The sequence below is a fragment of the Dermacentor andersoni genome, chromosome 2 (genome assembly GCF_023375885.2).
Source record: "Dermacentor andersoni chromosome 2, qqDerAnde1_hic_scaffold, whole genome shotgun sequence".
Lineage (NCBI taxonomy): Eukaryota > Metazoa > Arthropoda > Arachnida > Ixodida > Ixodidae > Dermacentor > Dermacentor andersoni.
The window spans coordinates 130707934-130852112 of NC_092815.1; the positions used below are offsets into that span (position 1 = coordinate 130707934).

A 144179-nucleotide genomic window follows, 5' to 3' on the forward strand; every position below is an offset into this window, starting at 1 on the left:
GCCTATATGCCTACGTATGGTGTATGCAAACTACTTTGACAGGTCTAAAATCATGCAGTACTACAGCGAAGCTGTATATGGCTAGCTGATTGGCCCATCCGTCCTTCCGTCCGTCGGTCGCCTGTACGCCGAAAACTCCTCCGGCGCAACCCCATGCGCATGCGCGAAAAGAAGAGACAGAGAGAGAGGCGTGCGATTATTCAACGCCAGCTAGATAGCACAAGGCCTGTTTACTCCGATCCATGACGTCCCGCTATCTGGCCCGAAATTTTCATTGACAAAGCTGGCGTGATGAAAGCGGTGATGCCAAACTCACTGTTGCCTACTCGGGAGCATCCCCATTAGATTATATGGCAGTCAGGTCAGGTAACATGACGTCATGGGACGGAGTGAAACGGCATTGTGCTATCTAGGTGGTGGTGGTTGAGTTGCGCCAGTAGTGACATCGTTGATCTCCGTCGCAGCCGAGCGCGCGCGCAGAAGTTTCTCTCCGGCTCCGAAATGGGTAGGCCACGCGTCATATATGTAATCCTTAGGAGTAGGCAGCTTTCCATAAGCAACATCGCTAGCTGAACCGACAACAAGCTCGTCTACGCCGTGCCGATGCTGCAGCCCGGGCACAACAGGCTAGTGCAGCTAAGCGCAAGCAGCAGCTGCGTACCGAGGATCCAGTAGCCTGTCAAGCCGTCGTTCAATGAACTCTCGGGATTAACCCAGTGATGAACACCCAGGCGGCACGTTTCAGCTTCGCTGGTTACCCATCTGTACGGAGTGCTTGGGCGATGATTTTATTACTAGTAACCACATTCTATTTCCTAACCAGCATGATTTTCAGCGAGGCCGGTCAGTTAATCTCAGATTCGTGAAATAACTGCAGACGTTCATCTCAACCTTCACGAACTTGCACAAACTGATGCCACATTTATAGATTCTACGAAAGCATTTGACCATGTGGCTTATAACTGCCTAATATATAAAATTAAGCTGATTGACGTTGACAAAAATGTAATAAACTGGGTGAAAGAATGTATAAGTAACAGACGAAAAGATGTAATGTCCGTTCGTCCTTTTAACCTGTTAGGTCCGGTGTGCCTCAAGGTTCCGTTTTGGGACCCATTCTATTTCTTTATTTATATAAATAATATCCATCAGGGTATAGACACGGAAATCCGGTTATATGCAGGCAACTAGGTTTTGTATCGCCCGGTAAAAAGTAGGCTGACTGTATTAAATTACGAAATGACTTGAAGAGAATGGAAATACAGTTAAAACTCGATTTAACGAAGTGATGACCACGCTCTAATTATTTCTTTAAACCGGGAAGTTCGTAAAATAGAGAATAAAATTTTTCGGTCCTTCGAAATCTCAAATCGTAAAGTAGCGACACGCAAAAATTTGCAGTGAAATTACGAGGCACATACTTTCTTAATGGTGAAGCTCTAGAAACTGCAGAATCATATAAATATATAGGTGTTCATCTTTCTCCGAGTTTGTCTTGGCACAATCATGTGGGCTGTGTTGTTTATGCTGCATGTAAATCTCTTGGCTTCATTCGTCGTATGCTTCGTCAGGTTAACAGTGATACCAAGTTTCTTGCATATACTGCCATACTTCGCTCAAAACGTAAGTACGCCTAATTTATATGGAATCCGCACCAGACGCATCTCATTAGCAAATTAGAATCTTTGCAGACCAAGGCAGCGCGATTTATTATAGGCAACAATTCCCAACGTTAAAGCACCACCAAAATAACACATGACCTAAGATTCATCCCAGTGTACACTAAAAGAAAGATATCTCGGTAAACTTTCTTCCATCAGCTTTTTCACCACCCAGATATCTTCTCTCAGGCACACATATAAACCGCCAAAAGGAAATTCCGACGAATTTATCACGAATTTAAAGTCGAACAACCAATTGCACGTACCAACCTATTGCAAGTTTTATGCCTGCACTTAGCCATCTAGAAATGGAATCACCTTCCGAGTAATATAGCGGAGATAACTGACCATATTATACTTAAGAAACACTTCATGAAACGTTCGCAAATTAGAAACACGAAACGTTGATATTTCTTTCATATTTCTTTTAACATTTCTAAAAAGTTATTGTTATGATGTCAGCGGGCGTAAGTTGCATGACGTAAGAATTATTGTTGTTTGATGTGGTCAGATGAGAGGTACATAGGTTGCACACGGCATGTACGAATTCATATACAATGCTCGACTCACATGTGTGTTCACTTACACTTTTTTGTATATAAATTGTGCTTCCCCTCCTATGTAATGCCCAAACTGGGCTATTAGGGAAATATATATATATATATATATATATATATATATAGTCATATCATGAGAAGCCAACAAACACTGACACCAAGGACAACATAGGAGAAGTTACTTGTGCTTAATAAATGAAATGAAGAAACGATAAGTTAATGGAAATTAAAGTGGATGAAAAAACAACTTGCCGCAGGTGGGAACCGAACCCACAACCTTCGCATTTCGCGTGCGATGCTCTACCAATTGAGCTACCGCGGCGCTGTTTCCCCACCCACTTTCTTGGGTATTTATGTGTACTAGTAGAACCCTGGGAGTGTTAGCCAGCGCCACCACTCAGACCTTAGCGGCTCAAGTATATATGCAGAATCGTATAAGTGGCCGCTGGATTATCAACGTACATATCTGGGAGTCACCTATGCAATAAGAATCATGTCACTAAAACAACATCCATGCAAAGCACTCATAAGTGATCAGTCCAAAAATCAGTTGTACTTAAACAGGCCTTCACACGCCCCGCCGTTCCCGTTCGTTGGCAGTAAAATCTGTTGCGGAAAAACTCGGAGTAGTTTTCACAGATCTACAGGAAAGCGACAATGCTGAACCCATCCCACCTTGGGAGCAATGTACAGTTACCTGTGACTTGTCCTTTAGAGAACTGAACAAAAAGAGTTGTCCAAGTGCCCTCATCCAGCAACATTTCTTGGCCCTTGAAGACAAGTATAGATCGATGGCATTTTTCACTGATGCTTCGAAGTCGGCAACTTCGGTATCGTGTGCAGCGCATGGCCCAAACTTTTCCAACACTAAAACGTTACATAACCATAGCAGCATTTTTACAGCCGAAGCGTACGGTATCCTGATCACTGTTGAATACATAGTGCAGCACAAGGTACAAAAGTCAATAATATACACAGATTCCTTAAGCGTTGTCACAGCCCTGTCCTGTGGCAAAGCAAGCCGAAACCCTGTAATAAACATGCTCCTTAAACACATTCATGTAGCATATAAACAAAACCTTGCTCTTGCTGTACGCTGGGTGCCAGGACACTCCGGGATCGCAGGCAATGAAATGGCAGACCAAAATGCTGGACAAGCGGCTCATCGGGATATTATTGATGTAAGCTGGGTACCTGGTGTAGATATGAAACCTGCGGTACGAAAGGTGCTACATAACCATTGACAAGATGAGTGGGACAAGCAAGTGGAAAATAAGCTGCACCTGCTTAAACCGCGATTAACCAAACCTTTCCCACTGAAGCTTGATAGACACACCGAAGTCACCCTAGCACGACTCAAAATAGGACACACTTATGGCACACACAAACACATATTGACTGCAACTGACCCACCGACGTGCACACGCTGCGGCGAGAACTTAACGGTCCTACATGTCCTCATTCAATGTCCCGAACTTCACCGAGAGCGAGTAGCTCATTTTAAGGAACTCTACACACACCATATACCACCCCATCCCTCGATGTTATCAGAGGAGGCTCTTTTTAACTTTAAAAGAGTGCTTAATTATCTTGCTCAAGCTAACTTTCTAGATATCATCTCATTCCATGCTAACCATCAGATTGTGCCTCACAGATGAAGTACAATCTGATGCACATAATTATGTCTGAGCTCTCTTGCACTTCTTGCGTGAGCAAGAATTGTACAGCAAGGGACTCGGTCAATCCGCAACAATTTACCATGTGTGCCTATAATGCATTTAAGACTTTATATTTCTCTTCATAATTTTAGAATTCATTCACTAGTATTTATAGATTTGTCTTACGTGTAGGCCTCTATACAGCCTCTATTTTAAAGTTATAGCACCAAACCCACAATTTTACTAAAAAAAAAAAAAAAACATGTCCTGGCGCTCTTTGGCCTTAGATGCCCTTGCGCCATTAAACATCGATCATCATCATCATTGAAATTACTCGTTCGACTCAATGAAGCGAGTTTCGTTCACGTGAACTTAAACCTGGTGGATTGTGGCGTTGATATGTTGCACTTTGCTTCCCTCATTCTAGTTAGCCTCGCACGAATTGAAATTACTCGCTCTACTCAAGGAAGCGAGTTTCGTTCACGTGAACTTAGCATCTGAGTAGCGACGCCCGATCTTTTGCCGGCCTAGTTGAACATCGTACCACGTGGGCAATGCCCATGCAGAATTCCTCTCCCTTGCACTACTTTAGTGCACGACCTACTGTAAGTAGGTCGTGCTTTAGTGTTTGCCGAGTGTGTTGAGTGTACGCAGCGTGAGTGGAGTCACCCCTGGTTTGCTGTCACCTGCACATCGACTGTGCTGCTGCCCCGGACTACGATCGAGACATTTCGGGCAATGGCTGTAGCCAGTTCGGCGCAGCGTCTTCGGCGGCCGCCTGTATCGTGCCTGTATCCAGCTCGCAACCCTCGGCGGCGGAGAAAAGAGCCGGCGGTCACCGACAGTTACCGCGGCTCTCGCCAGCAGGACGCGTCGTCGCGGGCGACGCTTGCTCGTACCTACTGCGTCGCCGTTTCCGGAGTCCTGGCCTGGAATCGTGCCGTCGAGTCTGCAAAGCTGCTGCTGTGACCAGCGGACGCCAGCGGTGTTCCTAAGGACAATGTCGGCTCGCATGTTATGGACAGCGTGTGGACATTTCCTCGGCGCGGCCACTGTTGCATGTACTGCTACCTTGTTCGCGAAGCACGCGTTGGTGTTAGACCGTGTGACATGTTTCGCCAGAATATGTAGTGATTTAAGGTTGGGGGGGATGTGGGGATGCGCGACTCTCACGCGTCCCTTGAAATGTTGTTTTCCCGCATAGCTCCCATCGCCTGTAATCCGGCTTCGCAGCGTGGCTTGATGCCTACGGTAGTCGGTGTGGTTGAAGCGCATTGCGAGAGATGGCGCGAGTGCGGCTCTGCTAACGGCACTAACAGCGGGGCTACTTGGGCGCGGAAAGGAGAAGGCTCTTCCTCTTTGGCTCGGCTTCGGCAAGCGGCGCGGACGTCCCGCGCTTTCGCCGATCCATGCTTCTGCGAGACCGGCTCGCAAGGCCTCGTTCGAACGCGCCACCGTTCGCGTGACCGTCAGCGCGAACGACCAGGCGTTGGTGTCCAGCATGGGGCGAACATATTCGCTCGTTATCCGGTCGCGGTGAGTCGGACTTCTAGATTTGTCGCGCGCCCATCGGCATGTTTTGTGGATAGCAACTCGGCTGGCAGGCATTGATCTATGAAAGGTGCAACAAATGCCCTTGTGATTGTTTCCACTACTGCGTGGTCGTTCCTTTGTCCCAAGAGCACGGGCGAAAACCTTACAGTATGTACCCTTGAGTACATCATGATCCATTTGCATAATTGTATGCACCATGCTTTTAAAACGTATTACACAGAGCGAAGAATCACATGCAGGTGGCGACATAACAGGAAGCGCTCTTGTGGCCGCAGAATGCAATGTATTTGGCTGTCTAAGAAGCGAGTTTCTTGCAAAGCGCAGAACTTCAGGGTACACATGCGGATTACTGCTGCATCACCAAGCAGCAGTTGTCAAAGACCATGAGGCGTTGGAAACGTCTCCGTAGCTCACGCTGCTATGCCTGAATCAGCAGAGTCAGTCGAGTGACCCGAAAGGCAATACGGAGCCTCGTGGCACTATCCGCTATTTCTTGTGACATGCGTCGTCTGAGCGCACGTCCTTCAACTAACCAATGTGCAGGCACCACTGCACCTTGAGTGCGTCTGACTCTGGGTCAGATCCAGAAAGAGATACGCGCAAGACTCTAGACAAACTAGAGCACGAGCGCGCTTCATGTAGAACACAGATGTCGAGGCGCCAAGGATTTACTTATGAGAAAGGAGGAAAGCAAACTTCAAGCATAACTGGTCTATTATCGGGCCAGTTATGATGAAAGTAAAGTTATAACATCAGAATGTGAGACATACGGAGCTTAAATGCATGGCACATTAGGCGCGATCCAACTTGCTAGGCGTCGCCTCATCCAGAAAAACGAACATCCATGTATAAGAGTTGATATCCATCCAGCAACGAAAAAGCTGTTCTAGATGACGCAACTCCTGTGCGTTCCAGTCAGATCGACCCCAGCCCATGCCTTGCACATCAGCTTGCGTGTCTAAAAAACAATTGAAATCCTCAACAAGCACCACGTGACGACCGTCAAGAGAATACACGTCCGGGTCACGAAGAAAATCATTAGACTTAACGACTTTCGCTGGTCCACACATGCGCAAAGAGGCGCAACATAAATGAAGACAACACGCAGTCAAAGGCCAATATCTTCCCTCTCCCATCGGAAAGAACATGATGATATTGCAAGAGAGTTCGATTAAAAATAATGACACTGACCCCATCGGAATGTGATGTCACGAAAGAGAGAAAAAAAGAACAATGTATAGGTTGAATGCACGTTTGAAAGCAAGAGCATATCCAATGGTCAAAAGATTTGTTTTTTGCAAACATAATATCACGAAATTTTTAGCGCGGGCCACAGTTATAATTTCGGATTGATCTATAGGACTGCGGAGCCCCTGTTAGTTTAGTTTAATAATATTCAGGGTGTCAGCAATATCAAAAGCTTCACCAAATTCATGTGGTCGTGTTTTTCAAGTCGGCGGTATACAAGAAGTCCTGAGTACATGCACTAAGCACGTCACAAGGCTCACTTCGACCCTTCGAAAGAAGGCCAAAGTTTCTTCAATCGCTGTAAGCCAGTACTGCGATCCGAGCTGCTGTCCAAGCCAGAGGCTGACATGTGGGCATGCTTTTCTTCTCGTGGGACCGCCATTTCTACATCGGATCCCTTCAGGCTTCACGAGAGCCTAACACTACGGTCAATTCCGAGGCTGAAGCTGTTTTATGATAAAGACGATGCCGGTAGGGGTGAGCTGCGGGATCGCGATGCCATCGCCGCCGACAATTTCGCTAGCCAGGGACTCATTCAGAGACAACGGCGCAGCGGCTTTTTGCATAAGAGTCACAAATTGGATGCAGAGTTGGAAGCGACGCAATTGAGAGAGAGACAGAGAGAAAACACATTATTCTGCGATTAAAAAAATAAGAAAAATGCATCGATGGCTTCAGTCTAGGGCGTCGCTTGCGGCGGGCTTCATGGCTAAGCCGATAGAGTCTGCAAGGAATCGTTGATTGTGAAGGGTGCTTGCAGCTGTCAGCCACTCGGCGGAAGGGATAGGTAGGAGAGATGAGAGTTTGGGTAAGGGGGTTAGTTTCGGATGGCATTGCCATAGGATCTGCGATGTGGTGGGAAAATAGACAACATACTGGCTAGATCGAGGGAGATCTTGAATAAGTATAGGCCTTGGAGGAGGTGCTTCCGTGTTGGATTGAGCAGGGTGTTCGTCTGAGCTTGTCGGATGAGTGTGCCCTGTTGCCTATAGTAATGTCTTGGTATAGGATAGCATAGCGTATACCCTGCGCTTGTCCCTAAATGGGTGTAATTGTGATGAAGGCGTTGGTGAGACGATTATATTGTCCGAGTATGCTGGGAGCCTGGAGTATCATATTGCAGGCAAGCTGATTAACTCGCTCATTCCCCAACATACCCTCAGGACCAGGAATCCACACAATCTCTACCTGTCGATGGAGGCATTCTTGTAACAGTTTTGTGATATGCTTAGGTAAGTCGTCATGTACGAGTTTCCTACATGCCGACATTAAATCAGTAAATATGATGGGTGTAGTGATTAGCATTTCTGGGAGATGTATCGCTGCTACTACCTCTTGTAGTTCTGCTGTGGTCGTATCAGCGTTTGAAATTAATTCACTGTGTATCGTCCGAAGGGTTTCCTCCACCACAGCTATAGCAGTGCCTTTGTCTTAGACGCTAGCATTTGTAGGGTGTCCCAATTATGATGCACCAAGATTTAAAACTGTCCAGATGCCACGTAGCTGGGCCAAACCATGGTAATGTTTGCCGTCGCTTGCAGATACTCAGATGATTTCTTGCATTCCGCCTAATTACATAATTAGTCTTATTTATTCTACTTCTCAAATATAATAATTAGACGAAAAGTGTCAATGAGAAAATTGTATAGCAACTTGAAGAACTCCAGATGCAGCTTTCTGTTGCTCAATACGTGCTAATAAAAGTGTTTTTCAGAGTGTGAAAGAAACAGGGTGCGAGACCGGGCTAATGGGTATTCCATGCTGAAGTGACTAGCGCAAAAATGGACAAGGGACACTAAAAAGGTGACAAGGACAAGCTTTCAGTGTGAAAGAAACCCGCGAATACAAGCAAAGTGCTTGTAAAGCGGGAGTACCGCAATGGGGATCATGGGCGATCTTTGGTTGTCAATAACTCAGCTTCTGCAGAAAGCATTGAAGTGATTATTGTGGCAAAATATTTCTGAAACAGTCTTATTTTAACTTCAAATAAATTTCTCAATTTCAACAAAAAGTGGTTCAGAGCCCCCTTGAAGCATGCTGTGCACTATTTGTCTCAAGGCTGTTGCACATTTCTACAGCACAACGGATTAACTCTTTTAATCTGCACTTGTTAAACAAAGGACTCTAGAACAGAAAAAAAAAAACAGCATAGGTACAAGGAAAAGTTTTGTCACCATGTCATCACATGCCATATTTGTTGCTCTTAACAGTCACAAAATATTTCGCCAGTTTGACCATTGACCTTCATTGATTTTCAGCATCTAACAAATGCAAGTGACCATACAATGTAAGAACCAAACACTCACCACTTCGGCTCCGCATTCTCCTGTCATTCCTCTTTTCATGTGCCCTGTAGACATCTTTCGGGTTGGTAAACAAGAACATCTTGGTGCTACTATAGTGCACAGCTGCCATACTTCTGCTCAGTGACCTTAATTGGTGGCCTCAATAGTCCTCACCATCTGATTTTCTTTGTGGCTTCGGCAAGCATAAGATGGCTAAGGAAATTCTGCCCGTTTGCCAAGCTAGTTGGCAACACATTGGTATCCGTAGACAATGGCAAGAATGTGTGGAAAGGTACTGTACAGGAATTTCCACAGTTGATACACAACTCTCCTTCCCATTAAGATCTGCAAAAGCCTGGTCAGCAATGCAGATATAACTAAAAGCTTGTATTCATTATTGAAAGTGAAGCATTAAAACAGTAACACTTAACCACACATGCACTTCCTTTTCACATCACAAAATAATCAAATCAGTGCTCTTAGTGTTATGTTTCGCATTTCTTCAGAGCTGCTCAAACTGGCAAGGTATCAGGGACAACTTTCAGGTACATGGAACATTGCCACCAATTTATAATAGCACCTTCTACAAGTGTAACAAAGCATCTGATTTCTTGTACAGTTCTTGTAAGGAAGTTTAAAACAGCTCAACAGAGCTTTCCATGACCCAAGTTCTTGTGTGCATGCAGGCTTTAAATAAGGGGGCATCATTAGTTTTCAAAGTTTATTTGTTACGAGTTTCCCATTAGCTATTAGCATCCAATTGGAAATGGTCAAGTCACATTTATGATTACTTGGCAAATCTTAATTTGGCTGCTAGCTAACACAACATAGTTTCCTTTGTCTCCCCTTGCTGCACATCTTGTCCTGGAAAAAGAATTGTCACAAATCCCCCAAGAAAAATATTTATTTTCCCCATGCACACTGCAATCAACTCCCAAGGAATTGCATGTCGACACTATTATCACTGACGCACCATGACAAAATTGCACGAATGTTCAAAATAAATATGCAGAAAAGAATGTGCGCACAAGTCCTGTGAACTTCAGAGCTCACAAAACGATGCATAGTTAAGTATAACGTGCATTAGTTCTTGTAAAGACAGAGCGTGTATAATACTTTTCTTGGCTTGGGTGCACTTGCAGATCCTTTATGTAATCAGTCACACTGTAAACTGCATTATCCCTGTAGAAAAAGAGCTTGACATGCAAAACACCTTCCTTGTAGCACACAGTTTCAACAAGAAGGATTTTATCAGCGACACACTGCAGGAAGCTTCTGAACATTTCTGCATCCCAGTCAGTCTCGTCGCTCAGGGAGCACAGTTCACTGTCTACAAGGGAAGACTGTTGTGACTGAACGGGCAGGTGCGTAAAGCGTGGGTCCAACGCTCTGACCTCATTCAACGACAACCACTCAGAAAACCCGAAGTCTACATATGACACCATGAGCCGCTCACCCTTGCCAAGAGAGACAACCTGCGCTCGGTACCACAGACTGTCCTCGCTGGACCTGGCAGCTACAAACTCGCCGACAGACTTCACAAAAAGCCTGTTTTCCAGGAAGCGGCTACGACGGCAAAAGCCTTGGATGTCTTCCATAAGGGTTTCCAATGTCTCCTCTGAGCTGAAATTCGTACCCTCAGAGAAAAGCCTATCAACAGGCTTTCTTCCGTAAGGAAAAACTAAAAAGAAATGTTTTGGGCTGCCGAACGCTGACATCTGGCCCAACAGCAGACTTCCTGGTTCGGGTGGTGTCAGATGTCTAATGCATTCATTGACAGGCTCTTTTACATGCAAGATTGCCGAGTTGGCTTCTGCAGCAATGTGCTTGAAAACACACAGTGCACCTTGTCTGCAATAGCCTTGCGAGCTAAAGAACTTGCAGACGCGCTCTGTTTTGGCAACAAAGTTTGAAGCAGCCACTCCCGGATCATCAGTGTTCACATTGTAACTGTTGAGAGGGTTGTTGTAGTCATCCTGCATGGGATTGAAAGAACAAAGTTCAAGATTTGCATTCTGAGCAACGGTCTGCTTTTTGTGTTTCACAGTCGGCATCCTTGCGTAACCTTCCCTGCTCATACACTCAGCCACGTCTCCATAGGTCTCACTGAGCAACTTTGCCGAGTAAATTTTGTCATTAAATTCATCACCTGAAGTTCTTGTTTCCACAATGACTGCTGTAAGTGAACTGTCACTGCATGTCAGTTCTTCAAACCGGATGACAGCCGCTTCTGTCCATTCTGCCCATGGCTGAATGTCAACTAGCTGAAACCTTAATGCAAGTGGACCTACGGAACGAAGTCTTGGGTCCATTCTGAACAAGCAGGAAGATTTCACAGCCTTTCTGTTGCCATAGTCAATCAGAAATATCCGGCATTTTCCAGCCCTCAGCAGTTCCTCAACACGGACTCTAGTTCCAGTTTCATGTGGCAAATCACGATAGATGAGGTATGACCCCTTCTTGATGTCTCGTTTTGCGCACAAGACTTGGTCACACGATTCAATGATGCTGCGCATTTCTGACAGTTCTTTCGCTGTGGAGGTTGGTCGTCCATACCAGTGGTCGGGTGTCAAGATAAATGTAACCTTAATGTCAACGGTGTTTTCGTTTGGTACAACTGGGGCTGGTAACTCTGAACAGTGAGAAGAAGTGTCGCTCAGTGAATCGGTACAGGCCGAAAGAGTAGAAGGAGATCGGTCAGGTACGTCGGCGCGGATGATTCTACTCTCGGGCTGTGAATGTTCGCTTGCGCCCTCACCGTCAGGCTGCAAATGACAGCTCGTATCGGATGCCAGTTTTACAGCCCCAAGAGGGGAATCGCCGAGATAATCCAGGAATTCGGCGTAACCTTTAAAAACAAGTAGTTCAGCAACATCCAGCCGCTTCGGCCCAGTGGGGGTTTCGGGACAGTTGATAAACAGGTCTATCTCATAAATACCTCTGTCCGAGCGGCCGTAGAAAATGGCTTCATAGTAGTAGGGTACGTTGTCGATAAGCCCGTGCAAGTCGCAGCACGAGCTTACCAACGTTGGCCTTATCCTGCGTATGCAGCAGGCCACCGCTTGGCAAGGCTCAAGCGCTTCGTCCTCGCTGATGGGGTAAACACGCTCGAGTCCGACAACGTCGGTACGGCCTTTGTCGACGTACAGGACATGGACCAGTATCTGAAGACCGCCGAAATTTCTGCGAACGTCCGTCACCAGCGCTCGCAGTGCCTGCCTGTTGCAGTTTTCGGGGCACACCATGCAGCACATACCGACGAACGCTTCGTACACATGGTGCCTGTCTGGCTCGATGTAGCAGTAACACTGGTCGACGGATTCGTTCGAGTCGGACAGGCTGTAACGCAGAAAAAGTTTGCTTGGCCGCTCGTAGTGCGTCAAGTAAACTGGAACGCGTGCTCGCAACGGCAGGTCCGATGGTTGCGGTATTACAGGACACTTCACTGACGCTACCGCCGCGTTACTTACTTCGGGATCCATCCGGAGTTCAGCGGACGCGCTATGCTGTATTTTGCAGCGCGCACAGGCAGTCATTTAAAGCGGTACAATACCACAATGTCATCATCATTCAGGGCATTGGAAACGAGAAGCTGCACAAAGCACATATCCTTGATGGCGTATAGAATCCTTCAGTTCTCTGAGAACGCCGAACCGCAGACACCGGCTGGGCAAACGTGTCCTGGACGCCTGGACTGCACGCCTGCACGCCGAGACGCCGATTGAACGCGACGCAAGAAGACTTGGCTTGGCTATTGCTTTGGCTATTGGCTTGGGAAGTGGTGGGTGGATATTCTGTTTATAATGATAGAGATCTTGCGCTTACCCCTGCACTGCTCTTGCTCAATTTTCTAAACTGCAGTGGATAGACAGTTACTGCGCTGCACTTTACCCCAACCTTTCCTTCCCATCAACAAGAATCTCCTTCTCTCTCTCTCTCAGAGAGCTCTCACTTTGGAATCTACATCGTTCAGTGTAACACTCTGCATATTTAATTACCTGGTTTTTCAGACAAAAATGTAAATATGCCTTCTTTGTGGAAATGCAAACTGCTGCCGAAACATCATTAGCATAAACTTGTCTTGCTGTCTACCTGCAGCTGCAGAAAATAGTAGTGATGCGCCATGGCCTCCGAGATTCACCGCGGCGCGCGTTTCTCGAGAAACGCACGCGAGCCAGCATAGATAGGGTGGCTAGCCCAAACGTTGGGCTAGCCACCCTAGCATAGAGTTCGTAGAACAACTACTGCCAGCAACGGTGGCCAGCACTTCCTAAGTAGCGAGCGCAACAACTTTCTGGCGGAGCATATCAATTTCCCTTCTTTTTTAGCCCTTCGTCATCGGCTCGGGCATGCCTCGCGCGCCGCCGCTATCGTTGCGATATGCATCACGGTGCGTCGCGTGATACACTCCAAGAACAGATTACACCCTTTGGCGTGCCCCTTCTGCCACACAACGATAATCGTCATCTGCCTTGATGCGTTTCCTTTCTTTATCGCTGCGAGCCCGGAACTTTCCGGTAACGAACGACACGCACGTTATCAGAAGGGGCACTCCAAAGGGTGTAAACTGTTCTTCCCGTCCTGACTGCAGTTTTATCAGTCGAATGAGGGAAGAGCTGGAGCAGCCTAGGTTGAGCACCCCGACTGCTGAATGGCGATCTGCGAGCTAGTCACGCTGGCGATAGCACGGGAAATTAGATCTCACCATGCAAATATATCCTTGGCGTTGGCTTTGACAGCGGAGGTCACTGGAAAGCTGACCCAGCCCTTCTACCGGCGAACACAGTAATTGCGAGAGCAACTTCGAGGACAGTGTCGGCAGCATGAGGCCATCCCGATGAATACTTCGTAGAGTGTACTAGACAACGGTCTTCTAGTACACTTCATGTGTGGAAACCGGTTTCTTGCTGCGTCCCAGGCAAAACGCGCGGTTGTAAAACTATTTTAGAGAGCAGCAAACTGCATGCGCCAAGCCACATCAACGGAGCCCAATCAGACTACCTCTTCGCCGGTTCCGCTCTTAGCCAACGATGGGTTCGCTTTGAAAAGAGAGATGCGTCACGTATTCATAATTTGCGGTGCCGCCCCGCTGTCTCTGACGGCCTCTGGCGCATGCAAAATTTTGACCAATCACGTACGTGAGGCCGAGCGAGCCGTTTGCCTTTCGAAGTGTTAAAACATTCCGCCCCAGAGAAGGTAACGCTTCGTCGTGCTCAGTAACGAACTGTAATGAAGGTTTGAATCTTAAAGCCTGTTGCTTACTGACAGGATCACCAGTTTTGCGCGTATCGACATGCATCAGCTCGTCACAGGCGAAAGCATTCAAAATTATGATGAAAGATTACAGAAAGAAATTATGCTTGTGTACATATCTAGTGCCGGCTTTGTTATACGGGTGTCACATGTCGCACTTTCAATCGCGATCAAGCCCACTTCAAATTTCTTGGTCGCGACTGGTTTCATTGCGCAAGCTGCGCGAGGGAGCCACTCGCGGTCGAGAATTTCGATCCGGAACAGGCATGATCACGATCAAAAGTGGCCGTGCGACACCGGTATCAGCAAAAGAACAAACATAACTCGCAGCATTAAGTATGCCCTGCTTGGGTTTGTCCACCTAATCAATATATGTGTGCGATCAAATCGTGAGATGTGTCATGGGTAGAGGACCAGAGACAAAGCCTGCTAGCGTGCTCAATCTCAGATGCCATGTCGTCATAGAATAATGTCGTGCCTATTCTAGTTCACACCATTTGCCGCTAGAGACAGAGCCGTATCGTCGTTTTATACCTTCTTGTGTCCTTGTCTTGTAGTGCGCTGTGACGAACCTTACTATGAATCCCAACCAACTGGCCCAACTTGGCGTTTTGATGCAGAGACAGAGCGTACGAGCAGAGTGGCGCTAGTCATAACCTGTTCGCTGTTATATACTCGTATCTGCTTCTGCTACCTGTTCCAGTGCACGTGCCGCTTTTTTGGCAGTCATAAAACGCTTATATTGTTTGTGAATCCATCAATTCACGAAAATAAAAACAAAACAAAATTTGCAAACGAATGTTTCGAATTTTAATCATGAGATAGAGTAGGAGGAGCAGTGCAAGGAAGGAAAAGGAGTACTGCTGGTAGACGGCAACATTTAGAGCTTGGCTCCTTGGCGTCCGTTCCCGCGTTTCGCGTCGCCGTCGGCCTCGCCGTAACCATCATCATCATCGCGCTGCTCTAGCTGCGCGCGCTCCTGCTGCCATCTCTTGCGCGTGGCGCGAGTCCCCTTGTCCTCCAAAGCCGGATCACGTGTTCTTGCCTATCCTCTCGCCCTCTTCCTCCGCGCAGCGCCGTTATGGTGTACTGAAATAGGGCAGTGTGTCGTCCGGCGGCGAAAACGTGCCTCTTTTTGCGATGACGGCCGGGGTTGCTGGAGCACGCCGGTCTACTGCAGCGCCACCTGCCGCTGCAGCTTGGAGTCATTGCTGGAGTGATGAAAAATAATGGTGAAAAACAGGGCCTCCGAGATTCACAGTTATGATTGTCGCAGAGCTCATGCATGTAGTACCTACGGAACGGAGCTCGCTGATTGCTTGCTGTGGTTTTTCCTGCCGCGTTCGCACATTCTTTATGTACACGGGAAGCGCTGGATTTGTAAATATCTTAGTGCGCGCGCGCGTCGGTGCATGTCTATTTGTTTTCTTCAGTGAAACCTGGCGAGCGCCTTTCTTCAGAAGGGCTGGTTGGTAATACATAGTTACACTGGAAGCATAGCGCGGGAAGGACGATCGACAGACTAGACAGGACAAGCGCTTGTCCGGTCTAGTCTTTGATTGTCCTTCCCGCGCTATGCTTCCAGTGTGACCGCCTTTCTGGCAGATGCAACATGAAAGGAATCTCGTGCAACCTACCAGGCACAGTGCAAGTGCTCCTTCCGGGCTTCTTATCGTCGTATGTTTCGAAATACTAAAAACATATGCGTGCTTGCCGAACGGAATGAGTAGACGAGTGTTTCTTTGTCTTCTGCAACAGGATCTGTTCAGCGTTCAGCGTTCAACAGGATCTGTTCAGCGTCTCGCTGCACAGACGATCAGGAACACTGCATGATCTGTGGTTGGAAACGTGCATGCTTAGACGTCGTTATTGATGTATCCTAACAGTTTCTAGTGTTTATTTTTAGTGAATTATATTAATTTCAATTGTTTTGAAAGCGTTTTAGTTAGGAATGCAGAAAGTTTTGCAAAACCTGTTTAAATTGCGCGCGCTAGGCACGCCGGTCGATCGCGGCACCTTACTGGTGGCGTCATCCCGGAAGCATCCCGGGTTCTCCCATTGTTTTGCTGTACGGACAACACACTACCCCATTTCAGTGCGCCATTGCGGTGACTCTCGCCGCTACCGCCTACTCCGCGCCCTCACCGTCCCTTCTCCCGCTGTCGCGACACCGCCGCTGTGCTGGCGGCGGTTGCTCCTTGCCGCCTCGCGCGTGATCCACGACTCTCCACGTCGCGTGGCTGTACGGCTCTCAGCCGTGTCTCTCGCTTCCCCGTTTGCGGGACGCATTCCTCAGTGGCATTTGTCGTCTCTGGCTGTCCTTCTCCCGCCTCCACTCTTGTCCTGTATCTCCCCTTACCTGGCGCATTGCCGTTGCGGCGACTCGAAAATAGAGTTTCGTCCCCTTACTTCTACTTCCCGCCCCAGCCTTGTGCGGCCACATTGAGGCTTGTCTGTGAGTGAATAAGTGTGTAACCGGTACTCGATACCCCTGTTTTCCACCCATTTCCTCATCCCACCTCAAAAGGAACATTAAATAATAATTGCTAACCTCCCCCCATCTCCGCGGCGGTGACCCACTGTAATATGTTTTGTCGCTGGAGCGCCGGCTCGATAGCAGCGGATTGTGGTGTGTGCTGCCCGTTCCGAAACGCAGAACCGTCTCCGTTCGGCACTGCATGTTCTGTGTGTGGCTGCCTGTTGTTGAAATAAGGCAGCAGCTGTGCTCAAAGATCGCATTACCAAGAAGCGTAATCGACGGCCAATTTTTTTCTTTCCTTACCTCCATAGAAGGGAAAAATTTATTTGAAATATTCATAGGATAAGATATGGATGGATGGATGGATGGATGGATGGATAACTATATTGAGGGCCTTCGGTGCGCGCGATTAGCGTGCAGCAGGCCGCTCTCACGTCGGGACAGAGAGGCCATGCCCCTCCGCTGCATCGCGGCCCCGATGGATCTGATGCAATGGAATAATGATGAGATATATTAGATAATCTGATATATTGACTTCGAACGAGGAAAACTAATTGTGCTGACAACATACATATACACACTGAAAATTTGCATACAGTAGGTATTTTTATTCTTGGCTACTCGCTGTGTTTTTTAGTTGATTACAGATAAGTTACTGTCAGAGATCCTATTATGTTTTACAGATGTGTGCTGTAATAGAAGCCTGAGCAAGGCAAAGGATTTGGAATAAATTTTCATATTTTGACCAGTTTCACTAGTAATTCCTGCGCCGGATGTGTGTGATAAATATAGTGTGTGGCTGCCTCAAGGAATGGTGCACGAGCGGTGTTTTGCCAGTATCATTTCACGCCTAGGGGAGTTGAAAGCTTGCAGCCTCAGGACTTTAATATGCTGCACTGCCTTGTACCATATAAGTGATTTATAGTATAGGTGACGGAACTCAAGTTTCATATTAGACTGCCATGGCAGCTTTCCCACCTTGCACGGCGGCCACATAGCAGTGGCGCAAAAGATATGATCACAGTAAAGGTGCATGCCAAGTTTTCTCCTTGAACTCAAGGGCACCTTTAAAGGGTTAGAATGAGTGGTCATTTGTTTCGTCCTTGAGCCTTAGTTACAGTGGTTTCCAGTTCTAAAATACGGACCGAGCAACAGACTTTTTAAAATTTGAAAAGGAAATTGTGATTTTTAAAAGCTCTGTAAACACTGCGACTTCATGTGTGGAAACTGTCCGATTTGTTGCTGCATCCAGGCAAAACGAGTGGTTATATCACTGTTTCAGAGAGCAGCAAACTGCATGCGCCAATATTTCTTGCTTCGGCCAGTCAGCTTGGGGAGCCAAGTGACCTTATGTCACCACAGCCAGTCTGTTCGCAAACGTGATCAAATATGCGAGCAGTTCCCTACAGCAGAACAGCCAAAAATTCTCATTCCAACATTACTTCAGCTGCCCACAGACTAGCAAACGAACGGGTCATAAAAGCTGAACAGCTGAGCGAGAGTTGGCACAGGCAGCTCCCATAGAAGCTGCTTATCTGTGCAAGTCTGGAGTTAAGTAGGCCGTGGTCGCCACCCCGAAATTACGGTACCCTATGTCTCGCAATTGATGCCGTTCGCATCTGCTCGCACTGCCACATAATATAGGCATCATATGGCGTCCATCACAGCATACGGACGTCCTAGCTGCTCCTGCGCCGCTGATTGGTTCAACAGCTATGAGGCCAGCTTAAAGCAGGCGCTTTTCGACCAAAGCCCCAAAGCGATCAACTGAGTCGCAGGTGTGAATGAGTCCTAATGTATGAGATTGAGCATGGAGTGACACCTAATGGGCGGCAAGCAGGGAACCAATTTTCTGGAGCCTTGAATCTCCATACAGAATCTCCAAAGATGAGGTGGCGATCCCAAAATTTTCCTTTCAGTACCATGTGTGGTTGTGACCCGACAGCTTAAACTTGGGGCATGGGCCAAGGGTTATCACCACGTACGGTGCTTGCCACATGTTGTGACAACTTATCTTTTTCTTTATTAATTATTTTTGTACAAATATACATAGACCGCACAAAGCAGTATATATAGACCGAGCTGGGCAGGTCATGTAATGCGCCAGTTACATAACCGCTGGACCATTAGGGTTACAGAATGGGTACCAAGAGAAGGGAAAAGCAATCGAGGACGGCAGAAGTGGAGCGATGAAATTAAGAAATTCACGGGCGGTATTTGGAATCGGTTGGCGCAGGACAGGGGTAATTGGAGATCGCAGGGAGAGGCCTTCGTCCTGCAGTGGGCATAAAACAGGCTGATGATGATATATACAAATACAAATATAAAGTATTGAATATCAAAAAGTCAAATGAGGATGCATAAATTTAGAGCAGGAATATTAGCCACCATGCCTGTAGTGCCAGCCCGAGTTTATTTTCAACTGCAAATAAGTGTTTTTTTTAATAAATAAATGTCTAACTAGACACAGGCAGATGCTGCCAAAATTTGTGACGTCGTGAAGAGCTGGTGTGGAAAATTTTGGATGGTGTCACCAGGCGTGTTTGGTTCTTGTGTTCCTTCCGCCAAGCTAAGCCTCTGCTCATGTTTGCAACTCACTTGTTAGCCTGGCAACATATTAAAGCCTAACTTAATATATTCCTCTCTACATGTCATTCTAAGGTATCTAAAACTATATCATGAGAAGCCAATGAAGACACCAAGGACAATATAGGGGAAATTACTTGTACTTACTAATTGAATTAAAGAAATGATAAATCAATGGCAATTAAAGTGGATGAAAAAACAACTTGCCGCAGGTGGGGAATGATCCCACGTCTTCACACTACGCGTGTGACGCTCTAACCAATTGAGCTAGCGCGGCGCCGTTTCCCCATCCACCTTCTTGAGTATTTGTGTGGTACTACTAGAACTAACCTTGGAGGCCCGAGGGGCCCGATTTTTATTCGGGCCCCTCGGTTAACTCCCTTTCTTCTCGTAAAGTATCTAAAATATCACACATGCACGTATTTGACTAGGACTGCAGGAACTGGAGTACACACAAATAGAAGTTGTTGCAATGCGGTAAAATTTATTGAAGTGTATTAAGAAAAATAAACAATGAACAAAAATATAACAGAACAAACAAAGATATAACAAAACAAACAAAAAAATATAACAAAACGATAAACAAGCAATAAAATCACAGTAATGCGGATGTAATTGCAACAAAGAAATGGTTTGATATAAAGCATAAGGCAGCCATGCATCTATGCATGCAGTGTGCAAGCCTTGATGTGCCGTAGTTTGGCTGCAATAAACGCGGTGGACTACTAACACAGTGTTCCATTTCAGAGTGGACTACCTGTACACAACCAGTCATGTAACAGGTAATATAATATACAATTGCTGTCATTTGCGTCTTCAGAATTACACAGGATGTCTTCACTTATTCCAACACGAAGTATTAAGAGGAAGGTTTAGCTCGGGCCCAACTCCGACGCGGCCTATTCAAATACATGTAAAACGCAAAAACGTTTTTCTGAGAACTCCTGCACCGATTTTAATGAAATTTGTTGCATTTGAGAGAGAAAGTGAAGTTCTAGTGACTGTTGAGAGCAGAATTTCGATTTAGGGCTTGAATTCTGTTAAAAAGATTTTCTATAATTCGAAAGTTTGAAAAATATAGAAGCACGAAGTTTAGAAATTCATAGCTCTGCATCAAGAACAGATATCGCAATTCTGTAAACGGTATCCGTTAGGCCATTCAAAGCGGACAAATTCAATATGTCATTTTGCACCTTACGTGAATTTGTTACGTTGGTTACAACGGTTCTGCAAAAGCTGTATTTCCATATTATTAAATTTTTTAAAATATTTATGTGTAACATATCAATTTTTCCGCTTTAGATGTACTATTATATGCAATTCACAGAATTGTATTATCATTTTTCGTTGTTGAGTTACAGGGTTGTAAACTTGATAGTCTCGTTTTTTAAAAATTTCCGATTTTTGCCAATCTTTAATAAAAAATTGACGACCTAACTCAAAATTTCGAAACCAACAGTCACTAGATTTTAAGTTTTTCTTTTAATGCAACAAACCTCGTCGAATTCGGTGCAGTGGTTGCCGAGAAAAACGAATTCTTTTTTTCGCAGCGATTTGGGTTGGAGTGATCATATAAACTACATTAGACTAAAAATGGCCAGATCTATTTATGTTATTTATCGTGTTAGACATCTCCTCCCACTACAAGTTAAAAAACAGTTATATTTTGCCCTTGTTCAGTCTCACCTGGTGTATTGCAACCTAGTGTGGGGTACATGCAACAAAACTGATTCACACAAATTGCTTTCTCTCCAGAAAAGAGCTCTACGTTTATTAAGTTCAAGTTCATCTGTTGAAGCTAATCTTTTCGAAACATTTCATGTTCGCAATTTCTTTCATTTATACAATTTTAGTTTGGCTCTTCACATTTTTTATAAAGTCAAACATGACTTTAACTCTTTTTCTAATACTTATAATTCAAGAAACGTTGCGTATGGTCTACGTTCCGTTGCCCTATCTACTGCAAGACCCAGAACAAATTATGGTAAACAAACAACCGATTATCAAATTATAACATTGTGTAATGCCTACCAGTCTCTTACTCAGATTGCTTTAGAAAGTTATAGTGTGTCTGTATTTAAGAAAAAACTGACGATTCTTTTCCCCCCCGGTTAAATTTCAGCTAATTCTGTATGCTTAGTTTTTTGAATGTGCATATTATGAAATGTTTTGTTTATTGTTAATGGATATTTATTATTGTCTATCATTAACTATTTTCTATTGTGATCATGTTTGCTCATTGTTTTTTTTTTTTTTTTGTCCATTCGGCCCCCGTTTCCATGATGTGTGATCGGGGTTTAGGCCTTGTCAGGAGGTATGCTTGGTCTACCTCCTTTAGCCTCACCTCGAGGGCATATTGTATTGCATATAATATGGCCAAATAAACATACTACTACTACTACATGTATTTAGATAGCAGCACCCGAGCTAAAGCTTAACAAGATGTTTCATTTCAGAGTGGACTGCAATGTAGACAGCTATTCATATAACACATCATATACTATGTGGTTGTTGCCATTTCCATATTCAGAATTACACAGGATGCCCACGCTCATTCCACAAAATGGCTAATGTCTCTCTCTTATAACACCTATATTGCACATTACATTGGCCGCGTAATCATCAGTGTTCGCATGTCTTTCTGAATATGCAAAGGCACTTAACTAATCTTGTCTTACATCAGGCAACAGAGAATTTGAAGCAAGGCCGAGAGGTCAGCCAGCATGCTGAAATATACGAACAGCCTTTCCAACAACGTTTTCAGTGGCTTCTAGGATTTGTCACATTCATAAATGGAATGTTAATGTTTTCGAAACATTTAGACCAGTTCGATTCCGTTTAAAATGTGCCTACCATTAGCCACTATCATAGTGATTGACTACCACATTTTGTTCCAACTAAATAAAATTTTTTTTTTATTTTGTATTATAACATAGCTAGTAGCCTTACACCGGCGTAGAGTATTACACCACGAAAATACATTAACTTACATACGTGGCGTGGATGGTGGGAATAAAGCTGTGCAACAGCAGACTGACTAGTCCCACCTCTCCTAGGAACTAGAAAGCCACATCACAACATATGCGCAATACAGTATGTGGGATTACAGAACGAAATAATTATAAATTATACAACTTCGAAAATTGAGGAAAAAGTCAAGCACGGTATTTGACATTTTCCGACTCCCTGGCGGATCATGCCGGATGACATTATTAAGCATGCAGTGTGCCCGGCCAGAACCACCTATACTAAAGGCCTCCGCACTCGCCCGCACCTATCCTCTGACGTCACCCCACTCTGCCCTAGCAGAACCACCTATAATCTAGGTGGTTCTGGCCCGGCCCCTCCCAACGCCTCTGCATGCTTTGAAGACTACCTGGAGGATAACCTAGATCCGTCCCTCGTGCGCCCTTTCGTGGAAATATACGTACATACATCTAAGGGCCACAGACTGCAAATTATATAAATACTACGCCTGGGCCACTAGTGTATCAAAATTCGATTTCGGTCGAAGGTATTCTATCTCCGTTGCCTCGGCCGCACAAACGAAGTCGGCGGCCACGTCAACTTTCGCCAGCGTGCCGTCGCTATCTTCGCGTAGAGCAAACAGCCTCGTCTGGTACACACCTGCGTCCGAGACCCCGACGAAGACGGCCTCCAACTCGGTGTTTGCTGGCAGGCGCCATTGTGGCGGTTGTCGAGTGCACGTCGCTACACGGTGAAGGCGGCACAGGATGGCGACACACGGTGTCCTTGCGTCTTCGACAGAGAGCGGGAAGAGCCTGTCGAGACCCAGGACGAGCGTCAGGCCATAGTCGACGCACTGCACTTCGGCCGAGACGTGCACTCCCGCCGTATTGCGGAACACGTCGGTAACGAAGGCGCAGGCAAGGTCGACGACCGTATGCCTTGTGTCGGCGACGCAGTACTGCCCTATCTCAGCGCTGTACAGGTGTCTCTCGCAGCCCCGCACGAAGTGCTTTACGAACGGAGCCTTGCTGCAGGCAAGCCGCAACCAGAATCTCGTCGGGCTTTCGAAGTTCACCATACTGACGGAAAGAGGCACATTGAGCGGAATGCTTGCGTGCTCGGGAACAACCGGCTCGCACATTGTGTTCAACGATAAGACGAGTATAGAGACGTTTAAACTCACTGGACAATGGCCAACTTGTGCAGCGTGACATTCTAAACCATTCAATTTTCCCTCGCACTTTCTCTTTCTTTTTTGTCTGCCCAGTGTTGCGAATTGACACATGAAGTTTGTCTAATTATATAACCGGCAAATAATGATTTGCACAATTGATGTTGTTTGTGCTCACAAAGTAAGAAAATATTTAATTGAGCTCGTAAATGAGATCATAAATTGCTGGTTGTGATGCTGAATTATAAAAATTGACTTAACTATAAATTGTCAAAATTTTCTTTATTTGTTATCCCCTGCTCTTCTTTTTTACTCGTTGGTTTCACTATAACGCTAATTTATATAATTGATTAAATTTGTTGCCGCCTTTCATGAATACTTTACTAAAATTTTAGGTCGTTCTTTTCTGCACTACTATCATCATTAAGAAAGCAGAAGCAAATATGGCGGCCGACAGCAAAAAAGACGCACAGGTACTTTACGAATCAAGTTTCTATGCTTGTTTAAGCGATGTACTCATTTACGTGACGTGTTACCATCTGTATCTTCTATATGCGATATGCTTCTTTGCCTCAATGTGTTTAACCCTCGTTACTTTTTGTCTGCGTAACGCTAATCACCGGCGTTCGTTCAGTTCGGTCACTGAACTGTCACATGTAATGTTACATTCCGGTTTCCTCCAAGCTCATATCGCAGTCATTTGTCGGCAAGAATTAGCTGTACGCACTTGGTTGGTTTGAAGTTTGAATCTGACGTGGACTGAATTCTTGTTCTATTCATAACCAGCCTCCACTGCTTCGTTAACGCGACACATCTGGCATTGTTTCGGTTCTGCCAGTTGTGCGCAGGTTTTTTTTTTTTTGCGGTCCCACTAATGGAAGGTTGGCTCAACATATTATAGCAGCATACTAGCACGCCGTGGAATATGATAACGTGGTACTGTCAAACTGTCAACGTTGTTACGTCGAGAGACGGTGTATCGAAACATCTAGTCAGTGAATGAACATGCCCCCCTTCCCCCCAACCTTCCCTCCATTTGGCTCAAACGGTGGTTATTTCCAGCATCAAGTTAGGCATTCGCTTAAACAAACAAAAAAAGTTTTTGTGTAAACAAAACAGATTGACACGCGGTGCAGCGCGAAACAGGACAGAGGGACACGGAAGGGACGAGGACAAGCGCGGAAAGCCAACTAGCTAGGGAGGATTAAAAAAAAAAACACGTAATTTGGGAAGGCAAGGAAATGCTACTAGTATAACGCGACAGCGATTGCACTTGTGGGGAAACTGGATAAACTTAAGTTCAAGGTACGGTACAGTACAATGTAGCAATTGCTACGAACGGGTGGATGTCTGATGTTCTCTTTATTCGGTACAGTACGTGTCTGCTATTTCAGAAAAATAAACACCATGCACATATGTCAAGCGGACAACTTACGTAGGGCGTGCAGAAGCAGAGCTGCATTAATTAAAGCGCGCCGCAGGATCCAGGCGACACTACAGAAGTGGTCGCATGTCGAATCGACCTTTCTGTGCCCGCCGTTTTAGCTTTACGGCTATAGTATTGCTAGAGGTCGCGGATTTGATCCCAATCGCGGCAGCCGCATTTAGACGGGGGCGAAATAGAAAACGCACGTGCACTTAGATTTTGGGACACGTTAACGAACATCACGGTGTCAAAATTAATCCGGAGTCCGGCACTACGACTTGCCTCATAATCTGAGTGTGGTTTTGGCACGTGCAGCCCCATATACCAATTCCAGTTTAATACTTCTGCCACAATGCGATGTGCCATGTGAGGAAATGACAAGGCTCAACCCTCTCAGAGGTTATAAAATGTGGCGCACAACAACGCCTCAAGCAAGCACCTCAACCTGTGTGTTCTGTGTACCATGCAGACAAACAGCAGTGGTGCACGCAAGGTAACATTTAACATCAACTCGCCACTCTCGTGTTCGACTAAACATTGAAGAAAGTAAGATTTTGCCATCAACATCATTGCTAATTATCATCAGGCAAAGCAACCAGCACAGAAAGCTTTGCTTACATAGATTCCCACAGTGCATGGGATCTGCATAATTTTTTATGTTACGTAGCATAAATTGACAAGTGTTACCAGGCTGTTTTTTATTACGTCTAATAATTGTAGTGCCACGTTTACAACCCTGCAGCAAAAACATATTGTCGATTGTACAGTGTTCAGTGTTGAAACTAAATACTCGAATCACGGAGCTTTCTTGTGCCACCGCTGGACACTAAGGACACTGAGCCAATACATTTTTTGATCACTGGAAGGCGAGAATGCTTGTGGTGCATTGTGGCATGCACTCAACCCGGCGATCACCCAGCGCTCACTTGTAACTCAAAAAACGCCATCCGCAATGCGGTCAGAGTATCGCATTTTCCTCGCTGAGCACTGTACATGATGCATGAATGACTGATTTGAACAATGTCACAGCTTTTACAATGATTTTGGACGTAAGGAAGTTGAATCACAGAGCAGGATGTTGGCCTGTTAGCAATTCTCCTAGATGATGGCTGCATTGATCCCAGCGCACTTGTCAGTGTTTAAAGTGGTCGAAATAGTGGGGTTACAGATTACATGAAATTCTTATTTGCTTACGTAAGTTTCAAAAAAGCTTGGGCACTAAGTGACGGGTGATTGGGGACAGTTCACACCATAGAGCTTTCTGCAAAAAATTGCCCAGAATTACTCCGGTTCTGGTGTTCATAGGAGGTGCAGGCATGGCAGCTCGGCAAGCATGGGAACATGGATTTTTCTAAACTTCGACTCTATGGCTTCAAGCGGTGTTGAGGCCTCACAAGCTGATTGTTTTCAACAAGATATTGCGCCATAAGTTCGACAATTCACACTGATTACGCATGTGCACATTGTCTGATTGCCTTGTGCATATGAACAAACAATTTCTTCGAAATTTAGGCAAATAAAGGCAGATAGAGCATTGTAAACAAAGCCACAATTGTGTGATGCTGCAAGCACAGAGATCGGACAAATCTATGTGCTGACTATCATTCCTATGTTAGCCAATTGGTAATAGCGCCAGAGTTGCCTCAAGTAATTTTTGTAGGATTGTGTGTACCACAACAACTTTGTCCACTTAAGACACCGTAACAGGTTTAGTTTACAGAATTTCAGTATCCGTTTTTGTAGGAGATCTACAGAGCAATAAATGTATTGTGCCTAAAGGGACACTAAAGGCAAATATTGAGTCAAGCTAAAGTGATAGACTAGTGGTTGAGAACGTCTAAGGCATCAATATTGCAAAGAAAGCTTTAGTAATAGAGAAATTGAGGTATATGCAGGACACCGTTTGATACTCCCCTGGGGCATTCAAGTATTAGCCCGATGACGTAAGCACTCCTCACTATAATTGGGTTACTAGTACTCAACCACTGGTAATAATATATCATTGCATTGCATTATAAGACAGAAGCAAATGTTACTTTACTTCTGTTCAATTCATAGAGAAAAGAACTCATTGACATTACCCTTGAGAACAAAACGAGTAGTCGAAAGGTTTCCTTTTCACTTGATTCCACGCTACCCATGCTTTCACATTTCAGTAGTTTCATTATTGCATCATGCAGCATTGGTTTTTCTGGCTCGTGAAACTCTCACAAACTGAAAGTAAAAGAGAATGCCATGTCCATGTGGTGTCACGGCATGTCTGAACGGTCCACACTATTTGACCAAGAGCAGCTTCAGCAGTGAATCCGATGCTCTGTCTCGGCTCAGTTTCTTCACCACCGTATGTTTATGTTTAGCACAAGAAACTGTAGCGCCGCCTGTCAGGCGCCATTCTAATCTTTGATCGCAGTAAAGGGCAGTGATGGTGTATGCAACCTCACCACTCCCCACTCTGGAGCGGGCGACTTGAAGTGCACTGTAGGTATGTGGACCCTTCAGACTTGATTTTCTCTTAAACAAGGTCATTTCTCAGCACAAAAGTGCTACGAAGTTTCTGTAATGGTAATATAATAGTTCACGCTGACTTAATGTTTGCCTTTAGTGTTCCTTTAACAGGTTGCACGCACCAGCGTCACAGTTAAGAAGTCCGGAATACCTAACAGCCATTATGAAGGGCCACCAGCTTATGAGTGGTTGTGGTTGTGTGGTGTTTTATGGCACATAGGCAACTAAGGCCATTATGTGCCAAGCTCGAGGTATAAGCTTATGAGTGAGCGCCTGCCCCTATTGCCACTCCATGAGCTGACGTGAGGAGTTCTCACCACATAAGAACCAGTTCCAGTTGAATGCTCGCAGGTGCAGATTTTTAGCGTGCATAAAATATCTCTTGGCTGCTAGCAGCAAGAGCACGATGGTGCCTACCAATAAAGTGACACTTGTAGCTAGCACACACCAGATGCGCTGACTGCAGCCCAAGCAGCATCCACACACACAAGCCTGCCACACCCATTACGTGTCAGGTGGTCACCAAAGAAGTGGCTTAATCTGTGTTTGTAGGCGAAACTTCCAGAAGATACGAGTCTGGAATAGGGGCATCTATGCATCTGCAGGGTTACACCATCCACCACGAAAGCCCTGCACAGTACCACGTGAAAACGCCAGCAGCAGCATACAGTGGCAACTAAGTTAGTTAACTGCCATGACACTCGTAGGGGATGCAGCATTGTTGACAATTGTAAATAGAGCAACGTAGCTTGTAATAGTTGTATCCCTTACTGCATCTAACCATCAGAGCATATAACAGTAACTACATCTAACCACCGAAAACTGTTAGGTCATCCATGAGGCATACTCAAAGTGTTATTCATGTGAATGCTACTACGAAGGCAGATGGGTTGCATGTATCTTTAAATGCAGCGAGTTGTCTGTGTCTGTGTAACAATGTGATCTTATTTTGGGCCTTTTTTGCTTCTAACTTGAGATAATTTGAACAATAATCTGTGTTCTCTAGGAGATTGAATTAATGCATCCGCTGTATTCAGCTGTCTGGCAAGAATATTGTGCCTGAGCAAAACGTTCCAGCATGATATTCAGGCAGAAAAACCTATGGGCAGTACTGCACTATAATGTGTGCTGTTGAGCTTTGGATCAATAAAAGGTCAATTTAAGACTAGCATAAGTTTCTCAATATATTGGGCACCATTTTGCTTTTACTGTTTAATTAATAGGTTAAGCCTCCGTAGGACAAGCTGCTTTTTTGCATATAGCCAACAGCTTCCAAAGGTGAAGTTAGCACATGTTGCGATGCCAGCTGCGACTTCGCATGTGCTGTTATTTACAATTTGGATTTTTATACTGATACTGCTTCAGCATATATTTAGACAGATTGCTTTGGTAATTCTATGTACGCTGCTGCAACAATAAAAGCTGTGTTCTTTTTCTTGGGTTTCCATGCATATGGTAAACTACAATTCAGGCTTGCAATTTTAATGCACTGTCACTACAATAGCATTTGTAATGTTATTTTAATTAAAGATATCATTGGGTGCCCCTATTTCTAATGAGCACCTTGCCCTTATTCAGAGCTTAGACTCCTTGTGTAGAGATTACCTTTATTAAAGTGAGCTTTCTCCATGTGTTTGCAAAAGTTCATAGAGCTTGTGTTTTAACTTATATTAGGAATAATTTTGTCTTTGTACATTTGATGCATGTTGGCACTTGCTCCTCAAAATTAGGTTGAAAGATTCTCTGTTCTCTGGACTTAAGCCATACATGATGGGCCCCTCTGGTCCATCATAACAAGCACCGAGTAGGTGCTCTCGCCCGGGGTGGGTGGAGAGGAGGTAGGGCCACAAGACAGTGAATGGGCTGCTATTGTAAGTCGGACGAAGACAGTGATGGTGAAGTAGCCAGAGGCACACGAGAGCCTTGCATCAGTTGCCGCCGCTTGTAGCTGCTGTATCCTTGTACATAGTGATAATTTCTAAATCCATGTTATTCCCGTAACAATATCTTACACCATTGAATTGTGCCCATGTGGCATCAGTATTCAAGCTGCTCACCATAGAACCATTAGCGACCTATCTTGTAGTAATATAAGTCACAGTTGTTGCTTTGCATTAATTATTATTGTGATTTAGTGTGCGTGTGGTACATTTATGCAATGTAATGTAGCATTGGTCCATTATCAGCACACATGGGCCTTGAAAAGTGTAATGTCCAAACCATGTAGGCATTCAAAGTGCGTGAATGACACTAGCCACTTTGATATTATCAAATTTTGCTCTGTGAATACCTTAGTAAGCTTTAAGAATAACACCGGCCTGTCAGTGAAGGACTAGAGGACATTCAGGTGACGTGAAGTTTTTTTTCCTAATCTGATCCGTGCACGCAATCACAAAATAAAAATTGATGCTTTATTTTTATTTTTAGCTTTTTTGGAGGTGGGGGGGGAAGGATTCTTTCTCTGGCTGCAATATGTTGCATAACTGACATTGTTTGACCTCATAGTGCCCAATATATAATTTTTGATATGCTAATTTTGATACCTCAAAATTCTAATTTAGGCATGGGAAACTTGACACAAAGCCCGTAGCTAGCATATCTTTTTTAATACCGCAGAATGAGTCTTCAGTTTTTGGATAGTCCACGAAACCAATGACTAATTTAAATTACTTCCTGTACAAATTGTTTACTAAATTCACATCTCATTGTTTTTGCATGGAAGTATTTGTACCCAGATATAAAGTTGAACAAGTCATTATAATTTTCGTTGATGTGAAAGGGTGTTTGGACATTTAGCGTTAAGTTGCTTTTGTGAGGCTAGCTCACAAACTAACACCAAGTCTTGTACTGGTTGTATCACTTGTAATAATCATTTTATTTTAGGTCTCCACAGTGCTACCTCTGCATGACAGGGTGATGCAAGTTGTAGATAAGCAAGGTCAGCAAATTCAAGTTCCAGCTTTGGTACGTCTTTCTTCTGTATCGCACATTTCTACCCTGTGGCACTTGAACTTGGTCATGCACTGTGAACTGCATAAAAGGAAAACGGGCTGGGCCGTGTGGATTTAGTAGCAGTAAATGTGCAGAAAAGTGTGTGCACCATAACCTCAACATCTTTAGTTGTAGAAATACCATATTGTCCCATGAAATTGTATGTGCTTTTATATTTGATTTCATGGGCTTATTGGGCACACATGTTATGGGCCCGCAGAAGCTAGGCAAAAATCTTCGCAGGGAGGTGCAATAATGCCATGTGATTATACAGTCTTAGATGGTCTTATGCACAATCTGATATGACAGTACATTGGAACTGCATTATAACAAATTTTCATCCATTGTGAAAATACCTTTGTTATATTTGTTACAAGTATACATTTGTTACATGCTAATATCAGTAAGAAACATTTTAGATTTACTTTGTTCTGTCTGTTTTCATTATGTAGAGTATTTACTGTATGTGTTTATTGGCTAGGGAAGGTATGGGGCATGTAAATTCTTTTAACTAGGGCTAGCTTTCAAAGGGACACTTGTACAAGCATGACACTACTTTTTAACAGCTCAGGTTGCTGTATTGCCACAACAGTAAAAGTTGGGAAAACTGTTTAGACTGAGGCTAGCAAGATGTTTAATGAGACTTGCAGTATTCTTCATCAAGCCCCACTGTGCACGTATTATTTGCCTGTTAGGCTAGTGCACTTAATTTGCATGGAAGCAGTAACATTTGCCAAACGTAGTGATGCCTCTTGATAATTGTAATTTATTTCACATGCTGCATTGCCCACAGAGTAAAGGTTTTGTGGAACCAGTCTACTGGCTCAAGTACAGACCTCCACGAGTAATCTTCAGCTTTGATGAGCTAATGTCCATCTGTGCCAACGAGGTGCAAGACCTGGCTGAAAAGCACAGTGCAGCAATCGAGGAGTGGTTGGAACGCATGGCGTACATTGAAGAAGACTTGACGAAGATGCTGCGGATACCTCACAATCGGTGAGTGCACAGCATGGAACTGCAAGAACAACAGGGGGGGGGGGGGGGGGGAATACTAGTGCCATATTTGTCAAAAAAACGTTAGTCATCTTTCCACATCAGTAAAGTGTGCCTGGCAGCTCAACTTAATTTTTCGCACAAGTTAACAAATTCAGGCTTGCTTTACAATTTTACAAATGTTTTGCCAATTTTTATGAAACTATATTGTCCTCACGAAAAAGCTTTGCCGTCCATCTGTCTCTGACCATACCCCCTGGAAGTCTTATTATTTAAGGACACGAGAGGGTTACCTGCTTCAAGCAAGTTTATTCAGACAAGTTACCAAAACAGATAAAATCGACAACAGCGAAGTCACTGTGATCTGAATGCAATATTTTAATTGTCAGTTTGTGCTATTGCAAGTTTTCTGCTACTTTTGTGCTTCATCTAAAGTCACTGCTAATAAATTCACTGTGTATCCCTCAAAGGGTGTGTGCTCAGGACAATGTTTATGAAAAATGAATGCTATCCCATTCTCCTCCCCCCTTCCGGGATTATGTCCACAGGATTTTTATATATATTACAGTTCACAGGTTTTCAGGCATGACAAAGTGACCTCGCTTGACAAATAGTTCTCTCTCTTTTTTTTTTCCGCTCTGATACCAGTGCTGGAGCATACACACATTTTGTACCTTTTCCTTGTACATTTTTTAAAAATATGGTATACATTTTTATTTCAACTGTAACAAATCTCAGTTTAAGTTCAGTACTCATCCTGTCCACATTCTGGCACTGTCAAGTTCAGTTTGAAGTGGTAAAGTCTCACTAAGCTTGAAAAGAATTAGTTCTTGGCCTAGATGATGTTTACTAAAGAACATACTTGCCACTATAAAGACAAATGACCATTAAGGAGTGTAAGTGATGGCACAAATGGTGTTTTGTCCATGTTGTTATTTGTTTTTTTAATATATACATATTTTTTCTAGCAGCAAGTATCTTTCACTGTACTTTCCGTCCCCGCAGCAGAGTAATGGTTAGCATGTATTGAATTTGTGCACTGGCTGTCATGCTATGTATTCTGCAGCACCCATACATAATGTGCTATGCCTGCAGGTTCTGGTCTCATGCCATGTATGATGACGGTTTTCACCAGCTGCTTGAGTCGTACCTGCGGCTGGCACCAAGGTGGGTCTTTTCCTATTTGTTGTGCCTCGTAGAGCTAGGTCTGCTTTGTTGTGAGTAAAAGTTTCTGTCCACCTAACTGCAGTAGAATCAAAGGAACCCAGTTTTGGGTCCTTGAAGAGCAAACTTTGCAGTTGAAAGTAACTTTGTACTGGTCTAGGAATAAAAGCTTGGTATGCCTATACTTTTCTGTAGCAAGCGCTCTACCATCTGAGCTACTGTGAGGCTAGCAGATGGCAATGCAACATTAAGCTAACCAACAACTCAAACCACTGGAAGCTTGAACAAGTGAATTTTTATATAAAGTTTTTTTCAAATTCACTAGGTAAAAGAAGTATCAAGTAATAAAAAAAAATTGAGACAGTACTCATCTCATGGAGCCTGTTGACGTTAATGCATTTGCATTGAATCACTATAGCGACACAAGGTATTGCCATCATAGAACAGTTATGTATGCGTCACGTACTGCAGCAGGACTTCTCTTTCATACTTCCCTAATAACATTTGGCACCATCTAGCGCCACTGCCGCGAAACCTGCGCATGGCCTCCAAAATGCATGGTGCGCAAGTACTTGGTGAATGCTGAGAAATGCATCATGTAGTAACTGGGCTCCTCTTGCGCCTTTTTTTTTTTTGGCACGCTGTGCCATTTAGTAGCACTGCTGAGTACACACATGGCCTCCAAGAAGAGAAGCATGGTGTGCCAGTGCCTGTGAGAACTGAGAATTGTTCCCTTGCTTGGCCGCACACTAAGTGACACATACATATTACTTGACTTGGCACCAAACACATTAGGGTCAACGAGTGCCAGCGTTTCTGGCACTCTGTGAAGATAATGTGCTTGGCACATGGCCTTGAACACTGTTAGCCAAATATGCCAGCACACCTGGCCTGAGTAGTGTGAAATGTCATGCAGGTATTAATGTACCCCTAAAAGCGATTACATTAGAATGTTGCCCTGGCCCCAGTTAATATTGCACACAGACTGATGTGCAGGTGCACTACCTATATGCACCAATGTTGCTATACTGACTAACGTACTACAGTGAAGTGCTGATTATTCAGACATGCTTGACTATTCGCACAGCCCCACGTCACTGCCACTAGCCGCATAGACTTAATATAAAAGGACGACCGAAATTTCACACACCTTACAGCGCATCATGCGATAATTCAGTCTATCAAGCTTAGTCAGTCTAGTAATCACCTATGAAAATTCAGTCCAAGTATTGGCAGTAGCACTTCCATCTACCTCTAAAGGCAGTATGGCAATGGTCAAGGTGCAGGCCGCAATTATGTAGCACCGCCGTGCTACCATGCTAATGCTATGCCACTTTTATCATCCATTGTTCATGGCCGGCTGATCATGTTAATGCATGCAGAGTCATTCTGACCACTGACAAAGCGCAAAAAGAAGTAGCATAAAAGGCACTGCTATAAAATCGCAGCCACAGTGTCTAAGCCAAGGGCAAGTGTATGTGCGCACAGCGACATGCGTTGACGAACTTTGGTGGTATTCATGAATGGTCACTTTCAATAGAGTTTCATTTTCACGATATTTCGCATGACTAGTACCAGATGGGCAACAGTGTTCTGCACAGTGATAAGGTAGCGTGCTTGACACTGGGCCAAGAATGATGTTGCTCTAAGTGCTGATGCGTCTTGCGCTAGTCATGTGAAAGATGGTGTGCTTGGCATTGTGCCGAGAATGCCGTCGCTCCTAGATGCCAATGCATTTTGGGCTATAGTCACACGAAATTGACGATATCTCTGAATGTGACGATCCAAGAATATGCCACACTTTTTTTGGCCACTTGTGGAATAAAGTCACCTATTCTTGTGCGAATCCAGTATGTATTTCAAATTCCCAATTATTTTTGACGTTATTGTGGTCCCCATAACGTCCAAATTATCGGCCAGCGACTGTATAAAGAGATGGTGTTGAACTGAACCCAGAGAAGAAATTATACATGAACCAAAATTTTCATCAGAACTCAACTTGAACCAATATTTTTGAAATGTGTCTGGTACTAAACACAATCTGAACCAGAAAAAAAAAGGGGGAGCTACCTGTTTGGAATTAAACATTTCAGTCTCATTTGAGTGATGCTTGGTAAAAAAATGCACTAGGCTAAACAAAACAGCCTGCTTTCTTTACTCAGCCCACCTACATGCAGTCTGTTGTGACTTGTAGGTTTGTATGCACAAGTCAGGGCAGGTGTACAGTGTAGCCTGCGTATAACATAAGTTGCCGGATCTGCACTGCACAAAACTAAACAGTACTACTCTACAGTAAAACCTCGTTAATACATAGTTGGCGGGGAACGTGGATCAGGTATGCACTAAGCGATTGAGTAATTAACTGACAATGGCAGACGAGCGGTTAAAGATTTACCGGCCAAAAAAGTGTGTTCTCACTCAAACACGCAAGCAGACATGTTTTATTTGCGAGCAGGCAGCAAAACTGCAATTTTTCACTTGCCGCCATGGTGGCCTTGTAGGGACAATAGCTTCCTCAAACTCAGCGAATACCCTCATGACAGTCAACGTACTGGCCGCGTTGCCTATGGAAGGGCCATCATCCATGTTGTCATCCATGATAGCAACATGGAAACACTAGAAATTATGGTAGCAGGATATACATCATGCCTACCAAGCTTTAACGTCACTATAGGTGGCGACTGCAGTCCGTGAAAGGTCCATACACTGCAATTTTGCTATGTATGGTCTATGCACATGACATTTTGCTGATTCCACACTTATATGTGCCAAAACATGAAGGAAATACTAGGCGCCAACTGTTTGGTGTGCGTTAAGCGGCTAGTGCTTTAGTGGTCAGCTAATAATGCGTTAGGTTCAATGGCAACTGGGCGGGGGATTCATCACAACTTTGTTTAAACAGAAATGACTTATTAAGCTGGTACGTATTAATGAGGCTTTACTGTGCAGTTGAACCCCTTTGTAAGAGACACGTACCGGGGAGCAGTTTAGATCTCTGACATGAGAGGTCTCTTATAGGCAGAATACCAAGTTCTCATTTTCTAACCAGCCCTTATTTCGATATTGGCACCATACGATTAAAACAAGTGCAAAAGACCTGTTGAAAGAGCTTTATTATGTCACATTTGTTGTTACATTACGTTACTGGTGAAATAGTTCTCATGCTTGGTTTGCTTCATGGCTGCATTGACAGTGTTCTTCAACACAGCTTCTTCCAGCTTGGTGACAAGGTCAAAAGTTCCTTCATGGTCAATGGTCCAAAGCTGTATGTGGTGACGAACTCGGCCAAGTACTGTCATGACCTCCCCAGAAGTCATTGGCGCTCCACAATCACTTTCATTGTCAGACGCATCTGTGGCACTGTCTTCACTTTTCTCATTTTCCTGCACCATCCTGATTATGTTCTCATCACAAAGATCTTCTGTAACAACAGGATTGTCATCCACTTCAACAAAGCACTGGAATGTGCCTGACTCATTAAAGTTTCTCTGAATGATTGGCCAAGATTCTAGCTCCTCATCCACATAATCGAAGCCTTCATCTGCAATGTCCACATCTGTGTCTACCTGCTGCAGATTAAAACTCTCTTTATGGAAGCACCCTCTCACAGTGCTCTCCGTAATGTTGTTCCAGGAGCCAGTTAGCATTTCAACTGCTGTCCTAGAGTTAATAGTTGTTTCCCGCTTATGCAGCACATGAAAGAGCAGCCGTTGAATAAGCTGTGCTTTGTACTTTACTTTAACAGCTCTTATGACCCCTTGATCCAGAGGCTGTAGTAAAGGCTGGCAGCCGGGTGGGAAATAGCTCAGCTCAACAGCTTTCAGTGGCGGGGTTTTCATGTGTGCTGAATAGCTGTCTAGAAACATTATAATTTTTCTGTTTTTCAATGCCATCTTCTGATCAAAACTAGCCAGCCATTTGTTAAAAATCTCAGCTGTCATCCATGCGGCCTTGTTTGCAGTGTACTCTGCATTCATAGAGGTGTTCTTTAGGCAGCATGGGTTTTTGGACTTGCCAATAACCAGAACTTTTTCTTTTTCAGTTCCGTACATATTAGTACAGAACATAGCTGTAATACAATCTTTGGACTTTTTGCCTTCACTGCTTCTTGGTTAGCAATAGCAAACGTTTTTCCAGGGAGCATTTAGAAAAATATTCGAGACTCATTCAGTTTGGAGACATTGCAAGCCTTCCTTCCTCTAGGCAATGTTGGCAATATCTCGTCTTTCCACTGCCTTATGTCATTTTTGTCGACAGCTTTGCTTTTGCCGCAAACAGCTTTGTAGCTGATTCCATGCCTACGCTTGAAGCTATTGAACCGTCCTTGACTGGCCTCAAACTCAATGCCAAGGCCAAACGCAAGCTGCCTGGCTCTGGCTTGAACCAAGGGTCCACTGAGCAGTATGTTCTTGCTCCACACATCCTGTATCCCCAGAAGAAGCACTTATTTAAAGGCAGAATGGGATGTCTTGCGTAGCTTCAATCTGCTTGCTCCGGTTGGCGCTTCTTTTAACAGCTTCTCTCATTGCGTCCAAATCCCGCTGATTGTCTTTCTAGACAACCCAGATTTCCTGGTGGCATCTGCTTGCTTCATTCCACACTTTATATCCGGAATGATGTCCAACTTTTTTGTGACACTCGGGAAAGTACGGCGCTTGACGGAGCTGTCCGCCATACAGAGCTGGTGAGAGCCAGGCAACGACAGTGAATAAAGACAACAGCTCATGGAGAAAGAAAATTGGAACAGTAGGGCGATGGCAATGGCGATCTGGCTATACACTGTGGACACGATTGATCGGGTCATCTGCAGGCTTGCATGGCAAAGCCTAAGCAAAACTAAGAAATTATAACAAAACTAAATAAAGAATATACAGGGATGTATAAATGGTGAGAATTATGGGTAAAATAGATTACTTCTAAAAGCATAGCCTTTGAGATTTGTAGCTAGGACTGTCGTCATCCATAACCACAACCGACTTGTTTTGGTTTTGACTTAGATATTGTCTCACTTTCTGCTGATTCTTAGCTTGTTCAAGTGCGTGCATGCGCGGTCGTACTCGTACCCTTGGCGGTAAGCTTGAAGTGCTTCTCTGTGAAGCATTCCTATTGCAGTGGCCTTTAATTGTTGCTTTTTTGCTGATTGATCCACTATGCGTACGTCTGTCGCGTCCCTTTGCTTCCATAAAGCATGTAACTGTAGTCAGTAGCCGACAGCACCGCACGTAAGGTTAGAATGTCTGTTACAAGTGAGGTTATTCACCAAAATTCACAGACTTGTTCTTTAAAACCGATTGTCTTCTATATCCGGTGTCTCTTACGAAAGAGGTCCAATGAATGGGGAGATAGGGCGGCCAACCATGTGGGCAAATAGTGTGCAGTATACCCTATTGTCTATTATATCCGTGCCTCTTATAACAGGGTTCAGTTGTCTAACGGAAATAACATTTTTCAAAGGCTGTACACCTGCGACACATTTAGACCATACAATCGCGTGTATCCGACAAGTGAAGCATGTGTCTGGAATGCTTGCATGTGTCTCAAGTGCTTGCATCAGCTTGCATTCGTTTAAATTTACAGACTTTAAAAGGTTAAAGTCTGAGGACTCGCACACTTCACATAAAGCAGGCAAATTAATGCAGAAAAAGAAAGGAAAGGTAACAATTGAGGAAAGTAAGTCGTCAACAAATTTTTCTGAAGCCTAATCTTTTTTCTGACCTGCTCAGTTATTCAGACTTCTCCTTGGCACCGCAGCCAACTTTACAGAACCAATGTAGAATGGCGACTGAAATTCTGTTTACAATGCGGTGCCGTGGTTGATTTTTTTTACTAATCCACATGTGCAATCTTGAAAACATTTTTTTTTTCTGTCATTCTGTCATTCAAGTGTGGCACATGCCACCCTTGCCCTCATCGTTGCCAACGTAGTTCCTCTGCTTTTCAAGTGCTGTCCATATATAGCCACTCTGAAGGCTTTTGTTGACTTGGCACCAAGCCTTCAGTCGCCGACTACCGACGAGGCAGCGCTGTAGGCCTAGCCGATGGGAGGTATAGCAGCATCCTGTTGCGAAACGCTCATGCTCCATATGTTTGTATCCATGGACAGTTAAATAGAGATCGAGCATGACATCACGCCTATGGGCTAATCATGCTTACCAGGCTAAGGGCAGCGTGCCTGAGTACAAGGAAGCGATTGATGGTATTGTTATGCTAGAGTGGCGGGAAGGATGGAAGAAGAGGACAACAAAGTGTGCATGTCTTTGGAGCAGCTCAGTGTCAGTGCAGCAACCCGTTTCCCCTTTTCATCAATTAATCTAAAATAAACGCACCCCATCATAAATGTTCTGGTGGAGGTGCCAGGTAAAACAATGGCGCCCCCAAAGAATGGAGGTGAACTGACTGCAGAGGCACAATCCGTGGAGCTTTGCCGAAGTCGCCAAATTGCCGGTCTGCCACTAGAGATGGCTTCTGAGGGCGACAACCCGCCCCCTTCTATCAGTGCCCCATGGCAGCCCTACTTTAGCCACTAACCTTCGCCAGAAAAGCCAGGGATGGCGTGGACGGATGGCTCAGCTACCAACGAGAAAGTCGGTTCAGTGGCTGGCATGCCATCACCCATCTTGACAATGTTGCTTTTGTCCTGCTAATGGACTGTTGACCTCTGCATATAAAGCCTTTCCAGATCACAGAAGCGGGGATGCCAGTCGTGGCAAGATCCAGAATTGCTGTGGGATACAGCGTCAGCATTTTTTTTTTAGAAACAGAACACCGTAAATCTCACTTACTGTACAAAAAGAAAGAGCACATAATAAAGAAACCAAAGAAAAGAAAATTATTTGAGAAAGAGAGAGAGGGGGGAGGGGTTATTTTTTTTGAATATATGTGCAAAACTGGCGCTGTCCAAGCCCCTTGCTTGGCTAAATAGCCTTAATAAGTGGTCTCATTGGCAGCTGTTTACTTGGACATGCCTCTGCAGGCTTGAGCTGCAGCTTTTTGTGTGATTTTGCATTGCTTTCTTCAATTAGATATCTATTAAAGCTTGATGATACTGAAAATATAGTTCTCCAGTTGTTCAAGTGAAAATGTGCGATGAACAAAAAGAAGAATGAATGCAACGTTGCTGTATATACATTAATTTGCATTTAAAAAGTACAAACAGTTGCTTTGACACTGGCGACATTCACATGTGTGTTCAGCTCAGTCACACTACCACGGAGGGCTCCCTCCTGGGTAGTGCTTCATCCTTCATGAAAATGGTGTCCGCAGACTCACCCTGTGCAGTATCGTTCTGGGTTGCTCTTTTATGCGAAAGGAACGAAACAGCTGGCATTGAACTTGCTTGGAACAGTATGGAAAGAATGCAGTAAAGGGGCAAGCATGAACTCTGTAACTATAAGAAAACGGCTGCACTTGTAAATGAGCAAGCGCATTCTGTGCAAGTGGATGTTGCAACAGGGATCGAAAGATGGCGCTTCTATCTCGTGCTATGAGGGCAATACTACATGCTGGCTGAGCGTCTTTTGAATCCTCCATCTCCACAACCCTCCTCCTATTCTGTATCTTGAATACACACACATTATTGATGTTGGAGTGAAATTCAGTGCTGCTATTGCAACAACTGATCTCACTCCTCACTTGCAGAGTCTTTGTGGATGCTGCCGCTGCTTGTGCAGCAGTGGTCGCTGCTAGCAGACAAGGCACGAAAGGCACCCTTAAGATGCGTTTGCTCTCCTAATTGGTCGAGGACACTTGTAGCTTCCACAGTGCTGAAAGGAACTGCTGAAACTATAGGTTGTGCTAGAGACTTCCGGCATCCGTGGTCGGCCGTCATTGTCAAAATCGAAGCCAGGCTACTACTTGGGGTGCCGAGTTGCAAGTGTGATCATTATGCGGGGAAAAAAAATGCTAATTTTTTAGTGACCATTAGGTGGGGGAGGTTGGCGTGCATTTGTTATACAAGTGAATGCAGCAGTTCAGTAGAAAGTGTCATGGACCAAAAACAGCTGCATTGCAAAATACATGGAATGAAACTTCTATGACTGCATTACTTGTATAGCTTCTTGCAGTGTTGCCCGCTAAGTATGAAATGGAGTATAGTAGTTCTGTTCAGTGATGGCAAGGAAAGAAATCACGGACATTGAACCTTGGGTCGATTGAACCCTTTGCTCCAGTAATATGACTTCCTTGTCCTGTAAGCTGCAGCGTCTTGTTGCTTATGGCTACTTTACTGAAGGTATTACCATGTTTGACAGGCTATCCGACATGCTGTGTACCACCAGCAATAAGAAAGGAATAGCTTTTCCTTCCTCCTAGTGCCCGCAGCTGAAAATTCGTTTGTGCATGTGCTCTGAGCTGGGGGGGTATTCTGTAAGAGTCCACCTAGTGGACTGTCCATTTTGGCCGCTGCTGATTGGATGCAGCTGTACGAGCGAGGAGGAAACAAGCGGCCCGAGCCAATCAGCAGTGGCCGAAATGGACAGTCCACTAGGTGAACTCTTACGGAATACCCACCCTGGTGACTCAAATCACTCTACAAAAAAAAAATGCGACATAACTACTAGCACACAAAACCAAGATTTAGTTATCCTAATTACAAGGACTCCCTAGAAAATGTATGACGGATCATTCTACAACCTTGACTTTTTTTTACTTGACTGGAATCTGCAGTGCCTTCAAGTAAAATTATGTGGGTTCTACACACTTATCAACAGTCCATCAGAATTCATGACCGGAGGAGATAGTTTGCCATGTTAGCGGTGCTCATTCATATGTATACAGTATGTGCACAATTTGAAGCACATAACAGCCATGCATGAGAGGGCGCAACAAGAGTAAACAAATAAGCTTGTTGTAGCTGTGCTACTTAAAATTTTTATTCATGAAACCATGCGAAACAAGTTCTGTCCCCACATGCCTGAGGTCATCTTTGATTCCTCCAGGTAAAAGCTTCTATGCACACATGCATGCATGCGTTCATAATGCATTTATCGAGAAGGTTATATAATGCTCTCAAACTTTAGAAGTGAGATGAAGGTGCTCAGTGGAGATTGTTTTGACTAAGTCTTGGTCACCGGCTATTGTGAAGACTGTGACTGCAATGTATGCAGCGGCAACTAGACATCAAAACAACATAACACGCAGGTAGATAACAAGCAATATCATTTGTAGAAAGGCATTTATTGGCATATGAAATGAAAGAAAGTAAAAGATGTGTGTCTGTAACAGCGTCTCAACCCACAATGCTTGCATGTTGCAAAGTTTACTCCACAATAGGGCAATGTGTAGTAAGCATAAATGAGACCGCAGTGAAAGAGCGTTATTGTAACACTTAGTTTGCTGCAGTCACTAAGTTTAACCTCTTTTTTTCTTTTTTTTTTTTAACCCAGGTACACAGGACTGCACCGGTACACCATCACCAAGGAGATGCAGGAGGCTGACGAACGAGTGCATAAGTTGGTGTTCCGAGCCTACCTTCGTCTTTCCACGAATAAAGAGTCCAAGGTGAGCGCTGCCAGCTAATGCAGAAAACTTAATGCTTCAAACTTGTTTGCTTTAAGAGGACACTAAAAAGAAACAGTAAGTTAGCTTAGAATAGTAAAAGTATATCAGGAAAGGCACACCAGGACAAGCTGTCTACTCGTTCATTCTCCGGAACCAATCCGCCAGCCATGTTGTGCTCCTGCACACACCAGGAACTGTGCATCATTGTTTTCTTCATCCTCTTGTGGTGACTAATCTGAAGGTCTCCTCAGCCTGCTGGAGGGGAGTGCTATAGTGCTTTTTCAGAACACCATTTCCATTAATCCTGTGGCAAAGGTTCGATTACTAAAGAGAAACAGGACAAACGTCCACTTCTAGAATTTCACGCTGAAATCCCAGTGCCCCTACAGCAGTGTGACATTACGGATTTCAAAGTATTTTCATGTATTTGGGCTGCTTTGGTGCAGTGAAAATTCCTTTACTTGTGGTTGGGGTGAGGGTCTGCTTAATATCTAAGAAAAGCACACATTATCAAAGTAATTGAAGAAGGGCAGTGTTTGGAAAGAGAAATGTAGTAAAATACCAAATGTAGTTTTTAAACATCTAGCTTACTTTCACATTTTTCACTTTAAACAAAGAAAAGGAGTAAGAGCACTAATAAAAATTCAGTAACTGTATTTTCCGAAATTTGCTTTTAATAAACAAAATAGATTCGATTTCAAGGCTGGTATGACACGCGGAGAAAAGGCATGCAGGCATTCATGCTCATGAATTATGTAAATATTGTGGTTTCGCTGTATAAAAGTACTGTACATTTGCCAAAGTGTTGGCAGTTATTAAGGACCAACCACAAAAATTACATGCATGCTTGTTAAAATGCAAATGAAAGTGATTGTGACAAGCACTAATTTTGTGAAAAATTAGTGCAGTTGGAAAAAAGTTGTTAGTGAAACTGAGGCGTACGGCGCATGGCCCACGGACAAGTTGTAGAACACAGTAATCGGAACTGTGTGCCTCGAAGAAAGAAATCTTTCGGGGAACGTGTGACAATGTCAGATAGCTGGAAGGATTAACTTCAAAACTACCAACACTCCTTGGCCCAGTGCATAAACAATTTTTTGCACTTGCAGGTCAACTTCATTGACAAGGAAAAGTTTGCAGAGCTAATCTACGAAAACTTCATCTTTGACATTCCCAAGATCTTCGACATCTGTGTAATGTTCGAGAGAGCAAACCACGACTTGGTTTGCCGCATGGTGGAACACATCATGAACTGCCAGCCAAAGTACAGCTCAGACCTGAAGGACATCGAGGACACCATGCTCATGGTGAGTGCCACAGCAGAATGAGCAAGCGAAGGGACAATACAGGGTGGTGGCAAAGCTGGACATGTTAGTCAGGGGTGAGGGTGTTGTACTTTGTGGTTGCCGGTTGAGAAGAGAAAGATAATTAGGTGACTGCAGATTAATTACCAAGTCTGACCTATTGATACTCTGACGTCCACCAGCACTTACAGCAGAGCTCTGAAGAAACCGTACCTCTATCTCGAAAAGCCTATTCACACACATTACCTAGAGTCTTCACTGAAGCACCTGGTAGTACGGTAAAACCTCGTCAACTTGACCTTCATTAATTCTGAAAATTGGATCATTTAGACTTCTCCTTTGGTCCTGGCAGGCATAAGCATTATGCAATGCAATCAAAGTTTGGATGTACGGTGCTCTTAGTTGGAGTGAACTTCAACAGACCCAAGGGAATGCATCACTTAACTGAAAGTTCACTAAACTGAAAGTTCACTAAACTGAATATTCACTAGACTATGGAACAGCATAGGGCACAGCAGACATCGAGTCAAAAGTGTACAATTTATGTATTTGTGTACATAAATATATACGAAGTGCATAACAGTTACGTTGCTGCCTATCTTATTTTGAAAGAAATATATAATTTTCATTTGCACTGCTGCTCTTCAAGCGCAAGAAGTAACAAAAGCTGTCCAGAGAGCCTGTGTTTTTGTGCACTTCCTCTGGCATAGCTTGCAGCTGACATGCAAAGCCTTGCAACTTTCCAAGGCATCCTGCAGCCTCGGCTAGAATTACAGGATTTGAATTTGCCTCTGCCATTGCATCTTCCTCGTCATACTCTTCTTGTTCGGGACAAACACTTGAAACAATTTCTAGTTCTGATAGTTCAGCACAGGTAACCAGCTCACGGTCACACTGCACATAGCCGCCACTGGAGGGGCGATTTGGTGGTGGTTGGCATCGGCTATACCAGCGCTGCAAAGCAGAGAACATCGTTGAACTCAAATATTTGTTATTCATAAATTCGCTTAACTGAAAGATCTTTGCATTGAATGCATAGGAAAACTGCCGGGATTTTCTAAAAGTTCGTTATTCTGAAGTATTTGCGAAACCGACGTTCGTACAACTGAGAGTTTACTGTATTTGGCCCCACATCAGTTGATTCGGACAACTCTCGGCGCTTGGCAAGTGGGGAGGGTCGCAAATGTGTGCTGCAAAAGAACTAAAACAACACTAGCGTTGAACTGCAATGAAGTAGCGAAGTCCACTTCACCGTACTCATCAGCAGAAATAATATGTTAACAATAGGAATGCCTGAACACTTCGTGCCTGTTTGTGCCTTTATAGCCTTTATTCTTGGGTTTACCACCATACTTAACAGCACGTTGGCCACATGTCTTCATAACTGTGTAATCAGCATCCATGATTGCATCAATAGTGACCAGGGTTTCGTCCACAGAGGTTGCAGCCAACAGTAGTTTCATATTGACTTGGTGCACGCATCAGCCGCACGTCTTGCAAAACGCGTGGTCACTGTCCCGGATTGCGTCAATAGCAATTGTGGTTTCATCCACAGCAGTTGCTGCAAAAAGTAGTTTTGTTTGGCTTGATGCTCCTACTGGCTGCATGCCTACAGAACTGCTTGGTCGTTGTCCATAATCGCATCGATAGCAACTGCGGTTTCATCAGCAGCGGTTGTAGCAAGCGTATACTAACCGTGCAATGGCTATTCGCAACTCCAAGTAAATGCTTGCCACGTAGTGGCGGTGCCAAGAAACAGCCAATCCAGGTTCGTGCTTGAAGCAAAAGAAGGTGTCCTATCACAGCATGTGGCAAATACCTCGTAATTCTGAAATTGTTGTGATGGCGCCACACGCAAAACGTAAAATGAAAAACAGACGGATATTGAAACAATTTTGTTGTGTACTATTATGCATGTCATTGCGATAGAAAGACAGCAATGTATGATTTAATCATTTCCACTAAGAAACAGACGACGCGCATCAGAGAGCGACTTGGATAAGAAACTTCCATGTTGGGAAAAGGTGACTGATACTATACCAGTTTGTTTGAAACACCTCAATCTGGACGACTTCCTTCTTCCCGGCAAGTGGGGCATTGCTGTCTTTTGATTTATATTAAATATAGTTGCCGACCGTTTATTCGGACCTCACGGAGACTGCGGAAATGTCCGAATAAACAGGTGTCTGAAAAAACAGATAAAGATGAAAAAAAAAGAAATCCTTTATTTTCACTCACTTATTCCGGCTCGTACGGTCACTATAGGCGGTTGATAGCACAGTCACTGCTTGTACACGCTCCGCGTGCGGCGGCAGCATAGCACATGGTGCGTCATCTTCCGACTCGGAGTCATCGTCCGGTGGTGCAGCAGAAACATGACGAATGTTAAGAACGGCCAGCTGCAGTGCAAGTTTGCCACTCGCTTGGGACTATGGCGGCAGCATCCCGGCGCTGTTAGGAACGACGAGCTGCAGTACAAGATTGCCACCCACTTGCGACTGTGGTGGCAGCATCCCAGCGCTGTTAAGAGCGGCGAGCTGCAGTGCAAGATTGCCACCCACTTGCGACTGTGACGGCAGCATTCCGGGAGCGTCGCCGCCAACTTCTAGCCACACCGTGACTAAATCGACTTTGTGACGGAATGAGTTCGGCGGGCCAACTATTGTTCCCAAACTCCCCAACGTGCTACCCGGAACGGCTCCGAGTTCTACGGGGCCCCTCTGACGTCGGTTCCGGACCTTCGAACGTGTGTGCTTTTGTGCGTGTAGACCGTCCTGCGGAGAGGCGGCTAGTTTGCGATCACCAAACGAACGTTCGCGTCGCCTTGTATCGCGGGAGGACCGAGTGTTTAAAAACTGCTGTTGTGCGGATGCTCGACACACTTTTCTTAAGCAGTCATGTTAGACTGAGAGACTCTCTCTCAAGCAGTCATGTTAGACTGATGTACTTTCTCGAGCAGTCATGTTAGACTGATATAAATACTGTAAATAAACCCATATTCCTCGTTCTCGATGAGAAGCAGTCCTTCCCTTCATCATCGTCCTCAGTGTGGATAAGTTGGACGACGGCATGGGCCAGCTACCTTCTAATTCATGCCCGACTCCAATCTTGATAACGGATCACGAGCGATGGGATTGAGCCCCCAATCCTGACACGAATGAGCTCGCCGTCGTCAAGTTCTGTGCATGTCAGTACAGCAGTGTCAGCACCAGTGAAACTGTCAAATGAGACTGTGTCCAGAATCGCGATGCAACCACTGCGCAGGTCTCCGCAGAACATTTTTGGCGTCAGTAGGGAGCACATCAGAAGGCGACAAATCCTAGGCCTCCCGGCACCCGCTTGCTGGCATTCCCCAGCGCAGTCTGCGCGGGCACTGTCGGCGACATTAGACACTTGACGCGATGTTTCTGTATGCCGCGTTGGATCACCACAACCTCGACACAGCACACAAAGCAAACACCACCACGCTGTCGCGCCGACACCAGTTGCACAAATGAAAAACATGGTCTACTCGCAGCGTCGTGCATGAAGAAAGAAACAAATGAGCTGCTGGGTTGTCTTGACTTGGCTTACTAAGCTGAGACCGGAACTGCTGTAGCTACTCTATCGAACCAGGCAGAAACGATGATGAGCGGGGATTTGCAGTAGCGCCACTTTGTGGGGCAGCAAGGAAGCTCCGTTCAAAACACAAATGGCGTTCAGCAAGTCGAACCATGCACCAGTCAGAGTCGGTGCATGGTGCTTTCGATCGAATTGGCTCATGGAGTGTCCGAAAAATCAGACGAGAGGTTGCAAGGTGTCTGAACTTACGGCAGTTGTTATACATTATGGTCTATGGGGAGAATGGCAGTGCCGCAAAGCAGATCGAATAATCAAGTATGTTCGAATTTTTGGAGTCCGAAAAATCAGTCGGCGACTGTGTGTTACTGGCGTTTCAAATTGTGGTGTGTACTTTGCTTAGGCAGGCGCTTCAAAAAATTAATAGTGATGTATGCTTAAGCTTCATTTGGTTTTGTTCATTTATAGTTTTCTGCCTCAGCATTACATTTACTAAGGCTTTAAGTAGCAGGAATATTATCGCTAATGTACTTTTGTCTGCAGGCACAGTAACTGGAATAATACCTTGGAATGTCTGAAGTTGGTTATGTCGCATGTTATCCTGCGAGGCGACGTATTTTTTTCATAGCATCCTTTAGTTTAGCGGTGCAAAGAGAAGATGCTGTTTTCTCATTCAACGCGGTAAGTTGTCAGTTTATTTGCTTACCAAAAATTTAGAACCAATGACAAGCAGCGCTTGTTACAGCTTTGGAGCATTCGACCTATGCGCAGTGTTGCCAGTTTCCTTTCCGACACTGTGCACACAGCTAAGTTCCATTAAAATAGGTTCAATTCATTTCCAAGTCGTGCATTTAGACTAATACAACTGACTTTGTCAAAAGAAAACCCTCACTAAATTTTGGAAGCCTGTTGGAACAAACTTAACTTGGTCTGATTGCTTGTTATTCACTTCTCACATTTTGCTGGGTTTGAGAATTTTTATGAGGGGCACGTGTCTGCTGTACTCCCACGCCCAGGCCATACCTCGAACACTGAGTACATAGAGCATGAACAAGTGCCCATCATTGGACGCAAATGACCTTATCACACATATCAGCGAACTAAAAAGATGCATCCCAACTTGCAGACAAAACTCTCATTTGTTTTTATCCCGAGACACACTGACCAGGTAACGCTGCAGTTTTTAGCCTCGTTCTGTCAGTGCAGAATACCCTTATTTAGCTTCTGAAAGCACAACAGATGTTACTGCCTATATATTATGAGGTGCTATATGTGATATACTGCAACACGAGTCACATTGCAGAGTTGCCTGTGAAGGTTGAAAACAGTCAAGTATCATACCAGTAGCAGTGGAGCAACGCTGCAAACAAGTGCTTGCACCTTTCGTTTGCTACGTACAAACACTTCCCTTTTTTTTTTTTTAACCTCTGTCTCGCTTAGAAGGCTTTTTGTCTTTAAAAAAAAATCTGATGTGGCTCGCTAGGTAGGCCGGATGTTTGCACGCACAGCGCAACTATTTCCATAATTTTGTCACTGAAATTCTTGAGACCAATCTGATCGGCAGCAAGGACCCTTTCAGCTTCCATGAAACACCTTGATACGCCACAAATAGAGACGTTAGCGCAGCACCAAGCGAACGTGAACTGACGTGAACGTGAAGAGAGCTGACGTGAACCTGGATGTCATATACATCTTTGTTTATTTGGACAGTGTAGCCAGCACAAGTAACCAATTCTGGAGTTGCCAAAAAAAAATATATATATATTCTTGTCTGAAGCAACCTGGTGATCCTACTAAAGTACTGTCACTCATAGTAGCCCAGCTTGCTTACTTGAACTCATTAACTGTTTTGATTTCACAGCACATAAAAAAGAAACTGTTTTGATGCATACAGTTGGTTATGTAGCGCGCATTAATTTGCTTATTTGTCTGTGTACAGGAAAGCAGACATTTTAAACCAGTGCAACGTTTGCAGAGAATGCAGTAATTATCAATTTGTGCAAAAATATTAACAGAGTACGTGGAACGCAAGCGAAACTTGCACAAAAAGCCCCAAAAAAGTGCTGAAACAGAGGCTGAGTGGCTGAGTGCCAGTCCCCCGTTGAATGAGTTTGCACTTTCTTTCAAGTAAGCAAAAATCTGGTATTGGAGAGCAATATGAGATCAGTTTGGTGCAGTTAGTGCGTTTCATCACCAGAATATTGGGTAAATAGCTCACAGCAGAACGCCGTGCACATGTCTACACGATGGTGCTGTGACGTACAGTTCAATCTCGCAGCAGACGGCAACTACAGTTTCCTCTGAAGCAGCTGCGGCAAGCAGTAGTTTCACATTGACTTCGTGCATGCGCTGGCCACGTGCCTTCGAAAATGCGTGGTTGCCGTCCATGATCACGTCGATAGCGATTGCAGTTTTGTCTGCAGCAGTTGCAGCAAACACTAGTTTCATTTTTACTCAGTCACAAACACGGCAGAAACTGTTGAGCATGAGGCGTGTTGGCTACATTGCGATGAAGCCCCTCCATTCACGCGCCATCGTTGCTTTTGCTGAGTAGCGCCAACTTTTTACGTGTGCCACTAATCCCTGATTCGTCGCTCGAACCAGCTCCGCTTCTGCAGTTTCCGCTTCCGGGATTTCTGGTTCCTGGATTCTCGCTTGTTGCACGCTCGCACCTCTACGCAGCAGTGACATCAGTACCGCTTAAAACCAGAGGTTGAGACTGCGTAAATTCCACTTGACACCGCAAGCTGAGGCGGTGAGCGAGGGAGGAGTGTGGAGGAGGAGAGTACGTTGGGCGGTATTTAACCTGGTCGTCGAAAATGTGTATGGGAGGCTTTACATTGTGATAGATGGATGATCTGTTGGCGACCAGCTCACTGAAAAAATGTAATCGGGATGTGCACATGATTGGAAAGTGTGTCTCGGATAAAAACACATGCCGCAAAGGAAGTCAGAAAGCCTTTGCCGCTGTGAGCACTTATCAGTCAAGAGATGACAAGAATTGCATGCAGCTTTCACACTGATTTTGTGCAAAACAGAAATGGGATTTGCTGATTCATTCACTAAATAAAAGCATGTGGACATGGTAAGCATTTGTTTATTGTATTCGTGATACTCTCGATAATTCGACATTCGGGCATTTATTTTGGTCCCATAAAATCCAAATTAATGAGGTTTTACCGTACCCAGGTATAAGCAATCTGGTGTAAGTGAAATTTCTTTAAAATCTGAATGATTCAGCTAAACCCCTTCTTAAAACCAACTCTGCTTAGTCAAACTGTCTGGAAAGCTCAGTTATTCGGATACCTATGTGTAGTATTTCATCATAAATCTAATGTACTTGTATCATTGTACACATCAGGAGCTGCATTCTTGATTGACCACATTTGGGGTCAGCTTCACTTTATGTACATATGATGAAGGCGATATCGCCAGAGCACTGGTGTATCCATCGGGAAAAGCCTCCCCCCCCCCCCCCCCCCCTGCTCCACCTTGTTCTCTGTTTTGCTTCCCTCCATCTGACCCCTGCCTCAAAAGTGATCTCCTAAGAATGCAGCCCCTTGTTAGACAAATAGTTTTCCATGGTTCTTTCACATTCATTATGGTGGAGTCAGTCTATTGTATCTATGTATTTAATTAAACAAGCATGCATTATTACAGTATCAATATCAGTTTGGGTAATGAAAGGCATCTGCTGCCACTTTTCGTATACTCATCATGCAAACATTGCAGGCTTTTGAGAGGGCAGAGCAGTCCATTCAGTCCCAGGATGACAGCGACTTTGAGGCCATGCCGCGGCGCCTGGACGAGGGCAAGGCAGAGTTTTCAGAGCTGTGCCTTATGCCTTTCTGGAAGCTGCTTGAACGTATCACATATACAGTGGACATTGCTGCTGCCTTGGCAACCTTTCTCAACGTCTACCCGACAGCCGCCAAGATCTTCACCCTCGAAAATGTGGGGCCAAGGTGAGGAGCAGTTGTACTTGCACCATAAAACTTATATACAGTAAAGCCAATAATTCACCATATCTGCACGACATTGAGCAGAGATACTTTTTCCTAGTAGTCCTGTGCTGCATGACTAAGGCTGTTCGGCCTCCGAATGCAGATGCTTGCATGGGAAACATTGCATAGGACGTTGACAGCACAGGATGCCAACAGCACAGGATGCCAACAGCACAGTATGCCAACAGCACAAGATGACAAAGTGTTGACAGATACCTTTAAACTTTAACGGTCATGTGTTGGGCCCTTTCCAAGATATGAAAATATATTCGTTCTGGTCGGATGTCAGGCAGCATGTGTCCTTGTGTTTGCCAGTTATTTGGGTTGGTTGCTGAACTTTCGAAAACTTTTTTATAAGTGCACTTCGCACTGTGTCCAGAGGAGGGCAGCACTTTTTCGCGCCCTTTCTTCATATATAAAATAATTTCTGTGCGGTTTGTTGTGTGAAGCACCGACAGGATAGCGACGTTTTCTGTGCGTGCCTTTCCAAAATAAAATTCCAAAATGAAATTTGAACTGCGTGCCGCGGTGACATTTAGAAGGCGGATTGCTTTTGGGTATGCCCCACTGCACCATAGCCTTCGCAGTACGAGGCATTGAAGAAAACAGGAGCACAGCGGAGGCCGTGTTTGAGTGCCAGTAACTCTGCTTCTGTTGAACACATTGAAGTACTTTCTTGCGGCAAAGTATTTCTGAAATATGTTATTTTGACTTCAAATACCTTTCTCCACTTCGATAAAAAGTGGTCCGGGCCCCTTTAATCCAACACACTACTGATGCTGGTTACATCATGCTACCACTTTGTACTTATGTATAACAATCTGTAGGTGCTTTCTAGTTTAAAAGAAAATTTAATTCTGGGAATTTACATGCGAAAATGACGATGTGATTATGAGGCACGCTGTAGCAGGGGAATTCAGATTAATTTCGACCACCTGGGGTTCTTTAACGTGCCATTGTAGTTTGCTTTCTTCTGTTTTGAATTTAGATTTATGGTGATACAGGCACTTGCACTAGCTTTTTGAAACAGAGAAGGAATTATCTTTCTGACTTGACACAGAGCCTCGAGATTTTATTTGGCCTACACAGTTCACACATAAAGGTGGGTATCCCCTGCTTTGCCTTGGTGTTGAACTCCTGATGAAAAACACTTGATGTTGAAACACCAAGTACTGATGCAGAGCTCAAGGTGTAGGCAATATTGAAATTTGACATTCCTGAAGATTGCAGGTAGCACTTGCTGCACCTAACATTCTCTCTTGCAAACTTTGTACGTGTGTGCTAGAAATACTTCTTGTGTGCCTCAGTCTACATGCCAGTTGGCTGTCTTGTCACAGTAACACACGTAATTCTGTTTGTTATAACCATACTGGCTCGATGACTGGGACGTTGCAAGTTGGTGGAGCTTCGGAGGCTTCATGTGACACTTCTTGGTTATGGAATAGCAGTTTTACTAACTGAGAATTCCCTTTTATCAGGGTTTGTAGAAGCAGTTGTGACTGTAATCTATAAACATCTGAGACAAGCAGCAGTCTTCCACTTTGTTCCATGCCTCTTGAAAGTGGCTTCATTCACAAAGGAGGCAGGAAGCCAGCATGCATTTTAAAAAGGCACTGAAACACTTTTTAACATGGTAAAGAAACATCGGTGGTCTGCAGAGAATGGTGCCATGAATATGCGAGTTCAATGTATTAAGAAAGTCAGTCATCCACTTGCCTTAGCACGAAGCTACAAAGGCAACCCATATGAGTTTCTGCAGAACAGATTTTCCAGAACTAAATGTTGTTCTGCTCCATGCAGCAGGGAGCCCACAATCTCGCACAGCAGATTCCTTGCTCTCTCCTGCTTCTTTCGAGGCTTCCTATACTATGATGCTGGCGCGACAACTTGTAGACGCTATTGTTCATCACCATGAGTTATTCGTGAGCAAAAGAGCATGAATGCACACTCCTCCAGTTTTCCAGCGAGCAGGAAAGTGGCACATATCACCACTCCTTTGTTGCTCTCTGGCACCTTTATCAGATGCCAATCTTAAAAAGTTGGCTAAGTTCACCATGGAAAGACAAGAGCGGTAGACAGGGCATTGCTGTCGGTGTTGCCCCAGCTGGACAGAAACATTGGATTGAGAATGGATGAGGAAAGTAAACATTGCACTCTCTCCATCTCCATTATCTATCTCCATCTCCATTACCATTAGGTCCTTTGCAAAAAATTTGTGGCAATGTATTCATTGAAGGCCATTGCACCAACTCCAGTGCATTCTCAGTCTTGAAGCAAAGGTGTTGCAGGGCCCCTTTAAGAGCATGCCAGTGGTTTCATTGCATTAACTGTGGTTGCAGAGCAGTGTGGAAATTTTGAGGTGGATGCAAGCTCATTGATTTGGCAGAGTTCCTTGCTTAGTACAGTCAAACCCGGCTATATCGAACTCGCAAAAAAACGCCTATCAGTTCGATATAGAGCATAATTCGATATAAGCCTGCTAAATAATTGGATGTCATAAAAGCACACACCATTTATAGAATCACTTTGTTGACGAAACTAGCTTAGTTTCGCATAAATTAGTCCTGCATTTTCTTCTGCTTGGGCAATTTCGCTGCCTGCGATGCACGCACTTCCCCACGTTGTCTAAGGAGTCCGAGCAGCTGAGGCCGCAACCTTCCGCATTCGCGCAGAAGCACCGGACTAATGCGAGTGCACCAATCACTTCGGAGGATGTGGGCAAAGGACCGTAGTTGCTTTCCTCAACGTGCCTACTTTCATTTTTGCTCGGTACGATGTCGGCGATGTAGTCTTCGTTTCGGGATCTACCGTCGTCGCGACACCATCATTTGCACTCACAAACTCGTCCACCGTTGATTCGAATGTCCCGGAAATTTTGACAGCTCGCTCCAAACTTCGGCAACACTGGCAACGGCTTCGTCGCATTCATCAGAATTTACAGTCATCACCGAGCACGCGGAAACCGGCACGTATGAAGAACGCCTCGTACACGGCCGTGCGTACGCGTCGGGCGCCATGGGCACCGGGTTGCGAGTCTGACCACTTTAGCCCTAATCGTGCTGAGAGTGCTCCTCGGTATCTTGCACGCTGCGGGGATATCGCGTTCGACGCGATTTATGATTTCGATCTTCACGACGAAAGGCGAATTCTGCCGCTTCATCACGGCAACACTGCGGGAGAAGGCCCACAAGGCGCAAACACGATAAACCAGAGAAGCAGCCAGACAACTCGCACTTTCGCCATCTTGCATGAAGAGCACACAAGAGCCTCTAATTGGCTGTCTGAGCAAGCGCTGTAGGCGGGCCAGGATCATTTTTTGCTGGGGAGTGTCGATAGATAGTGATCTAAAGAAAGGAGAGAGAGAAGGAGATTCTTGTTGATGGGAAGGAAAGGTTGGGGTAAAGTGCAGCGCAGTAACTGTCTCTCAGCAGAGGACACCTCAACCGCGCTGCACAGGGGCTAGGGAATGAAAGTAGAGGGAGAGAAAGTGCACCAGAAACAGCAGCACGCCGCGGAAATGAGATGGAGCTAAAGGCGGTCGGCGAGGCCGACAGCCTCGGCGAATGTCAGGAGCGCACGTAGTAGTGTCCTGTGTCGTGAAGGGCATAAAGAAAGGAAGGACGCTTGATTCTGCAACCCGTGAGGGAGCACGGCGAAGCGTCGTCAGGGGAGAGGGAGCGGGAAGTGAAAGATGGTAGAGAAAGAGGGAGGATAATAGACTTCACTATGCGCGACAGGGGGAGTGGCGACGGCTCGCCCGAACAGCCCTTGCAGCGCGGTCACGGTAGGGAGAGCAGTTGGATGGAGCCGCGCCGCCGGGTTTCCCCGCTACCGCGAGGGAAAGCCAACTGCTGGGGGCACTTGTCCGCCGCTTGACGTTCGATATATCGGGAGTCACTGCAATATTTTTTCGATGTAAGTGTAATTGTTGCTATATATACTCATTGTAACTATACCGCGGCCAGAAATTGTTCGATATATAGAATAATACGATGTAAACGGGTTCGATATAGTCGGGTTTGACTGTATATTGCTGCAAATACTGAATGGAGAAAGGCGTTTTCCTTGTTTGAATTGTTGTCTTTTAACTTGCCTTAGAATTTGGATTAGCGTGCATTACCACTGCATTGTGTAACTGAGCTGGTTCACTTTGTTTGCAGGTTAGCAAGGTTTTTTGATGCCACCTTTCCTGTACTGAAAGAGGAGCTTGTACGTCGGAACGGGTTGAAGTCTTTTGAACCGTAAGCAGTTCTTTCGATACTTTATCAGCATTATGTTTGCAACTAAACCTTGAGTTCTGGTGGTAGTGAAAGTGCCCAGCTGGAACTTTCTTGCATGTGTGTTTGTGCTTTTACAGTCAAACCTCATGAATATGTCCTCACTTCAAACACATTATTGGTTAAAACATTAAAACAAATTCCTGACCAAGTCTTCATAAAGCCTAATGTATTGGCTGGCCATTTAAGCCATAGTATATGAACTTATGCCTCCTGGTTAGTGCGTACCATGGTCACTTTTTGTCCTGATGAGGCCAACTGCACCGCCATTTGCAGTTGGGCTGACAACACGCCGTGTTGCAAAATATCTTGTGCCTTATCGTAGGCTGTTCTACCAATGAATTCTGCTTCAGCGCAGTTATACTTATGCAAAAATAAAATAAAATTGAATAGTTTGTCTTTGAGCGACATTAACTGTTTTGTCTGTGTGTGTGTGCGTGCAGGGTGTTCTCAATGATCAAGAAGCGGCTGTCATATGCCAAGTTGTGTGTGCTGAAAGTCTTCCGCTCCTTGCTTCAGCAATCCTGCCTGCAGCCACTCATTGAGATTGGGTAAGTCGGGATATACCGTGCAGGCACTTTTGCGTGTCTTTACACAGGCAGTAGTTGCATGGATTCTATTTTCAACATACCTCCCATGTATTTTATATATTTTTGACATGACGTGGGCTCTGTTGGTGCATTGACTTTATGTTTTATAATGCTGGTGGTATATTCATGTTGAAGATGTATTCTGCATGTTTGTCACCTAACTACAAGCACCTCATTTGTATGTTTCTCTGACAATAAGAGCCTTGTAGCATTAGGGCAAGACACGCACACTTGGGTGACACCACACAAAAACTGTTGCATTGAAAATAGTTGGAGCTTTGTTATGGGTGTGTGAATATTAAACATTCTGAATACGAGTCTGACACCTCTGTTTTAATGGAAGTACAGTTAAACCTCAATATATGTAGCGAAATTCTCTATATAACGAAGTATGCTACCTTTTATAACTTCTCCCTAAAACGGGAACAAAACGGGATATGTCGAACTAAATGCAATTCCTCTTGAAATACCGTAGAGATCAATGTATTTAAAACCTCATAGTAACAAAGTAAAATTTTCCAGGCAATGGATATAACAGACTAGATTTGTCTTCAGCAGTGAAAAATATTGACTGATGTGCACCACACATATTGCTTTCTGCCAGGTTCGGCACTCATTCGGCTGGGCAGTTAGATTCCTGCGTCGAATATGGTGTAAAGCAACACTGGCCTTTCTCACCACCACGCATAATCATGCACGTAGTGGCCAAGCACAAACAGCACTTCTGTTTTGTCTTATCACACCTCTCCTTCGCTGTGGTGTGTAACTGGCGAAGCTAACTGTGCTGGCACACCCTCTGAGATTGCAATCTCGGAAGTGTCATGCCTGGCTGTGCTTATACTTATGTGCTGCTTGCTCGTGGCATGCAAAACACTAGTGCCTCCACTTCGCACTTTCACTGTGAAGCACTATGCTGGCTGGCGCAGCCAGGTGTGACCTACCCAATTGGACAGTTAGCTTGTTCATAGAGGTAGGCCAAATCTGTTTATCATCCCTTTTGGGGAAAGTGAAGTGAGAGGCTGTTTCACATGCAGTGACTGGTGCAGTAAAAATTTTGCTGCTGCTCACATTGCACAGCATAGTTGGCAGCTGCTATTAATGAAATGTTCCGTGCGTAGGTCGTAGAGTGGCAAAAATCGCCAAGTCACTCAGTGAAAATCACTCCACGTGAAACAGAATAAAGTGGAAGAGAAGACAACTTGGTTGTGGTTAAGGTGACTGGACCCTGTGGATGTGATGCCTCCAGCTTGGCCACAAACTTTCTTCGTTGGTCAGGCTTAGGAAATTTAACAAATGCCATTGTAGCAGCTTTAGAAAATATTTTTTGTTTTAGCTGCAGTGAGAATACTTTGGTCACAAGGCTCATTTTATTGCTTGTTGTGATGTTTGTTCTTCCACATTTTCTTTTGCTTCATAGACAAGAGAAGCAGTCTGGAAAAGAGATTCCCTACATCGAGTCTTTCTTTGAAGTCATCTGTGACTGCTTGACAGAAAAACAGTGAGTGCTTGCTATAGCTGCCACAAAGTTTTTTTTTTCTTCTTTTTGCTATTGCTTATAAGCTACGAACTAAGCCAAACCCACAGTATACTTATTTATCATTTTATCATCTTCAGAGCATGTGATCATCCTTATAAGCTCTCTCAGAGACTAGCTGAAAGCTTTAGCTTTAAAACGAGGAAAAGATAAGTCTCAAATTTCTGAAGGTCATTGTAAATGCAGTGGATTTTCATTAATTCGACTCTGGTTAGTTTGCTAGCGATGACTGACTCTGTCACTGCCAGGAGCCATCGGTCCATAAATGCAACAGTGTGGCACAAATTCTTTTAGTCTGTCATGTCACAATTTACATCAAGAAACCTGCAGTAGTAGCCTGGTTAAAGGCTATCTTAGCCTTTGTTACCATTATAGTTGAAGTACTGTGAATGGTTAGTGTCTACAACGTAACTAGAACCATGACAAAAAACAAAACTACCTTTATGCTTACTAAAGTGCAACAGAATACAAAAGAGAGGAATATGCAACCGAGATGCCAGGCATTATAAAAAAGTAATTTGGAATCAAATGCACAAAGCTTTTCATTCGCAAGTGCTGTTTGTCATTGGTTGTGTGATTTCTCTAATGATATGTTCAGCATTACTATTGGCTAGCATCTGTTCTTAAAAATAGTTCTGGCGCAAGAACTTTTTTTGTGCCCGATTTATTGATTGTTATTCAGTAGCGAAAAAGCAAAAATTGGCACATTTGGGCGTCTCACCTGGGTCAAGTGAGGACGTTTATTCAAAAGTCAGTACTGTCAATCTAAATTCGGGACGGTTGTCAACCCTATTCATCGCCATTGCCATCACGATATGGTGAAGCAGGTTCTTGTTTAGGATTGCAAGGCCAATGCTCCATCTTCACTTTTTGGTTACAAAAGATAAATTATTTTACATGCTAAGCCAGCTGCAGCAAAGTCAAGTTTACTGTTTTCAGTGTTCCTGAGTATTGTATGCTTCAGAGGATGAACTAGCAAAGGGGTTAGTGTAAGGGCGGGCCACTATCCCATTTGCAACTGTTGCAGAGTCAATAATTAATGCAGACCATATAGAAAGTGATGTGTTGTATTTCACAGACAGCAATAAAGGGCTGTCTGAGAGTGATGACAATAGACATGAGATGTAAACAAATTTAGATTCTGTGGAGGTATACATTTCGCTGATACCATCTTGTTTCGATTACCAGTATAGGAGGCATGCTAGATTTTTCTTGTCAAAGCATTGGGTATATGTTAGATTTCTACTTTGTTTAGAAGCTCTGATATTGTTTCTACATTAGTTTTCTACTTTGAACTCGTAAAAATTGGGTGCGTGTTTGCTCGGGGCATGTTATATTTGGCCGAAATGCTGCCAAATAAAACAACAATGTATGTGCGTGTGTTTTTTTTTCTCCGTCTTGTTTAAAGGGGCCCTGAACCACTTCTTATCAAAGTGGAGAAATGCATTTGTAGTTAAAATAGGCTATTTCAGAAATACATTGCTCCAAAGTACTTCAATCCATTCAGCAGAAGCGGAGTTATTGGCAATCAAACATGCCCATCACAGTGCTACCTCTCCTTTTTCAATGCCTTGAATTGCCAAGGCTACGGTGGGGCGAGGCATGCCCACAGTGCTCTGCCTACTGAATGTCACCGTGGCACGCAGTTCAAAGTTGATTTTGAGTGTTAACTTAGGTGCTGCTACATTGATTTTGCTGCCTATGATGTGCCAAATGTTAGCCATGTGCTTTTGGTCTCAGTGAGCCGCTGCGCGCTCAGCCAGTGGACTCGTTGCGGCGGCCATGGTACCTACGCTACGTAGCAGACCCCAGCTACATGCAACTGTAGTGCATATGCGCAACGTTTGCTTTGTGCATGTCATTACTTGAGCTCGTGCTCGCGCTCATATGCTCCACTCTGACAATGCTGCGTGGTGCAAACTGGCTTTGTCCTTCGCTAGCTTGACTGATGGATAGTAGCCACATCCAACTCGCGCATTTTGAAGTGCTATCACTATCAATGGTCTGCCAAGGCGTCTAACCAGGAGCGGCCAGCAGTGAGCGTGCACTAGCAAACATGCGTGTTGTCTGACCTTAAGCTTTGTGGGATTCGAGGCTGGTTGAGCGCTCAAAACCAGTTGAAATTAGCACAATCCGATGGTTACGACACTGATAAGCAGGGTGTTGCCCATGCAAATTTTCAAAATTGGTAGGTTAGGCAACAACAGAAAATTAACTAAAAGCTTTTTAACAGTTTTATTACACAAAGCTCTTTACTGTTGTTTATGTTATTCTGCTTGCTTTCTTACAGTTTCATAGTTTCCTACCAGCAGCGATACCCAGTTGAAGAAGATATTGGAATGTTTGAGCAGTACAACTTCTATGTGTATCCTTTTACAGACTCGCAGTTTTTTGTTCTTGCCTCGATGATAGTGTAGTGATCGAATTAATTTGTTGTTTCAGTGTAGCAATAGAAACGAAAAATATTCAACAGGTTTTTTTTATCACTGGAAAACTGTTTCACCTCTGCACAATCACTAATGTGCAAAATGTGCTGTTGGTTTGCAGAAAATTTTGTTTCAACACCTCCGTTAGCCCTCTCACCAGCTACCAATATTATGCAAGGCCTTATTCAAACAGTGTGTGCTACTATGTTTATGCTCCCTTATACTGCAAAGTTCTGAAGGAATGTTTAGCCACATTTCGAGGAAGAAATACGGAAGGGGTGATATTTCAGGATAAGGCACTGGTGCGACAAAAATAAGTTGATGTCAATGTTCATGTCAATGCAGCTTTTGCTTTCACTTTATGTAGAGTTTTGAAAAAATATCGCTCTAAACTTATTTACTGCTTTGCTTTAGAGTCCCTATGGTTTAATTTTGGTTTGACATTGATATGTTTGGTTTTGCCGCAACCACACACCAAAATGTGCTGTGGGTGTAGAACTAAACCTCCGTGAATGAATTGGGCTGTGTTACGCGCACTGGTGAATGCAGAGAGGGAAATGAGTCTTCTGGTTTGTTTTCTCGTGTTTTCATTTCATTCTGGCACAACAATAGAGGCACACTGTGCAACTGACTCGCGTGTGAGGGTCATTCCTTGACTGCTGTTTGCTGCTCAGAGACAACACACGCACCCTCTACGTCCTTCAGAGCATCAGCGCCATCTACACTGAGCTGGGCAGTGCTCCGCCCAGCAACCTTTTGAATGCCCAGGTATTGTTGTCTCAATTGCGTGGTGGGGGAGCAGCTTACATTGTTTTGTGCTTTCAGCAGGTTCGACAGCTCCCCATTTGCTCTTGAGTTTTCCCTTGTTCTACCCCAGCCCAAACCCTCACTGGGTTTCGGCTGGGTGTTTCAAACAGAACTGGCTGCACTAGCTGCGATCAACAAACATATGCAGTGGGTATCGCTTTTGGAGGAAACACATTTGTACCTGCAGAGTAATTGTATAGTGCACTTTGTTTTTTGGTTTTCTGTGAAGGAAGCTTGCTGAACATGGCACACACTTTAGAACTGAGCTTGACACCTAAGGCAATAAATGCACTAAGTACGTCCCATCATAATGAATATCACAATATGACGACTTGCTGTTCTGTTTGGTTTGGAGCTGCTTTGTTTTGTTCTATAGCGATAAGAAAGCTTTCCAGACGTAACCCGTGCCATAGCTATTGTCTTTAGCAGGCCCATTTCATATATTCTACCTGCACTTGCACAACGAGACACAGAAGAAACAATGGCAGCATGTACACACAGCGCTGCCATTCTTTCTTTTGTGTTTGTGTTTTAGTGGTAGTAACAGTGTAAGGCCGGACTATGTTCTGGCAGTGGCCTCTTGAGCGAACATGGAAATCGTAGCCACCGAGATGCACCCTTTTTCTATTATGTGGTGCATGAAAAGAAAAGGGATTCACTTGGAAGAAAAGTGCCTTTTACTCATTCTTTAAAGCTAGCAGAAATGGAAATTCATTACATGTGTTTTGACATAAAAATTGTTACAGTGCAAACACATGCAACCACAAAGTATCAAGGACGGGACACAAGCACCGGGACACAAGGTATCCGTCAACAGCGCTTGTGTCCCATCCTTGATACCTTGTGGTTGCATGTGTTTGCTCCGTAACAATTTTTATGTCAAGTATGCACCAACTTGCCCACAAAGAAGTTTTAATGTGTTTTGAACTGAACAGAGGTTCGCAGGAAGGTGGAGACAAAAAGTGATCGTGAGTCGCCCTCTATGGTCATCCTGCTAAGTTGAAGGGATCAACAAGGCATGGCCAATCTGACACGCCACTTGTTCAACTACTCTTGATCACTACATGTGTTAGGTTGCATGGATTTGGTTGCAAGGCATTTCTCACAAGGATTAGACTCATTAGCAAAGGCATTTGAGCTGCTTGGCAAATGGAAGGTAGCAAGAGCTGGAAAAAGCAGTCTCTCTTCTGCGACTGATTTGTCCTGCTAGCATCTGCAAAAAATAGTCATTCCAGAGTCTGAGGTCCTTGCATCCCACCTTGCTACCTGTCATTGGTAGGTGTTTTGTGTCATGCTTTCATTCTCGTTATCTTGTGTTTTCTGCCAGTACATTTATTAGCTTGATTGGAGTCAGCTGAGCTCCTTGGTACACAGCTAAAGTGAGTTTAACCACTTAACTGCAAAAAAGAGGTAAAAAAGATCACAAGGACACAGCTGAACTATCAACTGACTGTCAAATAAACAGCTGAACACTCATCTGTGTCTTTGTCTTGTCGTCCTTTTGCCCTTTGACATCAGTTCAACTGACCACTTCAAGGGTCAGTGGCATTCTTCTCTAGCCTTCATTTTGTACCTCATTTGCTACTCACTTTAGCTTGGTTATATGGATGACTTACCAGCCCTAGGCTTGACACTGACATGAGCTTTTTGCCTGCTGCTTGTTGTGCATTCAATGCAAAGACAGGTTACATCTTCATCTTGGTTGAACTATCTCACATTCTACCAACACACGGGCATTATTTTCTTTTCCATTGTGCCACGAGCAGGATGCGGCGGCCAACCCAAGGCAAACAGCCAAAGTTCCTGCGTTCCAAACCACTAATGGGGCCGTGGCAGCAGCTGCCGAGCCCAGCAAGGCTGGTCCAGCAGAAGAGGAGCTAGGGGCTTGTGGTGGGGAACCAGCAGCAATACTATCATCGGAAATTCTAAACCTGACAGAACTCTTCCCAGATCTCTCACCGGCATTCCTAAAGGTTTGAGAGACACCTCATATTTCTTGTTGCTTTTCTTTTACCTCTGACAGCATGTTTGTCTCAGCTATTCTGTTCTATTACCAATGAATACACCAGAAGTTAGCCCGTCGTGGTTGCTCAGTGGCTATGGTGTTGGGCTGCTGAGCACGAGGTCACGGGATTGAATCCCGGCCACGGCGGCCGCATTTCGATGGGGGCGAAATGCGAAAACACCCGTGTACTTATATTTAGGTGCACGGTAAAGAACCCCAGGTGGTCAAAATTTCCGGAATTTCCCATTACGACGTGCCTCATAATCGGAAAGTGGTTTTGGCATGTAAAACCCCATAATTTAATTATTTTTTTTTAACCAGAAGTTAGTACAAACAGTGCGAATTTCTCCTGCTATATTCATGTGCTGGGTGTGTAAGGCATCGGAGAACCCAACTTCCAATTGCAATAGACAATAACATAGCCATTTTATCTGTCTAAGAGCTTAAACCTTTAAGAACACGACATATAAATGCAGAGAAATAAAACTGCTTATTTTCTATCTAAATGTGCAAAACTCATCAAGAATGAGCATAATCAACAAAAAATACAGTAATCCTTCATTATGACGAAGTCAGCAGGACACCAAAAAAATTCATTATCAGCGGTAATTCAATATAGGCGACCACTCGAGAAAACCTAAAGCAGTCGAGCTTTAATTGTGCCACAACTGCAAGGAAGTCAAAATATAATGTATTCACTGAAGCGAAACTTTATTCAGGTGTAAAAAAGGCAGTGAGCTTTGGCTGTTTCAAGTTTTTACAGAGCGCGAGCAACCCTTGCTCTAATTTGTCAAGCATTGCACAAGGCGGTGGTCACCACCCTTCTATTCAACTTTATTTTGCAGCAGGCATAGGTACTCCCGCAGTTGCACCATAGTAGGCCCTTCACGTGGCTCGTCATCTGCCAGCTCTTCGTCCTCGTTGGGGCCACCAACACTGTCAACTTTTTCCGCATCCGTCGTGGGGGCGAGACGAGAGCAGCAGCATCAGCCAACGCGAATGTCTCGAAGTCGTTTTAAACCTCTTGGCCAGCAATTTTATGAACAGCCTAGTCCAGATTGCAGCAAGTCCGGTCATCATCAGGCTGTTCATCGTCAGGGTCACTGACAACGGTGCGGTAAAAGCTGGCGTGCTCAAAGCAGTTGGCGACTTTCGAAGGGGCAAGTTCTCTCTGTGAAAAGTTCAGCAAATGGATCGCACCAAGCCAGTCAGTGTTCTGCCTCTTACTGGCGTCATACGCTGTGAGCATGCGCTGCAAAAGAGCCTTGTGGTACTGCTTCCAGGTGGTCTCAGTGACGCCCTGATCCATTGGTTGCAGTACCGCGGTTGTGCTTGCAGGCAAAAATTCCGCAGTGATCGCCTTGAGTTTGTCGATTTTCCCGTAGCCCGGACAATTGTCAATTATGAAAAGCACTTGCCAATTCTTTGCGTCGAATCGTCTATCCAGAAGGCGCGTGTAGTTTTCAAACATAGAAGCAGTCATCCATGCTTGCTCGTTACTTCTGTAAATGCATTCCTTGGGACTAGTTGCATTTCAGAAGCACTGCAGCTTCTCCGCCTTCGCCGGTGTCAACAAGTGAAACTTGTCCTTGCCTGTTGCATTGGCTTTAAACAGCACCGTGACACACTCCTTGCTCTGTTTTCCTCTGGATGAGGATCCGCCAGTAGTGAATGTGCAATTCGGTAGCATCTTGTAGAAAAATGCAGCTTCATCTAGGTATTAGGTGTCTTTGTCTTCATACTTTTCAAGTAGAGCCTGGAGCCGATGTTGGCGCCATACGTCTACAGTGTCACGGTTCATGGCTGCGCTTTTGCCAACGATCTACTTTGAGGTCACGCCGTGTCGTTTCTTGAACTGCTCAAGCCAGCCACTGCTGCACTTGAAGTCTTTATGGCCCATTTGGAGGGCGAGGGCTTCAGCTTTTACAGTAAGTGCTCGTACATGTATGGAGAAATTTGCACTCCTGGCGTTCTTTAGCCACTGTAGAAGTGCACCTCCTACCTTGGGGTATTTCGAATCGCGATTCCTCTTTCTCTTTGCCAAAAAGCTCTTTTCACAGCCATCCACCACAGCTTCCTTGTTTTTCAATACAATTGATAAAGTAGATGGCGGTATGCCGAATTCCTTCGCAATGTAAGTTTTCTACCGGCTGCCTTTTCCCACTTCTTTTATCAGCAGAAATTTCTGCTCCAAAGTCGAGACACTTTCGCCCGGAGACTGATGGAGCCATTTATCGTTGTAGACCACAAAAGCACACGTGAGTCACGCCTAACGAAGCACTGCGAATAACACACAATCATATGGCCTGCAGCACGGATCCAAAAGCCGTCGGTGCCGAAGTGACTGAATGCGGTGGGCGACGCAGAAGGCGGAAGCTTCAAAAATGTTGTCAGGGCATTTCACTTTCCTTGTCAGTGCGTTCTGGTGATGACGACGATTGCAATGGCGAGCTTGGCATCAGCTTCACGTGTAGCAGAAAAAAGGTGATCGGAGTTGTGGAGACCAAGAAACAGGAACCGTGGAAGGGCACCCATTGGTGGAAGATTGTGCTCGGGAGGGAAGGCCAAAAGTGGGCAGCTTTAGAGGAGCAGTGATGTCGAAACTTGTAGTGAGGAGGCAAGAAGTTGACATGAAGGCGAGTGAGAGGAGTGACTGGCGTCCAAATGGCTTGCAGACTGGAGAGCGAATGAGGGCGGGAAGGCAGTGGCTGCGTTTACAGAGGGGGGGGGGGGGGGGTGCGGAGGCCACAGAGGTCTACTGGAAAGCACTGAAAATGCCATGGCTCGAGACTGAGGTTGTGTTTGTCAAGCTCAAAAAACGATTAGCCACTCAGTTGGGGTATGCAGCACAATCGTGAAAACTGAACAATTTTGCGGTAGGGGCTTTGCATGATCACAGCAATTTTTTTCCCGAAGTGTGCAGCCATGAAGTTTGCAAAACAGGAGTTTTTTTGACGGACCATTGTTGACGACACTGTGCTAATTCTACGGTTCAAGTGTTGGTGTTCGCGCACTGTCGCGTCCGCGCCATTGACAAATGTCTAGGAACAAAATTCAGTGACCCTACCACGCATTTAGACCGTCTGTCTAAAGTCAGATGGCGCGAATCGAGCATGGCCAGCTTGAAAAAAATAGTTGGGGAAACACCAGCTCGCGTTGGCCTGCCATGTTGACAGCCTGACTCGCTACTGGCGACGCTTGGTTTTTTCATGTTTTTTGGCAAGTTATCGGTCGATTTGCACTGTCCAAAGTGCAACGAAGCTAAGGGCGGTGTTTTATTATGATGCAACCGATTATGGCAAGCAGTGAGCAAATTTCTAGACCAGCTTCCCCAAAGTCGTCTTCCCGGTTAATGTAGCTCTTCATGTCGAACATGGCACTTATAATCGGAGGGACGCTTCTTTTGTGCTTTTCAGCACGTTTCAGTACCAGAAGTGCTTTTTGAGCGGAAAAACTTAGCTCATCGAGCACACCCCATGGAATGCTACGATGCAAGTCTGCCCGCAGTCTTTTGGTCACTTTTTGGCATCCAAGAGACTGGTTTTCTGGCATCGCAAAGCATCAGGACAACCTTATTTTCATGTGGATTCTATCACGGGGGACACCAGCGATGCGACTGAGACCGAGATTAACGATTCAGGCACGCTGCACCATGGAATTTGACAGCTTCCGTTCGCACTGCAGTAAACAGCTGGGAGCGCTCGGCACTCGTTTGGTACTCGTTACTAGGTGATCATCGGTCCTGGTTTTAGTACTCTTGTGGCCTGTTCTGTGCCCGCATGAGACTAATTCGTCAGCGGTATTAATTTGACGCTGCATGCGCAAAAGGGTCACTGCCGCCAAGCGGCAGCAATGCCTTCGCTCGTCACTTTGCTGTAAGCGGGTCAAGCTCTTCGTGCGCTTCGAGTAATGCGGATTAAGATGCATACATTTGGGTCGGGTCCAGAAGAAATTCCGAATAAAGTGATATTTCTAGTAAAGTGATTTCGTTATAACGAGGGATTACTGTATATATATTTTGCAGAAATTTTTTTCAGCAATAGGGGGAAACCCCAGGCAGGAAACTGGGAAGTGGTACTCACTGCAAGCCACGTCAGGCTTCATTTGGAATTTGTACAGGCAGCTCTCATCATATGTGAACCATAGGTGCGCATTTCATTTGCTTTGCGTCACGTGTGCGACACCACTGCAGCCGGAGATCTGACATTGGTCTGTCTCCTGTAAGAGTGCTTTCAGAAGAAAGCGAGTCACATGCCAGACTTCTTCTTCGTCCCGTATTTCTGCTCCAAACAGACAAATGATGCTTGATGGCTGTAAGTCTGTGTTGGCAGAAGACGTTTAACCAGAAACGTTGTACTTCAGTACTGAAACTCGGCAAGAAAGAAATTTTTTTTGGAGGGGTATGTTGCTTGTAAACAACACTCGTCAATAAAGGGTTAACTTGTTCACCAACACCTCTATCACCTATCCAGCTCGCTTATTCCAGGTTATCTGCTGCCAGGTGACCAGGAGATGAAGCCGTGCGCTGTCCTAGTTGTCTTGAATGTTGCCCAAGCCTGTATCCCGCTGCGGTAGATTAGCGGCTTTGGCATTGGGGCTGCAGAGCTTGAGGTTGCGGGTTGAATGCCGGCTTTGGCGACTGCGTGCAAAAACTCCTGTATACTTCACTTCTGTAATTATTTGTGTACTGAGCTATCCTATTCGATTCTGTTGCAGAAAATAATGTGCACATTAACATCCCAGATATTTGAACCTGTGGGTACTATCAGTCTTGCCAAAAATTTATTAAATGATCTATGCATTCTGGAGTTAGCACTTTAACTTCAATATAATGTCCATTCACTTTTGTTTTCCCTGCACTTTGAAGGAATGCCTGAAGTACTACAGCAACAACCATGATGAAGTGGTGATGGCATTGCTGGACAATAACCTGCCACCTAGTCTTAGTCTACCTACTGCTTCCACGTCTGCACCTGCGTAAGTCATACTGCTTTTGGTAATCTTGATTGCTGGCTGTATACAGTAAAAGCTTGTTAATTCGAATTCCGCGGGGATGCTACAATAATTCAAATTATACAAAATTTGAACAAATGAAAGTCAAAGAAAAAAGTTGCTCAGATAAGGTGTGTACATAGCCAGAAGTAGCGTGAGCACGTGCGCACACACGCTACGTCACGTTGGCATGAACAATAACGTCTATACTTCTAAGCATTTGCCAGTGCTTCGAAGTGTCGTCAGTGCATTCGGCGTGCCGAGTGGCGCGGAGAAAGAAAAGTGTCACAGTTTCGCCTGAAAAGCGAAGCATTGATTACAATTGCAAATTAATAGATAGCTGTGCGAAGTAAGGATAGTAGTTTTATTGGCTGTATAAACTTGTAAACAATCGCTTACTAACTTAACAAGTACAATGTCACGCGCACACAGGTAAACATGAACACATCTTGCTCAATGACCACAGAAACTCACTGAAAAACACTAAAGTGAGGAATCGCGTAGGTAGCAGCAAGCCAATTGACCTTCGTACAGCTATCACTTCAACGCGAACAAAATGTAGAAAGCACATCGCATACATAGCTACCGGCACTATGCGCACTATGCGAACATTGCAGATTGCTTTGAAGATCAGGCCCACGCAGGCACGCACTTTGGCCACATCGCAGACCACTTTCAAGATACAGCGCCCGCATTGCCGCGCCATAAGCAGCAGCCGCCGGAGAAAAACATCCTCCCCCTCCCCTCCCTCCCTTACACCTCACCCACGTGCCTCGCATGCAACAGAAGAGGGTGTGCATCCGGCTCGCCTTCCTTGCTCACCCCACGCACGCGAGATTGAGCTGCGTGTACCGGCGCACCCTCTCGCGCCGTCACTCGCATATACAGCATACGGCGCATGGCGACGATTTTCTTGCCCTTGAGCTTTGTACGAAACCTCACGGGAGAGAAGCGACTAGCAGAAGAGGCATCGACCATGCCTGGCCAGGCGCAGGCCACACGGCGACGCCAGCGTGCTCTCCCGCACTAGCACTCTCCCCATCCACGATGGCGCGGAGTTCAAATTATCTATGAAGGTGTGGATTTCAGTGTGAATTCGCAGGATGTGTTACATATTGCTTTCAATACATTTGAAACGGCCTGTGGCAGCTACTTTGAATTATCCAAAATTTCAAATTAACGAGTTGTGAATTAATGAGCTTTTACTGTAGGTGGTTTGTTTTGAAAGCATTGGATGCAATCACCATGCTTAACTTAAGCTGTGCCTGTGATTGGGTTATATACAGTAGAACCTCGTTGATACGACCTCATTTTGTATGATTTCCCGGTGCCATCGTTCACAATTGAGAACGTGAAAAATTACCTAATACAGTGATGCTTCTTCTTTGCCAGTTAATATGTATACGGAAAACATGGTCTTTCGGCACCAATGTCCATTATATCACTAAAATGCAATAATGATATGTTTTGCGGTCGCTGGATACTATGTAAACAAGAAAAAGTGCGAGGCACACGCAATCGCGAGCACTGGTACCCACAACAGCAGCTTCCCCACAGTGCTTGTGCACCTGTGTCGCATGAAAATGCCACCATGCACTCGGTTTCCTATTCTGGTATCGGCAAATTTTCTCGCAGGTTGTCGCACGTGGCCATTCACAGCTATCACCGCCATGTAGGGTTGCCAACTGTCGAGTGGACAAAGTTGGGATGGGGGGTAGGACAAGGCAGGAGAACGAGGTGACCAGCTGGCAATAACTGAGCCCGTCAGTGCACGGTGATGCCAGTCTGAAAGTGCAGCAAAGTTGAACAAATTTTTTCTAGCCAAATATTTTTAAGTCACTGTTTACAGCAAGGTGCAATTTGGCTGCCTGACTAACACGACTACCAGTACGGATAGAGGTGCTGTGAAAAGTTAGGGGCTGCAACAGAACTAGAACCATCACAAGAATGAAACCGCCTTTACAGTCACCGACCAGCAATTCAACTCAGACCAGCAATTTAGTTCAGCCAGGAATGCCCAGACGTCCAAATAATCAAGAATCCAAAATACCAGATTCACCCCAAAATAGGCCTACGAAAGGTGTGCCATATTTTCAGATTGTTACTTTTACAAATGCTTTAAATTTTACGTGACTGTAGCTTAATATGCATCAGCATCTAGGAATGAAGACATTCTTGGCGCAATACCAGGCACATTATCTTATGGCTGTGCATAAACGCAGCCACCCGCCAATGGTTGACAAGCAAAAAGGGCTAGTCACGCAAAATATTGCAAAAATAGAAGTCTCCTTTGAAAGTGATTGTTTGTGAATGTGGCCCAAGTTTGCCGCATCTTGCCCCACATACGCTTGCCCCTAGCCTAACATTCTGCGGTCGTAATTTTCAAGCAACGCCTTTTATCCTATTTCTTTTCAGGTTTCTCGCACTTTGTCACTGGTCATAGCGACACACAACCGCATTATCAACAAGATCAGTTGGCCATGAACAGTAAATGAGTGGCATGGAATTGAGCTGAAAGTGTTGCTACAAGACTGCGGCTTGTATCTCGACCATTGTCATGCTGTCACTCTGATAGACAAAAGTACAGTCAATGCATGCAGCCAAATTCTCATGGGCGACTGCTAGATTGGACTAGGCTTCATTAGCTTAGGTTTCACAGAGTGCTGGCGACTTGGCCGACAACGTCTCATAACGAAAACATCGCTATTTCTGCTCGATTCAGTGGCCATATTAGCACCGGTCGTGCAGTCTTATCACAAGACGCGCTGTAAGGTGTCCGAAATTTTAGTCATCCTTATACATTGTCTGTCACACTAGTGGCGGTCCCGCGAGGCTGTCCAAATAATCAAGAATGTCCGAATTATCGGTGTCCGAATAATCTGTCGTTGACTGTATGTTTAATTATGACAGTGCAACAGGACGCAAAAAAAAGAATGTGCGAATGAGCTGCCAGGCATTATAAAGTGAAAATCTGTTTTATTTATTGTAACCCAGTAGCAAAGAAAGCAAAAATCCAGACATTAGGCCATGGACACTGGACATCTACTCAAAACTCAGGACTAATAAAGGGAAAATCAGACATCCACCCATTTGTAGCAATTGCTACAAAGGAAACATATAATGGTTTCCTTTGTAGCAATTCCTACGAACGGGTGGATGTCTGATTTTCTCTTTATTAATGAATTCTCTTCACCTTGTGGGTTTCCGCAGAACTATTATGTCAAAAGTCGGGACTATTACGCTAAATTTGGAACGGTTGATAACCCTACCACCAACGCATTGCAGTAAGCATCTTTATCTGTCTGTTTCGCAGTGCTTGTGGCATAGGAAGCGTACTGCATGGTTATAAAGGGGTCATGAAACACTTTTTGAGCATAGTAAAAAAAATTGCTGATTTGTCGTAGAGGCTGCTGTGAACATGTGAGCCAAATATTACTGCACTCCATTCAGCAGTGAAATTACAATCTAGTGTCAACGACAGCGAGAAATCCCTTGCTCTCACTTCTGCAATGCCATCTTGTAGCGCCATCGAAAGCAGCTGGACCTGCCAACCTTGTTGGCCGATTTCATGATTGCAAAAGCATTCTCATTAACCCTTTCAGGGTTGCTTTTATTTGCCATATGCAACCGCCCAGGGTCGATTTTCTTTTTTATTGTAGATTCCAATTCTTCTGAGGGACCTATTTCGAAAAAAAATTACAGTAATTTTTCTAGAGTGACCGTAAAGTGAGAAGAAAATATTTTGTGTTGGTATATATTGCTACGGGATAGTATTTCCAATGACGAAGAGCCGAGCAGTAAGAAGACGACGACGACGATTGGAAGCTAGCGTGGGCTGTTGCCTCTTGGCCTACTGCGGCATATTGCCTTGTAAATATACTTGTAAATAGCTTTTCGTTGGTGTCTTCCTACGTAACATATCTGGTGGAGGTGGACGTTCCCTGTACCTCGTCACAGAGCTTCGCAGTGGACGATACGTCGAGCCTTCCTTCATGGCTCCCGGCGACGACAACTAGACTCCGCCGGCTTCGACACCTGCTGCCACTTCGACGACCTACATCACTCTCCCCGCTCCCCGTGATCCTGGCGTATTCTCGGGAAAAGATGGGGAAGACGTCGAGGACTGGATCAGCCTATACGAACATGTCAGCCGCAATAACCGGTGGGACCCTACTATCATGCCCGCCAACGTAGTCTTTTACCTCGGTGGCACACCTCGAGTTTGGTATCGGACGCACGAAGGTGAGCTCACCAGTTGGGATTCGCTCAAGGAAAAGCTTCGAGACTTGTTCGGCAACCCCTACGGTCACAAACTTGCCGCGCAGAAGGCGCTTTCCGGTCGAGTGCAGACGTCAACGGAGCCCTACGTCACGTACATTCAGGACGTCTTGGCTCTGTGCCGCAAAGTTGACGCACACATGACTGAGTCCGACAAGGTCTCCCACATCCTCAAAGGCATTGCCTATGACGCCTTCAACTTGCTCGTATTTAACAACGTGGCGACGGTGGATGCAGTTATAAAAGAGTGCCGCCGCCTGGAACTCACTAAAAGCCAATGTATTGACCAACAGTTTGCCCGTCTGCCCAACACCCCAGCGACATCTTCCTGTGCCGACGCTCCTCGTCCCAACAACACTGGCGATGTTACCAGGATTGTCCATCGTGAGATCGAGGCCGCCTATCCGGCTGCCTTCGACTCCAGCTCCTCCAATGCACCTGCAGTCACTGTTTCCCTGATCCAGGCAGTTGTCCGCCAGGAGTTCGCCAACATGGGTATTCACACCATCTGCTCGGCCCATTGCCCTGATACCCACCCGGCTTCTACGATTCCACCCCGTCCCGCACCTTCTTACCCACCACGTTTCCTCAACCCCTCTGAATGGCGCACTGCAGATGACAAGCCAATTTGTTTTCACTGCCATCGAATTGGGCACATTTCTTGGCACTGTCGCAGTCGCTGGAGTTCCCCGAACCAGTCTACATATACTGCCTACTCTCGCCCCCCAGGTGGCCTTTCTCGTCCCTATGCTGCCCGCTCAATAATGCCGCCACCGATTCTCCTGCGCCGAACCGCCCCTATTCTCGTTCGCCTTCGCCCCAACGACGACAATCTCGCTCCCGCCAGCCCCGTCGCTCCTATTCGCCGACTCCCTTCGGACGCCGCTCCCAGCTGGAAAACTAGACGATGCAGCGCCTCGAGGTGACGCTGCATTGCTCCCTACGCCGCCAAATCCTCTCCTTACGTTGCCCACTCATCTGAACCTTCTTGACGTGCAAGTCGACGGTGTTCCTGTATCTGCTCTCATAGACACTGGGGCGCATTTGTCGGTAATGAGCGCTGACCTTCGTACCCGGCTGAGGAAAATAATCACGCCCGCCACGACGCCTGTTGTCCACGTCGCCGATGGCGGAACAGCCCCTGTAATTGGTATGTGTGCCGCCCGCGTCTCCTTCGCCGATCGCTCCACTACCGTACTATTCACAGTCATCGCTCACTGTCCCCACGACATCATCCTCGGCTTAGACTTCCTCTCCGCACATTCTGCGCTCATCGATTGCTCTGCCAGTACTCTCCGCCTTGACCTGCCTGTTCTGGATCCCGCTGAACAACACCCTACTCGCCTCAGTTCCGTCGACTTCGTTCGCTTGCCACCTTTGGCACTGACTTACGTTGACTTCGTGTCATCCCCACCAGCCCCGACGGTCACTACATCGCGGCTCCTATGCAAGACGTCCTCCTTACGCACGGGATCACAGTACCGCATACAGTTTTATCTATTACGGCGAATTGCGCCTGCCTGCCAGTGGTCAATTTTGGCTTGACGACACAAGTGCTGCCATGCGGGATGTCTCTGGCCCAACTTTGCTCATTCGAAGATCACTCTGTAGCATCGATTTCAGTAGACGACAATTCAGCCGATCCTCCTCTACCATCGCAGTCGGCAACTTGTACCATCGCCAACTTACAGAAAATGATTGCACCCGACATGCCGTCCGAGCACGCTTGGGCACTCTACCGCGTTCTGATTTCCTACCAAGATATGTTTGACTTTAACAATCGTCCTTTGGCCCAAACAACAGCTGTTAAACATCGCATTAATACCGGCGATGCCCCTCCTATTCATCGCCGCCCGTATCGAGTATCACCGGCTGAGCGTCAGGTTATTCACACCGAAGTTCGCAAAATGCTTGCCAAGAACATTATTGAACTGTCATGTAGTCCATGGGCGTCACCTGTTGTGCTGGTAAAAAAGAAGGATGGCTCATGGCGCTTTTGCGTGGATTATCGGCACCTTAACAGGATTACCAAAAAGCACGTGTATCCCCTACCTCGGATTGATGACGCCCTTGACTGCCTCCACGGTGCTCGCTATTTCTCCTCTATTGACCTTCGCTCCGGCTATTGGCAGATTGCCGTGGACGATCTCGACCGCGAGAAGACTGCCTTTGTAACACCCAACGGTCTTTATCAATTCAAAGTGATGCCGTTCGGTCTATGTAACGCTCCTGCCACTTTTGAACGCATGATGGACTCCCTTCTTCACGGTTTCAAATGGTCCACGTGCCTGTGCTACTTGGACGACGTTATAGTATTCTCCCCAACATTCGCTACGCACCTCGAGCGCCTCTCAGCAGTCCTGGACGTTTTTCGGCGAGCCGGTCTGCAACTCAACGCATCGAAGTGCCAATTCGGCCGTCGCCAGATTACCGTCCTTGGACATCTCGTTCACGCGAACAAAGTGCAACCGGACCCAGGCAAGATCCATGCTGTTACGCACTTCCCTGTTCCAAAGTGTGTCAAGGATGTGCGCAGCTTCATCGGCCTTTGCTCGTACTTCCGCCGTTTCGTGAAAAATTTCGCGGCCATAGCACGACCACTAACCGAGCTTTTGAAAAAAGACGCCCCTTTCCAGTGGGGCGATAACGAGGCCTGTTAGATATGGAGCTGTTTCCTGCGCCTACTTCGAGTTCCCCCGGACCACATCGAATCGCAGCACATTCCAGAGGATCGCTCGAGCCAACAAGTTCACGTGCCAACAAGTTCGTACGCTGCCGGTAGCTATTCAATGCTTGAGTTTTCCAGAAAACGAAGGGGTAGCCCGGCATTGTTGCAAGGAAAGTGGGTCCCGAAACAAGACGGCTGCGATGTACCGGGAAGGCCCAAGCGTCCCCCTTCTTCACCTTTGAAGAAGGCATTTGCCACCACAGCGGGGCCGTACCACCGGGAGCAGGTGAGCCCTCGTACAATGGAGCCCAATCGTCCCCCTTCTCTGCCTTTGAAGAGAGCATTGCACCACAGCAAGGCAAGACCGCGGGGAGCCGCCGGGTGTGACATCACCGCACGGGTGCCTACCATTGGCCGAAGGTGGCGTCATCTGAGCGGGCTCTCCCATTGGCCGAACATGACGCAACTTCCAGTGCTCGAAGGGTTTAAAAGAAGCATTCCAGAGAGACCAGAGCATTCCCTGATTCACCTCTCTCGAACTTCTTGCCGCGGGTCGCAGCGTCCGAGTTGCTGCCGGCCCGTAATGACTGTACGACTGTTACTTGACTCTCACCTCTCTGTATATAATGTAAAATAAAACTCCCAAGTTTGTTTTTCATCCCGAAGTCCGTCCCTCAACCCCTACAGGCCTCTGCATTCTCGCTTCTAATCGACCTTCTCACAACGCCTCCCGTTCTGGCCCATTTCGATCCTTCTGCGCTTACCGAAGTCCGTACTGATGCCAGCGGTCACGGAATCGGCGCAGTACTGGCACAACGCCAGTGTGGCCACGACCGTGTTATCGCTTACGCCAGCAGGCTCCTTTCGCCCGCGGAGCGCAACTATTCCATCACTGAGCGTGAGTGTCTGGCCCTAGCTTGGGCGGTTGTGAAGTTCCGCCCATACTTATATGGCCGACCCTTTTCCGTTGTCACAGACCATCACGCGCTTTGCTGGTTATGCTCATTGAAAGACCCTACAGGAAGACTTGGTCGCTGGGCCTTATGCCTCCAAGAATATTCGTTCTCTGTCACCTACAAATCTGGCCGACTACACAAGGACGCTGACTGCCTGTCTCGCTACCCGGTAGACGAGCCTGACGACGCCGACAGTAGTACCGCCGATGGCATTTTCTCTGTGTCTGCCTTCGCTAACATCGCTGATGAGCAGTACCGAGACCTATCGCTGCGAGTACTCATCGAGCGTCTGCACTCTACACCTACCGACGCATCCGTTCGCCGATATGTCCTCCAGGGCGGCATTCTGTACCGAAGGAACTTCCTCCCTGATGGCCCTGATCTTCTTCTTGTCGTGCCAAAACATCTACGACAGACTGTGCTCTTTGATATGCATGACGCACCCACTGCAGGACATCTTGGGGTAACCCGCACGTACGACCGCGTCCGCCGCCACTTCTATTGGCCTGGTCTCGCTCGCTCCGTCCGACGCTATGTTGCTGCCTGTGATCCCTGCCAGCGTCGGAAAACACCTCAGGTGCTACCTTCAGGTCATCTCCAGCCGATCACCATACCTGTGGAACCGTTCTTTCGTGTTGGATTAGACCTCCTCGGTCCCTTTCCCACGTCATCCTCTGGGAACAAATGGGCAGCCGTCGCAACTGATTACGCCACCCGATACGCTATCACGCGGGCTCTCCCTACCAGTTGCGCCACTGACGTCGCAGACTTTCTCTTCCGTGACATTATCTTAGTGTATGGCGCCCCGTGACAGCTGCTTACTGACCGTGGTCGTAACTTCCTCTCGAAAGTTATCGCCGACATTGTGCGTTCCTGCTCTATTCAACACAAGCTGACTACCTCATACCATCCTCAAACCAATGGCCTGACAGAGCGGTTAAACCGTACTCTTACCGACATGCTGTCCAAGTACGTTTCGAAGGACCACCACGACTGGGACGTTGCCCTTCCTTACGTCACATTTGCTTATAATTCTTCCCGGCACGACACCGCCGGATTTTCTCCATTTTATTTACTCTACGGTCGCGAACCGACCTTGCCCCTTGACACGGTACTTCCTCCTGCTGCGATCTCAACAACCGAGTATGCGCGCGACGCCATCGCCCTCGCCGATCATGCACGCCAGCTTGCCCGTGCTCGACTGACGGACTCGCAAACCACGCAGCAGCGTCAGTACAACGCCCGCCACCGTGACGTACAGTTTTCGTCTGGTGCACTCGTGCTCCTGTGGTCGCCCTCTCGTCACGTCGGACTTTCAGAAAAGCTCCTTTCGCGATACACAGGGCCCTACCGCGTGCTGCGCCAGGTGACGCCTGTGACGTACGAAATTGCCCCTGTGAGCTCAACCTTGTCATCTACTCTGGCATCTAGTGATGTCGTACACGTCAGTAGGCTCAAGACCTACTACACTGCTTCAGAGTCCGGCCTTTAGTCGCTCCGGGACGGCGCTTTTGCCGCCGGGGGTAGTGCTACGGGATAGTATTTCCAATGACGAAGAGCCGAGCAGTAAGAAGACGACGACGACGATTGGAAGCTAGCGCGGGCTGTTGCCTCTTGGCCTACTGCGGCATATTGCCTTGTAAATATACTTGTAAATAGCTTTTCGTTGGTGTCTTCCTACGTAACAATATGTACTGTTTATTCATGAATAACAGTAAAAAAAGGAAATAAACTTATAAGAATCAAAATTTAATGCATTGTTATACACATAGTTCAAGGCTTAGAAAATGTGCACATGAGAATATTTCGCAAGTCTCAAATGTTCCTGCTCTTACACTAATATTTACATCCACAGCTTAATCGAACTATGCAAGTGAGCGTAGTCAAGAAAACTGTGTGGTTGTGTGCCCGTCAAAAAAGCAATACAGGTGACAAACTTCTGCTAATCTTCATCTTATCGCCAACCAGAGGCAATTAGATTTCGCGAGTTTCCAAGAAAAAAAAGAAAGAGAAACGCATGCACTGCGGCATCCTTCCTATGTGCACCCTTGTGAGCACTAAACGAGCTAGAAACAGGCGGGTGCCCTTTGAGCGATTAGTAACGAGATAATCATCAGTTTTGCGAGTGCAAGAAGCCGAAACCGCCCACGGAACAAAACCCAAACCGCCGCCCGCCCACCCGCACGCCAATGCGTGAGCGGTAGTATATAGATGCGCTGGAACAAACTAGCTCTAAAGCAAACCATGAAATGAAAACCGAGATAGAAAGGTGCGAAAAAAGAAATTCCCTGTATTCCCACATAGTGGCAGCACATGACAGGAAAGAAAAAAGTAGGAAATTGGCGCCCTTTTTAAATGTACACACGCCACTGTAAATATACGGCATTCACAATTTTGGACTTGTTCACGCCGCCGTATATTTACGTCATTGACCCTGAAAGGTTTAATCCATACTTAGTAGTTTTTATTTAAATAAATGAAAAGTATATATACATTGTTGTTACCGCTGCACCAATTGCGTTGTACTGTGTCGAGAGGTGAACCCTTCTACGTCCTGCTATATTTCAGCAAAATATGAGAAATGTGGGCCCACCATGCACCGAAAGGGTTTCTCGGGCTTTCAGAAATGGAACTAGTCGAAACTAGAACCAGCGGCTGCATTAGCTCTACGGTGGACCTAATTGAGCCTCTACAATTAAGTCTGTGTCTTCTGTGAGCTCTTGTTTATTTTCAATACCTTCCATCCCACCACGGGCAGGTTGCTTAGGCAACGGAATAGCATCGCTTTTCAAACAGCAGCGAGCGGCCATGCTTGTGTCGAGCCAGACCCTGCGCTCCACTCCTGTATGACCAATTTAAAACAGTGACCGAAGGTTCAGATGCTGTATAGTGTCTTGCTCGGTTTTTTTAACGTAACGTGCACAATTTCGCTGATATGGTGGCCATGAACAATTTTTTCGCTATTCAATTTGTCACCTATCCCCCACTCTGGTTGGTGAGGTGATTTCACAGCTTTAAAAATTATATACGGCCGCTAGTTAGATTTTGGTAACTCTTTGCTAAACACCAACTTTCGCCGCTGGATGCTGACAAATCACCTCTGGTTAGGCTTGGCTGCATTGTACGGTCGTCACAAAAATTTGCTGTAAGCCGTTGTGGTGGTGGGCAGCAGGTCATTGTAACAAGGTCGCCTCCAGTACGTTCGAACCAGTAAACCGCCTTGGTGTTTGCAATAAAACTCAATGGTAGTGCGCTTGTTAGAAAAACCAAACAACTCAGAAACTTGCAGTAATCCTTTGTTGCAAACCCAACAGAGGGCAATCGGTTTTCTTGAGTCTCAAGAAAAGAGACGCAGGCATGGCAGCATCGTTCGTATATGGCCGCATCATTTGTAATACCAGTGGCTGCTTGTGAACAGATGTAATATGAGAAATAATCGAGCAAGCATCTAGTGGTGAACCTTTCAGAAATGAGAATCCAGGTAGGCATCAGTTTTCGCGAGCGCAACAAACAGAAACGGCCGGCGAGACCAAACCAAAACTAACCATTGTGTGTCCATGCACACGCGGATACGCGAGCAGTCGTTGACGTGTCTACATAAACAAACCTGTGAATTATATCTGAGAGTCTATTTAGCGAAAAGAAAAAAAACATTGCTTGCATCCACACAGGGTGGCAGCATTTGCTTGGGCAACAGAGAGTTGAAAAATTGGCGTGTTTATCAAACATACAGATGGCTTCGTAAATATACAACCTCAACCATTTCGGTCTTGTTCGGGGTGCCCTATTAGTTACCTTTCTGACCCTCGAAAGGTTAAGTTGTGAAGGCATTTCGTTGATGCTTTTGGTTACATGATCAGTGCTGAAGCTTTAGCTGATTGCTTCTTTAGCGGTAAAATGCAACTTTTTAACAAGCGCGAGTAGCTCTCAGGGATTCATTTCATGTTTGCACTGCACTGAACATATGAACATGTGCTTGAATTATCTACTGAAGAGATACAAGCTAAAGGGATATTTAAACGCTCCAAATTGAACAACTACATGACCAGCTCTAATGTTCTGCCACGATTTCTTATATGAGGTGTACTGCACATGTTGTCACGTACGCGCTTGTGCCGCTGTAGACAAAAGGACGTTGGGAGGAAAAGAGGAGGTTGAAGTGCCTCGGCGATCGGTAGATGTTGTTACCCTCACTACTGAGCTATAACATTGTAACTGTATATATTGTAAATACATATATTTCTTCTCCGTAACATTTTGGTGGATGTGTGGAGGTACTCTTGCCACAAGCCGGCCCTGGATCTTCGCATCGGGCATCACATCGGTTCCGCTGTTATGGCTACTGACGCTGCCTCTGCCGCACAGACACCAGCGGAAGTAGTGCTAACCCAGCTACGCAACCCGAGAATTTTCATCGGCACTGGCAAGGTCGACTTTGAAGACTGGCTGACGTTGTATGAACGCGTCGGTAAGCACAAGTGGGATGCCACTTTTGCTGGCCAACGTGATCTTTTACTTGGGAGGAACCGTGAATGTATGGTTTGAGACGCATGAAGCCGACATTAGAAGCTGGGACTCCTATAAGGAAAAGCTACGCAATCTTTTCGGAAGACCTGTGGGACGTCAAATGGAGGCCAAGCAAGAGCTAGCGTCTCGTGCCCAGACATCAACCGAATCGTACGTTGCGTATCTTCAAGAAGTTCTAGCCCTCTGCCGTAAAGCGGACGCGGACATGCTGGAGGCCGATAAGGTTGGACACATCTTGAAGGGCATCACGGACGATGCGTTCAACCTCCTGCTTTGCAGGAACTGCTGAACGCTTGAGTCCATCATTAAGGAATGCTGGAATTTTGAGCAAAGGAAGAGCAGACGCCTCATAATACAACACTTTGACCGACTTCGGAAAACGGCTGCCACTTCCTCCAGCAACATCCCTCCGGCATCACATCCACCTACAACGCCAAGCTTGACACAGGTCATCCGTCATGAACTTGAGGCTATGGCTCGAAGTTTCCACTGCCCCCATACGCATGACATGACCATTTTGCTCATTTGAGGTGTTGTCCGGCAAGAAATTGCAAACATGGACAACCAGTCTGCTGTCCGCCCAAATCCCACCCCTACCGCTCATGTCATTGCCTCTGCTGCACTGCTTAAATGATATTGCGCGACATAAAAACGACACGGACGTGAAAGAAGACGACACACCAAGCGCAAACTTTCAACTAAGTTTATTGTGCCACTGCGTCATTTTATACATGGCAGGCAACGTAGATCACGCATGCGCATGCGCTGCACCTCGACAGTCGTTCCCAAATCGATATCGGAACCCCTCTGAGTGGCGAACACCGGATGACGGGCCAATTTGCTTTGCTTGCTCCCGGGTCAGTCACATTTCCCGCCAGTGCCATAGTAGCCACAGGTACTTCTTGCCTCAACGATATGCTGATCGCCGCTTCGACCGAGACCTTTGGCCTTTGTCGCCCCTCTCTGAACCATATCATGCCAGCCTTCCCTCTCGGGGACACACCACTAGCCCCTCGCCCTCGCCGCAACGCCGTCAGTCCTATTCGCCTACACCTCGACGTCCCTCGTCCCCATCCTGCACGGGCCGCCTCTTGGGAAACTAAGCAATTGAGCCCTCGGAGGTGAGGCTGCATTGACGACTCTGACTGCAAAACCTCTGCTGACCCCTGCTGCTCGACCGAACCTCCTTGAAATTTTTGTTGCTAATGTACTCGTTCAAGCCCTCATCGATACTGGCGCTCAGGTGTCGGTTATGCAATCAGATCTTCGTAGCCGTCTCCGCAAAGTCCTGACACCTGCCGAGTCGCCTGCCGTCCGAGTAGCTAATGGCAGTACAACAGCCGTGATGGGAATGTGCACCGCCCGTGTTACCATTGCCGACCTGCTTACGCCGATGCCCTTTGCCGCATTCTGATGTCCTGTGAAGACATCTTTGATTTTGGCAATTGCCCGCTACGTCGAACCCGTGTTGTCACCCATCCAATCCACACTGGTGAAGCTCCTCCTATACACACCGGTGGCCCTACCGTGTGTCCGCGGCTGAACACTAGGTGATCGAAACGAAGGTGAGCAAAATGCTCTCCAAAAATATTATCGAGCCTTCCTGCAGTCCGTGGGCGTCACCTGTTGTTTTGGTTAAAAAGGACAATACCTGGAGATTTTGTATCGATTGCCATCACCTCAATAAGATCCGCTTCTGTGTATTGATGAGGCGCTGGACTGCTTACATGGTGCCAGTTATTTTTCGTCGATTGATTTGCGCTTTGGCTACAGGCAAATCACAGTGGATGAAAGAGATCGCGAAAAGACCACCTTCGTCACCCCAGATGGTCTCTACCAATTTAAAGTGATGCCTTTCCAACTGTGCAATGCCCCTGCTACCTTCGAGCACATGACTGACTCTCTTCTGCGCGGATTCAAATGGACCACATGCCTCTTCTACTTTGATGATGTCATTGGTTTTTCACCAACGTTTCAGAGCCACCTCCACCGACTCTCAGCTCTTTGCTGTTTTCGATGAGCTGACCTACTACTCAATTCTGCAAAATGCTATTTCGGCCACCGCCAAATACGAGTACTTGGTCATTTGGTTGACGCTGCTGGCGTCCAGCCTGATCCTGATAAAGTTTGTGCCGTTGGTGAGTTTCCACTTCCGCATTCTTCTACTGATGTCCGAGGTTTCCTAGGGCTGTGTTCCTATTTTCACGGATTTATTCAGAACTTTGCCGAAATCGCTTGACCTTGCACAGACCTCCTGAAAAGGGACACCACTTTTCATTGGGGACATGACCAGGCTGTGGCAGTTTCAACGCTTATCAGTCGCCTTATCAATCCACCCGTGTTGGGTCATTTTGATCTTCATGCCTACACAGAAGTTTGCACTGATGCCAGTGGCCATGGCATTGGCGCTATCTTGTCTTAACGACAGTGGCACACCAATCGCGTGATCGCGTATGCTAGCCGTCTTCTCTCAGCACCAGAGTGCAACTACTCCGTAATAGAATGTGAATGCTTGGCCCTTGTTTGGTCCATTGCTAAGTTCCGCCCTTACCTGTTCGGTCTGCATTTCACCGTCATGACAGATGCCTTATCATCATGCCTTATGTTGGCTATCCTCACTCAGAGACCCAACTGGCCGTCTTGGCCGCTGGACTTTACGCCTGCGAGAGTACACCTTTTCAGTGTCCTACAAATCTTGGCAGCTACATAAGGACGCCAACTGCCTCTCCCGCTATCCTGTCGACCCTCCTGATTGCACCAAAACCGGTACAGATGCCTGCGTTTTGTCGATCTCCGACTTCTTACGCATCGCCGACGAGCAGCGTCGTGACCCATATTCGCGATCCATTATCGAACGCCTTACCTCAGAGCAACAAGTCATTTCCCTTCGTATATTTGTTCTCCAGGACGGGACCTTATACCGATGCAATAGGAATCCAAATGGTGCTGAACTGCTTCTCGTCGTTCCCCAGCATCTGCACTCAACAATTCTCTCGCAGTTGCATGATGTGCCCACTGCTGGTCATTTGGGTGTCTCCCGTACACACGACCGTGTGCGCAGGCGATTTTTCAGGCCTGGGCTATATCGCTCTGTTCAAAGTTACGTCACTGCCTGCAAACTCTGCCAACGCCGCAAGAAGCCACCATTGTCTCCCGTTCGGCACCTTCAGCCTGTAGATATCCCCAGTGAGCCATTTTACCGCGTCGGCCTAGACCTCCGTGGCCCATTTCCAACTTCATCCTTGGGCAACAAGTGGGTGGCCGTTGCGACAGACTATACCACGTGTTATGCCATAACGCGGGCCCTCCGTAAGAGCTGCACTACTGATGTGGCTGATTTTCTCCTTCAGGAAGTGATCCTACATCATGGTGCGCCATGTCAGCTACTCACAGATAGAGGCCGCTGTTTTCTTTCTAAGGTTGTTGACGAACTTCTTTGCTCTTGCTCCACGTCCCACAAGTTCACGACGGCTTACCATCCACAGACAAACAGACTTACCAAGCGTCTCATCCGTACACTCATGGACATGCTCTCCATGTACGTGTCTGATGATCACCGGGATTGGGACTGCACCTTACCCTTCGTGACGTTTGCATACAATTCGTCACATCATGATATTACTGGCTATTCTCCGATCTATCTACTATATGGCCGTGATCAACTCCTGCCTCTTAACTCTCTGCTCCCCTCCGATGCCATCACTACCACGTTCTATGCTCACGACGCCATTGTTCGCACGGCCACAGCATGTCGCATTGCCCGTGGCTGTCTCCTGGCATCTCAGACTAACCAATAGCACCGTTACGACAGTCATCATCGGGACGTTCATTTCAGCCCAGGGTCACTTGTCCTGCTTTGGTTATCCTTCCGTCGCATTGGTCTTTTCGAAAAACTACTGGTGCGATATGTCGGGCCATATAGAGTTCTTCGCCTAGTCACCAGCCTTACATATGAGATATCGTCTGTGTCTTCGACGCCTTCTACCCCACCAAGATCTGATATCGTGCATGTTTCGTGACTGAAACCCTATAACTCGCACAGTGATTCGACACCCTAGGAAGCGTTGAGACGATGCATCTGCCGCCGGGGGTTAATGTCACGTACGAGTTTGTGCTGCTGTAGACAAAAGGACGTTGAGAGAAAAAGAGGAAGTTGAAGTGCCTCGACGATCGGTAGATGGTGTTAACCTCACTACTTAGCTACAGCATTGTAACTGTATATGTTGTAAATACATATATTTTCTCCCCCTAACAATATGTTACAAATTTAGCTGAAGTGGAATTTCAGTGCATTTCGTGAGGTTTTATGGTGTGTGTAAATTAGAGCTGCTTTCATATGGCATCAGGTATCAATGTGCCAAATAATCGGGAGGTTTATGTGGAAATAGTTTAATTCATATAACTATAGCTCTGTCACAGTGGTCTTCAACGAGTCATCATGTGCTGGTTATGGTCATGGCTTTGACTGAGAAGTATAATTGATTGATGCCTCTTTATTTTCATTTTATCTAGGCCACTGGAGCTTGAGCCTAGAAGTATTTATGACAATGATGAGTTTGACATCTTGAGAAGAAATGACGTGGACATGTCAAAAGTTCACATTGGGAAGAAGTAAGTATTGCTTTCCTCAAAGGCATCTTGGATGTTTTGAGTAAACAATGCAGAATTCACTTCGTTGCCTGTTTTCCCATCATATTCGCACAGTGGTATTGTGTGACTGTGGCACAGTAGGTGGATCGTGAAGGAGCCACACTTCATTTTGACGTGGCATTTTTCTCTGGTACAGGAGCAAGACACCTAAGTCATTAGATGACAAAGGCCACGACAAGGTGCTAAAGGAGGTGTACGAGAAGTACAGCATAGTTCAAGACGTAGTGGATGGCGAAGGTGTCTACGAAGATGAATATGATGACACCTACGACAGCAACGACGTGGGTCTCGAGGAGCCAGCACCCGAAGGCGAGCTGTCCTCACGCAGGTGACATGTCCCTCTCATCATGCTTTTTTGAGGGCTTGATTGAGTATGCCATTTAGCGAGCGCATAGGCATGTTCTAAGTATAGAGCAGGTGGGTGTGTGTTGGTATCACAACCAAAACAAAAGTGCACTTCCTTTATTGGGCAGCTACCAGGGGCGTAGCCAGTGGGGGGGCTTATGGGGCTTAAGCTCCCCCCTCCCCCAAAATTTTTTCGTGCTTCCTGAAGAAAGAAACAAATCAGCTGCTGAATTGTCTTGACATGGCTTACTAAGCTGAGACCGGAACTACTGTAACAATGGCTGTAGGCACACACCAGGCAGAAACGATCATGAGCGGGGATTTGCAGTAGCGCCACTTCGTGGGGCTGCAAGGAGGCTCAGTTCAAAACAAAAATGGAGTTCAGCAAGTCGAACCACGCACCGGTCAGAGTGGGTGCATGGTGCTCTCGATCGAGTTGGCTCAAGGAGTGTCCGAAAAATCGGACAAGTGGTTGCAAGGTGTCCAAACTTTCGGCAGTTGTTATACGTTATGGTCTGTGGGGAGAATGGCGGTGCTGCGAAGCAGGCGAATAATCGAGCATGTCCGAATTTTTGGAGTCCGAAAAATCAGTTGGTGACTGTACATGCAGTGAACTCTGTTTCCAGTGACACTTTCTTGTCTTTATCAAGCTGTATCTTTGCACTTGTATATTCCATTCTATCGTCGCATTTCTAATGTATATTTTGCAGAACTCCTGCTTTGTATATGCGCTCTCTATTGCAACTATAATTTCCGTATAATTTTTCGCAATACACTACCGGTGATAGCTGCTCCTGCACAATACATTGGAACTAAGGACAGCGTCATTGAGATTTTTTTCCTAGCCATTGCATATGTACAAATATGCAAACAAGGTTCTTCAATGACAGTTTCATTAATATATTTGTCCTCATCTTGTTCATTTCATTCCCTTTACGTTTTTCCCATCAGCAGCATGCACTGCTTTCTTGGTTTCGAACTGATATAGTTCTAAAGTTCGTGCGATATTTTCTTTACTTATTAAGTAGACAAGAAACATGGAAGCATTGATATAAGTTATTTCTGGCACAATTTTTGGGACATACGAATACATTCTTCTATGAAACAATACATATGTTACTTGTCTTGACAGTGCATAGTGTGCAAGAATTAGCTTGCAGAATTTTGGGCAATGGCAATGCAGTTATTATTCATGTATTTGATCCCTCAACAAATTCAATGAGGAGGATGCCAAGCTGCAACGTGAGCCACCCGAACGAAATTTCTGACTGTGCCACCGGCAAATTTTTGTACGTCAAAGGGGCCACAGAAATGTTGAATAGAATAATCGGGCTGTACACAAAATAATTATTTTTTTTCAAGTTCTATATGCTGAGGGTTGTGTCTCAGTGAGAAAATATCTGCTTTAAGTTTCGTGATGGTTAAAGATGCAAACCATTTAATGTTTGCGCCTTCACTCCACTGGTGGATCCTGCCTTTGAGAATGCCAGTGCTTCTGCGCTGACAGTACCTAGCGCACAGCGAGCCCCCACTTCCCTTCTGTGTATATTGACAGCCTGAATGGCTCCTTTTTTCTTCGCAGCCACTGTATTTAGGACTTCACGCATGGGTATCGTCCTAAAAAATCAAACAGGTCTGAAGAATCGGTTGTGTAATGCAGGATGCCGCCAACGTGTAGCGACACGAATCTCTAGATCACAATGACCTCTACATCTCCCCTGTCGTACGGCTGAAGCAGGTGAAAGAGGCCACTGGCTACTGAACGTCGCAAATTCAAGTGGCCCCATAGAATCACATGCTGTTATGATTGTGGGTTCACTCCCATCGCTCATGATCCGTTGTCAAGATTGGAGTCCGGCATGAATTCGAAGGTAGCTGGCCCATGCCGTCGTCCAACTTATCCACGCTGAGGACGTTGATGAAGGGAAGGACTGCTTCTCATCGAGAACGAGGAATATGGGTTTATTTACAGTATTTATATCAGTCTAACATGACTGCTCGAGAAAGTACATCAGTCTAACATGACTACTTGAGAGAGAGTCTCTCAGTCTAACATGACTGCGTAAGAAAGTGTCCTCCCCCGATTTCAAGGTGGCGGAAACGTTCGTCTGGTCATCGTAAACACGCCGCTTCTCCCCGGGACGGCTTACACACGCGCACACACCCACACACACACACACACACACACACACACAGTGCCTGCTGTGGCAAGTTCACGCAATGCAATCACTGTTTTACCATGTAGATTGTATCCAGACACAGTCCTCGCTGAAAAATTTACATCTCGAGACCATCAGCGCAGCTGGTTCTCTTGTGTAGACTTCTGCTATGTCGATTACCAGAGTTAATAGGTCATTTCAAAAATGACTTACATCACTAGTCGATCATTATATTGAGCAAGATGACAACACGGTCATCAGTTGGTGCAAGCAGGTCTTGCAAATTAAAATCGCTGCCTATCAGCATTGAAGTCGATTCAGCTTTGTAATAAAGGATCTAGGCATACAGTCTGTTTGCAGTGTGTAATCTGTTTCTCTCTCTCCTTTTCTTTTATTTCAAAGGGCTTTCACTACTCCGAGAGTATTGGAGCAAAAATCAGGCAGAAGACACAAAGAAAATCGATATGAAGACAAAGAGCCAGACAGTGTAAGTGTTGTCAGAAGACAGTATTGTCAATTCCATTTATCATGCATGACATTCAAATATGAAGGGTACAATAAAAGGGTCATTGAAGAAAGTAGTCTTGAATTTAAGAGTATGCCGCAATCCACTTATGAAGATACCTTGTGTAACAATATATGTTATAACATTCAGGCACTCCAGGAAACAACGTCTGCATTAGCAGATGCAAAAATGAACTATGCATAGTAGTGTGTTTATTGTCGCAATTAGATACAATGAGGAAATGTCTGCCTTTAAAAAAAATTCTTTTATGGGCTAGTTAGGTATTCGGGTAATTGAGTAAAAACTAGAATTACGTCTAACAAATTATGGCATGTGATAGAGTCACGATTGTACATGGTGCGCTCCGCTACTCAAGTGCATGCCAAATTTTCCTGGAGTACTTTGTGCACTTCAGCGGGCCGCAGCCAGGATACACAAAGCAAATAACATGTAATACACTGTGCTGTTGTCAAGCCTAACCTTTCACCTATGCAAACACAAACTGTGGCCCTCTATAAACTGCTTAACACTTTTGCCACTTCATATAGACATCTTTTTATTGGTGAAAGCATAGTTACAGTATCTCTTTCTGAGCTTAGCTGCACTGTGCAGCAGCTTTAGCACTCAATATGGCAGGTGAAGGTTCAATAAAGCACACCTTGTTCACTCAAATTCTCCGATAATTTGGACCAGCTGACATGGTCCATACCAAGTGCGTAAATTTCTATGCAGGGAACAACCTGTTAATTTCGGCACTGTTTGTTTCCACTACAAATAATTCTGCCTGCAAGATTGTTCGCCGGTGGTTAGTTCTGCAACACTGTGATATGTGACGCATCTTACGAGTGAATTTTGCCAAGTTTATTTTAAAAGTGTCAAGGCCAGGGCTACCAAGGCTCTTTCTCATCCAGCTATTTTTGACTACATTATGGAAGGCCAGAACCAGAATATGCTGTAGAGGCTTGACAGTCACGGCTGCCCCCAGAAGCAATGTAATAGGTTAGAAAACACATCTTTTAAATGCAAAGCTATTCTGTGCTAACCTCGCCGAGTTTCGTGATTGTGGGTGCTCCGGCCTGGCTGTTCTCTTGCCACATGGGCCAACCAGTCACAGTGGAGTATGCACACTGGGTTTCTCGCACCACCACCAGATGGTGCTCACATCCACAGCAGCGCTAGTGCTGGCCGTGCGAGGGAAAGAAAGGAAACGAAAAGCTCGCCTTTGTGGATCCATGGCAGCAGTGGCTGCATTGCATTAGCCTCTCTACAATGCCTGAATAAAGCCTTTCATGTCACTTCGTGCGGACATTCAATAAACATAAACCCAAGTTTCGACTCTTTATGTGCTTGCAGGAAGCTTCACTGTATGTAGTTTCCAATTCATTGGATCTGCTGCATTTTTCAGTCTTGAAAGTGCTCTCAGGTGAGCTAGCTCGCACTAGCGTGCATAGTCATCTCTGCTGGGTTGTGCTTACCTACCAGCGACTGGTTCGCTTCAGCGATGTCATCAGATCAGTGGTTAGAAGGGATGTTTCACTTTAAATCAGGCCTAAAGTATGTGAACCCTTTTACTTGTTATCTCACTGGAGTGACTCATCAAGTTCGTCTTAATGCCATTTCCAAACGTCTTCTTCAATTTTAATTCAGGAGAAAGAGGAGGCTGCACCACGTGACCAGTTTGTTGCAAACCCAGCGGAAATTCGGGCTCAGAGGGAGAGGCGGTATCAAGAGAAGATGGAGCGCTCAGGTCATGCGCCTCGCAGAAGGGATTTAAAAGGTGTGTTTGTGTTTGTGTGCTTTGCTCTTGTCGCAGCAGCAATATTCTTCCTGCTGTTACTTCTAGTCATGTTTTCCGCGAGTATACGATGTTTCCACATGTATTACCTGTGCCAAAAATTTGATAACTGTTATTGCTGAGATTTGAACATAGTCTTATGCAGCTATCTGTGCTAGGTGTAAAAGTGCAATTATTTTTCCTTTTTTCTAAAAGTTTATTGTCACTGGAGTTTTGGTTTATATCTAATTCAAGATCCGGCGAATTCTGTCTGTCAGTAGTTTAGCTTGCACCCTGAACATCATTAAAAATGTGCATTACTTCTAGAAGATGTAAAAAAATCTAAATAAAACCTAAATATCTGCGAAACACAGTGGTGTGATAGACACAGGACACCTTGGACGATGGTTGTTCTCGTCATTTTCACGCACATATTGTACAACAGGTGGACCAAAGGGCCAGGGCCAGTCCCGAGATGTGGTCCAGGACAGACAGTTCAAGGAGAGGCACAAGTCGTCCTTTACGCACAACCAGAGGGCTCAAGCTGACTACAAGCGCAGCCGGGGCATGTACTCCTAGCACCCACCGGCGAGCTGTACACAGACCTCACAGCCACTGGCAACAATGTGCAAGCGTGCGGCACCGACACCTGCAGCACCACATCACGACCACTTCCAGCATTATGTTGGTGATGTTTGTGCGCACATACAACTGCCAGACACAGCATCTCATGCGTGCACGGCCCAACAGATAATGTTGGTGGTTACAACAAGGTGGCACTGCTAGCGCCGTATGTTGAGTTGGTAAAGGAAGCCAGTATAAGTGGCTCTTCCAACTAAACACCACTGGCTTGTTTGCTTGCACGGAAATTTTGCACAGAAGCTGGACTCTGTGGTGGGCTTTATAAAATGCCGCACTCGGATGTGCTACTTGCCTCATTCTTCTAGAAAAAAAATATAAAGGATACATCATGTGCAGTGATGCTGGATGCAAAAAGTAGTTTTTGTGGCATCCATACAGGTGGCATGGTCTGTACTAAGGAGGCACAATGTGTACCACTTAGGTGACAGAAAACAAAGCAGTTTCACTCTCCAGGTGACAGATGGTACCACCAATCCCCTCCCCCTTCTTTTTTTAAATATGCATTGTTTATTTTGTCTGGCATCATCATAGACAATCTGTACTTCTGATCTTTTCTTGATGAAACAAAAATGTGTTCATGCATGGTAATAAACAAAGCCCACCTTCAAGTTCGACTTCTGCACGAAATGCGATTGCAAGCAAGCCACTGATTTAGATGGAAGAAAGGTATACAAGGCTCCCTTATCAACACAACCTTGTGTGGCACTCAAAGCCACGCATTCGAGTGTTGGTGCCAATGTTTGGGGGGTCTTCACGATCAGCAAAGTTGTACAGACATAGGAACAGTTGACTACACTGTAAAATGCAGATTGTTTTATTTTTTGTGATTCTTCATTTGCCTGGTGCAGGCATTCTAATTTATGTGCAAATAGTTTGACCTGACCATGATGCATGTACTCTTGATTAGTTCAAAATGCAATGAATGCCTTGAAACTGTAAGAGCCAACATGTATGTACTTTTCGTGGGGGCTTGTCAAGTGATGACTGCTGGATGTGCCTTATGGAGCGAATATTTGTCACTGTGGGAGCATTTCTTACTGTGTGTCCCTTTGATGCGCTTGGGCATTTCTGCGTTTTATTAACTGTCTTATTTTGTGTACAGAAGCAACTGTTTTATAAGCAGAGATGCCTTTTTTTGTTGACTAGCTAAACAGCTTTACTCCTGCATCATGTTACATCAGCAGCAGAAGTCACGTTTTAGCCATTGTTGAAGGCAACTCGTCTATATGTGAAGCCGTGTTCATATGCAAAATAAATGTTTGTGCTGTGACTGCTAAGTTAGAAGTAGCACCTTTAATAATCAGCCTGTTTCCCATTGTAAGCAAAGTGCTCAGATTTCTGGTTCTTCCTTTTCTTTTTTTCCTTTTTTGTTCAATTCATTTGCACTGCTGCCTTCTAGCGAATCAGTTAAAAGCCACTTAGCAGCATCCTATTTGCATCTGGTAGTTCTCTTTCCCGCATTAAATTAATTTTATTCCTGTGAAAGGCTTTCTTTGAGAAGAGAGAAAGTTCTTTTACCATGAGGGGTCCAGAAAAAATTTACTTTTTTTTGTAGCTCACCTGCACAGTTAGAAGGCAGTTGTAGCAGTTGCAGCAGAGAAGCCCATGTTTAGTGTTTCTTTTCAGACAGCCCCACTTAGAGTTTCATAAAAATTTTCTATTATCTCTTTGTTTCTTTGATTGCCATGGTACATAAAATTTTAAATTTTTGTCCCACTGTAAGACAAAAGCAGGCTAAGAGTTTGCCTCAGTAGTTGTACCACATGTGGAAGGATAGGTTAAATACAATTTCCCCACAAACACACTGGCGCTCTGTGGAGCGCCAGTGCAGCTGCGCAAGCCATGTATCGAAGCAGATCTGCGCAGGCACGGTGACGCCTAGATTTACGTTCTTGTGTTGTCTGCAACAACATTTGGGCACGCTAATGGAAATGCTTACTCGAGTCTAAGCAGTGTGCTGGGCTTGAGGTGGTGAAACCACCGTCTGTTCGTATGCAGCACACACTCAAGTCGGCTTGCTGCAACGGCAGTACTGTTATATCCCGAGAGAAGCCCCATCCCCGAAAGAAAAACCTTCTCTGTTTTCGGCGTGATTAGCTATTTTTTTTTTTTTTTCAAAAACACCGAAAGATTGCCCCCCGTAAAGGCAAGAAACTTTCACGGCAGGACGTCGTGAATTTTGTGTCCAAGTCCTGGCCGTCCGTGTCTGAGGAAGTTGTGGCCCAATCGTTCAAGCGCTTGGTAATATCTATAGGGTCCTTTGTGCTCTGGCTTTATATTTATTTAAATTCAGCATGGTAACAGTCATATATTACTTTTAAAGATGAAAACCTGGAATAAAACGGGTGTTTTGCAGTCTGGTGGCCCAAAGTTCGGGATTCTTCTAGTAAGCTTTACAAAAGATTAACAAAATAATAGTACTAAAATCTCATTAATTCAGTTCATTAAAAGGGCTCTCAACCACCAGTCGGGTTTGGTCAAGTAACATAGTCAACAGATAGCATACGCTGCTATGAACATCTCAGCCAAGTTTTGCTGTCGTATGCGGCGCGTGGAGCTTGCAGGCGGATCGCAAAGTCGCCTTTCTCTCAAACACTCTCTTTCAACAGAAGGTGCTGTCTTCATTCTCTTCTAGACACACTATTTCATCATTCCTTTAGACGGCGGCTATCAGCCGATAGCTGACAATAGGCTGCGGTTGGCTACATGGCATAGATACCACGGTTGCCGTGGGGTGCCACCATGAGTCCACTGGCCAAGCGCACTGCGACTCACTGAGGACAGCTGCGTTTGGTTTATGTTTAGCATGTTGTAGGCACCAAAGAAAAGTCGTGGCGTCTACGTTAACATCCAAAATGAAATTTTAACTGCGCGGCACCTTGACGTCTAGAAGGCGGAGCGTTGTGGGCACCACAGGCGCAAGTGGTGGCGTCTACATTAACATCCAAAATGAAATTTGAACTGCGCGCCCCGGTGATATCTAGAAGGCGGAGCATTGTGGGCACGTTTCACTGCGCTGTAGCCTTCACAGTGCAAGGCATTCCAGAAGGAACGGGAGCACAGCGGAGGCTGTGTTTGATTGCCAAAAACTCAGCTTCTGTTAGATGCATTGAAGTACTTTTTGCAAAGTATTTCTGAAATAGCCCATCTTCACTTCAAATGCCTTTCTCCACTTCGATAAGAATATTCAGGGCCTGTTTAAAAAGAAGCAGTTGTCTCTAGGTACATGCAAATAGTAGATTTCAAATTGAATATCAACTTTAATTACAAGAAAAGCGGAATACTAAATATCATATGTCCGAAAATTGAACAAGAACTATTAGGCTTCCAAATTTCATGCAAAAAACACAGCGCTGCACATCCTCGCGAGGCTAATCACATGATTTAACGATACTCTTGCTAGCTATCAGTAACTTGGGTACCTATAAATCGAGATACATAGTAGGGTCTACTCTTATCAAAGGGAACACCAAATTATTATACCAACACTGATGAAAATGACGAGAACCTCACTACCTCGCAGCTTCTGTTCACTATGCCAGAACAACATCAATTCTTTGTTAATTCACATGTATGCAACGTGCAGGAAATACAATGTCCTATTGTCGTATTTTTGTAAATGCTGCTACCAAAAAATAAAGCAACAAGCTTTTGTTCACTCCGTGCTGGCTGGTACTGATTATATGTTTACATGTGCCAGTTTTCACGAGTGTTCATTAAAAGCAGAGCATATGCCACATTCATTTATTAATATGATATATCTTGACCACTTGCTCCTAAAAGGTGGGCAGCGCGCGTTTGTTTTGTAACACCTGCATCTAATATTTTTTACTAAAGAGCAAACTTTGTGGAAAACTCTGGTTTAACACAATTTTCAGAAAGTTGTTCAGGTGCGAAAATTAGGAATTATGGGGTTTTACCCAAAACAGAAGCATGCTAATTATCTACCACCCCTGATAGGTCCAAAGACAGCGAGCTCCATGGGTGACTGGCATCAGCAGTTCCCCCTTCCGCTTCTCTGCTCGCATGCCGTAGCATGTGCGTGACGAGGTCATCAATATTTTGCTCGACAGTGATGGTGCCTGTTCTATAATAAGCTTTGCAGAAAACTGACCAAGGACATATAGACGAACCTTCACCACCTTTGGCTATGTTTCTCTTTTTTTCTTTTCTCAACTTTTCTGGACTGTACATCGAAAGTTAGCCCGCTCCCTCTTTTCATGCAATACGCTCTAAATTTCAGCTGGGCTATCTCTCGAAATATTACAGTATGCTACTGAAAGCAAAATTCGCTTCACTTCAGGGGTTGCAGGCTTAGAAGGCCGCCACAAAGACTCACTGTGGTTATACAGATTTGATGCGATGCACAGCCGCAGCAGCTGCACTGGTGGAGTGCATAGCGCAGCCACGCATTCACATACCTCACAATATTTTAATGGGTGACAGTGAATGTAACCATTTGTTTACATGTAGGACATACAGGAGCACTGTAATGAGATATAATTTTATACTGCATTTTGTTTTTTGTTTTTTTAGTAAATACAGCTGCCAACCAATTTTTCGACCTGTGCAATCATTGTTACTTTCCTGTGGCACGGCAACCCATGGCTGCAACTCGTATAGAACATCGGCTAAAATTTCAAACACCTGTGTGGTGTTGTTGGTTTTTTCAGGTGCGGACTGCATGTGCAATATTGTAGGTGTGATGATTGTTAACAAACCTGCCATTATTCAGGCTACTTTTGGGGGCGAGAGGATTTCTTGCCTTCCGTGTGCTGTTCAGCCTCTGAGAAGAGATCAACATATTTTCTACACCAAAGCTTGATCATCAGCCGGAAACTCGCCAATGAAACAGCCAGGGCATGGCCTAGCTACCTAGTCAGTGTGGTTGTGAGGAAATTTGTCACTGGCTGGCATGCCAGCAGGTGGTAAACGTTCTTGGAAAATTTGCCATTAATATATTCGTACCAGTTGTCATTATCAGCGATTAGGCTAAAGTTAATGTGTGCAAACTGTACTGGCAGGTCTCGCTAAGCAATGGAAGTTGCATTTGGGGTCTCTGAACAGCAGGCTGACAACTACTGCAAATGCTTACCAGAGTTTGTGCATTGCTGGAAAGACGAAATGTTGATAGCTTGTGTGTGGGCAGTAAAATTTGCGCAGCAGGGTCTAAATTGCCTGTGTTGTGATAAGGCGCAATATAAATTATGCTTTGCTACAGGTTCAATTCTGAGCATAGGTGCAGTCTCTAGTGTCAAGTTAGGATGAAGTATTATCGCTCTGGAAGTGCAGCAGCGGATAAAAGGCTATAAAAACAATTGCATTTTTTTTCCTCGCTTCATTATTATTTACGTTTTCACAGCCCGTTTGGCGTCTGAAAAATAGGTCGGCAGCAGTACACGAATTCAGCTTGTGAGTGTTGGTTAAGCACCTGTTCTCTTGTGATAAATAAATTATATAAAAGCATAATAACATATTTTTTTCAGTAACAGTTTGTGTTATCAAATAGCAACTCGTGACATCTTTCTGTCCTGTTCTCAATATGAAAAAAAATTGTGTTCCTTATTTACTTCTCGAATGTGTGTGACATGGCATATGCACCTTTGGCAGCAAGCAGAAGAGTACTGTTTAATGGGTTTGTGTGACTGCAGGGAAATGGTATAAGGTTGGAGTCAGCACTTAGTCTTTGAAAAGAAATAACTACTTCAAAGACGTTTCAAATGTGCACTTTCAAACATAAGAGTAGTGCTTGTCATGGCTGTTATTTTAGCAAGAAATGTTGGCCCATACTCTGAGGGCCATGCTCAGGCAATTTGTTTTTTTTTTTTTGTGCATAAGTCGTTTTATGCAGAGTATGCATGGGATTCTGTGATATAGTGTCACACCTGACAAAATGTGTATGGAAGAAATGTTTTACAATGAAACAATTTGCTCTCAGTGCAAGTTTACAAGCTTTTTTTCCAATGGCTATGTGTGCAAACTTACAAGAGCCATTGGTTTGTGGGTGCATTAAGAAAGTATAATGGTCGTCTTATGTTAATTCGACCCTGAAAGGACCGACAAAATTGGTCAAATCATCTGGACTGTTGAATTACAAGAGGCAGAAAAAGCATGAAAACACACTGCTCATTAAACAGCATTTGCCCAGATTCTGACACAGGCACCCACTTCTTGTGTGTTCAAAGTAGAGAACTAACACAGAAGTGACAGAGCTCCTAAACAAAGTTGAAATCGAACATACACTCAATGTTTTAGCAAATAAACGGTAGCACGCATCCAATTATGGCAATGAGGAAAAAATGAAACCAGCAAACTTCACACATACCTTTACAGAATTGAAATATATTTACTTAATGTCCATCGTCATTACTATTGAACAGCTCTCTATCGCTGTCTACAAAGAACCGCAACACATTGTCCTTTGTACGGTTCATGGCATGTTTGATATTCTGCATTTATCAAACGACTCCACAAAAAAGTTGCAAAGCAGATGGTGGCCCAAGCTTACAATAACCACTTCACTAGCTCGTCCTGTGCAGAATACAGTTCTCTGGAATGCCAAGAATACGGGAAATGAGTAGCCGCTAGCTTTGCATGTTATACGGGGTGATCATATTTAAGTTTTATGGAATTTTTTAAATATTGCCTGTTGCAGGTAACATAATTCTTGTCCTTCAGCTGAATTATTCAGAGGCAGACATTATTAGCATGAGAAATCGAAGCACATATTCAAATAATTAACACAATCACTAATTAACTTCACAATTGTTACATGGCACATTACAATTTACTAATTGTAGCCAAAGAGCTTGTAAGACTTATCTACTAAATGAATTTCCAGGATGACACGAGCTTCGAGATATTATTTACCAAAGTGTGGGACAAAATACATGGGTGTTCCACTTACTTGCGAGCTTCAATGCATATAAGAGCATTTTCTTTAAAAAGTAAGTTGAGCAACTGTATTTTTACAGCGACTTTGAGGTCGCACGTCTGCAAACTGGTGTCATTCTGTAAATTCACCCTAAGCATGTACGCCTTGCAAGCTTACTGGCTACAATTCGTAAATTGCAATATGTGGCATGAGGTAATCAATTCAGAAGATAATTAGTGAGCTTTTGTTAATTCGTTGAGTATGTGTTTTTGTTTCTCGAGTGAGTAATGTCTGCCTCTCTGAATGATACAGCTCAAGGACTAGAATAATGTTGACCCGCCTTGGTTGCTTAGTCGCTGTGGTGTTGGGCTGCTAAGCACGAGGTCGTGGGACTGAATCCCGGCCACGGTGGCCGCATTTCGATGAGGGCGAAATGCGAAAACACCAGCGTACTTAGATTTAGGTGCACATTAAAGAACCTCAGGTGATCTGAATTTCAGGAGTCCCCCCACTATGGCATGCATGCCTCGTAATCAAATTGGGATTATAGATTTAGATTTATTTCTCTCAAAACAAAGTACAGAAATGAGAGAGGACGGAAGGGAAAAAGCTGCCGGATGCAGCTTGAGGACCCCCTACGCCCTACAGAGCAGCAGTGTGGTGAAAAACAAAGGCAGTGCGACAGGTTGCAAAGTATACACAGAAACAGAATTCGAAATCACAATACTCGTAATCTATTGCATAATTGTAATTTTACACGTAATCTATTACATTGTCATGATTTTACACAATTAACGCAATTACACAGTTTCTTCGCCAATTCCCATTACACAATTCTAATGCCAACGTAGACAAAAATACAGATAAATAGAATTCATTCAAGTCCGCTACAATGCATTGTCATACAGTTACACAGGTGAGCTATTCATTCGAAGGCTCGAAAAGATTTATCAGTTCCATGGAAGTTTGTGTAGAAAGCAACCTAAGAGAAAAACGATTATCTTTGAGAACATTTAGGTACCTAGGCAGATTGTACGATAAAGATTGTGTGCAGTATTTGGTGTGACTTAATGGTAGGGTCCATGACATAGAGTGACGTACATCATATGTAGGTTCATGACGTACAAGTTGAAACATTGTTAGCATAAGGTTATTGTTCGTTGCTACAGCAGTTTTGTAAATGCAAAGAAGTTTGAACACATACAAGGTAGTTATACTTAAAATATTGAACTGCATGAAATATTCTCTAGTGTGAGCATTCCACGGTATATTAGCTATCAGCCTTACCGCACGCTTTTGTGCAATTAGAAGGCGCTGTTTATTGTGTTGTGTCGTTGTACCCCAAACTGTGTGCAATAAGTAATCACTGGCACTATGTATGAATTATATATGAGGAGTTTAACCTGTGTGGGAAGGGTTAACCTATGTTGACATAACACGCAATTTAACCTGTTCATTTTAGCACAAATATTTTCAATTCGTAGGTCCCAATTGAGTGTCTCGGAGAATATAACGCCAAGAGATTTTATACTGGATACAGTATCAATCTTGTCATTACCTAATAATAGTTCGATATCAGCACTTACTACTTTATTTTTTGTTCTATATATCACAGCCTTTGTTTTATTTGTATTAACTTTAAGACAATTTTTATTACACCAGTGACGCAAATGTTCCAAAAATTGGTTGCCACGGATGGATAACTCGGCTAGTGTGTTTCCTGTGGCAAGCATTGTAATATCATAAGCGTAAGCTACGAGATGAACCGGAAAGGGGGTATGAAAAATGTCATTTATATAAACTAAAAACAACAAAGGCCCTAAAATGCTTCCCTGTGGTACACCGGATAAGATGGGCTCAACATCTGATGAGGTTTCATTTAAACACACCATTTGTTTACGGTACTTTAGGTAAGACTATTAAAACAAGACTGATGCCCCTAATGCCATAGTGACTGAGTTTCTGAGATAATAGAAAGTGGTCAATTAGATCAAATGCTTTTGATAAGTCTATATATATATATATATATATATATATATATATATATATATATATCCCGAGAACAAGAAGCTTTTCTTCAAAGGCGGAAATTATAATTTCTTTTTGTTTAGTCAAAACCATCTCAGTCGATCTCTGTTTTCTAAATCCAAACTGGTAGTCAGAACAGAATGCTTACTTAGAAAGTTAGTCAACCGGCAATGAATAATTTTTTTCTAATGGTTTAGACAGTCCTGGAAGAATCGATATTGGTCTGTAATTGGAAAAATCAGAAACAGATCCACTTTTATGTATGGCAACAACCTTTACGATCTGCATTTGTTTTGGGAAGACGCCGGTACTTAAACAAAGGTTATAAATATATGCTAGTGTCGTTGCTAATAAGTCTATTACAAATTTAAATTGTTGGATTTGAAAACCATCTTTATCCTTGGATTTACTCGACCGGAGGTTCGAAAACACGATTATTATTTCAGATTCAGTAGTTGGAAACAAATAAGGTTTCGTGAACGCTTGGTGCCGCACAGGCATAACCGACAGGGACATCTGGTGCGACACAAAGTGATATTGTAATATTAATGAAAAACCTATTAAACTGGTTGGAAAGTTCCTTTCCGCATTCCGCATGATGGCGCATGAAACCCCATATTTAAATTTTTATGATTGTGTTATCTGCAACAGGCGATTTTTTAAAATTCTGTAAAACTTGATAACCTTGTATAACTCATCGTATGAATCTGCTGTTGTAATCAGATTAAAAGCGGCGCGCCGTCGTTGTCGTGCTGTGCGAGAAAAACTTGTTCTTTGGCCATCCATAGTCGGTATCTTATGGCAATGCGCTGGCTAGACCATAGAATAAAGAACAACGGCTAGACTGGCTCTGACAGTAGGCTGTTAACACAGTTTTTGGTTTTATATCAGTTTATAGTGCCCAAGCAATTTTCAGACGAATTTTCATGAAAAAAAAAAGTGCGTTAGGATCGGGCAAGTGAGATGGCATTTTTTGCTCGAGAGCTTCCTGGAACAAGCCAAAAATGGCGTTTTTTTTTTCCACGGGAGATGATATGTGTTCAATGCATTCACTGTACCTGTAAACTAGAATACTGGTAGTATTCTAGTTCACTATAACTGTACCCTAAGGGCCGCCAAGGCTTCCAGTAGTGGACTCGCCATTGTAGTCGGACGTGTGCATGATGACCAGTCAAGTTCGGATTATCCGGTAAAGGCTACTTCCAAGTTCGGTCCCATAGAAATGTGTGGGAGCAGCCAGAACCTTATGTCGGGATCGACTTAACCAGAGTTGAATTAACGGAAGCCGACTAGTAAAGTATGACAAAATTATTCTCTATTCATGCTTACATCAAATGATCTCCTTTATATAATATTGTTGCCTTTTTTTTTTAGTTCCATCCTAGTGATTGCTTTTGCATGAAAGGATGGCACCAGTGAAATCTCGTTACAACGATGTCGCATCCAAGACAAAAATACTTTAATTACATCCAATATTGCTTATAAGCATACACACTGCTGTCGGCAATATATATATATATATATATATATATATATATATATATATATATATATATATATTGTGGGGATGCGCGACTCACGCATCCCCTGATATGCTGTTTTCCCGCACGGCTCGCGTGGCGTGGCGCCCGTGGCGGTCGGAGTGGTACAAGCGCGGTGCGAGAGATGGCGCGAGTGTCGCGCCGCGGCGGGGTTACTCGGGCGCCGAGAGACAAGGCGCGTCCTCTTTGGGTTCGGGAAGCAAGCGGGACGACGCGCCGTGCCGCGCGTGCGCCGCCCATGCTTCTGCGAGACCGTCTCGCGTGGCCGCCTTGGACACCGTTCGCGTGACAATACGCGCGAGCGACCAGGCGTTGGGATCCAGCATGGGGCGAACATATTCGCTCGCTATCAGGTCGCGGTAAGTCGGACTTCTAGATTTGTCGCGCGCCCATCGGCATGTTTTGGGGATAGCAACTCAGCTAGCTGGCATCGATCTATGAAAGGTGCAATAAATGCCCTTGTGATTGTTTGCACTACTGTGTTGTCGTTCCTTTGTCACAAGAGTACGGAGGAGAACCCCCGTATCTCCCACAATATATATATATATATATATATATATATATATATATGTATATAGGGGCAGAGCCCCCCTCCCCCCCTTTGGCGAAGCCGAAGACTTTCCCCAGAAAAGATTCTGCTTAATGCTTTTTCTTGTGTGTGCGTGTGTGTGTGTGCGTGTGTGCGTGCGTGCGTGCGTGTGTGTGTGTGTGCGTGCGTGTGTGTGTGTGTGTGTGTGTGTGTGTGTGTGTGTGTGTGTGTGTGTGTGTGTGTGTGTGTGTGTGTGTGTGTGTGTGTGTGTGTGTGTGTGTGTGTGTGTGTAACTTCCCGATTGCCAATTCGGCTCATTTCGAAGTGGCACATTTACTTTCTTGAACGCATCGGTTTTGCCTTTTCTCTTCACGTGAGTCGCCTCCCGGTCTGTTTATTTCGATTTTATTTTATGCCATGAACCTCTTTTTGCAGCACGTATACACTCTCATGAAAACTAATGCCGTCACTTTAATTTGGCTTTGGTGCGAAGCGTGTTTCATGCGTGAAAAATAGCTGCGCGCGCACTCTTTCGACGCGGTTCGAGCAGAGCCAGGATTTTCAAACATTCTGTGCCTATTCCGTTGCTTTTCGCGTTTCGTGCGTGGTCGGAGCGGTGCTTCGGCCGCGTTATCAAAAGGCTTTTGTTATCAATGTGATAAGTCTGCCTCAAGAGCCGGATAATAAGTGCAACGTAGAGGTGAGAGGACCGAATAGCTGCGAAGCTGCGAAACCTGCTGTTGGCGGTACGTGCTCCTTCCGTACCATTATTAAGGCGATTCGCTGTCCCTTCCGGTTTGCGACAGGCAAAGCAGTTGCTTTCAGTCAGCTATTTGAGGGCGCTGCATTATAAATGCGTGTGGTGTAAGAGTTGTGGAGGTCGATCCCAGCGCTGGCATCCAGTTGTAAGGGTTGAAGGTCGTAGAGAGGAACTTGGGTGGACAGGACTATGCGACCAGGATTTATTTACATATTAACATTTGAACAAGATATACATTCGACAGTCTAGCGTGACTCCCAAATGGAGCCCGCAAGACGAAGCATACAACATGCGAGCACGAGGCTCCAAACACACCCAGCACACTGCTGGTCGAGCACGATGACGAGCACGCAGCTCACGAGCACGATCACAGAGCACGATGACGAGCACACAGCTCACGAGCACACCCTAGCGGCGGCAAACAGCTGCTTATAAACACTTCGTCTTCCCTAGATCCCTAGGTGAGGCACAAACGTTCGACGTCATCGCAGCCGAGCCGCCTTTGAGCGGTAGGGCTTACACACACACGTATGCACAGCTTTCACTGCCCCCACCGAGGCCAGACGGGCTTCGCAGAACTCGGGGCTTACTTCTTGACCAAAGAAGGCATCTCTTATTCCCCAAGCTGACCCCCGCAGCATGGCCGCCGGTTGTCCATTGTCTTGCGTCTTGAAAGGCGCGTGCGACGTTGCCGCCAGATACATTCCTTAGGGAACTCCCTTGCTCACAGCAGACCAGGTCGGCGGTGGTGGGTTCAGTAACAATAGTTGGTTGGCCGATCGCGTTTAGCCATAACGGCGCCGAGGGGGTGTTGAAGTGGCACCTCGAGGTCCCTACGAAATGAGTCACCGCAGCAATTATGGTAGGCTTCCATGGTTCTCTTCGGGGAAGCTCGCAACGCTCGCAGCTGCAACTGGCTGAGAAAACTTGCATGTTGCCACCTCGGCAGGCCATTCCTAAAGTGGGAGCGCAGTCACGTGGTATTTTTCATATTTCGTGAGGTTTATTTTCCCGTCGGAAAAAATTGTACGCAATTAGTGCGTCGCTGAAAACACCGCATTTAGATGTCATTTGGGGGTGCCTACAAATGACTCATTGACACTTTCATAATCAGGAGAGTACTTCTCGAGTTATATAATTAATCGCAGTTACCTAATTAAATCTCAGTAACGAAAAAGTTACTGGCGGCTACTACACTGTACTGGAAACAATATGCACTAGGTTTTATTCGAGTAAGGCAATTACTATTTTTTTTTTAAGTCTTGGGGCATGATATTTGGGATACCCTGTATAATTCACTCAGTAACCGAAATGAGGCCAAGCCGGATTCACTCGAAATCAGAATCAAGAGCATGCATGCGCAGCAGCGCTTATACTAGGACTCACAAAGAGAGAGAGCGCGAGATGCTGCAGTTTCTCTGGAAAGCCGAAGCATTATTAGTGATAGCAAAGTATAGAACAATTTCACAAAGGAAGATTACACCACCGAAAGCTAGGCGCCAGGTTCTTGGTAGTGCGAGAGGACTCAGGCTGTGAAATTGAACTCTCCTACTATGGGGTCTTGTATATACTCATATAAGGCCGTCACTTTAGTGGACTATTCTTCTACGCCACACAAAGTTTTTTTTTCAAGTGCAACTGTCACTAAAGGGTGTTCCACGTAATTTGAGCCAAACATTAAAAATATACATATGCCACGTAGTTTGATAGAACCAAGGCAATGTTGGCCGTCGCTTGGAGATGCTCAGATTATTTTTTTAATTCCGCCTAATTGGATCATTAGTCTTAATCAACCTCTCAAATATTATAATTAGATGAAAAGCACCAATAAGAAAATTGTAAAGCAACATGAAAAGCTCCCTATACAGCTTTCTGTTACTCAATACATGCTACATAAAAGTGCTTCCCCGAGCGTGAAAGAAGCCCGCAAATACACGCAAAATGGTCACGTGACTGGCCGCTCGAGGAACTTTGCGTGTATTCGCGAGCATCTTTCACGCTCGGAAAAACACTTTTAGAAGCACGTATGGAGCAACAGAAAGCTGTGTCGGGAGTTTTTCACGTTGCTTCACAATTTTCTCCTTGACACCTTTCATCTAATTATAATATTTCAGAAGTTGATTCATTAATCAATACTAATTTTCTAATTAGTCGAAATGAAGAAATAATCAGAGTACCTTAAAGCGACGGCAAACAACATTACCTTGGTTCTGTCCAGCTACGTGGTATTTGTATATTTTTAATGTTTGGCTCAAGTTACGTAGGACGACACCCTGTATTGTATATAGGGGGTTCGGGAAGTTAATAGGGCCCCAGCCCCCCCGGAAATAATTAAAACTTTCCGCTTATGGTGCCGATAATTACACAAACGTGTTGCACCATCCTAGTCGTGTGATCGACATGTAGGTTATGGGACAATAAAGCCAAACTGCGGGCCAAAACGCGGAAGCGCGTCTAGAAGGTCCCGTCCCAAGCTTCTCTGGCTGAGTATTGGACGTTTTGCTGGCATAATTGTACATAATTGAGCTGCGAGTTAAGATATATATTTGCTTTTCTGTAAATGACATTGTCTGAAATCTTATCATAAGAAGCCAACAAACACTGACACCAAGGACAACATAGGGGAAATTACTTGTGCTTAATAAATGAAATAAAGAAATGATATATAAATCGAAATGAAAGTGGATGAACAAACTTGAACGCGAAATGCGAAGGTTGTGGGATCGTTCCCCACCTGCGGCAAGTTGTCTTTTCATCCACTTTCATTTCCATTTATTTATCATTTATTTATTTCGTTTATTAAGCACAAGTAATTTTCCCTATATTGTCCTTGGTGTCAGTGTTTGTTGGCTTCTTATGGCATGACTAATAAAAATCGGGCCCCTCGGTGAACCCTCTTTCTTCTCGTTATTGTCTCAAATCTTGAATTTTCACTGTCCTTATTGACCCTTTTCGCGGCGATCCCGTGGGCGATGCCATGTCTGATCACGTGGTGACGCGTCCATTGCTTGCCTCAACTGCCTCCGTTGCCTCCGCGTTTACAATGGGTGTGAATGGTATTCTATGGTATGACGCCGGTGGCGGCTTAGCAAACCTCTATTTCGGGATATATCGTAGACGTTGACTGGGTGGGCGACACGAAGCCTTGGCCACAGCTTCAGAGAACACGCAAAAGCGCTTTGAAAGCTGATTACGCTCTGTCCAAACGACGCGAGCAGCGTATATGTGTTTATGTTAAAAGCGAGGCTAAATATGTATTCCGAGCTACCCAAACCTTGCGCTCATAAATTGAATCAGGATTAGCGTGTTTTTCTCTTCGTTCTTTATTTGGCAAATATTTTGAACCAGCGGCTTGTCACATTTCTGACATAGTAAATTTCCTTGGTGCGGTTGGTATCTGATTATGTCTGCCTAATCGCTCGGGGGTGTGCTCAGTTCCGATAGATTTGTTCTTGCTGCGCGCGAGGCTTGAAAAGTAGCCGTTTTGTAAACTGTAATACCTTCTAGCAAACATGTATTCTCGCTGCTAACTTGTTCACTCCTGTGGACCGTTAGGAAACATTCAGCTTCGACCATTCGTGTGCTGTTGGTGTAGTCCGCCATTTATTGTGCGTATAATGGTGTGCATGTATTCGTGTGCGCCCATTCACTTATTTACACGTTGGCGATAGAGTGGGCGTATGTTTTCGTGCCAGTTGGGGTAGATATGTGTTGATACTGTGCGCGAAACTTACCATGACGAGACGCGGCGCTACTCCCTTTGTCATTTTTAACGAGTGGTACTCACTCTTGCCGACGTTCCAGGACTGAAGCACTTTCTTTGAAGGTTAGCGATACAACGCGGGCGGATGAGGAAATTTCTGTATCCTCGAAGAAAACCGTACATCTCGAAGTGCCGGTAACACGTACGGACAAGGTTCATGGTTATATTGCGCTCAGTTTTACAAACACGATATTAAGGAAGGACGGGACGTGGACGGACGTAGCGCAAACTACCAACTCCGTCCACGTCCTGTCCTTCCTTAATATCGTGTTTGTAAAACTGAGCGCAATATAACCATGAACGTTCACCAACTAGCCCCCTTCATTGCTTTACTAAACGTACGGACAGTTGCAGCAACGGTCCACGAACTTGGCTACGCAGATTCATTCCATTCCTTACTATGTCAGTCACCATTTTAGCAGCCAACTACTGCACATGTCTTTAATCCAAATGATTTAATCCGGCATAATTGGATCACAGTGCGTTAGCGAAAACTCATTTGCATTTCCGAGAGCTGATCGCACAGAAACAAGGTGGAAGCGTAATGGTTTCGTATTCGTGCGCTGTCGTTGAGGCGACATACGAGCTAAATACGAGCCGCCGAAAGCGCCATCTAGTTTCTCTAGAACAAACCGCTCCGCGAAAAGGGTCAGTAGCAGTGGAATACTCAGTGAAATAAGCATCCCGAAGAATGTCTTTGATTTCTTTTTTTCATTATGTCAGATAACTCATTATGGCGTAAAGGTTTTACTGTACATGTGGATAAAATGGTTTGAAAGATCAGTTTGCCAAAAGGCTGTTGTCCTGTGCTTGGGTCCACGAGTAAGGGTTAGCATAAAATAATTCTTTACTGGAACATCATCAATGTGTGTGTTCCATTCTACATCACCTCGTACTTAATGACATCCATATTGGAAAACATGCTTTTTCGTTTCATGACCAGTTTTGTTACTTCTTTTTTATTTTAAATATTTTGAGAGCTGGGGGGGGGGGGGGGTGATCTTCACAAGTCACATCGAGCAAGAGATGTTAATCTTTTTTCAGTGGAAAAGTCTGGACATAATTTAATCTGAGTTATGTGCATGTGTTTGTGTGCGTGCGCATGTGCACGTGTAAACTTGCATCACCCCCTAGCTGTCAGCCCTCTGGTAAAACTTACAAGTTGCTTTTTTACTACTTTAAGCAAATCACATGAATGTTGCGGCACGGTCTATCTGCGCTCGTCGTTCTTGGTTGCGATCGCATATAAGCAAAGACCGCTGATAACGTAACTCGCTGGAGTTACGTGGACTGACACTGGTCTGCTCCGGACCACCATCAGTTGCACTTCGTTCCTGGAAGAGGCAAGACATGTGTCGAGTGAGCTCCTGAACAATACTTCGCAGTGCGGTGAATGCGGTTTAAATCATGGATCTTGGACCTCAAATAGGTGCGACGTGATTCTTGTTTCTCTCACATTTACCGCTAACTCGCCGCTTAGATTTGTTTGCTTTTATTCTTTTCGTTTTCAATTGACGCTTTCTTGACATTTTTTCTTGCACTCAGCGCCAAGCCGCAATTTTCACCGCTGGATACTGCCGAAGCGGTGCTAGTTAGGCGTAGCTGCATAGTACAACTTTGACGAGGCGGCAAGTCGTCGCACCAAGCTGGCCGTCAGTATGTTTGGATCATTAGATCTCTTCGATGATGGGCTGTGAAATCGCGCTCACGGGCTAGACCAGCGGCTGTAAGCCGAGTTCGGGTCCCCAGGAAATTTGCCGGCAGCTACTGTGAACGCTAAACTTAGTTTGTGTGCTAAGTAGGCGTAACGGCGAATGCTCTCGTGTACGCAGAAAGCTCCAAACGGAATGCATGCAACACAGCTTAATCTGACAGTCTCGCAGAGTAGCGCGCGCTCATCTGCACTTCGCGAAGGCGCGTGACCTACAACGGGCAGTGCGACAAGCGAAAGAGAAAGGCGCCCGGTCTCGATTATCGTGGTATTTCAAACACATCTATAAATGAAACGCCGCACAGCTCAGAATAAATTTTCCGTGCCCCTGGCGTTGTAAAAAGCAATGAAATTGATCTTACCAGTCAAGTTCATTTTTTTATTGCGACAGCAATTATATGGACGCCCCAGGTGAATTGTCGCCGTCGCCGTGATGTTCCGTATAAAGTAGAAGTGCGGTAACATCGCGGCTGCGCGTTCTATGCTGCAGGTGCGAGGGAAAGCTTGCGAGGGTGAGCCTAGTAGGATGGTGGCTTCATGCGGTGGTGTCGTCCCGCGCTCGCCAGGGAGGAAGGCAGGAAGGGCGTGCGCCGCTTTGTCACTCGCGCAAGAGGGAGCGGGGAGATGTGCGCGCGCTACGAGGGGACAGCTTCTTGCGCATCTCCTCTTCTACTCCAGCTGCGGTGGCTGAGCGCGGCCGCGCGCGCGCGTCCTATTTTGGAGGCAGTCAGCGCTGGCTTCGAAGGCTAGCCGTCCTGGGATAAGTTGCTGGCCTCTTCATCACGCTAATATTCTGACAGCGAGCGTCCGTGGTCAACGAGTGAGATGGGTTCGTGTTCTCTGTGCGCGCGTGACAACGCGCTTTTTAATTCAGTGGATAAGCGAATGTTTGCAGCTGTTTATGCAGCTAATAGAACGAGCAACCTTACTTCGTATAACTGTCTAGTAATTTGCTATCGCAATCAATGCTTCGCCTTTCGGACAAAACGATTACTTTTTTTTTCTTTCTTCGGACGGCGCATGACCACTTTCAGAGACATCACGTAACAGATGCAAATACCCACCACCGCATACCAAACTAAACAAGAAACAGGCGTTATCCTGGAGTCAATTGCGGACACACACGTATCCGAACCCGGCGATCCTTTACCTCTGCTACCCCGACATTTATTCATCCGACAAGTGTAAAGCGTGCGGAACCAGAGCGATGCAACACATGATGTGGGAATGCACCGGTAGCGAGCAGCAGGAGTCCCCGTCGAGCGGGGTAGACATGGCAGTCTCGAACCGAGGGGCGCGTTGGGAGGCGGCCCTGCTCAGTCACGACCTCGCCGATCAACTGTGGGCCGTCCGGCACGCCGAGGAAGCCGCCCGTGTCCAACGACTCGAGGCCGTCACCTGCTGGGGTGCTTATGGCCCCACACCGTCCAAATCGCCGGACATTTCGAATAAAGTTTTCACTCACTCGGACTGCGCGATTACTGCGGAGCTTTTGCAGAAAATTGGCTGGCGACTCTATTCTTTATCGAATATTGACATTCTATACAGTAATTTCGCACTCACAGTTGGGAGTCCCGAATCAAAGGCGAACCCATCATATAACCTATACAGCTGATTGCGAGAGCGCCGGCCTAGAAGCCTTGCGAGGCTAATAACAGCTGTGCTCCTTCTTTTCGTTGGCAAAAGCAAATTTTGCTTTTTTTCCCCTTGCAATAAGCTACGTCACATGAAGAGTTCGGTGTCTGTTTCGGGACTGCTGCCGCTTATGAATGCGAAATTAGCTTACTGGGCAACAAATTTGACGATCAATGTCTTTGAACAAAAGCACTCTAGAAGACTCAAGCAAAATTGGGTTGTCCTTGAAACGTATAACATAACACAGATGTAAATGTCACTGCGGCGACCACACGAAAATTAAAAAAGAATACCGATCCCATATAAGGTGGTAAATGGGAGGGTGCGCCTATTACCTGAGCCTCTGGTGTATTAACATACCTTTTGTTGCGATAGCAATTATATGGACACTCCAGACGCATTCTTGCCATCGTCGTCGTCGTCGTTGTGATGCTCCTTATAAAGTCCAAGGGCGCTAACGCCCTATGCTGATGTGCGAATGAAAGCGCACTAGGGGAGCCGACGATCGCGGCTCAATCTGGCGCGCGCAATACAAGAAAGCTGAGGGAAACGCGCCGTCTTCCGTAGTGCGAAAGACGGTGACGGATAGGAGGGAGGGTGGCGTTGCTCTCCCGCAGCAACTGCGTATTGTCCTCCTGTGAGAGACAGTTACGGCACTGCACTTATCTCTTCCATTCTCTCTAAAATCACACACACACACACACACACACACACACACACACACACACACACACACACACACACACACACACACACACACACACACACACACACACACACACACACACACACACACACACACACACACACACACACACACACACACACACACACACACACACGCACACACACACACACGCACACACACACACACGCACACACGCACACACGCACACACGCACACACGCACGCACGCACGCACACAGTGACGAATAGGAGGGAGGGTGGCGTTGCTCTCCCGCAGCAACTGCGTATTTCGCGAAGGCGCGCAAGGGAGGAAAGTGGGGAGGCAGCGCAGGAGGGAGGGGAGGAGGGGGGGGGCGTTCTACTCCGGCAGCAACTGCGTACTTTGCGCGGTCGCGCGCACCCCATCTTGAAAGCAATCTGCAGACGACTCATATGTTCGTGCGTGCTGTGTTTTCGCCGCTCAGTTTGCGTTAAAGTGATAACACGAAGGTCACTTCGCTCGCTGCTGCTGCCGCGCTTCCTCACGCCAGCGTTTTGACAGCGAATGTCCGCGCTCATCGAGTGTGATGTGTTCATGTCTGCCTGTGCGCGCTGACACTGTTCTTGTTATTATTTAGTACGTGAATTTTTAAAGTTCATACGGCTGGTTGATTATCCTACGTGTGGGGAAGCGGGAAAGAAATAAGAAGGAAGAAGAGTTATTGTGCGCGCACCCGGCACATAGATCTTCACTCACATACATAGTCACAAGCGCTCGTTTAGTCCGATTGTCTTCAAGAAGCGAATTAGTGCCTTGGTGGCCTAAGGCATATACAGGGTGCTTCACGTAACTTAATGAACCAAGGATTTAAAAACAAAGGAAAGTAGTAAACAGAGTGGATAACCGGGTTGTGGTGGCACCACCCGTATTTCTGGGGTTTCACGTGCCTAAATAACCGTCTGGTTATGAGGTACGCCGTAGTAAAAAATGCCGGGTTAATTTTGACCACCTGAGGTTCTTTAACGTGCGCCTAAACCTAAGTGCACAGAAGTTCTTGCGTTTCGCCCGCTATCGCAATTCGGCCGCCGTGGCGGGTATCGGACCCGCTACCTCGATCTCTGCAGCACAACGCCACGGGACCACCGCGGCGCGTTTTCTTGCGAACCGACAGTTCACTTTCCCAATGAGGAACACATATTTGCTCATTAGCAATAGGTCAGGAGAGCCCGGCTGCCATAGCCATTCCGTCTGAACTTCAGTGTTCGCAGTTGGTAACAGAATGGAAGTGTTGGAGTAAAAAAAAATATTTATTTACGTACATAAATACCTAGGGACACTAACAACCGTGTTCTTGAACGATAGGTCTTGCCTCTCGTGCTTCACCTCGTGCTTCATATTGACACTGTAACCTACAAGTCCACGTGTCAATATTTTACATGGCACTCACAAAATCTATTCGCGTTGCGGGAAGAGGCGCTGATGGTCTATGTATAGAAAGAGGTCTTAGAGCATGTTATATTGTCGTGCTATGTACACAGTCAAATAAGTGTGATGTGTGAAATAAGTGCTTCCATATAAATTAATAGAGAGGTTTCGCATAGCGGAGACGTACTGTCGCAAGTGTGTGCCAGGAGACGCAGACGCTAGCAGTAGCCCTGGTGGCGACATCTTGCGGCACTATGTCGAATCAAGGTACGAAGAAGCTGTATTGCAATGACCGACTCTGTTCCATTTATGTGCTGCCGCAACATCTCGGCCAAGACTTAATCATCAGCAATACTATTGTGCCTTTTTTTTTCATTCTTTTCGAATGAACGACTCATGCAAAGCAAGAACGCTTCTACAGCGCGTTATGATTGGTCACGAACTCACAGCGTCACCAGCTGACTTCGCAAGCGCTGGTGCTTGCTCGAAAACGGTTCTTTTTTTCTTTTCTGCGACACACGTTTGCGTCAATACGTTTCCGCTGTGTTAAACATAATGTAACAATGAAAGACGTTTTGACGTCGCTTTTCCTGGTCGAGTTCGGAAATAAAGCGTTAAAGGGGGACAAACGCTAGCGATTTCCGACGCCATCGACGCAGTCCGGAAGGCAGTCTATGCGAGTGTCTTCCAGTCGACGGACTCCATGATCCACTTCTGGCTTCGCCCACCGTTGCACTTCTGCACGCGGACGCCCTGCGGCCCGCGTCGACTGGGCAAGTCGAGGCAGAGCTTACTTGTCTTGTGCACAATTTCTTCAGTCTGGGACAGGAAAAAAAATTGACAGTAACTTAAGTACCATTACGTGAATTTAATGCGAAAGCATAACGACTTGTCTAATTAATTGGTTACGTCCATGATAGGTGACGTCATACATTGTAACGCGTCCTTCACAACTCTACCTTAGTCCATTTTCCTCTAATTTTTACCAACTTTAATCAAGCTTGGTCTAATTTGTATAAAGCTTAATCCACCTTAATCCGCTTTAATCCACCTTGCTCGTAATTTGTACCAACTTTAATCCACCTGAATCCGCTTTAATTCACCTTCATTTACTTTACTCTAACTTGTTCTAACTTTAATTCACTTTACTCTAATTCACTTTAAATCACATTAATTACCCATAATTACCTATAATTAAAGTTCTTATACCATTTACTATCTTCTGTATTACTACTGGCATCACACAAGACGCTGCTGACGTCACATTGATTTTTGGTATCACTCGTTGCGGACGACAGCAACGCCAGCTTTCCTGCCCTCACAGGACATATGCTCTCACATTAATTATAAGGGAGAGAAAGCTGTGGTGTTATGAACTGCAATGGGACAGGAGCCTGATCCGTCGTGTTGATTTAGCATGTAATGAATGAAATTCAATGACTCGAGCGATTCAGCCTGAAGCGCTCTATTGCGCAGGTTTTTTGCATATCCCTAACCCGTTAACTACACAGATATCACCCACCGCGTTGGCGCCATGGCTGTGGTATTCCGCCGCTGAGCACTAGGTTGCGAGTTCGATTGCAGCCGCGGCGGCCGCATTCCGACGCAATGCGAAAAGCGCTCGCGTACACCGTGCTTTCCGCGCACGTCAAGAAAGCCGCAGATGATCAAAAAATGAATACAGAGCTCCCGCCCGTTACGGCGTCTCTCATAGAGCCAGTGCCGGCTGTGAAATGTTAAACTCCACTAATCAGTCAGTTACGCCGAGTCTGTTTTTCTTAAAAGAAAAAAATAAGCGTGCACAATACAGAATGACTTTTTTTATGCCATATCCCGATTGGAAAATACGATATAGCGCGATTGGCTCTTATATTCATTGGAAATATATGTGAAACGCGTCCGCATTAAGAGCGCTGGAGGTTTCCTTCGGCACACGTGCGAGGTTCAAACGTTATTATACGAATTGGTTAGCAAGAAAAGGGGTCAAACGTGTAAGAGAAATTCGCAAGGCATATGACGCGACGAGTGATTCGTGGGGCCTAACATACCACGTCAGTCTATGGGGCTATGAGAGACGCTGTATAGCGATCGGGCTGCAGATTCATTTCGACCACCCGCATTTCTTTTAACGTGTACCTAAACCTAAGTATACGAGCGTTTTTTGCATTTAGCCCTCCTTGGGACTGTGGCCGCGTGGGCCAGGAGTTTAACCCTCGACCTCGTGCTCCATAGCAAAAGACATGACGAGTGCAGCTCGTCCCTGGCAAACAAAATACGCTGCAAGCAAGCTTCGTCTTTTGGTGATATTCCTTCAACCAAGGAATACAACTTTGGGCGTGGAGGCTCAAGTGTTGAAGAGGTCACATAATATTATGACTGGCTAATGGAAGTAGCACCCAGTTTTTTGTGCTCCCTCCGCCGATTCAAAGGGCAGCAAAAAGGGGGCTGTGACGTCATCTAGAAATGCACCCCGATGCGCCCGTTGGAAATTATTTGGACTTTATAAAAGCGATGATCACGCTTTAAGCGTCGTCCTGATTTTGGGAGCGACTAACTATACAAATTAAAACGCACGCGGCTTGTGGTATGTGGGTTTTACCTTAGGATCGTAGCACCACTTCTGCCGGGGTAGGTTATTGCAGGCGATCATGACCACGTTGGTGTTGGCTTGAGACTCCGGCGAGTCGAGACAGATGGCTTCGTCGGTCATTAGGAAACCTTCTTCGGTGAGCACGAAGTACTGCGAGAGAACAAAGCGTCAACAAAGCGCAAATTGTGAATGCTGCGTCACCTTAGCTTTCAAGAAGCGTTACGCGCAAACCGCCGGACTGACCTGCCGCTCTTACAAACTACATGTTGCTAACATTTCTACTCTACAAACTTTTATTCGATTACACGGGGCCTTGCCCGATATATGAAAATGTGGCTGTGATTACAACAGTGTTTTCTTTTTCTTCTTTCTCTTAAAAAAAATGAGAAGATTGCATATCCATTTATACAGCAACTTCTATACAGCTTCACTGATAATTCTGTAAGAAAGCGTATTGGATTGAGCGTACATTTAAGTGTAACGAAGCAACGCAAAAAGAATAAAAAATAGGGAACGAAGTCAGCTGTCATCGCTCAATTTCGTAACCTTCCCCCTCCTCTTTCTTTTTCTTCTTCCTTTTTAACGCTGTCTGTCTAAAATTGTCGATCGCACAATTGTGAAGTTTGTTGAGGATGCGTACCTGCATAGGGTAGTGTGTAAGCGAACATTCTTCAAGCACGACCTTCCCAACCGGCTGGTGATAACTCTTGGAGCTCGGCCGCACGAAGCACTTCCCGCTCTTCCTGTTTCTCACCTGGAAAGATGTGAGGCACTCGAATTGCAGCCCACTCGAACACAGAAGCATGCAGTTTAACCAAACAAGGCCTGCGGAAATTCACAAGGTGGAGGAAGTTTCGTGAAAGGGAAAGTTATTGGCGTAAACACGAAAGCACTTGACTGCGAGAATCAGTTCCCGAGATGTGGACGGTGCATATTACAAGATTAGAGCGCGCTGGAGGCCGTAGCGTTCAGTTTGAATTGCAATACAGATTTATAGGCACATGTGAGTTGTCGGGAGATCCTAAAACTGGATCCTGCAGTCTTCACGCGTTCGTTATTAACAACTGCGCGATAAACTCGGAGGGTGAGAGGAACGAGACGCCGTTCGACATGAACACATCGTCCTGTTCCACTCGTCCTTGTCTCTTTCACTGTCCCAATTTATCACTATGTTGTGAACAATAACCCAGAACGATTTTTTGCGCGTTACTAGTATCTTAAACGTTCACGCGTGCTTTCCTTATTATTTTTTAAATTTTTTATTGTTATTTTTTGTCCGTGCATATACCGGCAAATTTAGACTGGAGACGACTTATGGCCCTGTAGATTGTTGTTTTCCTGTCTCAGTCGTGCGTCTCCTTTCGACTCGTACGTTTTTCAAAAGCGTGAACACAACCATCCGCAAGCTTGTTTTCTCTCCTTTTTTCTTTCTCATTCTTTTTTCTTGTGTGGTTCCTGGTGATGCAGCTACCGCGTACCTTTCCGAAGAATCTGCTGTCACCGGGCAGGAAGTTTTCCGGCCATACGTTCTCCAGATACCAACGGAAGCTCTTGCAGTGCAGTTTTTCTCGAAGCTTCTTGCGCTCTGCCACATCTTGCGGGGTGTAACTCTTCCTCATCTCTGCGAAAACCAGGACACAACGAACACGCTCAGCCAGATATGCGTTTGCATATAGTAAATGCCCACATGTGCGCCTTTGTAATAGGTTGGCGCAAGTATTCTTACACAACATGTGTTCTTATGCTATGCCCGTGGTCGCGGAGTTGGGTATTCGCCTACTAGTATCTTCTGTTCACGAAATCGCGGGTGCGACCAGTTACGTGAGCCAGTACACGCGTAGGAAAATAACCCGAAATTGAAACCACACATATTTTAAGGGGTCTTGTACAAAAATAGTCAACCTCGGACTACGATCGCCTTGAAGATTGCAATGTATATATTGTTTAAAACGTTCATAATTGCAATCATAGATAAGAAAATTTTGTAAACACCTGCGGATCCTTCTTTTTAATGTGTACGAAAAACATTTGTTCGCTCGGCCAAATACTAATGTTCCGCATATATAATTGTGGATAGGATAGGAATAAACTTTATTTGTCCAACGGTTGTTGATGTTGGTGCCCGGGGCTAGGCTGCCAGGGGTCCATCGCCCGAGGAAAATCTTTCGAGATCCTCGGCAACGGCCCTGGCCCGCTGGACGGCCCACTCCTGGTCTTCGGGTGCCTCGCTGAGGAGGGCGGCTTGCCATCTCTCAGCGAGGCGCCCCGCTTCAGAGGGTTCTGCTGTTGTATTCCCCCTTCCTCTTCGTCCTTGTTCCACGTGGCGTCGGCATTCCCAAAGCACATGGGCCATATCGGCCCGTTCGTGCTCGCACCACGGGCAGCCGGGCGACGGATGCAGCGCGGGCCACAGGCGGTGCAGGTGGTAGGGGTTGGTGAAAGTGCCCGTCTGCAACCGTCTCAGGTCGATCGCCTGGGACCTGTCTAGGCGCCCGTGGGGTTGTGGATATTTTCTTCGTTCTTTCCTATAGTGACCAAGCACCTCCCGGTACGTTGCCGGAAACTCCTTGACATCGCAGTCGGCGTCCGCGTGATCCTCAGCTCCGTCCGCCGCGATTTGTGTTGTATTGGTAACAACAGCGGCCGCGCCAGACGGGGTGGCAGCCGCCGTCGCCGTCACTCCTCCGCTGGGGTCCCGCACAACAACGGCAGCGGCTGCCCTCTGGGTGACCGCGTCGCGGCGGGTAAGCTGCCTCGCGACGAGGTGGGCGCGCTCGTTGTGGTTGGGTGGAGTGTCGTTGCGTCTTCGGCCGTTAGCATTGTTGATGTCATTATTGTCGTGACTGTTGTTGTTGTTACTGCCAAGCTCCCCGACGTGCGCGGGGAACCACTTGAGGGACTTGTTTGTAATCGTGCCGGATCCGAAGTCCCCGACCCGGGCGTTGAGCATGCGTGCCACATCCGCGGACACCCAACCTTTGGTGTAATTCCGAATCACTGACTTGGAGTCGCTGATGATCAAGTTATCCTCCGCACCTCCGTGGAGTAACGCGAGGGCTATGGCCATCTCTTCCGCTGCTTCGGCCGACGGCAGCCTCGCTGATGCCGTGACTCGGATCGTTCCCTTTGTATCTACGACTGCCATGGAGAAGGCGGGACACCGTCGGTATTCGGGTATCCTCCCTCGTCGTGACGCGGACGCCCAAACGACGAGCGTCTAGCACGGCCTGCGGAAGGGGCCCTTTCTTGCGCGGCCTGTGGAGCAGGATCTCCGACTTGTCGGGTGAGCAGATGAGTCCCGTGTCTTCGAGGTGCCGCTCCACCTCCCGGACGGCCCGCTGCAGTCGGTCTTGCATTTCGCCGACGCTCGTGTTCTCCGTGGTCCACACCGTCACGTCATCTGCGTATATCGTATGATTGATACCCTCTATCGCGTCAAGACGCTCCGGCAGGCCGATCATGACGAGGTTGAAAAGCATGGGGGAGAGTACGGAGCCCTGCGGCGTTCCCGCACCACCCATTCGGACCGTTCGTGGTGGGGCCCCGCCGATCTTGACTGTCGCCTCGCGCCCATTCAGGAAGCTGCTGACATATCGGTGGAACCTCGCCCCGAGATCAAGTCGGCTGATCTTGTCCAGTATGGCCATGTGCTTCACAGTGTCGAAGGCGCTCTTGAGGTCTAGCCCGAGTAGGGCGCGCACGTGCGTGCTCGGAGCGTTCACGACCTGTTCCTTGATCTGCAGCATGGCGTCCTGCGTTGAAAGTCCCTTCCGGAAACCGATGATGTGGGTGCCGAAGGCGTCCTGCTTCTCGAGCAGCGTCGTCACCCTGTTAAGGCAGGCATGCTCCATCACTTTCCCGACGCAGGACGTGAGGGAGATCGGCCTCATGTTTCGGACCTCCAGCGGTTTGCCCGGCTTTGGTATCAGTATAACGTCCGCGGTCTTCCACTCTTGCGGAATTTGGCCCTCCTTCCAGCACGCGTTGATGTACTAGCAGAGCTTCTCGATGGCGTCGTCGTTCAGGTTCCTCAGGATTTTGTTGGTGATCCTGTCAGGACCGGGCGCCGAGTTGGTCATCAGTAGCTGGAGGACCGTTCTAATTTCCTGCACGGAAAAGTCCGCGTCCAGCTCCTCGTTGGGAGCCCCGCAGTACTCTGGGTGACTCTGCCCTTCCGGGCGTGCGAGGTGCGTCTGCACGATCTCTTCCGCGAAGGCCTCTGGGTCGTCCTTGTACTTGTGTCGCAGCTCGGCCATCTCTGTACGGGTCGCCGTTCTCGTACTTGCCGGGTCGAGCAGGTGCCTGAGAATCTTCCAGGTGCGTCCAGCGCTCATGTTCCCGTTCATCGTGTCGCACAGATCCTGCCATTCTTGCTCGCACAGGCGGGCGCAATGCGTCTCGATCTCCCGGTTGATTTCGGCGATCTTCTTGCGTATCTTCCTGTTGAGTTTTTGCCTACTCGCTCTCCGTTGCATGGATTTCTTGGCCGCAACAAGATGTGCCAGCCGGCTGTCCACTCTGGACGGTTGGGGAGCGCCGTCGCCCACGGCTCCGCGGGACCTGTCTGCCTCTTTGGGTGGTTCTTGTCGCCAGTCCGTCCATTCTACCTCATCGGTGGCTTTCTCTACGTCCGCGAGTAGTACTCTGCACCATTCGCTGATGTCTTTGATCGGGCCCACCTTCTTGTCTTGCTCTCTATTTTTCTGGAATCTGTCCCAGTCTACGATTCTCGCCTTTCGGCAGACGCCCTCTTCGCTTTCATCCTCTCCCACGGTCACGCACAGGATCCTGTGGTCACTCCCCAGGTCCTCGAAGGAGTTCGACCAAGTGACCACGCCCGCGCCTGACCAGACGGAGAGGTCGGGGGACGTGTCGCGGCACACTCCCTGTCCGATCCTGGTGTGCGAAGCAGGTTCGTTGAGTACAGTCAGGCCGAGCTCGTCCAACAGTCCGGCTAGCCTCTTCCCTTTCGGCGAGTCGGCTCCGTATCCCCATTGCGTGTGCGGCGCATTGAAGTCTCCGCATATCAGCAAGGGACTGGAGGCGGCCTTGGACATCGCTTCGCGAAAGAGGGCGTCGAAAGTGTGAGTGCGGTATCTTTGCGAGGGGGAGCTATATACGTTGAGCACGAAAAGGCCGGTTTTCCTACTTCCAATACTCGGCACGACTTCGATCAGTACATGGTCTATGTCCGACTCTTCGTGGAGCACGAGTTCGTGTTCGATGAAGGCCATCCCGCGCTTAACCAGGGTGCACACCTTGGCGTCCCTCCCCATGGATTCGTAGGGGGGACCGCACGTCACATAACCCGGGAGCTGGGCCCGATCGAAAGGTTCTTGCAAGGCAATCCCGACAGGAAGTTTGTTATTGGCAAGCGTTTTCATGTATTGCACCATCGTTGCTTTCTTGTTTTTGAAGCCCCTGCAATTCCACTGCCAGACTATGCGTCTATTGTCGGACTTGCGGGACACAGCCATGATTGTTATGCAGAGGTGTTGGGAGGACACAACTGTCCGTGCGTCCCTCCTGCCCCGGTGCGTGTGGTGTTGGCGTTGTTGTCGCAGGCGAGGATGGTCGGTGCGTTTACCGCTTGTGACGATGGTACCCCGGCCCTTCCAGGCAAGTGGTGGTTATGTTGCTGTTGCTTCAGCTGCATCGTCCCGTGTTCCAGATCTTCGATTCGCTGATTCATGGCCGCGAGCTGGGTGTTAACCGCTGCGTACTGCGCGTTCCGTCCCGCGTCGGATTCGTTCAGCCTTGTCAGGAGTATGTCAAACATTCGCTCCGTCTTGTCCGTCAGTTTGTTCACCATCTCTTCGATCGCGTCTATCTTTCTGGCTCCTGACCTGGGACTCTTCAGTGCTTGTGCGTGGTCCAAAGTGTCTTCCGTAGGTGGCGTATCGCTTGTGCCCTTGCGCTTGGAGCCCGCCGCTGCCGGCGCTTCTTCTTCGCCGCAACACATGTCTATCTGGCCTACTTCGCCTCCTGTCGCGGTCGCACCGCATCGCTCGGCGGCCTCGCGGGAGGTGAAAGAGGAGTTCCTCTCATGAGGGGATTCTCTCATGCCCTTCAAGATTTCGCTGAGCGTCTGTTGTAGCTCGTCGATTTTCCTCGCTGATTGTTCGTTCTGCTTTCTGGCCCTGCCCAGCGCTTCTAGAAGTTCCTTATTCTCTCGCTCCATTTTCTCCATCCTCGCCGCCAGGAGGGAGTCGGGGGCTTCCCTCGTGCTGCCAGAAAGGGGGGTGCTCTCTACAGAGTATCCATTTCTTTCCGCGACTATGTCGGACCAGGTGACCTTGCGCGGCCCTGTCTGTATCTCGCCATGTGTGGCCCGCACGCTGTCTGGCATGGGGCGGTTTCGGTTTCGGCTGCGGCTTCCACTCCGACTCCGGCTTCGACTTCTGTTCTTAGGTTTGTTACGACTTCGGCTACGTCTTCTTATCGGCGAGAGGGATCCGGATCTCGAGCGACTTTGGCCTTTTCCCTGCGCCATACTGTACCCCGATGGTGATAGGGTCCGCTGAGGGGTCTTTCCTCCTTCCAATGTGTGTTCCTTTTCTTCTCTGCTTCTCGCCCGCCACCTTCTCTCCTTCACTATGTGTGGCAACTTATATTTGGCCTTGCACATTCGGTCGGCCGTGGGGTGCGCCTCGCCGCAGATCCGGCACTTGGGCGTGCACTCGCGTTCGATGCTCGGGTTCTTCGACCCGCAGGCCGGGCATAGTTTGATTTCCGGTCTAGGGCATACGTCGGGTCGGTGGCCGAGCCTGCCGCACTCTTTGCAAAAGTCAATCTGTTTCCTATACAATGATACTCTTATCATGATGCTATTGAAGTAAGCCCATGTGGGGACTCTGTTTCCCTCATACAGCAATATCACGGTGGTCGTACTGCCGAGCCGCTTGGCGTATGTTAAAGAGGGGTTTCTCGAGTTCACCAGAGCATGCATGAGCTGGTCTTGCGTATACTTCATGGGAATGTTGCGGATAATCCCTTTTGCCATTTGCTCGGGCGCCGAAACGTACGCGTCGGTCTCGTGCCTCTTTCCGTTGATCGTCAAAACCTTGATCTTAGCGATTTTCGTCGCAGTTGTCTCGTCCGGTGTGCTTATCACCAGCATGTTTTGCATGGCATTGGGACAGATCGTGATCATCTCGTCGTCGCCCACTACCGCTTCTTTGCGTATCGCCTCGTCGAGACTCGTTCCGCACGTGTTCCTTATATTCAGCCCGTCTTTCGGTCGAACAATTATCTTGATATCATTCCTGGGTAGTCTGGGCATCCTACTTGCTCGTAGAACTTTGTTCACTATGCTTCGGCCGCCTCGGGACATCGGGCTTCGCGAGCGGGTGTCGTCCTTTCCCGCCATCTGGGTAGCATTCGTGCGGTGCCTTCTTCTGTGTGTAACTTCGACCCAACCGTCCACAACGCCTTCAGCGTCTTCTCCCACGGAAACGCGTTTTGCGTCGTTGGGTCCGTTATCCGGGGTCTCCCCAGTTCCTGCCTCGTCTATCTCCATCTCGGTGGTATTTCGTTCAAACCCCGAGTCCAGCGAAGGATGCGCCAGGCCTAACCGTCGTTAGGCCTGGCCTCGCTCACACGGGACTCGTGTGATTTTCATGCCGTAAAAACTCGCAAAGTTCACGCTCACCCAAAAAGTTGGTATCCCTGGGTTCGCGATGACTTTATCTTTCAGATGATATGCCGCTTTCGTGTGTAGGACGCAAAATAACTGCGGAAACACTCATAAATCGATGGAGCCGAGAAGCTTCCGCTCCCACTGGCGACTTCTTCTTTCTCGTCCGTATCTATATAATTGTGCAGCTGCTGTATTTATTTTCAGTTAAATAATGTTAACTGCGCTAAACGCTCTTTGTAGCGTGGTAGTACTTTCGCGAAGAGCGGTCTTTTTATTTTCTATAGCTAGTATAGATGCTACCACTTGCGACGCGACACGGAGGTGCTTGCGAGCGTACGCAACTTTCCGGAAATGTGGCTTCACCACAACAAGATCCTTCTTGTGGAGAAACCATCTTTATATTTGTTACAATTTTACACTGGCCGCCTTGTATAGCGTGGTCGTACTTTCGTGCCTAGCAGTCGTTCACGGGCGACAGCCTGAAGATGGTACAGCCTACGACTCTCCGTGCAAGTTGTCCCTGCGTGCCCGCGTAGGCCGGTCGCAATATGATTGCAAGGCCTGCACCTTTTTCTCTTGATTATCTTCTTTATATTCTTGTGCCCACCTTTTCCTGCCCGGCTAACCACACTGCTTGTCAATAAAGATCTATCTATCTATCTATCTATCTATCTATCTATCTATCTATCTATCTATCTATCTATCTATCTATCTATCTATCTATCTATCTATCTATCTATCTAGCTATCTATCTATCTAATCTATCTATCTATCTATCTATCTATCTATCTATCTATCTATCTATCTATCTATCTATCTATCTATCTATCTATCTATCTATCTATCTATCTATCTATCTATCTATCTATCTATCTATCTATCTATCTATCTATCCATCTATCCATCTATCCATCCATCCATCCATCCATCCTAATCTCGCGAAGTAGCTCTACAAATCTGGCTTCACCACAGCAAAAGTACTTGCGGGGTAAACCTACTTTACTTGTTTGTTTGTTTTTTAACTGCCGCGCACAGCAGCGTTTTCATAGGTGATATCCTGCAGATGCTCTCTCTTTCGACACGTCGCAGAGGCCGTTCCTGTAGTCGTATTCTCGCACGGTCACTTTCGGCGATATCACTTTCAGTGCATGCTTACTGGCTGGTTGAGCAAAACCGGATCATCTGATTGGCTGGTTGAGCACTACGTCACGCGAAGGCGATAGTATCGCCGAAAGTGATCGACCGAGTGAGTATACGTCCCCCCTGCATGTGGCCGCACGTAGATTGCTGAAAATCTGGCTTCACCACAATGAGAGTACTAGTGGGGAGAAACCAGCTTTGCTTTACATGTTTCTATTTTTACACCGAACGCTCTGTATAGCGTGGTCGTAATGTCGCACACAGCGTTCTTATTACTGGCGATACTCTACAGATACTATCTCTTTCGACACATCACGGAGGTCGTTCCTGCATGCAAGCGTGCGCAAATTGTTGTGAAGTTGGCTTCACCACACAAAGAGTGTGTGTGAGAAGTGGGAAGCAACCGACCTTTGCTGACATTCGTTGACACCACAATAAACGCGTTCTATGTAAAATTATACACCTCTATAGTAAACGCTTTGTATAGTGTGGTGCATCGCAGTCGTTTACGGGTGATAGCCTTTTACGTGCGATGGTACAACTTAAGCGCTGGCTGTCCTCATGTGCACCGTACACAGCTCGCGATAGATCTCTCAAGAGTTGAGGATTATTGCGTGCGGTAATTGGATGTTTATTATGGTTTATGACGTGTAATGGCACAAAGGCAGTAAATGGGTTAAGTGAATGAAATAATCTCTGAAGTCTGGGGGTTCTTAGAAAGACGACAACGCTGGCTTTCTTGACTAACCGTAAATGCGACAAAAAAAATACGATCACGGAGTTCGAGCGAAACAACTTCCTGCAAAAAATTTTGCAACTCTGAAAACGCCGGTATTCACGCGACGTCAACACGAAGTCTTACAAAGCACACATCGCCGACCCTCTGGTAATATAGGACACAGCATCGTAGACGCGTACAGTATCGACCGTGTCCCCGTGGCGATCGACGTGCGTTCGCGCTCACCGCGGTTGATGTTGAAGTAGAAGTTTGCCCACTCGTCCATCCAGACGGCCGCTACTCTGGCGAGGTTGGCGAACAGCACCTTGCCCACGCCCCCCGGCTTGGGGAACGTGTATGGTGACGTGCGCCGGAACAGGTGACCCACGTGAGAGCACGGCACCACCTCCACGGAACCGCCGCACTGCCAGATCTGCAGTGGTTGTTGTGGAAGAGGGAGAGCGCTCGTTATCGCGTTGTATATATATATCCCTCCGAGTCGCGCACAATTCGTAGCTCAAAGCCCCTGACCCTGCCATTTCCCTTTTTATATCGTTATAACGGGAACTGTTAAGAACGCTTTCAGCGAAAATCTGCTGGCTTATTGTTTCGTCCTGGGGCCGTATTCTGTACTCAGGAACCGAATCGCTTTCGCGAACGCCATGGGCCGGCACCTGGCTGTTGTTATCTCTGCTGGATGGGACCATAGATATTGTAATCATCGCTCACCTGCCAATCATCTTCAAAGCGGACACGTCATCTGCAACGAAGCGAAACACGAAGTGGTTTTCTTGCTTGTTAACAATACTTTGCTGACTCGTACAACGAATCATAGTCCTCTATGCCCGTAAACACGTGACAGCCTCCGCTGTTAAGACATCTCATCGGCACTCGTGGGGCAGGAGTGCGCTTGCGATTTCCGAATGATCGCTACAGGTGGAAGAGAAGTCGCATCGAAGTGAAACTTTGCAGGAGTCGAGCAGACTTCGTGTAAATACTAAAGAAGATCCAAAGACTTCGTGGTAAAATTCGGAAACGCGTAAATAATTTCGAAATTGGCAACGAACTTTGTATAGAACGGGCGGCAGCCGGCGTTGAACTTTTTCTAGGCGTCTAATTGTCCTCGCATAAGCTTCTGCAGCCTTGCGAGATCTCAGCGTTGGCTCCAGCGTCTGCTGAAGATTGAACTTGGAAATCATTGCGTGCTTTTAAAGGCTCACTTTTCACATGACGCTTTCCTTTCTTTCCAAGAAATTCCCCCATAGCACTCGTTGGATCATATTTTTCAGGTATTTGCTCCTAAGAAACGTAAAAGCCTACCATCTGATCCCCAGTCGCTTGTTTACAAGTACGAATTAGATTTCGGGGCTGGTGCATTACGCTGAATTTCCTCACAGGTTCTCTTTGCCGTTTCTCTTTAGCAGCATGAAGACTTCAAAAGTAAATTGAAGAGCTCGCCCGTATAACGCGATGTGTAGTCACGTAGGCAAGTGAACGCCACCATTAATTTGCATAGATGTAACATTCATGAATGTTCCTTTCCGAGCTCAAAAGAAACCAATTTGGAAGACTTCTTGTTGCAGGATCGCGCGACTGAGCATTTAGCAATACGGGCGTAAAACTTCCTCACATATGTAACTACGTGCTCCAGCTTTTTGTTCTGCGGCTAGAATACCATTTCTGGTGGCATAGCTTAGTCTCCGCACTGGATTTGAATCGGGATTATGAGCATACAAACTCACCTAATATCACAATGCTATTTTTCATCTGCAAAGGATTATTTAAATGCACGTATCTCCGATCGCTTGTGTCCGACTCATTAAACAGCTTATTGGCTTGGCCCGGCTTTTATGCACTAACGAAAAAAAAGAGAGTATAATACCACATGGTGGTCCTTGCATAACAAAAAAATCTAGATCCGTATAACACGTATAATACGAAAACTTTCGTCAAGTGCGCATAAGAACGTTTATTGTTTATCATCTTGCGTCGCAGGTGGCAGATTTTCCACATGCCTGTTGACGCCTACCTCATCGCTAGTTCGCTTTCTTTTTCCACCTGGTGCTATTTTTCTTTCTAAATTCCAGCCTCGGCACACTGCACCCGTGTGGGCGAAATTCGCATTTGTGATTTTGCGCTCATGCACTTGCAGGCGTAACGCGGGGTCAGCTTGCGCAAGACAAGGCTGCCACCGTTCAACGTAACTCGGAATCCCCACGCCTGTACAGTGGTGCTGTGCGCTCGCTCACCCGGAAGGAGATCTCCATGTTCTCGCCTCCCCAGATGTCCATCTGGTCGTCGTACGAGCCCATCTCGTAGAAGTACTCCCGCTCGATGGAGAACAAGCCGCCAGCCATCACGGGCGTCCTGTGAGACATTGCGCGTGTTTTCTTTGTAAACCACGGCACCATAACTACATGTATACTGAATTGAATCGAAAACACGAGTAGCGTGATTGCTCAAACGCGACACAAGAACAACAACAAAAGAATGCTACAGAAACTCTGTGAGTTGTCTGATAATGCCTAATCATTCTTTGGTTCGGCTGCTACTTCGCTCTTGCTAAATTGTTTGCTTGCTAAATTGTGCATATCTACCTATCGCTGTCAGTCATTCTACTATTACACCGTTATAACTATTACACGTGTTAAATTGACTAATTATGCGTTTGTTTTGCAGGTGTGTCGTATCAACTGAGCCGAAATGCCGTCACAAGCTGGTTTGTCTCTTTCCTTTTTTTTTTTTTTGTCCACACCAGATCTTTTCTCCTTTTCTTCTTCTTCTACTTCTTCATTTTTGTTTGTTATGAACATGAGGGGCGACGGCGAGGTCACCAGTCTATCCTCATCTACTGTTACACTATTACACCGATTACATATATTAACTTGGCCAATTATGCATTTATTTTGCAATATAAGGCGTCACGGGACAGACAGAGTTGGGTACTCGCCAAATAATGCTTAGGCACTAATAACGTTCGCTTTTTTCCCCTCTTCCTTATCGTCACTTCTTTTGCGATGCCCTTCCCCAATGCAGAGCAGCATGCTGCAGCTCATCCACTGAGCTGAGCTCATCCATCCGCCCCTTCCTGTCTAAAATGAGGTGGAGGACGCTTAACAATAGAGAGTTTTAGATAAGGGAAACGCAAGCGTTGGGGCCCGCTAGCGCTTGGGGCCCCAAAGTTTGCGTCCCCCTGATCTAAAACTCTCTAATAGATTAGAACGCAACGTTTAAGACAACGGATGGCTTCGATTAGAGTGGCGTCTGGCACATCTTGTTTCAAGTGTCTTGTTGCGCCCACTGGATATTGCTCATCGGTTCAAGCCCGTCGATGCTAAAGGTGCTCGCTATTGTTTGTGCGTGTGTGTGTTCCTTTGCTCGTGTCATCTCTGTACATTCATTACACAATCAAATGTTGAGGAAAAGCCAGCTACGAAAGCTGTCGACATTTCCAGTGTCATCAGATTAATCAATCAAGACCGAGACGCGGCAGAAGTCATTCTCCATTTACTGTGCCTATTGGCACGCGCCTGCATACGCTTCGTTTTTGGTCGCATGTCCATGGCTGTGTCAATGCGCCATGTTCATTAGTGTGCGCCTGCAGATGTAAAAGGAAAACGACGCAGCGCTTCCAGAATGAAACTGACTGTACTCTTTTATGGCGTACGCGTTATGCGAGAACTTTACACAGCATCCTTCTCTTATGAGGCCATTTTTGTTCAAGGAAAATTTGCAGCAGCTGCAAATAGTCTGGCCAGTTTGCACGTAACGCGAGCGCTTAGTTTGAGCCACCTTTCTTTCTTTCTTTCTTTCTTTCTTTCTTTCTTTCTTTCTTTCTTTCTTTCTTTCCCTCTTTCTTTCTTTCTTTTTGAGCCACACGAGAAGTCTGCTAGCAAACGGCTCACCTGAAAGGCATTGTCGAGTTCCCTTTCCTCCGCGTCAGCTCCCTCTGGCCGACGGGGAACCAGCGGAAGTGCATCTCCCAGTTGAACGCTCCCCAATGCATCTCGAAGCTACGCACGTACGCAAGCGTCTCGTCGTTGATGATGTCGATTACGGGGCACACCACTCGTTTCCTGCGCAATGGTGCACGCAACTTGAAGCAGAGAGTAGTCGCTCCTTGTTACGTCGAGCGGGTACCTGTGCTACACGATACCTTGTTGCACTTTTCAGCGTTTATAAATTTATAAAATACTGTTCTCTCTCTCTCTCTCTCTCTCTCTCTTATTTCTTATTTCTTATTTCTGTGAAAGGAGCACGAAGGGACAGCGCCAAGTTACTGTAGCCTGGAGCACTATTTATTTTCAAATATTATTTCAAATATTTATTTCGTCGGTTATTAACGAAGGAAAAGAAGGGCGAAGTGTCCATATATCTTTTTCCTTCTTTTTTAATTTCGCGTCGGAATCGCACCTCCGGTATATGTCAAGGAGCATTTTGGCATGTTTGGCGATCTTTCTTTTTTCTTTCTTTTTGGGAAAAAACGTTTTTGCAACCAACTAGGGGGAGTCTTGTCCTTTTAGAATGCGACGTATTTCTCGTTTATTGATGAACTAGTCCCGATCAGGTGCTGTTCAAATCTCGTGACGTCGCCAAGAGCTACAGCGAGAGCTTCAAGCCTGTCTTCCGTTTTTCTTTCTTTTTTTTTGGGGGGGGGGTCTTCTATAGCTTGCCAAATAATCATCACCTCACGGCCTTGCCGCCATTCCAGATGATTAATTTACATGTCTAGCTAAACTATAGCGTTCCTCCTTGGCGTCTTTTTAAGCCAACTCTAGCGAAAACCACAGTGCGATGCTCGCAGTCACGTTAGTGGCGGTAATAATAGAAATGCCTTAAGGTTTTGGAGCGCTCGAATATAGTGTGTTAGAAAAGCTTTGGAAAAATAACACATGGAAATTCAATGTATTTCGTCGAAATATTCGGCATGGGCACCTCAACAAAGCAACAGAATGAGTTCTGAGACTCTTTTCAGAGGGAAAAGTATATCTGCTCTCGCCGGCTACGTATCCGCAAGTGCAACATCAGATTTTAAGTACACCAACGGGATGTTGTTGATTGGCTAATTTTGCGTAGCAATTTTTCCTACAAGTGTTCGCCTTTTGAAGTAATCAAACTGACGAGGCTAAAATTCACTATGAGACCGAGACAATATTTTTAGAAAATGTATCCCAATTCAAAGAAAACAATGCGTGGCAGTTTTTCTTTCGATACTATATATATCTTACATATACTTTACTTCTGTATCAGTTTTTTGCCTACTTAACTATGCTGTAACTTCTTATATTTATGCTAATCGATTATTGGTCATTCCGCCAGAGTGGTTGTGTAGCCACTGCCACATAACAGAGCTCTACTATTCTGCGAATCCTGTAACCGAATTCATGAAGCTTTTCAATCGTAAGAACTATCTGACACTGGCTATAGCCCGCCTTCCGTAATTTTGCGTTTGTTATCGCATTGGACTGCTTTAGAAAATTCAGATGACAGGACGTTTACAGAACAAAAGATCCTGGGAACGTCGCCTCGTGCGTCAGCAGCGACGTGCAAAAGCCACCAAAGCGCCGCTGTGCTTCTTGACGTGCACCAGCTCATATATGACGACCTCTGAGAGACTGTACGATATACACTTGTGCATGTGTGCGCGTGCGTGCGTAGTGCGAACTTCTCTCATCTTTCACTCCCCCTTCTCCAGTGCAGGGTAGTCAACCGGGCTCAACCTGGTTAACCTCCTTGCCTTCTCCTTATCGCTTCTCTATCTATCTATCTATCTATCTATCTATCTATCTATCTATCTATCTATCTATCTATCTATCTATCTATCTATCTATCTATCTATCTATCTATCTATCTATCTATCTATCTATCTATCTATCTATCTATCTATCTATCTATCTATCTATCTATCTATCTATCTATCTATCTATCTATCTATCTATCTATCTATCTATCTATCTATCTATCTATCTATCTATCTATCTATCTATCTATCTATCTATCTATCTATCTATCTATCTATCTATCTATCTATCTATCTATCTATCTATCTATCTATCTATCTATCTATCTATCTATCTATCTATCTATCTATCTATCTATCTATCTATCTATCTATCTATCTATCTATCTATCTATCTATCTATCTATCTATCTATCTCGTTATCACAATTGATGAGTTCCTATTGGGAACCACGCTAGTGTATGCGAGTACAGAACGTTTTTGTGAACACATTCCCTATACCTGTCCTCGGCGATCCTTGCGAGCAGCGGTTCGAGCCAGCCCTTGGTGCACTCGCAGTGGGCGTCGAGGAACGTGAGCACCTGGCCCCTGGCATGAGCTGCTCCCAGCAGTCGAGCCCTGATCAGCCCCGTCCGGTTGCCGGAACGCAGCACGCGCGTCGGCACCGGCAGGCGCGACACGTACTTGTCCAGGGGCTCCTTCAGGAACGCTGCGGATCGGATCCGTTTATTACGAGTTGCGTTTACGCGAACTCGACTAAGTCGTGTACCGACTCGCCTTGTCGGGCCGGAAGCTGGTCGTCGGGTTCGTGTAGCATAAACATTGCATAAACAATGTAAACAATAAACATTGTAACACAAACATTGCGCATATCATTATAGTTCTGATCTGTGCTGCGCAAAAGCACGAACATTGCACGAGAGTACGCGTTGCATATAATCTGAAAATGAACACAATTGTCGGCGTCACAGTTTGCTGTATAGCGTTATTTACCGCTTCACATAGATTCTAACATGCTCTTTGAATCTGCATAAATTTTGTATCTTTTCTCGTGGGAACTCTTAACTAGGTCCAGGTCTCTCGTGAATTTATCTGTTTTATTGTTCTTATTTGCGTAGTAGCCATCAGGTCTAGTGAATGTCCGGCGATTGCGTTGCGGCGTCGTATCTTCGAATAGCATCTCGGTATGCTCGGGCGAGTTGGGCACAGACACTGGCATTCGACACTGCAAAACGGTAGCTCTTGACATTTTAGTGTTAGGTGATTTGTAATACTTTTAGTTACTGTTGGCACAACAGTTCTGTCTATTCCTTGACCAACACGATATACCTGTCGTCAGCGAGTCAACCCTCTGTTCCGGTTACAAACAATTTCGTTTTTTTAAACCATGACACCAAATTCTGTGTTCAAGTATACCATGTGTATGTCATGTGTTGGCCTAGTGGCGTCCTCACACGCGTCGTTAAAACCGTGATCTATCAAGCCAGCAACCAACTAGCCCGTCCAAGTCTCTTAATCGTCATTCTTCTGTATGCTGCAAACACCGGAAGTGGTTGCAGGAGCTGGAGATACGTCTGGCCGCTATGCGTCTCTGTTTTTTCATGTGTGTCTCGGCGCATTCCTGTGGTTTGCTGCTGTCTTTTATCCCTGAAGTGAAGGAATTGCGGGCACAGTTCGGCGGCGACGCCGTTGCTATACGCCGTTGGATGCTAGAGCGTGCAGATAAAGACGTCCGATGTGGTCTCAAACTGTTTCAAAGCAGTCGACACAGAGGTGGCCACTCAGTTCCTGACGTCACACAGTCTCGCCAAAAGGGCGGTTGCTGTCGGTGGGAGCAGTTAAAAGGCAGCGATTTCAAAATTGAAATTTCGGGGTAAAACGAGTGCTGAGAGCCCAGTTTGCTGTGTGTATAACCATATTGGGTCTTCTAGTCTCAGTTACAAATATAAAGTGATAATTGTTGCATGACCGTGTCATGGCCCCTTTAATTCCTCTTCGTTTTGATTCTTCCTATACCGCCAGATTTTAGGCCATATTGACCAGGAGAGACTGTACCATTACACTTGGGGTTCTCTGTTCACCTCTGAATGGTACATGTCCCCCCCCCCCCGCTCCCTCCCTCCCTCTCTCTTACTCTCTCTCTCTCTATCTCTCTCTCTTTTTTTTTTTCTTTACTGTCTTCAAGTATACCATGTGTTGGCCTAGTGGCGTCCCAATCGGCGGTGGTTAGTAGTAGGCGGGTAAAAATGGGTGAGACGGCGTATGTGTGAGAGAGAAAGAGACGTAGAGGGAAAGGCAGGGAGGTTAACTAAATTGGCTATACCGTACACACGGAGACGTGGAAAGGTAGAAAAATCGACAAAAACAAAAGGTAAGTTAAGAAAAATAATAAAGAGGCAGTCAGTGTGAACACACACGCAGAGGAATTTTCGCTAACAAACGGCGAGGTGGTAAGCCACTTACAGGGAGACGGACGCAAAACACCGAAAGAGACTCCAGTTTGTAGACCTTTCTGCCTGGACTGTGGCGCATGGGTGTAAGCACGTATAGTGCCGCTCTTCCTCGTGCATTTCAATAGTTGCTCAGGTGTTCTCGCAACAGTTCAAGAAGAATTGTGGCGACGGCCGCGGGAGCTCTCGACAGAGAGGTCTACACACCAAGACGTCGATGCAACGCGCTAAAACGTAAAGTGCCGTAGCGGTGCGCTCACTTCTCTCGCTGGCGTCGTCGACGAGCAGGATCTCCCGCAGCAGCCCGCGCGGAGAGCGGTCGATGGCCGAGTGCACCGTCCGCAGCAGAGTCGACCAGGCCTCGTTGTGGAACACGATGATAACGGACGTGTCTGGCAGTGCGCTCACGTTGTACCACAGTTTCTTGCAGCTGCGAAGGCGATTTGAATGAGGTGTCGGCGAGTTGTATGCAAAATGTAAAGAGCATTCTGTTCGCAGCTGTCTCCTCGAGAGACATATATGACGTCGGTCGTTGCAGTTCCGAACTGCGACTCGAAAAGATTAGGTGATTATGACGTTCGAGTCAGAACAGAAGACTGCAGTGGCGATTGTCCGCACGCTATAGCCACTTTTGCATCTATCGCGGTGGCTGTGCGGACTGTTGTGCGGACTCCTGAACATTAGCTATATGTTATGCGTTCGATTCTGGCACGTTGTCGTCGTGCTGAAAATATAGTATTCGTTAATTTGAAGAAGTATTTGCGCACCGGTGATAATGTTACAATAGGGGTGCGTACTTTTCCATACATGCGTGTATATGAAAACGTGTGTGTACATGTGTGGGTACTTTTTCCATGCGCGAGGGTGCGTGTGCGTGTGTGTTGGGTAGTCTCGGCCAGCGTTCGTCAGTGCAACAGTTACAAAGCAGTTATTTCCCCGAGTGAAGCAGTGGGCAAAAAATCCTTTGCAGCTGTTGGCCACTGCTCTGGTCAAGGCGACAACTTCATTGCAACGTCTAGAACTGCAACGATAAACAACAATTGGTAACAACTGTTTTCAGTTGTTGAACAAACATGTACGATTACGGCCACACGCCTAGGTATGCTTTGTGGCGCAAAATACATTTCCTGAAAAGGGACAGAAGAAAGGAAGACAATGAAGCGCCAAACTACTAACTGCTTAATGACAGCCCGAAACAACGTATGGAATAAAAGACAACTTCCGCTCATGCGCAGGGAGCGAAGGTTTGACAGAACAACATGGTCATGATCACATACTTTGGATAAAGCACATTTCTGCGGAATATAATACGATAGATGTATCGCTGACACAATCAGACCCTTTCTTTTTAATATTACACGCTTCCAATAACTCCCTTGCAGTTTGGTCCCTACTTTTGCCAAGAATCAATACTTGTTCAAACCATGGCGTACAACGACATGCTTTACAGTGTGCAGGAAGATGCGCCTTGTCACACTTGGCTAATACTATCACTTGGCTAGTAGTACTGGTAAGTGTGACAAGGCGCATCTTCCTGCGCACTGTAAAGCTGAGGAGAAAATCTGGGTGCACTAAAACAACTCGAGGCAACTTGGTTAGGAAAGCTATCAGCACCAACACCTGGAATAATCATCGGTGTTGATCGGAGACAGTTCGCATACCTCTCTTTCCTGGCGTCGAGAAGAGACCTGTTCAGGGGAATCCTGTCGCTGACTAGAAGGTTGAATTTGTTCACGTGGAAGAGCAGCTTGCTCCGCGCCTGCTCGTGGGGCAGCACCATCACGGCCTGGCCCTCGGCGCCGGCGTTCTTCTCTGGCGCGAAGTCGTTGGCGTTGAGTATCTCTGCATGTGCCCGGAGCAAAAATACACACACTTTTACAGCGAAGCTGTTTACCTTTCGCCCCCCTATGCATTCCCCCCATGCGTTCCCAGTAGGGGGGAGGGTACCCTGGGTGGCTTACGTCCGTATCGGGGACACGGCGCGCAGAGAGGAATGGAAACGGGTACGGGAGACGGGGAGAGTGTGGCGATAGCACTGCAGCATTGGAGACGGGTAGGGGGAGAAGGGGAAAGAGTGTGGCGACAGCGCCTGGCACGTGGCCGGCGCTTCTGTGGTTATAACGTCATGCGCGTCGAAGGTGTCGGCGCGGCTGCAGCAGCGGTTGCAGCGATGAGGTGCGGTGACCGCGGCGGTGCTTGTGTCGGCGTAGTGTGGTGCGGCATGAAAAAAAAAAGTAGGATTTCTAATATATTCAGCTTATGTATGCAGCCCGTGTATGCAGCATAAACAGCTTCACTGCAATCTGTTCCCATATAAATGTTGCGGCTCCACAATTTCATTTATTTATCTTTTGTGTGTTTTAAGAGCGAGTCATCTCTCCCAATAATTATAACGACTAGGGGTTTGAAAAAAATGTATTAGGAGCCATTTTCGTCCACTGCAGCGAGAAATGCGGTTGTGTACAGAAGCGAGGAAACGTCTCACTACATGTAGGTGTGTATATCACAGCCGCTGGAAATAAAGTGAAGGGGCATTAAATGGAAACAGAAATAAGTACAGTCGTAGAGCATTCTTTCCAAACTTTACATGCAGTTCTTTTACTTGGCTGTTAGCGGAGATAATTTACACCAAACTTCCATTCTTAAATTTTGCCATTCTTGAAAACGTCCAAGCTATTCCGCCCATGGCATCAGTGCGACGTCATAGATTTCACGGTATTTTTGCCTGCTTAAGAATATATTGAGCAGGAAAAGTTCTCGAGAGTTGCCGGGCTGAGTCATTGCTCCCTGTTTCACTATTTGGAGAGCATACTTGACATCCTATATTAATAAACAGTCCGGCAGTCTCGAGTATACGTTGTCGAAATCCATGACGCCATGGAGGTCTTGTACATGGATGCCAATGGTGGCCTCAATAGGGGTCTCGCTTTCGCCTCGCCTCGCTTCTCACTCATGTCAAGCCGTTGCGCTTGTTCTCTTGCCCTCTCTTCTATTATTTAAAAGTTAGCGTGGTGCAACGGTAGAAGGTAGCAGGAAAAATCAATCTGAAGTTTATATTGCCGTTCCTTTCGGGGATAGATGACGCCGTGACTAAAGGCGAGTAAAACTGGCGAGGTCTCGGCTCCTTTACATGGCAACCGACTTGGGGGCAGTAATAAACTGAAAGGGAATCAAAATTTACAGCGCACAGCTCATATCGTGGTTCACAAAGCTAGAGCTGAGTAGATCATACAAATGTCATACTGAGTGCATACATGTCATACTGCCTGCTGAATGGCAGATCGGGAAGGTGATCCCACTTCATAAGTCGGGTGACAAGCATTCTCCATAAAACTACCGCCCTATTTCGCTCACTTCCATACCATGTAAGATGTTAGAGCATATACTTGCCTCTAATCTTGCTAGCTTTCTTGAAACTAATTCATTCTTTTCAACATCGCAACATGGTTTCCGCAAGACATATTCATGTGAAACACAACTAGTTTTATTTACGCATAAGCTAAACGTCATTCTGCGGCGTAACTAACATAACTTGCGGCGCATCGGATAGACGGCTGCTTTATACGACTGTTGGAATCGTTATAATTTGAACATTTGTTGGATGTCGGATGCGGTTGTTGGCATGATATGTACTCGTACATCGGACTGAACGCACAGTCGTGAGATCCCACATAGTATATACATACAAATAAGGTTCGAGGGAGAGGCGCGTGTACCATCAGTGAGGTTGGGCGTGGTCTCCCACGGCAGGCCCTTGCCCATGTAGTGTCCCACGATGACGTGTATGCCCCGGCGGTTGATGTACTCCTTCTGTCGCGCGTCTCGGCGGATCCACTGACGCACGTCCGGGTCCTGGTCCTCGTGGTCGCCGGTCCACAGGGTTCCGTGCCTGGTCGCCACCAGCAGCAGCGCCACGGACGTCAGCGCGGCGGCCACCAACGCCGGGTAGCGCCGTAGCCGCCGGCTGCAAGGGGCTCGCGCCAGCCGCATTGGCGAGGCGCAGTCAACGGCCAGCCGCTGACCGCCGCTGCCTAGCGTGCACCGGTGCGCGAGGCTGCGCCTGTTTGTGTCGAGCGATCGGCCTCATCCTTGCGCGCCGGTTGGAACCTGGTGGGCCGAGAACAGATAAGAGTTAAATACTTGGCTGTATAGCTCCCAAAAGCAGCGTCGCCGTCTAGAAAATGGAACTTTGCGTGGGCCGGTACAAGGTAACCATTAATTTCGTTTGCTTATATTCCTATCTTGCCATTCACCACTCGTGACCGACCGATTCTATTGATAACGTAGGCGGAGCGCAGCGCCCCACCTACCATAGATTACATTAGAATCGCTATACATTGTCCCGGACCCAGAAGTTAGACCAGAATTGATGATAGAATATTGCTCGGCCGTTTGAATTTCTCCATGCTGTCTCAATGCCGCCGACGCAGCATAAAAGCTGCCATCTCCCGCTCAGCGCCGGAACGTTGTATAACGTCTGAGCGTATACAAAGGCAAGAATTGATGGTGATGCTGAGCCACTGGCAATCACACGCGACGTTATGGCATCTGTGTTACGCCACACGATGATGAAAAGCACTGACGCCAGAACCGTGCGTATTCACGCGTGGTGGACTCGCTGCTCGGAGTCAACACGTCTTTGGTATATAGCGTGTGTCGCCTGAACAGAGCAGTCCATTGGTGGAATTTAAGTCCAAGAACTCTAAGCAATGATGACTGAGCAAAGATCCTCGCGCGCTACCTTAGAGACATTTGTTCCTCCTTGACCTCAGTTCACGATAATGTCACCAATTCTTAGTTGAATTATAACACAAAATGTCCCAGCATAATTGCCCACAGTATAATTACTGTGGGCAATTAAAGCCTGAGGACTCAGAAGGCAAGCACCAAAATGAAGAATAGTATCCTCTTCGAATGAAGCCCGTACATGACCTGGTACGGTAAAAAGGTAAGAAGTCTCATCAAATAACCCACATTCACATTGAGAAACATTGCGCTAGTGGCAACAAATAATGACTCATGTGGCGGTAGTAGGCGTTTTGCAAATGATCTGGAGAGGGCTTAGAAAGCTTTCCCGGCGAAAGCGTCAGTCCATCGAAGCTCGGCAGAGCATCGGCCGTGACTTTGTACAATAGTTAAGCAATCATTTCCTGCACCTCAGGAAAGAACATCTACATAAACTATACTGCCCTGACCAGTCGCTAGGGCGAGAAACACTGCTTTACAGGTGTTCAGATAGTCGTATATATTGCCAGCGTGGTCATGAAGCTGCTGCACTCGTCCTTGAAGGCACAGGAGAACATGCGCTCATAATGATAAATTTGTTGGCACCCAAATGCGACTCCGCAAATCAAGATTGCGACCACGCAGCAATACACAGCAATAACAGTGAAAAAACGTCGTTCGAAAACTATATATAGCTACCCGCCTTCTGCCTCGTATACGAGTGTAGCGTCGGCTCCCTGCGTTGTCTGTTATGGCGTCGGCGTATAGGAAATTTAGACACGCTGTGCTTCGTGATATATACGGCCGCTATCTTTATCGCGTACGAACGCCATACAATCCGCGTTACTGAATTTTTCTAGGATCTGCTTAAATACGTCTACGTCACTCCTAGCACACCACTTTATTCCTCTTCCCTTTTCCTCTTAGCAGAGCAGGACGGTTGGGGGCGTTTATCTGTAGAGCTGACCCCTCAGCTTTACCTCAAATGAGTTTTCCTCTCTCTGTCCAACTCTATTTTCCATGGCTTGTTCGAAATGGCAGTGTAACACTTGCCATCGTTTCATTGTTAAACTGCACGCGTATCGGTACGTGCGTCTCGAACAGCGGCGGCCTGCGTAAATAAACACCTCGTTGCCCGTATCTTGTTCTGCGCCTAAACGCCAGCTTAGCGAACTGCTGTTCGCCGTGGAGCGAAACAACCAAGACCACACTGTCTTTCCGCCGTCATTACCGGCCGCCTGTTCACCGCACAATGTCCCGCCGACAAGAGATCTTCGCGCCGGTTCATTTGTACGAGCGCGAACCGTTTCCTCCCTGTTTTCAAAACAACACGGCGCCCAGTCTTCGACGGTGCAGTCGCCCTTTAAAGACGGGGCACTTAGCGACGACCCCCTTTGGGGTCTCCTCCTCTTCGCACGCTCTTGGCGCGGCAGTGCCCCGGCCTTTTCGCCACGCACAGCCCGACGCGACGGCGGCCCCTCGCACGTAACGCCGGCGGGGCCTTTCAGCGATGCACTGCGCTTCGGCGAGGTCACGCTTGGCGGCGCGCAGATAAACCGCCGGTCGGTCGGTGGCGCGCGGCCATTGTTGCGGGTTTCGCCACTTCTTCGCTTTTGTAACACGGGGGGATGCGCACTGCACGCAACAGTGCCCACCCCCCCGTGAGTCGCGCCTGCGCGGGCGCGCGCAGTTCACCGACCAGCCATCCGTGGTCGCATTCACGTTCTATATGCGACCGACTTACGTGTGTAGGTGTTTGTTTGGATGTGTGTGCGAACGGGCGTATAGCGGCGCCCTGGGCGAGAGATCCAATGCGCCGTGCATCCTTCCACGGCGACGGCTGAATTAAACTGTCTGATGCGGAGCTCGTTACAAAGAAAGAAAAGGCAAAAAAGGCCGGAGACGAAGGGGGCTTTGGAGTTTGCTGGTAGATGAGTTAGTAAAAAAAAAAAAAGGGAGGGGGGCGGGGGGGAGACGCGTTGCCTGTGAAGACACCCCTCGTGTGGCCTGGACGTATCACGCGCATTGCGTCGGGTCACGGTATCACTTCCGGATTTGCGTACCTTAACGGTGGCGCCTCCATGGAACGCCGGCGGGCCAACCCATATGCGATAAAAGGACTCGCTCACTGCGCGGTATTATAGTGTCGGCATGTCGGCTTGCTCTGGTTATTCGCTGCATTAATTGGTCGCGTGAATTCAATGCATGTAAGCTTCCTGTGCGGTGTATCTTCCTCAGGAGGCGCCCTTTCGTATTTTGACGCCGTACATGTTTTTGATGCGCTGGCATCGTACGGTCGGACCAAATTTGGCCGTCGGCATTGTGTCCTAGTTTGTAACACAGAGGAGCGCCGACCACCCATATATTTGACTCAATGCCATTGGTGCGCCAATCATTATACCATTGCATGATATTCGTCCTAGCAAATGTTTTAATGCGATAGCATTATACAGGCCAATACTTGCATGGCCTTCGGCGATGCAGAGACACGTGACAGGAGGAGCGGCGGTAGCTGCGAGGTTGTGCAGCGGGCGCGGTGGATTGCGCATGTATACTGTCATCTACCGGAGTTGTGCTGTAATAGGTGGTCGTAATAAAGCGACAGCTGTGGTTTGCATAGGTGTATGTATATGAAAGCAGAAGAGCACTGAATTGCCGATGAAAAGAACACAGACTGAAGGAACACAGATACAGACAGTAAAGACGCTCGTAAGGTAGAGGAGCGTCTTTCCTTTCTGTATCCGTGTTCCTTCCGTCTGTGTTCTTTTCATCGGCAATTCAGGGCTCTTCTACCTTCACGTTTGTCGCGTGAATTGTGTTTAAATGTCTCCTCACCAGGTTTGGGCTTTGCAAACGTGCAAGCGCGGTACTTGTACCACGCGTTGACGGTCGTGTCTACTGAGTGTTACACCGATGTACCGTCGAGAAAAGACAGCAGAGAATTCAAACGAGTGGGAGCGTTCCTTTCTTCCCGCGGAGAAGCCACGATATATGCCAGCAGAGGCGACGTCACAGTTCTCACCTCCGTGTCACCTGTACAGAGCAGAAACAACCAGTTAGCAACGCCAACACGGGTTTCCCGTGAAGCTCAGAATCCCCAAGGAAAATGAAGTAGAAGGCGAGGGTACTTCAGTGGGCACTTGGTTTCATTAGCCTCACAAAGCCGAACGGATCATCTTTAGTACGCGGTGTTTGATATGTCGGAATGCTGATTTCAGCGCGGGTAACATAAAGTGTTGCGGTGTCGTCTCCCTTCTGTCCTTGTTCGCTGGCGCTAAATATGCTTTCCAAGTCAGTTTACCAACACGCCCAACAAATGTCGATGCTGAACATTAAGTATACTGAAATTATATTGTCGTTTTTTCTTTCGTTTTTTTTTTTGTTATATAAGTGAAGGTCCTGGATCTTGAAACCCTAAAAAAATAATAGCAAGCGTCAGAGCGCTATAAATACATAATTTACTATATAAGTTTTTTCACGAACCACTTTCGGTTCCGTTTTCCAGGAGGTGCATTTGTCGTGGCGTCATGACGTAGAAGGCAGTCACGTGGGAACAGGACATCGCGACGTTTTCACACTCGGTCTGTCTCGCTGCTCACTCTGCTGCGATGCCATTGTCTGCGCGGCCCGATGTAGCAGCATAATGGACCACTGAGCAAGATGGAGCGAGTGCAAAAACGTTGCGATGTCGTGACCACTTTCAGAGTCATGACGTTATGGCACATACACATCCTGGGAAGTGGGAGCTAAAATAGTCCAAACTCGCTACATTGCTTTAATACTAATCGCATTAACGTCGACGGTCAACCTGTGATGGTGTCTGCCGGAATTTCCTTTAAGCTAAGCTTTTCATTGCAAACCTCGCCGGGTTTCGTGACCGTGGCGGCGGCCTGGCTGTCATATTGCCGAATAGCACAACCAATCACAGCGGAGCACGCGCGCCCCGCTGGGCTCCTCAAACGCTACCAGATGACGCTCGCATCTGCGCATCCATGGCAGCGGCGGCGCCAGGCGTTCCGGGGGAACGAAAAGAAAGAACCAGAAAGCTCGCCTTCGCGCAACCGCAGCTGCGCGGTAATGAGGAAGTAAACGCTTCCTATAGATATAATCGATACGAATTACGTACGTCTTTGTAACTATGATGTGTTCAGGGCGTCCTTCATACACGCTAGTGTATGTGTGTGCGCTTGTGTGTGTGTGTGCGTGTGGTGCGTATGTGTGTGTCTGTCTGCGTGTCTGTACTCGTGTTTCAACTATTTTTACACTCACAGAGAGCTTCACTGTACATAGATTCCAACTCGTTGGATCTGCTGCATTCCTTTCCTAGGGTTTCGAGTTCTAATGCCGTTATCTAGCGAAAAAAAAAGAAAAGTCCAAAATGTCATGCGAGTCCGCCGTTAACGCAAAGCCTACAGAATAGCATTTTTGATACGTTGTAGTAAAGTTTCAATCGCGAACAGATCAGAAAACCAATTACTGATTAAATATTTACTTTATTAATTACGACTTAGCTCCCATAACACATCATTGCTTTTTCTTGTTACGTATGCGTTCTCCATAGCGAGAAATAAAGGTGAATAAGTTGTTCTATTTTTCTTGATGTGGGATGGATGGGGTTCAGGGTGAAGGGTATGTGGGGTTAAGGGTGAAGGCATAGGGGACGGATTTCGCTAGCGGACGCTGGCCGAGGTATACCGGGAGAGCGCCTCTGTTACAGGGAGGATACCTCACCTTCTCGCACCATCGCCTCGCTACATGTGATTCGCTTCTACCTCCACTATTGCAACCCTCGCGGACTTTCCTGACCGTGGCTATACTGGGTGCTGCTGCTGTCTTACCGAATAGCTCACGCCTAAAAAGAAGAGTTTAAATACGTGCCCGATTGTTGGGCCTGAAGCTCGGACCCCAGCACAGCAGCCGGTTGCATTAACCATTAGGCCAGATTCGAACTTGTGCTTCTGGCGTGCCAAGGTGATTTAGCTCTTTGTGTCACATTGCGTAGCACAGGTACGCGCAGCACCCGAACGGAGGTGAAGGTAGAGTGTGCTAGCGAATGGGGCTACGTTTGGACGGATTGTAAGGTGGATGATGTGGTCTGGGCGAGGGCCTCTGGTATGGCATTGCGCTGAAATTGCAATAACACGGAAACTAACGCAGGTTTAACACTCGTTGTGCATTAAAAAAAAGAGCTTCGCTGTGTGTGGATTAGGACAAAGTGCGTTGGATCTGCCTCAATTTATTATTAAACCGTCAAATAATTATCGCGCAACAACGCTTCCTAGACGACGCTTTACAATTTATGCGGTACAACGAATATGTCTCACGAGACCGATGGATGCGTAAAGATATTCACGCAGAAACTCCACTGGAGTTGTCTAAGTCTGAGGAAGCATTGCTCCACTTGCTCGTCTCCACGCAGCCCGGTGTCATTAGAAATCTTATCAAACTTGATACGACCAGTATAAACACTTATCAACCCTTATCGGTCGTTATCAACCTCATCCAACTCGATCCGACCCTTATCAACCCTTATCGCTCGTTATCAACCTTATCGGACGTGATTCCACTCTTATTAACTCTTATTGGTCCTTATCAGGCTTAATCCAACCCTTATCAACTGTTATCGTTCCTTATATAATTATCAGAATTGTTCCCACTATTATAAGCCCTTATCGCTCTTTCGCACTTTATTCATCCGCGTGGAAGAATTATCAACCATGATGAGACCCACATAACCCACCATCACTCATTATCATCCTTATCAACGCATACACTGCTTATCTGCCCGTGTTGCGCGACGCGGAGCGCATGAGCCCCTAGGGGTCGGTGGCATTTCGGTCGGTGAAAGGACGCTCCCGGAAGGCACATCACGTGACCAAACTATCGATGATGTGGCGTGTTCGGCCTTAAATTTTCGCGAAATCGGAATTTTCCTAATGTCTACAGCGCTCTAAGTCGGGTTTACATGTGGTCCTAGAGATGGATTTTATTCCAACATCACAAAATCTTTCAAGAAAGCCTTCACAGAAACATTTCGTGCATTTCCAGCGCCTTGAATAAACACGAAAAATTGATAAAAGAGGCAATGCGAAAAGACATATGGGACATTGGTCCAGCGTCTTACCTCCTTTCGTCTTTCCTCTTCTCTTAACTTTTCCTATTTTCGTTAATGCGCTGGAAATGCATGAGATTTCGATATTCCAACCAGCCCAGTGGTCCGATTTAAGTGCTTCATAGAAATTGTTCTCCTTTAACATATGTTTTGTGCCATCGGTACAACTCATTCATATGGCTCAGATATATATTCACCTTCTGGAAGCGTCGGCGTTTACACCACCATACGATTTGTTTATGTTATTAAGACTCTATTCATTATGGAGAAGTCGCATGATCGACAGACAAGCCGAGCCACCTCTCTCGACAAGGTCTGTCTTTCGAGAAGCGGCTGCTCAAATGCGTAGTGTGCTTGGAACCTTTGATCATGTTCCTGAGTAAATTTCGCTTCTGGGCGCTTGTATTTGTTTGCTCCTTTCTGATTTTATTGGACCGCGTAGCATGTACGCATTGGTTTTTCATGTGTGTCTAAATGCAATGTAACTAATTTTCGCATGACACTACTCATAATTCCATGCAATAAAGAGAACAAAAATAAATCACAGTTGATAATACACTCGGCTTCTGAGCGTGGGGTCGTTGGCTTAAAACTCTTCACCGCCAACGTTTTTCCTTTCGAATTCAGTTTTTTTTTCATACATTATTTCTTTATAGTGATTCGGCTTACATCACGTTGGGTAGACCTAGAAATGCTTTCACATTTAGAACAGCCGTTGTGGTTGTTGTGTTTAGATTGACGCTACATGAGGTTGTAGGCTCACAGATAGCAGCGGTCAGACAGCAGCAGTATAGAAAAGTGTCGTAGAATCTCACAGATGACCACGAGCTTTCTCATGCGCATGTCTATAGATAGTAATCGGATAACAGGAGTTCATAACGTCATCGCATTACAGTCACCCGCGGGTCTCGAATTCAGCTGCGTAACCTGCCTGAAACTAACGTGCAGCCAGTATACCTCAAGAGTTGCCATTTTATTTGAGACACGCTACTTCTATAGTCGCTAGATGTCTGATATACACGTAAACGTAACGTCGGTGTTCACAGATGGCATGACGTCAATTTTCCATCGCGTCTCCCAGCTTTCTCTACGCGGCTCAGTTTCACAAATGGCAGGGCATGATTTTTTACCTCCCCTTTTCCAGCTCCTTTGTGCAACTTGAACGCGCAGTGAAAATGCTGATGCTTCGAGGGTACATTTCGTGAAATGAAGGAATGTTGTTGGTCATCCCTCTAGTTGCGTTCTCCTTGCCGATGAACGCTGCACGAGAGCTGATAGTCCGTGCTTGACGAGAATAACATAGCAGGATCACGCGGTCGTGAAGCTGGCTGCGTCGACGAGAGATGCTCCACCGATGCGGGAGTCAGTGTGGAGCGTGGCGTTCCAAAGAGGCCTTTGCCAATGCACGCAAATTAACATTTATGCAATCGTGAGGTTCACATTAAGCGTTATGCACGATCTTCCTAAGCGTATCACATACGCTCACCATTGCAAGGATAATATTGTGATACCGAAGGAACTGTCGCAGCTCTCGTAGGAAAATAATAAATGAGAGAGAAAGAAAAAAAATGGCTGTGGCTTAGCTAAGGTTAAGCCCAGGATGCGAAGCATACTAGAGTAGAAGTACTCCCAGATACACTCGCAACTCCATCCTTTACCTCGGACTCTGTGGAGGAACGCTGCTGTTTAGCCGCGTATTGTGCACGTCGCTTGGCAAGCCGAACTTCTCGTTCTTCGGCCGTTTCCGTGGCTCTTTGTAACTTGCGCTTTGCGGTCTGACGAGCGGCCCTTTCCTTTCCCGCCATCGCGCTATACAACTGGCCTCGACGAGAGCGCGCCGCTCTTTTATACAGCTGTTATGACGCCAGTGCCCTAGCGGGAGGAACGGGAGTTAGGCCGCAGCACCGGCTGTGCGACCGCAGGCGAGCTCAAGAGTTGAGCCCGGCTTGCAGCTGTTGTGACGTCAGTGCCCTAGCGGGAGGAGCGGGAGTTAGGCCGCAGTACCATCTGTGCGACCGCAGGCGAGCGCACGAGCTGAGACCCGGCTATGTAGCTACGCGGCCGCAAGCGAGCGCACGAGTTGAGCCTCCGCTTTTGCAGCTGTTATGACGTCATATGGTAGCTACGCGGCC

The 144179-nt window shown here is 46.2% G+C and overlaps 3 protein-coding genes across 3 annotated transcripts in view; 1 reads left to right on the top strand and 2 right to left on the bottom strand.

The window, feature by feature from the left end:
• Positions 1–9849: 9849 nt before the first annotated feature.
• Positions 9850–12703, bottom strand: LOC126540742 (uncharacterized). Its single transcript, XM_050187588.3, has one exon. It carries the CDS (start codon positions 12497–12499, stop codon positions 10031–10033), a length of 2469 nt encoding a protein of 822 aa, XP_050043545.2. The 5' UTR covers positions 12500–12703; the 3' UTR covers positions 9850–10030.
• Positions 12704–23864: 11161 nt separating this feature from the next.
• LOC126540740 (activating signal cointegrator 1 complex subunit 2) lies at positions 23865–95938 on the top strand. The gene is made up of 19 exons (XM_050187585.3): positions 23865–23895; positions 30237–30317; positions 31138–31340; positions 32433–32504; positions 41885–41999; positions 43109–43306; positions 50594–50826; positions 55026–55106; positions 55586–55693; positions 57150–57230; positions 59557–59631; positions 60367–60460; positions 62266–62472; positions 67372–67481; positions 84438–84536; positions 84712–84903; positions 87482–87566; positions 89232–89361; positions 89804–95938. The coding sequence occupies exons 1-19, from the start codon at positions 23866–23868 to the stop codon at positions 89935–89937; spliced, it is 2328 nt and encodes a 775-aa protein (XP_050043542.1). The 5' UTR covers position 23865; the 3' UTR covers positions 89938–95938.
• Positions 95939–110796: 14858 nt separating this feature from the next.
• Positions 110797–144179, bottom strand: part of LOC126540739 (polypeptide N-acetylgalactosaminyltransferase 13-like) — a 38897-nt gene continuing 5514 nt past the window's right edge. The window contains exons 2-12 of the mRNA XM_050187584.3: positions 134927–135317; positions 132872–133052; positions 131471–131640; positions 129262–129469; positions 126926–127096; positions 125270–125387; positions 123267–123453; positions 115002–115144; positions 114164–114277; positions 113533–113673; positions 110797–111752 (exon numbers count right to left, since the gene is read on the bottom strand). Coding sequence (XP_050043541.2) covers positions 111606–111752; positions 113533–113673; positions 114164–114277; positions 115002–115144; positions 123267–123453; positions 125270–125387; positions 126926–127096; positions 129262–129469; positions 131471–131640; positions 132872–133052; positions 134927–135200 — 1854 coding nt within the window. The 5' untranslated portion in view covers positions 135201–135317 and the 3' untranslated portion in view covers positions 110797–111605. The remainder of the gene's footprint in view (positions 111753–113532; positions 113674–114163; positions 114278–115001; positions 115145–123266; positions 123454–125269; positions 125388–126925; positions 127097–129261; positions 129470–131470; positions 131641–132871; positions 133053–134926; positions 135318–144179) is intronic.

What these genes read in the sequence shown, in the direction of transcription:
- LOC126540742 (XM_050187588.3), bottom strand. Translation starts at nt 12,499, where the DNA reads ATGACTGCCTGTGCGCGCTGCAAAATACAGCATAGCGCGTCCGCTGAA.
- LOC126540740 (XM_050187585.3), top strand. Translation starts at nt 23,866, where the DNA reads ATGGCGGCCGACAGCAAAAAAGACGCACAG. An exon ending in ACAGCAAAAAAGACGCACAG is followed by an intron (nt 23,896 to 30,236) that starts GTACTTTACGAA and finishes ATTTTATTTTAG; the next exon opens with GTCTCCACAGTGCTACCTCT. An exon ending in AAGACAAAGAGCCAGACAGT is followed by an intron (nt 87,567 to 89,231) that starts GTAAGTGTTGTC and finishes ATTTTAATTCAG; the next exon opens with GAGAAAGAGGAGGCTGCACC.